The 144,179-nt window shown below is 43.1% G+C and overlaps 8 protein-coding genes across 15 annotated transcripts in view; 6 read left to right on the forward strand and 2 right to left on the reverse strand.

Annotated features, from left to right (window-relative positions):
• Positions 1–14,761, forward strand: part of LOC106604273 (uncharacterized) — a 103,332-nt gene extending 88,571 nt beyond the window's left edge. The window contains 6 exon segments of the mRNA XM_045717909.1: positions 212–341; positions 471–602; positions 7,141–7,384; positions 7,905–7,973; positions 13,831–13,860; positions 13,863–14,761. Coding sequence (XP_045573865.1) covers positions 212–341; positions 471–602; positions 7,141–7,384; positions 7,905–7,973; positions 13,831–13,860; positions 13,863–14,065 — 808 coding nt within the window. The 3' untranslated portion in view covers positions 14,066–14,761.
• A 7,571-nt stretch (positions 14,762–22,332) lies between these two features.
• On the reverse strand, positions 22,333–28,193 carry LOC106604272 (ankyrin repeat and SOCS box protein 12). Of its 2 annotated transcripts, none has more exons than XM_014198757.2 (5): positions 28,067–28,193; positions 25,198–25,391; positions 24,676–24,858; positions 23,916–24,444; positions 22,333–23,662 (listed from the first exon to the last, which is right to left on the reverse strand). In XM_014198757.2, exons 2-5 carry the CDS (start codon positions 25,357–25,359, stop codon positions 23,529–23,531), a joined length of 1,008 nt encoding a protein of 335 aa, XP_014054232.2. In that variant the 5' UTR covers positions 25,360–25,391; positions 28,067–28,193; the 3' UTR covers positions 22,333–23,528. The 2 variants fall into 2 exon arrangements, with proteins under 2 accessions (XP_014054232.2, XP_014054233.2); XM_014198758.2 differs by having other exon boundaries at positions 27,993–28,077.
• Positions 28,194–29,426: 1,233 nt separating this feature from the next.
• Positions 29,427–31,864, forward strand: LOC106604270 (uncharacterized). 3 transcript variants are annotated; one of them, XM_045717910.1, is made up of 3 exons: positions 29,429–30,285; positions 30,513–30,688; positions 30,990–31,864. In XM_045717910.1, exons 1-3 carry the CDS (start codon positions 29,929–29,931, stop codon positions 31,018–31,020), a joined length of 564 nt encoding a protein of 187 aa, XP_045573866.1. In that variant the 5' UTR covers positions 29,429–29,928; the 3' UTR covers positions 31,021–31,864. The 3 variants fall into 3 exon arrangements, with proteins under 3 accessions (XP_014054231.1, XP_045573866.1, XP_014054230.1); XM_014198755.2 differs by having other exon boundaries at positions 30,513–30,665; XM_014198756.2 differs by lacking the exon at positions 30,513–30,688 and having other exon boundaries at positions 29,427–30,285.
• Positions 31,865–33,824: 1,960 nt separating this feature from the next.
• Positions 33,825–47,803, reverse strand: hc127 (Hepatocellular carcinoma-associated antigen 127). Of its 4 annotated transcripts, none has more exons than XM_045717695.1 (5): positions 47,595–47,803; positions 46,045–46,216; positions 40,276–40,448; positions 40,034–40,196; positions 33,825–33,983 (listed from the first exon to the last, which is right to left on the reverse strand). In XM_045717695.1, exons 1-5 carry the CDS (start codon positions 47,645–47,647, stop codon positions 33,840–33,842), a joined length of 705 nt encoding a protein of 234 aa, XP_045573651.1. In that variant the 5' UTR covers positions 47,648–47,803; the 3' UTR covers positions 33,825–33,839.
• On the forward strand, positions 34,313–35,954 carry cuedc2 (CUE domain containing 2). Of its 2 annotated transcripts, none has more exons than XM_014198754.2 (2): positions 34,313–34,446; positions 34,920–35,954. In XM_014198754.2, exon 2 carries the CDS (start codon positions 34,934–34,936, stop codon positions 35,771–35,773), a length of 840 nt encoding a protein of 279 aa, XP_014054229.1. In that variant the 5' UTR covers positions 34,313–34,446; positions 34,920–34,933; the 3' UTR covers positions 35,774–35,954. The 2 variants fall into 2 exon arrangements, with proteins under 2 accessions (XP_014054229.1, XP_014054228.1); XM_014198753.2 differs by having other exon boundaries at positions 34,324–34,750.
• LOC106604264 (actin cytoskeleton-regulatory complex protein SLA1) lies at positions 36,557–38,118 on the forward strand. The gene is made up of 3 exons (XM_014198749.2): positions 36,557–36,578; positions 36,815–37,690; positions 37,851–38,118. The coding sequence occupies exons 1-3, from the start codon at positions 36,557–36,559 to the stop codon at positions 37,871–37,873; spliced, it is 921 nt and encodes a 306-aa protein (XP_014054224.2). The 3' UTR covers positions 37,874–38,118.
• A 2,027-nt stretch (positions 47,804–49,830) lies between the features above and the next one.
• LOC106604268 (moesin) lies at positions 49,831–69,254 on the forward strand. The gene is made up of 15 exons (XM_014198752.2): positions 49,831–50,239; positions 53,117–53,167; positions 54,223–54,306; positions 54,435–54,530; positions 54,896–55,018; positions 58,168–58,319; positions 58,680–58,763; positions 60,341–60,487; positions 61,310–61,406; positions 61,555–61,718; positions 61,822–61,952; positions 62,109–62,260; positions 62,943–63,026; positions 63,813–63,962; positions 69,090–69,254. The coding sequence occupies exons 1-15, from the start codon at positions 50,231–50,233 to the stop codon at positions 69,252–69,254; spliced, it is 1,689 nt and encodes a 562-aa protein (XP_014054227.1). The 5' UTR covers positions 49,831–50,230.
• Positions 69,255–72,743: 3,489 nt separating this feature from the next.
• LOC106604267 (androgen receptor) lies at positions 72,744–111,356 on the forward strand. Its single transcript, XM_014198751.2, has 9 exons — positions 72,744–73,882; positions 82,968–83,107; positions 83,482–83,598; positions 106,275–106,481; positions 106,673–106,882; positions 107,806–107,950; positions 108,262–108,392; positions 108,477–108,628; positions 109,465–111,356. Exons 1-9 carry the CDS (start codon positions 73,044–73,046, stop codon positions 109,630–109,632), a joined length of 2,109 nt encoding a protein of 702 aa, XP_014054226.1. The 5' UTR covers positions 72,744–73,043; the 3' UTR covers positions 109,633–111,356.
• The last annotated feature ends 32,823 nt before the right edge of the window (positions 111,357–144,179 follow it).

The following is a 144,179-nucleotide window of genomic DNA, read 5'->3' on the forward strand; positions in this document are numbered from 1 at the left end:
TGGCTGTAATGTGTGTTCTGTCTCCATAGTGACTATTGCTACGTGGTGGCTGTAATGTGTTCTGTCTCCATAGTGACTATTGCTACGTGGTGGCTGTAATGTGTGTTCTGTCTCCATAGTGACTATTGCTACGTGGTGGCTGTAATGCATGATCTATGTCCATAGTGACTATTGCTACGTGGTGGTTGTAATGTGTGTTCTGTCTCCATAGTGACTATCGTTACGTGGCGGCGGCGCTGGCGGTGATGCGTAACGTCACTCAGCAGATCAACGAGAGGAAAAGGAGGCTGGAGAACATTGACAAGATTGCCCAATGGCAGGCCTCCGTCCTGGACTGGGAGGTACGTACTGTACACCACTCTGAACGAACCATCCCTCAACGGAGTGTGTGTGTGTGTGTGTGTTTAAAACAAGCGTCTTTAGGTTCTTGAATAGTGCTAAATAAAGCCATGTAATATTATTGTCCCCAGGGTGATGACATCCTGGACCGGAGCTCAGAGTTGATCTATACAGGAGAAATGTCTTGGATCTACCAGCCCTATGGACGCAGTCAGCAACGAGTCTTCTTCCTCTTTGATCACCAGCTGGTCCTCTGTAAGAAGGTAGGAAACCTCCCCTCTCTGTCCTGCTCCAAACCAGTTCTGGTATATGTAGAAGGAATGAAACTCCTCTCTGTCCTGCTCCAAACCAGTTCTGGTATATGTAGAAGGAATGAAACTCCTCTCTGTCCTTCTCCAAACCAGTTCTGGTATATGTAGAAGGAATGAAACTCCTCTCTGTCCTGCTCCAAACCAGTTCTGGTATATGTTGAAGGTATGAAACCTCCCCTCTCTGTCCTGCTCCAAACCAGTTCTGGTATATGTTGAAGGTAGGAAACTCCTCTCTGTCCTGCTCCAAACCAGTTCTGGTATATGTAGAAGGAATGAAACTCCTCTCTGTCCTGCTCCAAACCAGTTCTGGTATATGTTGAAGGTATGAAACCTCCCCTCTCTGTCCTGCTCCAAACCAGTTCTGGTATATGTTGAAGGTAGGAAACTCCTCTCTGTCCTGCTCCAAACCAGTTCTGGTATATGTAGAAGGAATGAAACTCCTCTCTGTCCTGCTCCAAACCAGTTCTGGTATATGTAGAAGGTATGAAACCTCCCCTCTGTCCTGCTCCAAACCAGTTCTGGTATATGTAGAAGGTATGAAACCTCCCCTCTCTGTCCTACTCCAAACCAGTTCTGGTATATGTAGAAGGTAGGAAACCTCCCCTCTCTGTCCTGCTCCAAACCAGTTCTGGTATATGTAGAAGGTATGAAACCTCCCCTCTTTGTCCTGCTCCAAACCAGTTCTGGTATATGTAGAAGGAATGAAACTCCTCTCTGTCCTGCTCCAAACCAGTTCTGGTATATGTAGAAGGAATGAAACTCCTCTCTGTCCTGCTCCAAACCAGTTCTGGTATATGTAGAAGGTATGAAACCTCCCCTCTCTGTCCTGCTCCAAACCAGTTCTGGTATATGTAGAAGGAATGAAACTCCTCTCTGTCCTTCTCCAAACCAGTTCTGGTATATGTAGAAGGAATGAAACTCCTCTCTGTCCTGCTCCAAACCAGTTCTGGTATATGTAGAAGGAATGAAACTCCTCTCTGTCCTGCTCCAAACCAGTTCTGGTATATGTTGAAGGTATGAAACCTCCCCTCTCTGTCCTGCTCCAAACCAGTTCTGGTATATGTTGAAGGTAGGAAACTCCTCTCTGTCCTGCTCCAAACCAGTTCTGGTATATGTAGAAGGAATGAAACTCCTCTCTGTCCTGCTCCAAACCAGTTCTGGTATACGTAGAAGGAATGAAACTCCTCTCTGTCCTGCTCCAAACCAGTTCTGGTATATGTAGAGGGAATGAAACTCCTCTCTGTCCTGCTCCAAACCAGTTCTGGTATATGTAGAAGGAATGAAACTCCTCTCTGTCCTGCTCCAAACCAGTTCTGGTATATGTAGAAGGAATGAAACTCCTCTCTGTCCTGCTCCAAACCAGTTCTGGTATATGTAGAAGGAATGAAACTCCTCTCTGTCCTGCTCCAAACCAGTTCTGGTATATGTAGAAGGAATGAAACTCCTCTCTGTCCTGCTCCAAACCAGTTCTGGTATATGTAGAAGGTATGAAACCTCCTCTCTCTGTCTTGCTCCAAACCAGTTATGGTATATGTAGAAGGAATGAAACTCCTCTCTGTCCTGCTCCAAACCAGTTCTGGTATATGTAGAAGGAATGAAACTCCTCTCTGTCCTGCTCCAAACCAGTTCTGGTATATGTAGAAGGTATGAAACCTCCCCTCTGTCCTGCTCCAAACCAGTTCTGGTATATGTAGAAGGTATGAAACCTCCCCTCTCTGTCCTACTCCAAACCAGTTCTGGTATATGTAGAAGGTAGGAAACCTCCCCTCTCTGTCCTGCTCCAAACCAGTTCTGGTATATGTAGAAGGTATGAAACCTCCCCTCTCTGTCCTGCTCCAAACCAGTTCTGGTATATGTAGAAGGAATGAAACTCCTCTCTGTCCTGCTCCAAACCAGTTCTGGTATATGTAGAAGGAATGAAACTCCTCTCTGTCCTGCTCCAAACCAGTTCTGGTATATGTAGAAGGTATGAAACCTCCCCTCTCTGTCCTGCTCCAAACCAGTTCTGGTATATGTAGAAGGAATGAAACTCCTCTCTGTCCTGCTCCAAACCAGTTCTGGTATATGTAGAAGGAATGAAACTCCTCTCTGTCCTGCTCCAAACCAGTTCTGGTATATGTAGAAGGAATGAAACTCCTCTCTGTCCTGCTCCAAACCAGTTCTGGTATATGTAGAGGGAATGAAACTCCTCTCTGTCCTGCTCCAAACCAGTTCTGGTATATGTAGAAGGAATGAAACTCCTCTCTGTCCTGCTCCAAACCAGTTCTGGTATATGTAGAAGGAATGAAACTCCTCTCTGTCCTGCTCCAAACCAGTTCTGGTATATGTAGAAGGAATGAAACTCCTCTCTGTCCTGCTCCAAACCAGTTCTGGTATATGTAGAAGGAATGAAACTCCTCTCTGTCCTGCTCCAAACCAGTTCTGGTATATGTAGAAGGTATGAAACTCCTCTCTGTCCTGCTCCAAACCAGTTCTGGTATATGTAGAAGGAATGAAACTCCTCTCTGTCCTGCTCCAAACCAGTTCTGGTATATGTAGAAGGAATGAAACTCCTCTCTGTCCTGCTCCAAACCAGTTCTGGTATATGTAGAAGGAATGAAACTCCTCTCTGTCCTGCTCCAAACCAGTTCTGGTATATGTTGAAGGAATGAAACTCCTCTCTGTCCTGCTCCAAACCAGTTCTGGTATATGTAGAAGGTATGAAACCTCCCCTCTCTGTCCTGCTCCAAACCAGTTCTGGTATATGTTGAAGGTAGGAAACTCCTCTCTGTCCTGCTCCAAACCAGTTCTGGTATATGTAGAAGGAATGAAACTCCTCTCTGTCCTGCTCCAAACCAGTTCTGGTATATGTAGAAGGAATGAAACTCCTCTCTGTCCTGCTCCAAACCAGTTCTGGTATATGTAGAAGGAATGAAACTCCTCTCTGTCCTGCTCCAAACCAGTTCTGGTATATGTAGAAGGAATGAAACTCCTCTCTGTCCTGCTCCAAACCAGTTCTGGTATATGTAGAAGGAATGAAACTCCTCTCTGTCCTGCTCCAAACCAAGAGGAGAAACTCTCATTAGAATTACTGTTCTCAACACGCATCTACAGCGCAAGGAATGATGGCCTGTGTCCTAACATGGTCATCCTCCACACACACACACACACACACACACACACACACACACACACACACACACACACACACACACACACACACACACACACACACACACACACACACACACACACACACACACACACACACACACTGCTCGGGGATGTCTGCAGAACATGCTTAATTATGAATCCCTCATCTTTGTTCTTGAGTTTCTTATTCACGATGTACAACACAACATGTGTAATGGCTGCCCTCAGGGTGTTTCTGGCATGTTCTTCTCTCTCTTCCTTCCTTCCTTCCTTCCTCCTCTCATCCTCTCTATACTAAGGGCAGTATTGTTCCCATCTCCGTCTCATTGTGTTGAATGACCACTGGTATGAGAAGTCTATAATTCACAGCTATGCATATCTCTGTTGCTTAATGGTTTAGCTTGAGGTTTGTGAGCTAGCTTTAAACCAGGGTTTTGTTTTTGTTGTTGAGGACAGAGAAGAGGGAGAGAGACAAAGAGAAAGAGGGAGAGAGAGAGAAAAAGAAAGAGAGAGAGAGAGAAGAGGAGAGGATAGGGCTTTGTTGTTGAAAGTTTGAAGAGTTGTGTGTTTTTGTGGCAGATGGAGAGGGTTGCATAAGAGGATAAAATGGGGAAACGTCTGCAGGCTAAAACCATTCAGAGACACAACACACACACACACACACACACACACACACACACACACACACACACACACACACACACACACACACACACACACACACACACACACACACACACACACACACACACACACACACACACACACACAACCTGGCACCACTTCCTTCTCTCTCCTCTAGGATCTGATTCATAGGGACATCCTGTACTATAAGGGCCTAACACCACCTCTCTCTCCTCTAGGATCTGATTCGTAGGGACATCCTGTACTATAAGGGCCTAACACCACCTCTCTCTCCTCTAGGATCTGATTCATAGGGACATCCTGTACTATAAGGGCCTAACACCACCTCTCTCTCCTCTAGGATCTGATTCATAGGGACATCCTGTACTATAAGGGCCTAACACCACCTCTCTCTCCTCTAGGATCTGATTCATAGGGACATCCTGTACTATAAGGGCCTAACACCACCTCTCTCTCCTCTAGGATCTGATTCATAGGGACATCCTGTACTATAAGGGCCTAACACCACCTCTCTCTCCTCTAGGATCTGATTCATAGGGACATCCTGTACTATAAGGGCCTAACACCACCTCTCTCTCCTCTAGGATCTGATTCATAGGGACATCCTGTACTATAAGGGCCTAACACCACCTCTCTCTCCTCTAGGATCTGATTCGTAGGGACATCCTGTACTATAAGGGCCTAACACCACCTCTCTCTCCTCTAGGATCTGATTCGTAGGGACATCCTGTACTATAAGGGCCTAACACCACCTCTCTCTCCTCTAGGATCTGATTCATAGGGACATCCTGTACTATAAGGGCCTGACACCACCTCTCTCTCCTCTAGGATCTGATTCATAGGGACATCCTGTACTATAAGGGCCTGACACCACCTCTCTCTCCTCTAGGATCTGATTCATAAGGACATCCTGTACTATAAGGGCCTAACACCACCTCTCTCTCCTCTAGGATCTGATTCATAGGGACATCCTGTACTATAAGGGCCTAACACCACCTCTCTCTCCAGGATCTGATTCGTAGGGACATCCTGTACTATAAGGGCCTAACACCACCTCTCTCTCCTCTAGGATCTGATTCATAGGGACATCCTGTACTATAAGGGCCTAACACCACCTCTCTCTCCTCTAGGATCTGATTCGTAGGGACATCCTGTACTATAAGGGCCTAACACCACCTCTCTCTCCTCTAGGATCTGATTCATAGGGACATCCTGTACTATAAGGGCCTAACACCACCTCTCTCTCCTCTAGGATCTGATTCATAGGGACATCCTGTACTATAAGGGCCTAACACCACCTCTCTCTCCTCTAGGATCTGATTCATAGGGACATCCTGTACTATAAGGGCCTAACACCACCTCTCTCTCCTCTAGGATCTGATTCATAGGGACATCCTGTACTATAAGGGCCTAACACCACCTCTCTCTCCTCTAGGATCTGATTCATAGGGACATCCTGTACTATAAGGGCCTAACACCACCTCTCTCTCCTCTAGGATCTGATTCGTAGGGACATCCTGTACTATAAGGGCCTAACACCACCTCTCTCTCCTCTAGGATCTGATTCGTAGGGACATCCTGTACTATAAGGGCCTAACACCACCTCTCTCTCCTCTAGGATCTGATTCGTAGGGACATCCTGTACTATAAGGGCCTAACACCACCTCTCTCTCCTCTAGGATCTGATTCATAGGGACATCCTGTACTATAAGGGCCTGACACCACCTCTCTCTCCTCTAGGATCTGATTCATAGGGACATCCTGTACTATAAGGGCCTAACACCACCTCTCTCTCCTCTAGGATCTGATTCATAAGGACATCCTGTACTATAAGGGCCTAACACCACCTCTCTCTCCTCTAGGATCTGATTCATAGGGACATCCTGTACTATAAGGGCCTAACACCACCTCTCTCTCCAGGATCTGATTCGTAGGGACATCCTGTACTATAAGGGCCTAACACCACCTCTCTCTCCTCTAGGATCTGATTCATAGGGACATCCTGTACTATAAGGGCCTAACACCACCTCTCTCTCCTCTAGGATCTGATTCGTAGGGACATCCTGTACTATAAGGGCCTAACACCACCTCTCTCTCCTCTAGGATCTGATTCATAGGGACATCCTGTACTATAAGGGCCTAACACCACCTCTCTCTCCTCTAGGATCTGATTCATAGGGACATCCTGTACTATAAGGGCCTAACACCACCTCTCTCTCCTCTAGGATCTGATTCATAGGGACATCCTGTACTATAAGGGCCTAACACCACCTCTCTCTCCTCTAGGATCTGATTCATAGGGACATCCTGTACTATAAGGGCCTAACACCACCTCTCTCTCCTCTAGGATCTGATTCATAGGGACATCCTGTACTATAAGGGCCTAACACCACCTCTCTCTCCTCTAGGATCTGATTCGTAGGGACATCCTGTACTATAAGGGCCTAACACCACCTCTCTCTCCTCTAGGATCTGATTCGTAGGGACATCCTGTACTATAAGGGCCTAACACCACCTCTCTCTCCTCTAGGATCTGATTCGTAGGGACATCCTGTACTATAAGGGCCTAACACCACCTCTCTCTCCTCTAGGATCTGATTCATAGGGACATCCTGTACTATAAGGGCCTAACACCACCTCTCTCTCCTCTAGGATCTGATTCATAGGGACATCCTGTACTATAAGGGCCTAACACCACCTCTCTCTCCTCTAGGATCTGATTCGTAGGGACATCCTGTACTATAAGGGCCGTATCGACATGGACCGTTATGACGTGCGGGACGCCATCGATGGTCGTGACGAAGACTTCAACGTGAGCGTGAAGAACGCGTTCAAATTGCACAACAAAGACAGCGAGGAGCTCCACATCTTCCTGTCCAAGAAACAGGAGGAGAAGCTACGATGGCTCAGGGCTTTCCACGAGGAGAGGAAGATGGTGCAGGAGGATGAGAAAATCGGTTAGACACACACACACACACACACACACACACACACACACACACACACACACACACACACACACACACACACACACACACACACACACACACACACACACACACACACACACACACACACACACACACACACCACTTATACGCATACACACACACCACTTATACTATACTCACACAAACATACACACACACAGCACTTATACTCACACAAACGCACACACACACACCACTTATACTCACACAAACAACCACAGACACACACCACTTATACTCACGCACACACACACACACAAACACACACACACACATACACACACACACCACTTATACTCACACTCACCTTCTTGATGTTTCTCAGTCACACATTCTTCACCTACTTGAGATGATGTCAAATGTTCATTTTACGTTGAACAAAGAGGGTCTATTCTATTCTATTCTATTTGTGTGCAGACGGTAGGCTTGCAGTCATGGTGTACACTCTGCATTAAGTCAAGGTTACCATAGAGCCTGTGTGTTTCAGGGTTTGAGATCTCGGAGTACCAGAAGCGTCAGGCAGCCCTGACTGTGAGGAAGGTGTCTAAACAGAAAGGTGAGACATCACGAAGATACCAGGTGATTCTCTCTCTCTCTCTTCTCTCTGACACTCTGTCTTCTCATCGCTGTTTACTTAACAAGCCTCACACACACTTTTACCTACGCCTCTCGTGCACACACACACACACCCCGTACATACACATCCGCACATCACTCTTTTACCGTAAATACACACCGCACATCACTCTTTTACCGTAAATACACACCGCACATCACTCTTTTACCGTAAATACACACCGCACATCACTCTTTTACCGTAAATACACACCGCACATCACTCTTTTACCGTAAATACACGCCGCACATCACTCTTTTACCGTAAATACACACCGCACATCACTCTTTTACCGTAAATACACACCGCACATCACTCTTTTACCGTAAATACACACCGCACATCACTCTTTTACCGTAAATACACGCCGCACATCACTCTTTTACCGTAAATACACACCGCACATCACTCTTTTACCGTAAATACACACCGCACATCACTCTTTTACCGTAAATACACATCCGCACATCACTCTTTTACCGTAAATACACGCCGCACATCACTCTTTTACCGTAAATACAAGCCGCACATCACTCTTTTACCATAAATACACACCGCACATCACTCTTTTACCGTAAATACACGCCGCACATCACTCTTTTACCGTAAATACACATCCGCACATCACTCTTTTACCATAAATACACGCCGCACATCACTCTTTTACCGTAAATACACACCGCACATCACTCTTTTACCGTAAATACACATCCGCACATCACTCTTTTACCGTAAATACACGCCGCACATCACTCTTTTACCGTAAATACAAGCCACACATCACTCTTTTACCATAAATACACACCGCACATCACTCTTTTACCGTAAATACACACCGCACATCACTCTTTTACCGTAAATACACACCGCACATCACTCTTTTACCGTAAATACACACCGCACATCACTCTTTTACCTATGCCTCTCACCATGTGTGACCTGATCTTCGGCTTTCTGTTTACAAATCGATTTACAACCGTTCAAAAAGCGTCAAATCTAGTCACACATAGTTTTCCAGCAGAGACTTGTGAATCAAACAACTGCTAAACACCTATGAAAAGACAGAGGGTTTTATGCATGGTGAATATTAAAGAATATTTTTCATGAAGTGAAAATGCAGAAGGTGTAAAGAAGGCCAGTTGGATGTTGTTTGCCATTGTTGATGTGACGCGTGTTTTGTACCGTTAGACTCATCAACAGATGTGTGTGGTCTCTGTGAATGTTGTTTCTGTTTAGATGGCCCATTCCTCAGTCTAGGGGCTCTATTGGAATGAAATTGTCTATGGAAGAGAGATGTGCCATTTGTACCATATTTAGAAGCATAAAAAACAATTGGTCCCCTCCCCATTTTATTTCATTTAATAAAAAACCAAGTGTAGCCTACCCTCCCCTTAATTAAGGCTGGTTTCTAAGCATTGCATTTGTCCTGGCCATTAGCCAGGTAGCCTCTGGATACAGGGCTTTTAAATGGTCTACTGAGAGTGACGGTTTTTACCCTCATGCTTTTTCAATTGACATACCTGCATACTTCATTTAGCTTGTTCAGTAGGTTATCCATCCCCATTCTCAAAGAGCGCCCCTCGTTTGATTACCAAAGACACATTCCTCCAAACTATTCAGTCCTCCTATAATGCTTTATCAACGGCAGATTGTTTTGAGGATCTGCCTTGCACATAGGCAACGATACGATCGACAGTATCCTAGTATTTTGTATAGATGTGTCAGTGTTATGCGTAAAGACATTTAGACCTACCTGTGCACACAGTGCCATGGAACGAGAGATGCTCTTTATGACATTATGCTTCTGACCCCACCCTATTTATAAATATTGTTGCTGTTTAAAAAAATAAAGTTTTGTTTTCCGTTTCATATCAAGCCCTCTGTAGCGCTACCCTTACCAAGGCTGGTTCAACAGCGATGTGTCTTGTCTTTTTTATCCTGGCCTTGCAACGCAGCCCATCCATAAAAGGTGTTTCAATTTCCTATTCGTCAGAGTACCTTGAATTGAAAATATACTGGCACATCCAAAAACATACACCCATATGCTTACCTGCTTGCTTCCCTTCGCTTGTTCAAGTATCCATCCCCATCTCCAAAGAGCCCCTCTCCTCAGGTGACCAAAGACGCGCGCCTCCAAACTTATTTAAGTTGTTCAGTCCTATAACGCAGCATCAGCGGTAGTCCTAGGTTATATCTGGCTTATTGAGAACGTGCCTCACACATACAATACAATTTACGGTAACCTATAATGTTTTAGTTTAGGAGAATTGCGATGCGCTTGTAGGCTAGGCTTGTTGAAGCCAATTACAACAATTTTGACTGCCAACACTCCAAGTGTGGCTATTGAGCAAACACTGGATGTTTTCTAATTTACTGTTGCTATTAAGTTATTGTAGCCTATGCTATTTAATAAACTGTAGTATCAATATACTATCAACTGTAGTAGTATCAATATGCTAGCAACTGTAGTATCAATATACTATAAATTGTAGTAGTATCAATATACTATAAACTGTAGTATCAATATACTATGAACTGTAGTGTCAATATACTATAAACTGTATCAATATACTATAAACTGTAGTTGTATCAATATACTATAAACTGAAGTATCAATATACTATAAACTGTACTATCAATATACTATAAACTGTACTATCAATATACTATAAACTGCAGTAGTATCAATATGCTATAAACTGCAGTAGTATCAATATACTATAAACTGTAGTGTAAATATACTATAAACTGAAGTATCAATACACTATAAACTGTAGTAGTATCAATATACTACAAAGTGTAGTATCAATATACTATAAACTGCAGTAGTATCAATATACTATCAACTGTAGTATCAATTTACTATAAACTTTGGTATCAATATACCATAAACTGCGGTATCAATATACTATGAACTGTAGAATCAATATACTGTAAACTGTAGTAGTATCAATATACTATCAACTGTAGTATCAATATACTATCAACTTTAGTATAAAGATATTATAAACTGTGGCAGTATCAATATACTATAAACTGCAGTAGCAATATACTATAAACTGCAGTATCAATATACTATAAATTGTAGTAGTATCAATATACTATAAACTGTAGTATCAATATACTATGAACTGTAGTATCAATATACTATAAACTGTAGTATCAATATACTTTAAAGTGTAGTATCAATATACTATAAACTGTAGTAGTATCACAATACTTTCAACTGTAGTATCAATATACTATAAACTGTTGTATCAATATACTATAAACTGTAGTATCAATATACTATAAACTGTAGTATCAATATACTGTAAACTGTAGTAATATCAATATACTATAAACTTTAGTACTATCAATATACTATCAACTGTAGTATCAATATACTATCAACTGTACTAGTATCAATATACTATATACTCTAGTAGTATCAATATACTTTCAAACGTAGTATCAATATACTATCAACTGTAGTAGTATCAAAATACAATAAACTGTAGTGGTATCAATATACTATAAACGTAGTATCAATATACTATAAACTGTAGTAGTATCAATATATTATGGACCAGGAGGACAATATGCTGTGTCCCCAGCCGAATTGATGACAACGTAAAGACCGTCTATAACTTACAGAACTCGAGACAAATGCATGCAGTAGACTAAGTAATGGAACGCATGGATTGGCCAGTGAGTGGCCAGGCCCTAGTCACACCTACAGGTTGTTTATTCTTCAAAACCCCGCCCTTTCACACCACCGCCAGCGACTGCACTCATAATTCTGGCTGTGAAAATAATACAACTATTTTGGACACACCCCAAGACCTATAGCGCTACCGCCATCTCTGAGATTTACCACTGGGTTAGGCTTATTAAAATAGAGCCCTGGATGTGTCGCAGAACTGTACTGTTCTGTGTTTGGTTTGATGTCATGTTTCACAGTACTGTACTGTTCTGTGTTTGGTTTGATGTCATGTTTCACAGTACTGTACTGTTCTGTGTTTGTGTTACATCGTCGTTTGACAGTAACTGTGTGTATTACATCATGGTTTGACAGTAACTGTGTGTGTGTTACATCGTCGTTTGACAGTATCTGTGTGTGTAACATCGTAATTTGACAGTAACTGTGTGTGTATTACACGGTTGGCACAAGGTGAAGTACTGCTCTTGAATTTTCAGATTCATTGTTAGATATCATCTTGAGAAAGAGGGCCTTGTTTTTTGGACATGGTTTGAAAATGATAAAGGTATATCATTCATTAGAGTTTTGTTTACTGTAGAGATAATGCAACAAGATGCCATGGCAACTGATAAGAAATCAGAACTACTAGAATTACCAACGGCATTGGAGCATGTTGATCTTTACTCTTAAGGCTCTCCAAGATCTCCATAGAGAAACAGTGTCTATAATCAGTTAAAAATATGAAGAAGGACACTGGGTTTTTCAAGATGCCATGGCAACTTTTAAATTTTCCATCATCAAATATTGATTATTCACAGTTTTATATTGGCTGTGGAGTAGTTGTTGTAATGCTCATAGATCGTAGTCCAGCAGCTTTCTATTCTTATAAATATATTTTGAATGCTCTTACTTTGCGTAGTCTTAGGGTGCTATTCAATCAAACATGTAATCAGCAAAGACGGAATAACACTCTCCTTCGTCAATGGAAACGCCTGATTTCATATATGTGCTGGAAGAATGTTATTTCCCCGGTCCTCGTGTTTGCCTAATTCAAGGATTGTTTGAATAGCATCTCTAGTTCTCCCTTGTGTCATTACTAGAGCAGAGATGTGTATTTTCCATCCTCAAGCATCATCATATGATCATAATATTATATGCTACAATAGTAACACAGTGATGAACAACGTAGTGCATAGTTGTAGTTGCTTGTTTGTTGTGAAAGCATGACTAGATGTTGTGTACAATGTTCTGTTTCTGATCCAATACTAACCATGTTTCTCTGGCTATCTACTTCTCCACCCCTTTGCTTCTGCTCTTTGCCTCTTCCCCTACTCTGTTCCCTCCTTCCTGCCCCCTACTCTGTTCCCTCCTTCCTGCCCCCTACTCTGTTCCTCCTTCCTGCCCCCTACTCTGTTCCTCCTTCCTGCCCCCTACTCTGTTCCCTCCTTCCTGCCCCCCTACTCTGTTCCTCCTTCCTGCCCCCTACTCTGTTCCCTCCTTCCTGCCCCCTACTCTGTTCCTCCTTCCTGCCCCTACTCTGTTCCTCCTTCCTGCCCCCCTACTCTGCCTCTCCTTCCTGCCCCCTACTCTGTTCCTCCTTCCTGCCCCCTACTCTGTTCCTCCTTCCTGCCCCTACTCTGTTCCTCCTTCCTGCCCCCTACTCTGTTCCCTCCTTCCTGCCCCCTACTCTGTTCCCTCTTTCCTGCCCCCTACTCTGTTCCCTCCTTCCTGCCCCCCTACTCTGTTCCTCCTTCCTGCCCCCTACTCTGTTCCTCCTTCCTGCCCCCTACTCTCCTCCCTCCTTCCTGCCCCCTACTCTGTTCCTCCTTCCTGCCCCCTACTCTGTTCCCTCCTTCCTGCCCCCTACTCTGTTCCTCCTTCCTGCCCCCCTACTCTCCTCCCTCCTTCCTGCCCCCTACTCTGTTCCTCCTTCCTGCCCCCTACTCTCCTCCCTCCTTCCTGCCCCCTACTCTGTTCCCTCCTTCCTGCCCCCTACTCTGTTCCCTCCTTCCTGCCCCCTACTCTGTTCCTCCTTCCTGCCCCCTACTCTGTTCCTCCTTCCTGCCCCCTACTCTGCCTCTCCTTCCTGCCCCCCACTCTGCTCCTGCCTTCCAGGTGTGAACAGGTGCGTGCCCCCCTCCTATCCCTGGGACAGTATGACCTAGCAAAGGACTTGGCACATGCAGAGGTTTTTGAATTCAGTCAATCCAAACGAGGCCAGGCTCCTTTCTGGCACAACCATTTTACTAGATTAACACCTTTAAGAAATAGACAAACAGACCGTTTCCAAGGACCATCTATTGAAACACTCAAACTAAAATGTTTGGAAGATTACATGGTTGTCCTGTGAAAAATAATTGAAGACAAAAAAAAGAACTAGTGGAAGAAGGACCAATGATGTTTATTTGTGAGTTTCATTGTGAGTTGTCACCCAGGAGACTGGAGAACTATGGATTCTAACTTCTTCACTTCATTGTAACTGTTCATGGTTCTAAGTTCCAATGCTTCTCTCCTCCAGTGAACTGTACTGTACAGGAATCTACTACTACATCTCTCAACCCCACCATCGCCATCTGAATGTCCTGGATTCATGGAGATAGCTTTTATTTTGTTATTTTCAGGCTCTGGCGTTTTTCCATATTTGAAGTAAGCATATTTAATGTTCCTTTACCAGAACTAGTGAGTCCACCTACCTACAGTACAGTATGATTGTGTAGATGACAGGTGTTTTGTTGTGTTGATGTGTGTGTCTGTGAGGATTATGTTGTGAGTGTGCACTGTAATGATGAGGCTGAGGCTGAAATGGCATCCTATTCCCTATATAGTGGGGTAGGTAGGGTGCCACTTTGACTGACAGGAGAGCTGTTGGCCGGTTCTAATGTTTCTCAGAAGTTCTGTCGTCAGCATCACTGATGACTGTCCCATTAAAGACTGGTCAGACCATCTCTCTTTCTCTCTCTCTCTCTCTCTCTCTCTCTCTCTCTCTCTCTCTCGCTCTATCTTCTCTCTCTCTCTCTCTCTCTCTCTCTCTCTCTCTCTCTCTCTCTCGCTCTATCTTCTCTCTCTCTCTCTCGCTCTCTCTATCTTCTCTCTCTCTCTCTCTCTCTCTCTCTCTCTCTCTCTCTCTCTCGCTCTATCTTCTCTCTCTCTCTCTCTCTCTCTCTCTCTCTCTCCTCTCTCTTTCTTTACCCTCTGTCTCTCTCTCTTCTCTCTTTCTTTCTTTACCCTCTGTCTCTCTCTCTTCTCTCTTTCTTTACCCTCTTGTCTCTCTCTCTCTCTCTCTTCTCTCTCTCTTTCTTTACCCTCTGTCTCTCTATCTCTTCTATTTCTTTACCTTCTGTCTATCTCTCTCTCATTCTCACTCTCTCTCACTCTCTATTCACTCTGTCTATTTCTCTCTCTGTGCTGTCTGTCTTTCTCTATTCCCTCTCTTTCTCTCTCTTTACCATCTGTCTCCTCTCTATCTCCCTCTCTCTCTCCCTCCCTCCCTCTCTCTTTCTCTCTTCTCAATCCCCATTCCCCTCTATATCTATCTTATCTCTCTCTTCCCCTCTCTGTCTCTCTTTTCCCTCTTATCTCAGTTGTCTCCCTCTTTCTGTTCCCTCCTATCTGACTATGTTTTTGTTTAATGAGGTTGGACATCTAGTTAGATGTCTGACATTATCCATGATATTACGGCAGGTCAGGGAAGTAATCAATAGCCGTAACATCAATACAACATTTACATTTTCTACTACGCACCAAACACTGTTGACAGGGTATAATCATTGCGTCCATCCACAGAGGCTGGCTGTTGGGTCATGTTCCTGTCTGTCTGACGACTAAGCTGTAGACCAGTAGAATGTCTGTCTGTCTCACCTGTCTGCCTGAGTACTGAGCTGTAGACAGGTAGAATGCCTGTCTGTCTGTGTACTGAGCTGTAGACAGGTAGAATGCCTGTCTGTCTGAGTACTGAGCTGTAGACAGGTAGAATGCCTGTCTGTCTGAGTACTGAGCTGTAGACAGGTAGAATGTCTGTCTGTCTGAGCACTGAGCTGTAGACAGGTAGAATGCCTGTCTGTCTGAGCACTGAGCTGTAGACAGGTAGAATGCCTGTCTGTCTGAGTACTGAGCTGTAGACAGGTAGAATGTCTGTCTGTCTGAGTACTGAGCTGTAGACAGGTAGAATGCCTGTCTGTCTGTGTACTGAGCTGTAGACAGGTAGAATGCCTGTCTGTCTGAGTACTGAGCTGTAGACAGGTAGAATGCCTGTCTGTCTGAGTACTGAGCTGTAGACAGGCTGTCAACCAGGGGAGGCTGCTGAGGGGAGGACGGCTCATAATAATGGCTGGAATGGAGTCAATGGACTGGTATCAAACACATCAAAGACGTGGTTTCCATGGTTTCCATGTGTTTGATACCAGTCCATTGACTCTATTCCAGCCATTATTATGAGCCGTCCTCCCCTCAGCAGCCTCCACTGATATCAACTGTTGTCGGGTTTCATTTCAAGTTCTGATGTGGCTTAGTTGGTAGAGCATGGTGCATGTAATGCCAGGGTCGTGGGTTTGACTCCCTCGGGGAACCAGTATGAAAATGTAAGTCGCTCTGTATAAGAGTTTTTTAAGAGTTTTTTAAAGATTTTTTAAGGGTGAGAATGTTGTAAACTAGAGAGAAATAACCACTGGATGTCTTTGTTTTCCTGTTTCAAAGTTAGAATTTAAGTTAATCAAATCTGGAATATTAATGATCAAATCTGCCATATTAGTTATAAAATCTGTCATATTAATTATCAACTCTGTCATATTAATAGAAGCGATGTTCATACTTAGACACAAATACAGAAACAGATTTTTTATCAGATGATACCAGTTGATGGAAATCAGATACAGTATGCCAACTTGTGCAATGTGATATATCATTGTATCTACAATACTCACGACAAAACAATTATATAAAACAATTATTATATAGTTTTATGTCATTTGTTTGCCTTCTCATAGGCCCTATATAAATTAATTATTGAAGAAGAAATAATTTAGATTTTATTTGTACGGTGTGTAATTTATGTTTTTTTATTTCAGTAAAACAAAAGTGGATAAAAGGATGATTTGATTCCTGGTATCTCTAGAAAGTGTTCCTAGAATGATTGCTTTAGATCAAGGGTGGCCAACCCTCCTCCTGGAGCGATACCTTCCTCCTGGAGAGATACCCTCCTCCTGGAGAGATACCTTCCTCCTGGAGAGATACCCTCCTCCTGGAGAGATACCCTCCTCCTGGAGAGATACCCTCCTCCTGGAGAGATACCCTCCCGCAGGATTTTATTCCAACCCTGCACCTACACACCAGACTCTACTAACCAGCTGGTCCCCAAGACCTTGATTATCTTGAATCAGGTGTGTTAGAGCAGGGCTGGAACAAAAGCCTGCAAGAGGCTATCTCTGATCTAACTGTGCCCTAACAAAATTGCATCCCAAATGGCACCCTATACCGTATACAGTGCACTACTTTTGACCAGTGCCCATGGTCAAAAGTAGGGAATAGGGTGCCATTTGGGACGCACACTAACTGTGCCCTAACACAGATGCTATCTAACAGAAATTCCCTAACAGAGATGCTATCTAACAGAGATGCTATCTAACAGAGATGCTGTCTAACAGAGATGCCCTAATAGTGATGCCCTAACACAGATGCTATCTAACAGAGATGCTATCTAACAGAGATGCTATCTAACAGAGATGCTGTCTAACAGAGATGCCCTCACAGTGATGCCCTAACACAGATGCTATCTAACAGAGATGCTATCTAACAGAGATGCTATCTAACAGAAATGCCTTAACAGAGATGCTATCTAACAGAGATGCTATCTAACAGAGATGCTATCTAACAGAGATACCCTAACAGAGAGGCTATCTAACAGACAGTACAAGGCAGTTAACCCACTGTTCCTAGGCCGTCATTGAAAATAAGAATTTGTTCTTAACTGACTTGCCTAGTTAAATAAAGGTAAAATATATATATATATGTTTTAAAGATACCCTAACAGAGATGCTATCTAACAGAGATGCTATCTAACAGAGATGCTATCTAACAGAGATGCCCTCACAGTGATGCCCTAACAGAGATGCTATCTAACAGAGATGCTATCTAACAGAGATGCTATCTAACAGAGATGCTGTCTAACAGAGATGCTATCTAACATAGATGCTATCTAACAGAGATGCTATCTAACAGAGATGCTATCTAACAGAGATGCTATCTAACAGAGATGCCCTAATAGTGCCTTCCAGCGTCCCACTAGTGATTACTGGATCTATTCATGCAGCAACGATGAATCAGGCATGTATTCTCTTTCCCACTCCAGTGTAGGACTTCTCGTCTCTCTGGGCCGTCCCAAATGGCAAACCAATTCCCTATAGGTCTCTGGCCAAAAGTAGTGCACAATATAAGGAATAGGGTGCCATTTGGGATGCTCTGTGCCTGCGAGTGGGGATTCCCAGTGTAAGAGAAACCGGACGGACAGAAACATGAAGGGCAGGAGCCTGGGAGCCAAACTGAATATCACTCTAAATATCACTCTGAATATCCTTCTAAATATCACTAAATACACAGGTCAAGCACAACAACCTCCGTTACATATGCAGTGTGTATTCCAGAATAGGTCAGGCTGTTTCCATGTGAGCGGAGGTTGTTGTGCTTGACTGGTGCATTTACCCCATAACAAACCCAAGCATTATTATTGTAGTACCAGACCATCTGTTGAATATCAGGGACATTTCACTCTTTTTGTCTGATGAATCCTAAGACTATCTAAAACCTAAATTTTTGCCTAAAATGACATACCCAAATCTAACTGCCTGTAGCTCAGGACCTGAAGCAAGGATATGCATATTCTTGATACCATTTGAAAGGAAACACTTTGAAGGTTGTGGAAATGTGAAATTAATGTAGGAGAATATAACACATTAGATGTGGCAAAAGATAATACAAAGAAAAAAACATGCTTTTTTTCCCCCTTCATCATATTTGAAATGCAAGAGAAAGGCCATAATGTATTATTCCAGGTTTGGTACAATTTCGATTTTGGCAACTAGATGGCAACAGTGTATGTGCAAAGTTTTAGATTGAACCAATGAACCATTGCATTTCTGTTCAAAATGTTGTATCGAGTCTGCCCAAATGTGCCTAATTGGTTTATTGATACATTTTCAAGTTCATAACTATCCACTCTCCTCAAAGAATAGCATGGTATTATTTCACTGTAATAACTACTGTAAATTAGACAGTGAAGTAAGATTAACAAGAATTTAATCTTTCTTCCCATATCAGATATGTCTACGTCCTGGGAAATGTTCTTGTTACTTACAACCTCATGCTAATCACATTAGCCTTCGTTAGCTCAACCGATCCCGTAGGTTAAATTAAATGTAGATTAAATCAGTTTAGATTTTAATAAATGTTCCTATTGATCTCCTCAGTGTATTAATGAAAGACGTAGGGGGTTTGACAGAAGGACAGAATGGTGGGAGATGATTATATATACTGCTCAAAAAAATAAAGGGAACACTTAAACAACACATCCTAGATCTGAATGAAAGAAATAATCTTATTAAATACTTTTTTCTTGACATAGTTGAATGTGCTGACAACAAAATCACACAAAAATAATCAATGGAAATCCAATTTATCAACCCATGGAGGTCTGGATTTGGAGTCACACTCAAAATTAAAGTGGAAAACCACACTACAGGCTGATCCAACTTTGATGTAATGTCCTTAAAACAAGTCAAAATGAGGCTCAGTAGTGTGTGTGGCCTCCACGTGCCTGTATGACCTCCCTACAACGCCTGGGCATGCTCCTGATGAGGTGGCGGATGGTCTCCTGAGGGATCTCCTCCCAGACCTGGACTAAAGCATCCGCCAACTCCTGGACAGTCTGTGGTGCAACGTGGCGTTGGTGGATGGAGCGAGACATGATGTCCCAGATGTGCTCAATTGGATTCAGGTCTGGGGAACGGGCGGGCCAGTCCATAGCATCAATGCCTTCCTCTTGCAGGAACTGCTGACACACTCCAGCCACATGAGGTCTAGCATTGTTTTGCATTAGGAGGAACCCAGGGCCAACCGCACCAGCATATGGTCTCACAAGGGGTCTGAGGATCTCATCTCGGTACCTAATGGCAGTCAGGCTACCTCTGGCGAGCACATGGAGGGCTGTGCGGCCCCCCAAAGAAATGCCACCCCACACCATGACTGACCCACCGCCAAACCGGTCATGCTGGAGGATGTTGCAGGCAGCAGAACGTTCTCCACGGCGACTCCAGACTCTGTCACGTCTGTCACGTGCTCAGTGTGAACCTGCTTTCATCTGTGAAGAGCACAGGGCGCCAGTGGCGAATTTGCCAATCTTGGTGTTCTCTGGCAAATGCCAAACGTCCTGCACGGTGTTGGGCTGTAAGCACAACCCCCACCTGTGGACGTCGGGCCCTCATACCACCCTCATGGAGTCTGTTTCTGACCATTTGAGCAGACACATGCACATTTGTGGCCTGCTGGAAGTCATTTTGCAGGGCTCTGGCAGTGCTTCTCCTGCTCCTCCTTGCACAAAGGCGGAGGTAGCGGTCCTGCTGCTGGGTTGTTGCCCTCCTACGGCCTCCTCCACGTCTCCTGATGTACTGGCCTGTCTCCTGGTAGCGCCTCCATGCTCTGGACACTACGCTGACAGACACAGCAAACCTTCTTGCCACAGCTCGCATTGATGTGCCATCCTGGATGAGCTGCACTACCTGAGCCACTTGTGTGGGTTGTAGACTCCGTCTCATGCTACCACTAGAGTGAAAGCACTGCCAGCATTCAAAAGTGGCCAAAACATCAGCCAGGAAGCATAGGAACTGAGAAGTGGTCTGTGGTCCCCACCTGCACAACCACTCCTTTATTGGGGGTGTCTTGCTAATTGCCTATAATTTCCACCTGTTGTCTATTCCATTTGCACAACAGCATGTGAAATTTATTGTCAATCAGTGTTGCTTCCTAAGTGGACAGTTTGATTTCACAGAAGTGTGATTGACTTGGAGTTACATTGTGTTGTTTAAGTGTTCCCTTTATTTTATTGAGCAGTGTAGTTAGTCAGTATTTGGTTTATTTAAACTACTTTTTTATTTTCCAGTTGAACTTCCACATTTTAGAGAAGCTAACTGACATAAAATGGTGAGGAAACAGTCAGAGCAGTCATATTACCTGTGATTAGCAGCTAGCTACATGATTAGCAGCTAGCTACATGTGCATACTGTATAAACAACAGATCATATATTATATTACAATATTAGTATTGGAGATAGCCAACAGTGTTGTTTCAGTTCTAGTTTGCATCTCAAATGACACCATATTCCCTATATAGTGCACTACTTTGGACCAGAGCTCCATGGGTCCTGTTCAAAAGTAGGGCACTATAAAGGGAAGAGGGTGCCATTTGAGACCCAGTTCTAGCCTCAGTACCAGAGACCCAGTTCTATTCTCAGTACCAGAGACCTAGTTCTATTCTCAGTACCAGAGACCCAGTTCTACCCTCAGTACCAGGTAGATGCATGATGTTTATGGCATCCAGAGTTCTGCATGACACATGAGATGAACTCTTTGAAGATTTGGTTTTCTCTTTTAACAACCAACCTGCTTGTCATTATTTTACAACCTTCCACTGTTTCATTCCATGTAATGATCTGATGTTTTCACTAGGCCATAATATACTGTTTCTCTCTCAGGGGATTATATTTATTCATGGCAGACAACAGTAGAGAATATCAATCCACTGACATGCCATAATAATATTATTATAACACTTGATTGTGGTTTGCTATCAATCAATAATTAATTGATTGGTGGTTAAGACATTAACATAACACTGGACTCTAGTTTATACTTTGATAAATCATGTGTTCATTTGATCAGTTAGTTCTCTGGCATCCTACTACTCCTACAGAACTATTCCTACAGAACTACTCCTACAGAACTACTCCTACAGAACAGATTCCAGGTAAAAGGGTCATTCTCTATGGCAACGGCACACCACATAGGAGCTCTATCTACTGTTCATGGCGTTAGCATGTATTTATGCTGAACCAATAAGAAACCTGGTAGAAGGAGCTATATGTAACCATCGTCCTGAATACATTCATGTACTCTATCTATTCATGTCAGCAGCTCTACTCAACACAGTTATGGATTCTTTCAGGTGCATTTAGGACACACTATTTATTTTCCTTACAATATTATCACAAATATTTATGAAATGTAATATGGTATATTATGTTGATATTAATGTTGTTGTTTTAGTCATTGACAGTATAAGCCCTTGATTCTGTTGTTGGCCGGGTGAGTCTATATTTAGGGCTGAAAGGAAGGAGAAATCTGTATCAGCCATTATACATATGATGCACTGGTTTCATCCCAAATGGCATCCTGTTCCCTATATAGTCCCAATGGGCCCTGGTCAAATGTAGTGCGCTATACAGGGAATAGGGTGCCATTTGGGAAGTACACACAGTCATCATTACAAATCCTTGTTGCTTTTCTCTAGTTGGTTATACAGTAGTATGTGGTTTCAGAACAGTCAGGGTACTAATGTATGGACACTGAAACAGATAACAAGACAAGTAACAAGTTTAGTTGGAGCTACTAGGCTATTCACTGTACATTCACATTGCCATCTAGGGGGAGGGGGGGATGGGGGGGGGGGACTCTGGTATGACTTCTATTTTATCTGTCAGTATGAAATGTCATCACCATGTTTGTACAGTACAAATAGCAGGAACATATATTTTCTCTCTGGCCTTAGATTAGGTTTGTTTTGATTTGTTGTAGAAATGGAAAAAAACAACCCTGGAACTGTGAATGGGTTAGCGTGGAGAAGTCTATGTGTATGTTTCCACGTAATCAAAGAGCACTGGGAATTATTACGCTGTATTACTCTGTAAAAACTCAACCACATTGATATAACTGTACTTCTGTTGAAATTAAAACCTCTATATACTGAACTGGGTTCTAAGGTCAATGTGGACGTTAGACAGGATATCCTTATCCTGTAATGTGATGTAATATCCTGTCTGTGTACTAATCCTTCTGTTCAAATAAGGCAATGTCTTGTTTCCCTGTTTGTTTGCTGACTGGGTTGAACCTGGTTCGATGCACTACACAATACTGTGTCGCTGAGCTATCAGCGAGGACACTCCTAATGCGAGCAAGATTCCACAAATGACATTGTTTTTAGCTTGACTAAAGATTACTTGCCAATGGTGAGAAGTGATTTCATAGACGGAGAATACATTTACAGTGGTAGTGTGACACCTAGTGGTTACTCATAGTTTTACACTTACTAAAGGTTTCTCCTGAAGCTCTCTGCACTCATATAACTGTCCAGGAGAGGGCAGTGTCTTCACCATAGTTTCAGAATCCTTCAACCAATTTCCAATGATTACATTTTCCAAACATTTGCTGAATTCAATCACAGAGATTAAGTTAAATAAACATGTTTCTTCTAATAAAACCTCTACAGCTATTCAAAGGCAAACTTGGCATAATTATTATTCACACCTACAATACAAACAGAACAAACTGGACTTTGCAGCCCATGATGCACTCAGTAGACAGAAGAGGATGGTATGAAATTGTTGCACTTTTTTTGAAAGTTTTGCAGAAATCATCCTCCCTATTGCTTTCTCCTAACATGTGTTTTCAGAACAGTGGAGATGAATCAGAGGAATCCACTGTTGAGACAGCCATATAGCGTATCCATTTGTGACATCATCTTCATGCAGAGTTCAGAGGTCAGGAGATAGAGGTCAGGTGAGATGTTTCAGGTAGTTCCTCAGTATCTGGGGAATGTCCAAGCGGTCTACGGACGTCATTTTATTAACCATGGGGAGGTATCTCCGAATCGCAAGCCGTGTCAGTGACATCAGAGTATTGGGACAAACTGGAAATAAAACACAGCAGAGATTCTTGTTAATTCAATGAAATACGAGAAAGTCTCCAATGTTCTCATCATTAACAACCATCAATCAATTAGAGATACAGAACAGACTGAATATGTGACCGTCAAATATGTAACAAATGTATAACTTATGTGCAACAAACGTAACGAATCTGAAACAACTGTTTAACAAAAATGAAACGACTGTTTAACAAATATGATACAAAAGTGAAACAAGTGTGTGTGATGTTCTCACCTCTCTCCTTGAGCAGCAGCACCACCGCTTCGTTCTGCTTGGTGGTCTTGTCGATAATCAGCGTGGGCAGATACACGTCTGCCCCAAAGTCTATGAGCAGCTGTATGTATTCCACTCCACAGCCATACCTCAGACACATCTCCAACACCGTCTTGGGCTGCTTGATCCTGGCCAGCATCTTCTCTGACTTACAGTTATAGTTAGGATTAGCCCCGTGGAGCAGTAGCAGCTTAAAACAGTCCAGGTGTCCATATACAGCGGATATGTACAGGGGTCCCCTGCAGGCTGTGGCGTTGGAGGCCCACTCAGGGACTTTGGGCCAGACGTCGACCTCGGCTCCGAACTGAAGCAGCTCCCTGAGGACCTCCACGTCTCCCTCGCGGGCGGCGGTCAGCACCGGGGAACAGTTGTTGTACGGGCTGCCGTTGGGGTCGGCTCCAGCCTTTAATAAGACCACAACACAGTCCAGGTGTTTACCACTGACCGCTGTAAACAGAGGGGTCTGGGCCTTCACATCTAGACTGTCCACCTGCAAAACCAATCAATCACCAAACAATAATTAATCAATAGGCTAAATCACATTTATGTCTAAAGCCATTTTTACATCAGCAGCTGTCACAACATGCGTATACAGTAGCATAGAGTAAATGGCTGTTGTTTGAATCAACCTTAACTCTAAAAGTGCAGACTGTAAATTAAACCAGGAGTAGGCGTCTGGGTACGAGAAGCTAGTCCAAAGTACTCTATCACCACATCTCACCTCCGCTCCGTGCTCCAGCAGGAGTTCCAGACACCTCAGATGTCCGTGTGCTGCGGCGGTCCGTAGGGGGGTCACAGGGATGCCCCAGCCGCTTCTGCTGTTGATACACCTTCTGTAGCTCTCCTGGGACAACAGCTCAGCTAACACCACCACGTCATCACTGTTCACGGCCTGGTTCAGAGCCTGGGGAACAGAGGAGTGTTATACCACCACTTACCACAGACACAGTGTTATTGGGCTGCACTGCTTGGTGGTGTTCCCTACACTCAAAACAAACAAAAACAGAAGCAGGGAGGTACTATCTGAACTTGTTCAATAAAATAAGCTTGTTGACGTTTTCGGTTGGACATCATTTGTAAATTAGGTCCTTATGAATACGACCCTGGTTAGGTCACACCCATGTAGACTTGGAAGTCACACCCTTACAATCTTTCCAGTGGGTCTGATGCTGTGCAAGTCTACTGATGCTGTCTCAGTGATAGGTTGCTAAGTTACAAAGCACTGCAAGCTCATTGGTTGTACCTGGCCATGCTCATTGTCCTCCTCATCCTCTTCCTTGGGCTGAAGCAGAGAGAAGATCTTGGAGACATCCATTAGACTCATCTTGAGAGGGTTGGTGGGTTTGTTGATACTGTCTAGGACCATACTGTTACTATAGATGTATATGATACTGTCTAGGACCATACTGTTACTACTAACAGTTACAACTCCCCCATCTGAGGAAAGAGAGAGAGAGAGGAGAGAGAGGAGAGAGAGAGAGAGAGAGAGAGGAGAAAGAGAGAGAGGAGATAGAGAGAGAGAGGAGAAAGAGAGAGAGGAGAAAGAGAGAGAGAGAGGAGAAAGAGAGAGAGAGGAGAAAGAGAGAGAGAGAGAGGAGAAAGAGAGAGAGAGAGAGGAGAGAGAAGATCGAGAGAGAGAGAGAGAGAAGAGAGAGAGATAGGAGAAAGAGAGAGAGAGAGAGAGGAGAAAGAGAGAGAGAGGAGAGAGAAGATCGAGAGAGAGAGAGAGAGAGAGAGAGAGAGAGAGAGAGAAGAAAGAGAGGAGAGAGAGAGGGGGGGGATATAATTAAGTTAATGAATAACCTTTATAGATCCTCGGAGGGAGAATTGGAATCAGACACCGGCATCAGACCAAGACAGGGAGAATACAGACATACAGGCATAGCTAAACTGATTGGGTTTGTACCAGCCATGGCTCATCTGTGCTTCAGGACAGTAATAGATAGACATGGAATAGATAATAGACAGGAATAGATAACAGACAGGGAATAGATAGAGACAGGAATAGATATAGACAGGAAATAGATAGAAACAGCTATAGATAAAGACAGTGAATAGATAGAGACAGGGAATAGATAATAGACAGGAATAGATAACAGACAGGGAATAGATAGAGACAGGAATAGATAGAGACAGGGAATTGATAGAGACAGGATAGATAACAGAGAGGAATAGATAATAGACAGGACTAGATAGAGGCAAAGAAAAGATAATAGACAGGACTAGATAGAGATGGGAATAAATAGAGACAGGAATAGATAATAGATAGAGACATGAATAGATAATAGACAAGGAATAGATAATAGACAGCACTAGATAGAGATGGGAATAAATAGAGACAGGAATACATAATAGATAGAGACATGAATAGATAATAGACAAGGAATAGATAATAGACAGGAATAGATAGAGACAGGAATAGACAATATACAGGAATAGACAATAAACAGGAATAGATAATAGACAGCACTAGATAGAGATGGGAATAAATAGAGACAGGAATAGATAATAGATAGAGACATGAATAGATAATAAACAAGGAATAGATAATAGACAGGAATAGATCATATACAGGAATAGACAATAGACAAGGAATAGATAATAGACAGGATTAGATAATAGACAGGAATAGATAGAGACAGGAATAGATAAAGACAGGGAATAGATAATATACAGGAATAGACAATAGACAAGGAATAGATAATAGACAGGATTAGATAATAGACAGGAATAGATAGAGACAGGAATAGATAATAGACAGCACTAGATAGAGACGGGAATAAATATACAGGAATAGCTAGAGACATGAATAGATAATAGACATGAATAGATAATAGACATGAATAGATAATAGACAGGAAAATATAATAGACAGGAAAATATAATAGACAGGAAGAGATAACAGATATGAATAGATAGATATGGGAATAGATAGAGACAACGAATAGATATAGACAGGAAAAGATGATAGACAGGAATAGATAGAGACAGGAATAGATAGAGACAGGGAATAGATAGAGACAGGAATAGATAGAGACAGGAATAGATAGAGACAGGGAATAGATAGAGACGGAATCTATAATAGAAAGTAATACATAGAGACAGGGAATAGATAGAGACAGGGAATAGATAGAGACAGGGAATATATAATAGAAAGTAATATATAGAGACAGGGAATAGATAGAGACAGGGAATATATAATAGAAAGTAATACATAGAGACAGGGAATAGATAGAGACAGGGAATATATAATAGAAAGTAATACATAGAGACAGGGAATAGATAGAGACAGGGAATATATAATAGAAAGTAATACATAGAGACAGGCAATATATAATAGAAAGTAATACATAGAGACAGGGAATCTATAATAGAAAGTAATACATAGAGAAAGGGAATAGATAGAGACAGGGAATAGATAGAGACAGGGAATAGATAATAGACAGTAATACATAGAGACAGGGAATAGATAGAGACAGGGAATAGATAGAGACAGGGAATATATAATAGAAAGTAATACATAGAGACAGGGAATAGATAGAGACAGGGAATATATAATAGACAGGAATAGACAATAGATAGGAATAGATAGAGACAGAAATAGATAGGCCACTTAAGTGCTGGGAATGTTTGTGCTACATGCATCTCTCACACACTACATAGAGCCCAGTTCACAGAATAATATATAACATTCAGTTCATTTACTCTCAGACAAATGTGTTATTGGAAGCCAAGTGGGATGAGCACTTCTTGAAATAGACAATACTATGCAAGGGTTAAATTAGTGAAATCCACATCCTCACCATATGGGTTTGCACAAGTTTGCAGAGAGGGTATAATGGGGAAATGGATTAAGAAAATGAAATATTTCTAAATATGATCATGGAAAATACGATCAAAAAGCAACAGATTTGGGGATTGTAAAAAACTTCCAACCCAGACAGAATCCCATTCCCCATTTAACTCCTGCTATAGCTACCATAATCCAAAGACCCATAGCCACACAGCAAATGGTGGTTAACAATGCTTTCTACTTACCTCACCTATAGGGTCACCAAACAGGGATTTTTCTGCCAACAATGTTAATCAGGACGTTGGTAGTAAACACTTACCACTCTCTTATAACTCCATGGTCCGTTGGTCACATGGAGGAAGAGGAGACTCCAAGAGGAATGTGTTGCTGTATCCACACAGGGACTGGGGTCTGAGAGCTGAGAGCTGAGTGTGTGTGTGTGTGTGTGTGTGTGTGTGTGTGTGTGTGTGTGTGTGTGTGTGTGTGTGTGTGTGTGTGTGTGTGTGTGTGTGTGTGTGTGTGTGTGTGTGTGTGTGTGTGTGTGTGTGTGTGTGTGTGCGCGCACGGGTGTGCATATGTGTTGCTGTCTAACACAGCAGAGCAGAGAGGGGGTCTGGCTGGCTGGGTGCTGCTGGGGGGCTATTTTTAGTCCCACAGATGGACCTATCTAAACTTCCATTCTTGGAGAACTGTGGGGGGTTATAATTAGATGGGTGATAGACTAGTGACACTGACACTCAGGCTGTGAGTTTGGTTGGTGGGCAGGGGCCTTGGTATTCCCTGGTGTTTCACTGTGTCCTGAGTAAAGATTACATGATAAAGCAGCACTTCTAGAACTGATGGTCAGTAGTAGAAATACACCACTAGACTACTGTACCAGCAAACATGTCATTCGATGATGTGTGATCTGAAATCAGATGGGCTTACTTCAGTCTGTTTTCATTTTAGCTTGCCATGCTCACCAAAAGTAACTTTAACCCTTTAGGTTTCAAATCTTTTTTTAAAGAGTGTAAGTTTGTAGTGAAATCCTTTAAGATAAATGATTTGTGCTGTATTGTGTCTACGTGTAACAGGCCTGTCATCACCTCCATTTCTTTAGTTTACACTGTGACTGGCAGCGATCTTATAGTCTGTGCGCAGCTGTCTGACTGTCAGAGAGGCTGTTGTAGACTATCAGCTGTTCACACAGCCCTGCCCTGCCCGCAGAACCATGATCAAGAAGACCTCTGCATTTGTAGAAGTATGGTGGTCATCTTACATTCTTTTCCAAGATGATCTACACATTCCAGGCATTTTGGGAAGTGAAGTCTGTTTCCGCCTCTCAAAAACACATGGAAGGGAAATTATTTGATGTAACCATTGTTTGCTTATAGCTTAGATTACTTTGTCCTTATAACTGACCTGAAAATGTAGCCAATTTCTCAAAGTAGGCCTGCTTTTAATTTAATTATGCCTACCTACAATATACGTTTCTACAATAAAATGCACGCAGGTAATAAAGTATACTATGATATAATATCATAAAGCATCATGATTTACATCAAATGTTGTCATATAAAAATATATAAGCAGGCAGATAACAACTGAGCTTAGCCAAAAGTATTTCTAAATATTAACTTTTTCTTTTTGGGAGCCTCTTCATCGACCCCACTCCAGTACGCTAGGTGGCGGTAAATACTCATTGTTAGCAGCACTGCGCTCGCAAGAACAAGATTGTTGCTCTGTTGTAGTTTTGGTTGGGTAGCTTGCTAGCTAAAGCATTTTACATTTTATATAATAGCTAGCTAATTCATCACAAAGTTTGGGGATACATAATTGCGTCAACAAGGTTAGATATTTTATGTTACGTGTACGTTGTAGTTGTGTGCATTTTACTATAATCGTTGAGGCTAGACGTTATGGTCTGCTGGAAGCAGTACAGCTAGCTAGTTTAGGTAGCATCAATCCAACTTTCGTCAACTCCTCTCGTTACGTGATTCAGTTGTCCGTCAGTTGATCAGAAAATCCTGAAAAATAATATCACATAGTGGCCACAGTGTTTGATATTAGGTCGGTTTGTTCAACCTTTGAAAGTCGAAGTTACGTTAGCAACGTCATAAACAAATGCAACAAAGTTGTGTTCCCTAGACATTGAAGTGGCATTTCCGGCTGCGTGAAAATGGCTTTTTCTTGACCCTGGGTATGGAGGAGAACGAGGCACTGGAGATCTACTGCAGGAGAATGATAACACAGGTCAACAACAAACTAAACCCAGAAACTGGAGGAGAGAGCCAGGAGGAGAGGGGGGAAGAGGGGGAGAGAACAGCCCCCCGAGGGAGGGGGAGGCAGGTGTTGCAGAGTGAGACGTGGAGGAGAATGATCATACAAATACACAGAAAACAGAACACAGAAACTACAGCAGTGAGTGAGAGGAGAGAGAGGCAGAAGGAAAAGATTGTGAGGAGACAGAGGGAGTGCGAAGACCTTGCAGGAGAGCCTGTCCCTTTACAGCTAATTTCTGCCCTGAAGATGAAGACTTTCACAGAGGAGATGAGACGGGTGAGACTGACACTTTATCTGGGCATAGTAACTGTATATCAGTTCTGGTGGGTCTACCTTGGTTTAGCCTCATTGTATCTCTCAGCCATATCTCTCTATGGGGGTGAGGCTGACTGTCTGCAGCAATTACTAACACACTGTGTGTGTGTGTGTGTGTGTGTGTGTGTGTGTGTGTGTGTGTGTGTGTGTGTGTGTGTGTGTGTGTGTGTGTGTGTGTTAATTAACAGGCCATGGACACAGAGCTGCATGACCCATCAGTGTGTGGAGTGTGTGTGCAGCAGCAGGCAGCTTTGTCCCTGAACACCTTCATCAGGAGGAAGACTACTCAACTAGACACTAACACACTGGAGGATAAACTACACACACACCTCTACAACAGGGTACAACACACCTCTACAACAGGGTACAACACACCTCTACAACAGGGTACAACACACCTCTACAACAGGGTACAACACACCTCTACAACAGGGTACAACACACCTCTACAACAGGGTACAACACAGGAAGACGGACTGCACATAGAGTACAGGATCTTCAATTGTGGTGTTCCTTTCTGCTTCCGTCTTGTCAATACATTCCCTGCTTTGCTCTGTTATTATTTTAGGTTTCTGTGCCAAAATGGCCGTCTAAACTACTAACTGTCCCAGAAAGAATATAGGGTGTGTAGTGGGGGAAGTAACCTGTGTTCTCATGTGTTGTAGGACGCTGTGTGTCTGTTGGGAGAGTTGCTAAGGGGCCTCCCCAAGCCCTCTGACTCCCCCAGCAGGATCTGGGAACAACTGCAGGCCAGAGGAAGACAGCAACTTAGGGTTCCCTTGGAGACAGAACAGGAATCTGGATGTACCCAGACAAGAGAACGTCAATCTGGGGTTACCCTGACGACAATACAAGAACTGAGCTAAGTGTACCCTCATGCTGGCCATGTGACTGAGCATAGCAGAAATGGCACCCTTTTCCCTAGTGAACTACTTTTGCTTCGAGACAGCCCTACGTGGAACTGGATTGCAGCCTGTGACTTTCACTGCTTGTCATTGATCATGTGTATTATAATGAGATTCATCTTGAAGCATAAAAGGAAATACAATTCCAACTGCAGTACAAAATACATTTATTTTTGTCTTCAAGTTTCACATACAACACTGTTAAAAGCAAATAAGCATCATGGTTTTCTCAGTCCTTGACCGTCCATTATGCCTTCAGTAAACATTAGAACAACTTCCTGGGTTATACACTCCAACAATGAACCCACTTTCATATCATCGCAAACCGTTACAGCACAGTCATTATAGTTCAGCCATGGAAAGTGTTCATGCAATGCAAACATGTTAAATACAGAGTAACAAGTAAATGCAGTATGTTTTACATTTCTAATGTTAGAACCAATAGCAACATTAGCTGAAGAACGCTCAACTCCGTTGGCTTGTGTCGAGGCGGAGTTGTGTTTTGATAACTGGTTGGGTGATATGCGAGCAACAACATTGAGTCACCATCAGTTGATACTTATGTTTGTCCTGTACAACCGCGGTCCTTCCATAGGATGCCGAAATTCATTCTTTGAATAAAAACTTTTAGCGAATACAGATCTCGACTTGTTGCTTGTAAACTCGCTGTTTATTATCTATGCATAGTCACTTTACCCCTGTCTACATGTACAAATTACCTCAACTAACCTGTACCCCCGCACATTGACTCGGTACATTGAAAATTCTAGCCCTTTGGCTGCTGCCATAGAAGTGCCCATCCATGAAGGCTCAAGGTCATTGGCCACAGATAAAATGACTTCAAATCACGTTATATGTACAGTAGCTTTGATTGGACTGATCATGTCAACATCATACTTTCCCAATCTTAGCTAGCAGTCATCATCATGAATCAAGACGACAGTCTACTGGCAAATCCAATTTAATCCTTGTCATAGGAAGAGAAATAATGAAGAGAAATTATAGATAAAACATATCGGTGCTCATTGGCCATTGGACATAAACATTAAGTTGGAAATCGCAAATTCAACGAGTGGTTTGGAAGGAATCAGTGACAGTGGCTGTGTGGACAAGGCACTCCTGGCCTCTGATAGTCTGCACTTGGGTAAGATGTTAGTATCCCATGTGCCTCACCCTAATAATTTACCCCTCTTAATTTCGCCTACTGTTCTGACTGTTCTACTGTAGCTTATAACCTGTTTTAGAGAAATGTAAAAAATCTAATATTTTAAGAGCTTTCATTGTCTGCTTATATGCCTACCTTTATTCATCCTATGGTTCTGACTTGGTGTACAGGGAGAACACTTTAAGAACGGCCCATGTTCTGAATTCTGTCGCGTACATTTCAGAAGTGCTAAACAAATAGTTATATTGACTAACGTTACGTCCGTCCTAGCTCGCTCATTGTCTTAATGAAAATTGCGGATTGCCTCTTATCTGCTTGTCGTCGCCTTCTGCCATAGTTTGTACATCTCAATTGTCTGTAGAAACCACATTTGTTTAAGCAAGTCAACCATATCAGATATGTTTTTTTAAAAGGCAGTAAATGAGGCAGAATGAACTGTTTCGCTGCCAGACAAGGCTCCGCTGATAGCCAAGGGTAGCAGTGGTAAGATGTTGGGACTGCTGTTATGTTTGCGGGCACCGTTTGTCACCGTTATAGTGCAATTCATGTATTGTTTAGTGTTGCGTTATGTTGTCCATATGCTTTTCTGGCATGCGTTCCACTTTTTTTCCCCCACCAAGATTTACACGCTAAAATCACCATTGGAAACCTGGCACCATACCTACAGTGAAGCGTGGTGGTGGCAGCATCCTGCTGTGGGGATGTTTTTCAGCAGCAGGGACTGGGAGACTAGTCAGGATCAAGGGAAAGATGAATGGAGCAAAGTACAGAGAGATCTTTGATGAAAACCTGCTCCAGAGCGCTCAGGACCTCAGACTGGGGCGAAGGTTCACCTTCCAACAGAACAACGACCCTAAGCACACAGCCAAGACAATGAGGGATTGGCTTCGGTACAAGTTGCCCTGCCAAAACCCGGACTGAAAATAGCTGTGCAGCGACGTTCCGCATCCAACCTGACAGAGCTTGAGAGGATCTGCAGAGAAGATTGGGAGAAATTCCTCAAATACAGGTGTACCAAGCTTGTAGCGTCATACCCAAGAAGAACCGAGGCCGTAATCGCTGCCAAAGGTGCTTCAACAAACTACTGAGTAAAGAGTGAATACTAATGTAAATGTGATATTTCAGTTTTTGTCTTTTCTTTAAAATTAGCTAACATTTTTCAAAAACCTTTTTGCTTTGTCATTATGGGATATTTTGTATAGATTGATGAGGGGGAAAAACAATTTAAGCAATTTTAGAATGAGGCTGTAATTTAACAAAATCTGGAAAAAGTGAAGGGGACTGAATACTTTATGAATGCACTGTAAGGTTAGCAATTACATTTTAACACTCAGCACTGATTTAAAAAGAAGACACAGGATAATGAAGATGACACTAAATGTAGGTTCCATGGCATGGAGAAGGTTATAAAGACATGTATTACTGAATTCCAGCGATGAAATGTATCAATATGAGGTGGTAGTTGGAGAGTGTGAGTGTGCACTCTCGTCAGGCTTCATCTTGGGATTCTTGCGGGAGAGACTCTTGACCTTACACAGTGGACAGATGGGAGCGTTATGATGGATCTGTTGGTGGCATGACAGACAGGCCTTGGCTACATTTACATTTCTGTCATTTAGCAGACGCTCTGCAATAAGTGCATTCATTTTAAAATGGCTTGGTGAGACAACCACTTCAGTCTTAATTACACTTTTCCTGAATAAAGTAGTGATCAGCAAAGTCAGTGTCGTAGGAAAATACACGTGTAGGTTATATTTTTACATATAATGGAGTAATGTGACATATAAGCGAACAAATGAAGGTTTAGTTTAAAGTAATGTTATTTTTTCTTTTATGATCCTTTTCATGATCTAATCCCACTCCAGTTCTATAGGTGGCGGTAAGGAATGATTGTTGACAGCGCTGAACTCGCTGGGAAATGGTTCTATTGTAGTTATTCGTGTGTAAACATTTGAGTTGCTAGCAGTCTTTCTAATCTCTTAGCTGGCTAATTATTCACACAGTTTGTAGATACACAATTGGAACAACATTTTATTTCTTGCACGTTTTAAGGTTAGATTTGTATTTGCACGTCGTAGTTTTTGTTGCACTTTACTACAACGATATTCGTTTAGGCTTGCTAGCTTTTTGTTCTGCTATTGTAGCTAGCCAGTTTAGCGACTAAAGATAGTTAACGTCAATCCGATTCTCGTCATCTCTTCTGATTACGTGATTGTTGTCCTTCAATAGATCATAAAATCCTGAAAATAATATATCATAGTGTCCACTTTCTTTGATATTATTTCGGTTTGGTCAACCTTTGAAAACCTGAAGTTACGTTAGCCATTCTTGCCTGCTTCACAGTCAGCGGTCGCCGGTACGATTCATTTTGTTTTCGTTTTGTTTACTTCTAGCTAGCTATCATCAACTCGTAATGATTCGTGATAACGTATAGTTCGGTTAAAGGCGGCATAATTCGCAATCCCGTTTATTTCTGTCGTCACATTTGAATCAATCTGAATTTGGTATTGTTTTTTTGTTAACAGGTTTTGAGCCCATTATGGACCTTCACAAGATAATCCACGATACCCTGCAGGAGTTCATCCAGACATGCATTCCCGAAGCAGACCTGAGTTCCCTGGATGATGTGTTGCTTCCCTACATCACTGGAGTCCTGGAGGATCTGGGATCTCAGGAGAGCGTGGAGGAGAACTTTGACGTGGAGGTCTTTGTAGAAATGCTGGAGGCCTACATTCCTGGCTTTGCTGAAATTGACAGTGTTAACGTTTGTGATATGATGTTCAGCCTGGCTTCAAAACTAGCCACAGCCCGGAGTTCAGAAAATAGTGTGCCAAAGGCTAGAATGGAGGTCCCACTGACAGTAGGCGCTACCTCCACTGGCTCTCCTGTGAGAGAGATGCACTGCCTTACTACACAGACTGAGGGGGCCACCGCCAAGGTGCCATTCTCTGAGTGGGAGGCCCAGGAGCCGCTCCTTCTGGAGATGTTCCCCAAGTGCAGACTATCAGAGGCCAGGAGTGCCTTGTCCATTGCTAAAGGTGACATGGAGGAGGCTGTCCGCCTCATCATCGAAGGAGACATCCAGCTCAGCCACACACCTCTAAACGTAAACCATGGGAAGATGGCTTCCCCTCAGGCAGAGCAGAAGATGAAAGAGAGCATCCTGGAGAAGTACATGCTAGTGGACAGGGAGGAAGATAAGAAAACACACAGGCCTGTTGCACCTAAAGATGCCCCTAAAAAACTGGTGCGTTACCACAGCAACCAGGTGGTGACCACAAAAGGGGAGCGGTACCAACTGGTGAAGAAAGAGGAGACGGAGGAGGTGAAGAAGACTTACGTCAGCATCAAACCCGCACGCAAATACAGGTTCCATTGATGACTGACTGGCACTCTGCGGAACACCCGCCATTGACTGTGTTGTTTACATCCTTTCTCAATGCCTTGTTTTTTTGTTTGCTTGGTTATGGAACATGCTTGTTTTTGGTATGTGTAAGTGTCTGATTTGAAAAATGTGTGGCCATCGTCTTGCTTGGAATATAATTTCTCCTTTGCAGTGATTCTCTGGCATCGTTGTTTTGTTCTCTAGGTGGGTCGGGATGTGCTCTGGTAGTGGGCTGGCCGTGTGTATAAGACTTGTGGAACCGCTACATTTGATTCTCTTATGTCCAAACTGTGTACTGTTTTCTTCCATTTCAGCAGGTCTGACATGGTACAGATATCATTTTTATGGATATTTTTCCTGGCAGGGGGAAATGATTTGGGGTCTGTTTCAAAACACTATTTTCAGTGCTCTATCACAATACCTTATTCCTCATATAAGGGTAAGTTTAGTCCATTGAGCCTGTGCACCCATTTCTTTTATAAAATAAAAATATCCGTTTTTTTTACTAAAATAAGTTATTAGCGACCTTGTAAACACGCGGCGCCATGTTGGCGGGAGTTGTTCCTTAGACTGGAAGTGGTATTTCCTGCAGCATGAAAAGGGCCTTTTTTTTTACTAGCGAGGCACTGGAGAGCTACTTCTGGAGAATGATAACACAGGTCAACAATCAGCTGAACCCAGAAACTGCAGGATAGGGAAATGAGAGAGAGCCAGGAGGAGAGAGGGGGAAAGACCAGCCCTCCAAGGGAGGGGGAGGCAGAAGTTGCAGAGTGAGACATGGAGGAGGATGGTCATATAAGTACACAGAACACAGAAACTACAGCAGCGAGTGAGAGGAGAGGCAGGAGGAGAGGGGGAAAGAGCAGCCCTCCGAGGGAGGGGGAGGTAGGGGTTGCAGAGTGAGACGTGGAGGAGGATGGTCATACAAGTACACAGAGAACATCCAAGAGAGGAGAGGGGAAGCCCCCAATCCTAAAGGACAGAGGGAGAGACAGGAGAAAGGGCTGCAGAGGGGTAGGCAGCAGAGGCAGTGAGTGTCTGGACCCTGCAAGGAAAGGATCAACCCTGCTGCCCAGACTGGGACCCAGCTGGTCCCCCTACAGCTCATCTCAGCCCTGAAGCCCCAGACTGGGACCCAGCTGGTCCCCCTACAGCTCATCTCAGCCCTGAAGCCCCAGACTGGGACCCAGCTGGTCCCCCAACAGCTCATCTCAGCCCTGAAGCCCCAGACTGGGACCCAGCTGGTCCCCATACAGCTCATCTCAGCCCTGAAGCCCCAGACTGGGACCCAGCTGGTCCCCCTACAGCTCATCTCAGCCCTGAAGCCCCAGACTGGGACCCAGCTGGTCCCCCTACAGCTCATCTCAGCCCTGAAGCCCCAGACTGGGACCCAGCTGGTCCCCCTACAGCTCATCTCAGCCCTGAAGCCCCAGACTGGGACCCAGCTGGTCCCCCTACAGCTCATCTCAGCCCTGAAGCTCCAGACTGGGACCCAGCTGGTCCCCCAACAGCTCATCTCTGCCCTGAAGCCCCAGACTGGGACCCAGCTGGTCCCCCTACAGCTCATCTCAGCCCTGAAGCCCCAGACTGGGACCCAGCTGGTCCCCCTACAGCTCATCTCTGCCCTGAAGCCCCAGACTGGGACCCAGCTGGTCCCCCAACAGCTCATCTCTGCCCTGAAGCCCCAGACTGGGACCCAGCTGGTCCCCCAACAGCTCATCTCTGCCCTGAAGCCCCAGACTGGGACCCAGCTGGTCCCCCTACAGCTCATCTCTGCCCTGAAGCCCCAGACTGGGACCCAGCTGGTCCCCCTACAGCTCATCTCTGCCCTGAAGCCCCAGACTGGGACCCAGCTGGTCCCCCTACAGCTCATCTCTGCCCTGAAGCCCCAGACATTCACAGATGAGATGGGTAAAATAATATTTCTCTTCACATAACGTCTATATCTTTTGAGCTGCATGTCCCTACTGGCTGTGTCATTTACTGACACACTGTGTGTGTGTGTGTGTGTGTGTGTGTGTGTGTGTGTGTGTGTGTGTGTGTGTGTGTGTGTGTGTGTGTTAATTAACAGGCAATGGACACGGAGCTGCATGACCCATCAGTGTGTGGAGTGTGTGTGCAGCAGCAGGCAGCTTTGTCCCTGAACACCTTCATCAGGAGGAAGACTACTCAACTAGACACTAACACACTGGAGGATAAACTACACACACACCTCTACAACAGGGTACAACACACACACCTGTAACAGGGCACAACACACACACCTCTGCAACAGGTACAACACAACACACACCTCTGCAACAGAACACAACACACACACCTCTGCAACAGAACACAACACACACCACTGCAACAGAACACAACACACACCACTGCAACAGAACACAACACACACACCTCTGCAACAGGTACAACACAACACACACACCACTGCAACAGAACACAACACAACACACACCTCTGCAACAGAACACAACACAACACACACCTCTGCAACAGAACACAACACACACCTCTGCAACAGAACACAACACACACCTCTGCAACAGAACACAACACACACCTCTGCAACAGAACACAACACAACACACACCTCTGCAACATGTACAACACAACACACACCTCTGCAATAGGTACAACACAACACACACCTCTGCAACTGGGTGAAACAGGGTACAACACACACCTCTGCAACAGGGTGAAACACACACCACTGCAACAGAACACAACACACACCACTGCAACAGAACACAACACACACCACTGCAACAAAACACAACACACACCACTGCAACAGGGTGAAACAGGGTACAACACACACAGTACTTTAGACTGCTCACTGTATCTGTTCTCTGTTTAGGTCCTGTAGCTGCTGCCATGTTATTATAGTTCTGTCCTTATGTTCCTGGTCACTTAAAAGGCCCTTTGAATGGCAAACAGTCCCAAGAACACCACATCTTATGAGAACAGAATATTAATCAGTGTTGTAGGACGCTCCTCTCACCGCCGCCTCTAAGCCCATTGGAGGAGGTACCTGTATCTTTCTCATCCAATGGGTTTTCATGAGACAGGGAAAGAGGACGCCAGGAGAATGCAAATGAGATTTTCCCAGTATGTTTGTTGGGTGAGCTGCTGAGGAGCCTCCCCCAGCAGGATCTGGGAACAACTGCAGCCCAGAGGAAGACAGCAACTTGGGGTTACCTTGGAGACAGAACAGGAATCTGGATGTACCCTGCCAACGCAATGTCATCCTGAAGGCCCAGAATGTTAACCTGACAGCAGTACAAGAACTGTACCTTCATACTGGCACTATCACCATGTGGACATATCTGAAATATTCCCTATGTACTGCACTACTTCTCATCAGAGCCCTGTGTGACTCAGCCTGTGACTTTCACTGCTTGTCATTGATCATGTGTATAATGAGATTCATCTTAAAGTATAAAAGAAAATACACTGCAGTACAAAATACACTTTATTTTTGTCTTCAAGTTTCACATACAACACTGTTAAAAGCAAATAAGCGTCATGGTTTTCTCAGTCCTTGACCGTCCATTATGCCTTCAGTAAACATTAGAACAACTTCCTGGGTTATACACTCCAACAATGAACCCACTTTCATATCATCGCAAACCGTTACAGCACAGTCATTATAGTTCAGCCATGGAAAGTGTTCATGCAATGCAAACATGTTAAATACAGAGTAACAAGTAAATGCAGTATGTTTTACATGTAATGCCAGAACCAATCACAACATGGGTACAGTTACAGTATAATATTGTGAATTATTGCATATAACATGGTTAGGTTCTATTAAACCTTAAAGTTAACAATTACATTTCAACACTCAAGCACTGTTAAAAAGAAAACACTTAGGATAATGACGATTACACTAAATGTAGGTTCCATGGCATGGGGAAAGGTTATGACATGTATTACTGAATTCCAGATGTGAAATTTAGCAATATGAGGTGGTAGTAGGAGTGTGTGTCTACTCGTCAGGCTTCCTCTTAGGTTTCTTGGGGTTGCGGGAGCGACTTTTGGCCTTACACAGTGGACAGATAGGAGCGTTACGATGGATCTGTTGGTGGCATGACAGACAGGCCTGGAGAGAGGACAGAGAGAACAGAGATGTTAGTGTGTTATTACTATGTAGACACACAGACGTCAGTACAGTGTCATTATTGTGTTGGTACACAGACGGGAGAGGAGTGTGTATGTGTGTACCTTCATAGGAGGGTGTGTACTGTGTACCTTCATGGGAGGAGGCTGTTGTCTGAAGGTGGCAGTCTGGCGAGCATCTTGTTTCCGGGAGACCTGGAGCTGTTGGGCCGCGGCAGCCGCTGCTGCAAGGGATTCTGGGATGGTGGGCTCATGAGGCTCCTTCTGCCACTCAGCCTTCTGCTTCTCAAAGTAACTATGGCGACAGAGATAGAAGATAGCACAGAGAACAGTTGATGTGTGTGTGAGTGTGTGTGTATATAATGTGTACTGACTCCAGAGAGAGTTTCTCCTCCTCTTCGTTGAGGTTGGGCAGTCTGTGAAGGCCCAGGGTCATCCTCAGGGCGTCTACATGTTCCTTCAGGGGTTTGTACTCGTCATGGAGCCTCCGCGTCGTCTCCAACAGCTTGTTCAGGTCGTTCTCTGACTGCTTTATAGTGCTCTCCATCTGGGGAGGAGAAGGAGAGAAATACATTAACTATTAAAGGGTAACTCAACCCCTTCACCTTTAAAAAATGCATTCAGGTGAGAAGTTGTGGGTGGCAGAGTTCCTGACATCTAGTACCACTTGAGGTGTACATTTGAATTCCCCATTGGGCGCAAAATATATTGTTGAAATAAGGTGTTGTTGGGGAGAGAAGCGCAATTATCACCTTGAAAATGAAGATTAGTGGCTCAATTCAATCCAACCCGCATTGCAGTATTTACACTGTAGCTCTTTTTCCCCAATGTCAAATTAACTCACAGACTGGTCTTGGATACTGTATAACAACATACAACTACTACCAGGGCGACCCCTCTCACAGGTATGCTTTCACTTTTTAGAAGAATTAGGAGTGTGTGGGCACGGGATGAATATTGTAAAAACAAAAAAAAATGTTGCTCTGACCACCATTGTCCTCTAGTTCTTGTTAAAATGGATGTAGCTACGAATTAAATGTATACTCCTGGACTACATTTAGCTTTCTTCCAAAAACAACAGAGAGAAGGGGAGAGAGACTAACCGGTGCCGCCGCTTTGACTCTGTACCGGTACCCCCTGTATATAGTCTCCACATTGACTCTGTACCGGTACCCCCTGTATATAGTCTCCACATTGACTCTGTACCGGTACCCGCTGTATATATTCTCCACATTGACTCTGTACCGGTACCCCCTGTATATAGCCTCCACATTGACTCTGTACCGGTACCCCCTGTATATAGTCTCCACATTGACTCTGTACCGGTACCCCCTGTATATAGTCTCCACATTGACTCTGTACCGGTACCCCCTGTATATAGTCTCCACATTGACTCTGTACCGGTACCCCCTGTATATAGTCTCCACATTGACTCTGTACCGGTACCCCCTGTATATAGTCTCCACATTGACTCTGTACCGGTACCCCCTGTATATAGTCTCCACATTGACTCTGTACCGGTACCCCCTGTATATAGTCTCCACATTGACTCTGTACCCCCTGTATATAGTCTCCACATTGACTCTGTACCCCCTGTAACATAGTCTCCACTGACTGTACCAGTACCCCCTGTATATAGTCTCCACATTGACTCTGTACCGGTACCCCCTGTATATAGTCTCCACATTGACTCTGTACCGGTACCCCCTGTATATAGTCTCCACATTGACTCTGTACCGGTACCCCCTGTATATAGTCTCCACATTGACTCTGTACCGGTACCCCCTGTATATAGTCTCCACATTGACTCTGTACCGGTACCCCCTGTATATAGTCTCCACATTGACTCTGTACCGGTACCCCCTGTATATAGTCTCCACATTGACTCTGTACCGGTACCCCCTGTATATAGTCTCCACATTGACTCTGTACCCCCTGTAACATAGTCTCCACTGACTGTACCAGTACCCCCTGTATATAGTCTCCACATTGACTCTGTACCGTTACCCCCTGTATATAGTCTCCACATTGACTCTGTACCGGTACCCCCTGTATATAGTCTCCACATTGACTCTGTACCGGTACCCCCTGTATATAGTCTCCACATTGACTCTGTACCGGTACCCCCTGTATATAGTCTCCACATTGACTCTGTACCGGTACCCCCTGTATATAGTCTCCACATTGACTCTGTACCGGTACCCCCTGTATATAGTCTCCACATTGACTCTGTACCGGTACCCCCTGTATATAGTCTCCACATTGACTCTGTACCGGTACCCCCTGTATATAGTCTCCACATTGACTCTGTACCCCCTGTAACATAGTCTCCACTGACTGTACCAGTACCCCCTGTATATAGTCTCCACATTGACTCTGTACCGGTACCCCCTGTATATAGTCTCCACATTGACTCTGTACCGGTACCCCCTGTATATAGTCTCCACATTGACTCTGTACCGGTACCCCCCTGTATATAGTCTCCACATTGACTCTGTACCGTTACCCCCTGTATATAGTCTCCACATTGACTCTGTACCGGTACCCCCTGTATATAGTCTCCACATTGACTCTGTACCGGTACCCCCTGTATATAGCCTCCACATTGACTCTGTACCGATACCCCCTGTATATAGCCCACTCACATTGACTCTGTACCGGTACCCCCTGTATATAGCCTCCACATTGACTCTGTACCGTTACCCCCTGTATATTGACTCTGTACCGGTACCCCCTGTATATAGCCTCCACATTGACTCTGTACCGTTACCCCCTGTATATAGCCTCCACATTGACTCTGTACCGGTACCCCCTGTATATAGCCTCCACATTGACTCTGTACCGATACCCCCTGTATATAGCCCCCTCACATTGACTCTGTACCGGTACCCCCTGTATATAGCCTCCACATTGACTCTGTACCGTTACCCCCTGTATATAGCCTCCACATTGACTCTGTACCGTTACCCCCTGTTTATAGCCTCCACATTGACTCTGTACCGTTACCCCCTGTTTATAGCCTCCACATTGACTCTGTACCGGTACCCCCTGTATATAGTCTCCACATTGACTCTGTACCCCCTGTAACATAGTCTCCACTGACTGTACCAGTACCCCCTGTATATAGTCTCCACATTGACTCTGTACCGTTACCCCCTGTATATAGTCTCCACATTGACTCTGTACCGGTACCCCCTGTATATAGTCTCCACATTGACTCTGTACCGGTACCCCCTGTATATAGTCTCCACATTGACTCTGTACCGTTACCCCCTGTATATAGTCTCCACATTGACTCTGTACCAGTACCCCCTGTATATAGTCTCCACATAGACTGCACCGGTACCCCCTGTACAGTGGGGCAAAAAAGTATTTAGTCAGCCACCAATTGTGCAAGTTCTCCCACTTAAAAAGATGAGAGAGGCCTGTAATTTTCATCATAAGTACACTTCAACTATGACAGACAAAATGAGAAAAAAAATCCAGAAAATCACATTGTAGGATTTTTTATGAATTTATTTGCAAATTATGGTGGAAAATAAGTATTTGGTAAATAACAAAAGTTTCTCAATACTTTGTTATATACCCTTTGTTGGCAATGACACAGGTCAAACGTTTTCTGTAAGTCTTCACAAGGTTTTCACACACTGTTGCTGGTATTTTGGCCCATTCCTCCATGCAGATCTCCTCTAGAGCAGTGATGTTTTGGGGCTGTCGCTGGGCAACACGGACTTTCAACTCCCTCCAAAGATTTTCTATGGGGTTGAGATCTGGAGACTGGCTAGGTCACTCCAGGACCTTGAAATGCTTCTTACGAAGCCACTCCTTCGTTGCCCGGGCGGTGTTTTTGTCATGCTGAAAGACCCAGCCACGTTTCATCTTCAATGCCCTTGCTGATGGAAGGAGGTTTTCACTCAAAATTTCACGATACATGGCCCCATTCATTCTTTCCTTTACACGGATCAGTCGTCCTGGTCCCTTTGCAGAAAAACAGCCCCAAAGCATGATGTTTCCAGCCCCATGCTTCACAGTAGGTATGGTGTTCTTTGGATGCAACTCAGCATTCTTTGTCCTCCAAACACGACGAGTTGAGTTTATACCAAAAAGTTATATTTTGGTTTCATCTGACCATATGACATTCTCCCAATCCTCTTCTGGATTATCCAAATGCTCTCTAGCAAACTTCAGACGGGCCTGGACATGTACTGGCTTAAGCAGGGGGACACGTCTGGCACTGCAGGATTTGAGTCCCTGGCGGCGTAGTGTGTTACTGATGGTAGGCTTTGTTACTTTGGTCCCAGCTCTCTGCAGGTCATTCACTAGGTCCCCCTGTGTGGTTCTGGGATTTTTGCTCACCGTTCTTGTGATCATTTTGACCCCACGGGGTGAGATCTTGCGTGGAGCCCCAGATCGAGGGAGATTATCAGTGGTCTTGTATGTCTTCCATTTCCTAATAATTGCTCCTACAGTTGATTTCTTCAAACCAAGCTGCTTACCTATTGCAGATTCAGTCTTCCCAGCCTGGTGCAGGTCTACAATTTTGTTTCTGGCGTCCTTTGACAGCTCTTTGGTCTTGGCCATAGTGGAGTTTGGAGTGTGACTGTTTGAGGTTGTGGACAGGTGTCTTTTATACTGATAACAAGTTCAAACAGGTGCCATTAATACAGGTAACGAGTGGAGGACAGAGGAGCCTCTTAAAGAAGAAGTTACAGGTCTGTGAGAGCCAGGAATCTTGCTTGTTTGTAGGTGACCAAATACTTATTTTCCACCATAATTTGCAAATAAATTCATTAAAAATCCTACAATGTGATTTTCTCGATTTTTTTTTTTTCCCCCTCATTTTGTCTGTCATAGTTGACGTGTACCTATGATGAAAATTACAGGCCTCTCTCATCTTTTTAAGTGGGAGAACTTGCACAATTGGTGGCTGACTAAATACTTTTTTGCCCCACTGTATATAGTCTCGCTATTGTTATTTTACTGCTGCTCTTTAATTACTTGTTCCTTTTATTCCTATTCCTATTTTTTAAACTGTATTGTTGGTTAGGAGCTTGTCAGTAAGCATTTCACTGTATGGTCTACACCTGTTGTATTTGGCGCATGTGACTAATAACATTTGATTTGACATAGATGTGCATGAAACGGTAAACCAAAATGTAGAATTTGTGTGCCTTACTGCCTTTTGAATTTTGTGTAATGCCAGTAGTCTAGTCAAGGAAGCGTCAAGCAAAATATGTCACACTCCACTTACCAACATTATTGCCAAATAAGGTGCTTGTTTCTATACGAAACCAGAAGGTGGTACCACCCAGCACATCTAGAAGGGAGTGGATTTCATACCGAACCCCTCCCTTGAGGTGACGTATAGGAACCTTCTCCAGGTGCCTCTACATCACAATTTCAATGGTAGAGTTGAACCACTGGGGCAAAAAGAGCTAGATATACTACTAAAAGACCAAATTACAAAACATTATGGACACCCGCTCTTTCCACGATGTAGACTGACCAGGTAAAACCAGTTGAAAGCTATTATTGATGTCACTTGTCAAATCCACTTCAAGGGGAGGAAACAGGTTAAAGAAGGATGTTTTAACCTTGAGACAATTGAGACATGGATTGTATATGTGTGCCATTCAGAGGGTGAAGGGGCAAGACAAAAGATTTGTGTCTTTGAACGGGGTATGGTAGTAGGTGCCAGGCGCACCGGTTTGTGTCAAGAACTGCAACGCTGTTGGGTTTTTCACACTCTACAGTTTCCCGTGTGTATAAAGAATGGTCCGCCACCCAAAGGACATCCAGCCAACTTGACACAACTGTGGGAAGCATTGGCGTCAACATGGCCAGCATCCCTGTGTAATGCTTTCGACACCTTATGTCCATGCCGTGACAAATTTAGGCTGTTCTTAGGGCAAGGGGGTGCAACTCAATATTAGAAAGGTGTTTTTAATGTTTTGTAACTAACTGTCAAAATGAACACACCAGAATTGAGGTTTCACTATAACTAAGCCTAAAACGTCTGTTTTTCAAACAAAATAACAAAACAAATTTCATGAGTTACTTTTTAAAATCATTTTGTGCATTCAGAAGTCAAATAGTGGCTTCTGTCTCTCACACACACTCTTTCTCGCTCTCGCTCTACCCACCACGTTGATATCAGCATGTATGAGTCGTAGCTCCTCTACATGGGCCATCTTCTCCTGCAGGAGGAGGTCCATCTCCTGTTTGTATTCCTTCAGATGTTTCTCCTCAGACTCTAGGGACTCAAACTCTGACTTCAGACGAGACTTGATCTTCTGCATCTGTACCGTCTTATTCCTGAAATGATAGAAAACACAGTTTAACCAATACATTCCTACTTAGTTATCACTGTACACCCCTTGTTACCAATGTAACAAAGTACATACTTTACAAATGCACTAGTAGTTAGTTACCAATTATACAACATTCGGTCATTTTTTTACCTTTATTTAACTAGGCAAGTCAATTAAGAACAAATTCTTATTTACAATGACTGCCTACCCCGGCCAAACCCTAACCCGGACGACGCTGGGCCAATTGTGTGCTGCCCTATGGGACTCCCAATCACGTCCAGTTGTGATACAACCTGGAATCGAACCAGGGTCTGTAGTATCACCTCTAGCACTAAGATGCAGTGCCTTAGACTGCTGATCCAGGGTCTGTAGTGACGCCTCTAGGACTGAGATGCAGAGCCTTAGACTGCTGCACCACTCAGTAGTTACATACCACTGGGCTACTTACCGATGATCCAGTTACCAATTCTACAGCATTAGGTAGTTACCTACCACTGGGCTACTTACCGATGATCCAGTTACCAATTCTACAGCATTAGGTGGTTACCTACCACTGCACTATTTACAATTGCAAGTATTAATGTGATTACAGGGTAGAGGGCACAAAGACAACATTCTGTCAGTTCAACTTCACATCCCTCAATCATGCTTCAGAAACCAATTGCCCTAAGGCATCTTCTACTGTTTCTCCTTTATTTAACCAGGTTAGCCTCTTCAGATAAAAATACTTTTTTTCAAGAAAGACCAGAACCCGAGACATCATAGTGTATTATTGTGTTGCTGTTTCAATAGATTCGTTTATGAAATAAGGAGCGAGAATATTTGTCACGCAAATAAGTAATCTAATGCATGCATAACCGACATATTCGTGCACGACATGCCATTCTTATAACTGGAGTAATTATTGTCTAGACATCTTTTTTTCTACTGATGCCAAGCTAATCAGCGTCACATCTATTCAACAATGTGCTAATTTGCATTGGGGGACCCGGACCACCAACCATGGTTAGCAAATTATTAGCTAACGTTACCTGGCTAATGACAAAAAGCTAGCTAAGTAGCCAGCTAGCCGCTAATCTGACAAAGCACTTCGCATCTGGATTTTTGTTGATGCAAACAGCTGGATTGGTTATGCATAATACATAACTAGCAAGCAATTGTGCAAAACAAAAGCGAGAGTTTATCTGCAGTTCTTTCAAGAACAATAGAACGGTCACCACTGCTGGCTAACCTTGATCAAGGCTGTCTCCACATATAGCTAGCTTCCTAGCTCAATAACAAAGCCAAGACGCTAATATTAGCTTCTCGCTGCACTTTTCCTGAGCCATCCTGCTACCTGATTTACCAGATGTGGTTTCTTTGAAGAAGAAAACAATCCTTACCGTATTTCCATAATGTTTTCTAGTTTGCACATGATCTCTTGTTCGTCCCCCATGGTTTTGACTTTAGGCCCAGATAAGTTAGATGTTAATGGAAGGACAGGGTGGTCTACCCAGCTAGCTAATAAAAACACAATACCTTCAGCCGTGACATGCGCTATGAAGCAGCACGCATGCGCTGGGTAAAGCAGTGCCCCCCGCTGGAAACTGTTACACAGCACGCATGCGCTGGGTAAAGCAGTGCCCCCCGCTGGAAACTGTTACACAGTGACCGTCTGGCACTGAAACATCTGATAAAACCCGTTACATCAGGGGTTCTTCAACCTTTTCAGCCTGGGACCCAAATGAGAGATTCTGTGTTTTCCTGGGACCCAAGCTTAGAAACATATGCAACTATACGTAAATATCGGTACATTTCATTGCCCTTATGTCAAAAAAACAAAATGCAATATAGCCAAAAACAAATAATGAAATACCCATAGATATCTTTTGTTTATTTTTCCCCATGAAAAACACTCTTACATACCTGTCTCGATTGGAACTGTTGCTGTTAAAATACAATAAATAATTTAATTCTGAACTGTTATAAACGGATTGATCACGTTACACAGATGTATAACAGAACACACACAGGCTTTTTGATCGTGCAACCCAAAGTAACAGTATAGACAAAACATAATCAGGCCTACTGTACATTTTACTGTATAAATTATTGTGGATAGAAAGTCTAGGTTGGAACTGTTGCTGTTAAAATACATATTTGTTTTATTCTGAACTGGAATAAACTGATTGATCACATCACACAGATGTAGACCAGAAAACACACACATTCCTAATGAGAGGTGTGTGTGTAGCCGGTTGAAGTTTTCAACAAGCATGTCTATACTGGGCTCAGTTTTGACAGTACAACACTGAGGTCATGCTGAGCATTGACACTGTTTCTGTACTTGAGAACCCTGACTTGCATAGGTATGTGGTGCCAAACTGGATCTGAACATCTACTGCTTTCTCAGTCAGGCTGGAGACCGCTTCCTGCTGCAGATCAGCAGCCCAGAATAGACATGCTTGTTGAAAACTTCAACCAGCTACACACCTCTCATTAGGACTGTTTGTGTTTTCTGGTCTACATCTGTGTGATGTGATCAATCAGTTTATTCCACTTCAGAATAAAAATGATTACCTGTAACAGCAACAGTTTCAACCTAGACTTGTTTTCAACAATCATTTCTACAGTAAAATGTACAGTAGGCCTGATCATTTTTAATCTTCATCTGTACTGTTTCTTAGGGTTGCTCTTTCAGGAGCTAGTTAGCTTGCGTTAGCTATTAGCTGTGTAACGTTAAAAGGCCAGGGGATTGTTGAAAGAGAAACTCACATCTACTACTATGAGAGATAGTACTCCCTTATTTATGCTTATCATCACTTGTTATAAAATGACAATGCCTTGCTAGTTGACTTACTGTTCCACTTTTGAAGCACTGTTTCTTGAAGCATTCTGCCAGTGTTCTGAAAGAACTCCCTGGGTTTACCGTTATGTACAGCAGTGCTTGGATGTTTGGTCAGGACGTGTCGTTTTATTACATTTGTTTGTTTTGAGAGACTCATTACTAAGCACTTCCCCACACAGAAAAAAAGAACATTGTGGGCGCTCCTCGTTATCTCAAAGTCTGTATGAAAGAGGCAAAAAGTAATCACTGTATTTGCGTTTCATGACGATTGTGCTCAGTCAGAACATTTCCTGTCCGTGGTGAGGAACAGCAAGTCGGTGGTTTGAACCGCAGCGCTGCAGTGGGTCGCGGAGGGATCTTCAAGAAAACTGCAGAAAACAAGATCCGGTAAACCGCGAAGCACACGGCTGTCTCGCGCTCTCTCTTCCACTGGCGCAGCTGATCCGCACTGAACCGACTGCGCAGTTGCACTTGGCCAAATCAATTCCAGTAATTAATGAAATAATTATACATTTACGTCGCGACCAATACTTTAAGAGACGCTGCGTTACATTGTTGTTGTAACATTGTAATGGAAACGGTTGCGTTGTTTCAATGTAATCCTAAAGATAATGATGCCAACTGTCTACACTATATTACTCATAGGGTAACGTTGATAGTAGATTTCTTATTGTGTTTCAATTCTTAAAATGTTATTTTAACAAAATAACAATTACATGTATTAAAAAAGAACAATGAAAAAGACATACATGGTCTTTTACAAAACAACAACAATATAGAAGCAAGAATTAATTCCTTGAGTGTTGTATTTACTAATCACTTTTTCCCTGGCTAGTGGCATTGTGGTCTAGGGTTAAGGCTAGGTCTAGATTATATTATCAACATTGCCTAATCATATATTTTCATATGAAATTATCGAATTCTAAAGGTGCATGTAAATTCAACGTCTTGTGCGCCATTTTGCGGCGGTCCTGTGAGGGTCAAGTGTTAGTACACCGCTGTAATCCACTTTGAGTTAGATTCCTGGGCTGCCATTGGATTAGTCCTGAGAACACAACAATGGCTCGTTTTAATTCACCATAATCCCAGTGAATATTGAAAGCACTTTCATATGACTCTGTGGAGAAGAGGCTAAGGCCGAAAGAAGAACCTCTCAGGAACGTAATAATATAGGAGATAAAATATCTACAAATGTCTTCTGTGAGTATCCATTTATACTCTTTATCCTATAAAATCTAGATTGAAGTTAAAATGTGGCTGTTTGTGTAAAATTAGGGTGAGATTGTGTAAATGTAGCATTTGACAGTAAAACAAGGCCAACTTTTTCCCATAGTAATGTCTCTGTTTCTCTGTGAGACAGAATAATGGGTTAGAAAACTATTTATTGTATATAGTATGCTTACTTCCTTTATTGTGTATTTCACATTTCCTATTCTTATTTGTGTTTTTTTCCCTAGTATTACATTGTTATTTATTACTGCATTGTTGGGGTTTTGAGTTTGCAAGAAACGCATTTCACGGTACTTGTGCATGTGACATTACAATTTGAAACCAGCCATTTTAAAGGTTTACGGTATTACTACCCTGAGTTATACAGTGTTTGTTAAAAGTTACGTTTTTGTTTGTTAACCACTCACATCAGACAGAATTTGTTTTTAAAGTTTGCGTTTCAACACAACAGTACATTGTTCTGTGGGATACTTGTAGTACAGTGAGTTAACTCAACTTTGAAACTCAATCTTTTATATCTTAGCACTTTTGACTAATATAAACATTGTACTTGTAGAAACATTCATACATTTTGTGGTTGAAGTATCATGGTCAGAATAGGCTGATGTGATCAACATTAAACATATGATAATTGGCCTAAATATGGGGCTCCCTGGTTGGCCTGGCCATCTCTGATCTCAGCTGTTTCGTAACTTTATCCCAATTTGCTCCATAATCAGTGTTGTTAACCACCTCAGAAACCCTAGCGGGGGCTACCTGGGATAGGTTTGAACTTATTCTATATTTTTTTATTGTCCACATAATGTGGAAACTTTCACTAACATGAGTGACATCAAAACAGCAACAATATAAACCTACACTACAGTTCTGTGTGGATCATGGAATCCTAATATAAACCTACACTACAGTTCTGTGTGGATCATGGAATCCTAATATAAACCTACACTACAGTTCTGTGTGGATCATGGAATCCTAATATAAACCTACACTACAGTTCTGTGTGGATCATGGAATCCTAATATAAACCTACACTACAGTTCTGTGTGGATCATGGAATCCTAATATAAACCTACACTACAGTTCTGTGTGGATCATGGAATCCTAATATAAACCTACACTACAGTTCTGTGTGGATCATGGAATCCTAATATAAACCTACACTACAGTTCTGTGTGGATCATGGAATCCTAATATAAACCTACACTACAGTTCTGTGTGGATCATGGAATCCTAGAGTAAACCTACACTACAGTTCTGTGTGGATCATGGAATCCTAGAGTAAACCTACACTACAGTTCTGTGTGGATCATGGAATCCTAGAGTAAACCTACACTACAGTTCTGTGTGGATCATGGAATCCTAGAGTAAACCTACACTACAGTTCTGTGTGGATCATGGAATCCTAGAATAAACCTACACTACAGTTCTGTGTGGATCATGGAATCCTAGAGTAAACCTACACTACAGTTCTGTGTGGATCATGGAATCCTAGAGTAAACCTACACTACAGTTCTGTGTGGATCATGGAATCCTAGAATAAACCTACACTACAGTTCTGTGTGGATCATGGAATCCTAGAATAAACCTACACTACAGTTCTGTGTGGATCATGGAATCCTAATATAAACCTACACTACAGTTCTGTGTGGATCATGGAATCCTAGAATAAACCTACACTACAGTTCTGTGTGGATCATGGAATCCTAGAATAAACCTACACTACAGTTCTGTGTGGATCATGGAATCCTAGAGTAAACCTACACTACAGTTCTGTGTGGATCATGGAATCCTAGAATAAACCTACACTACAGTTCTGTGTGGATCATGGAATCCTAGAGTAAACCTACACTACAGTTCTGTGTGGATCATGGAATCCTAATATAAACCTACACTACAGTTCTGTGTGGATCATGGAATCCTAGAATAAACCTACACTACAGTTCTGTGTGGATCATGGAATCCTAGAATAAACCTACACTACAGTTCTGTGTGGATCATGGAATCCTAGAATAAACCTACACTACAGTTCTGTGTGGATCATGGAATCCTAGAATAAACCTACACTACAGTTCTGTGTGGATCATGGAATCCTAGAGTAAACCTACACTACAGTTCTGTGTGGATCATGGAATCCTAGAGTAAACCTACACTACAGTTCTGTGTGGATCATGGAATCCTAGAATAAACCTACACTACAGTTCTGTGTGGATCATGGAATCCTAGAATAAACCTACACTACAGTTCTGTGTGGATCATGGAATCCTAGAATAAACCTACACTACAGTTCTGTGTGGATCATGGAATCCTAGAGTAAACCTACACTACAGTTCTGTGTGGATCATGGAATCCTAGAGTAAACCTACACTACAGTTCTGTGTGGATCATGGAATCCTAATATAAACCTACACTACAGTTCTGTGTGGATCATGGAATCCTAGAATAAACCTACACTACAGTTCTGTGTGGATCATGGAATCCTAGAATAAACCTACACTACAGTTCTGTGTGGATCATGGAATCCTAGAATAAACCTACACTACAGTTCTGTGTGGATCATGGAATCCTAGAATAAACCTACACTACAGTTCTGTGTGGATCATGGAATCCTAGAATAAACCTTCCCCTGTTCTGTGTGGATCATGGAATCCTAGAATAAACCTTCCCCTGTTCTGTGTGGATCATGGAATCCTAGAATAAACCTTCCCCTGTTCTGTGTGGATCATGGAATCCTAGAATAAACCTTCCCCTGTTCTGAGAATACTCTCAACTCTATTTTGTTCTGAGAATTCTCCCTAAATAATATTTAACGTTTAAAAATACCTTGTGGACTTCATGTTTTGATTGTAGTCCCCTACAACCAGTTGCGATTGGATGATCCTGCAGGTTGAACAGAAAAATGTAAGAAACATAATTATATTATATTATATTTTGGGGGTCTTTTACGTCACTAAGAACTTAGCACACAATTTTACAATCATAGTAAGAGACATATAATTTGCTTAGCCCCTTAGTACACTGAACAAAAATATAAACGCAACATGTAAAGTGTTGGTCCAATGTTTTATGAGCTGAAATAAAAGATCCCAGACATTTTCCATACGCACAAAAAGCTTATTTCTCAAAAATGTTGTGCACAAATTTGTTTACATCCCTATTGATGAGCATTTCTCCTTTGCCAAGATAATCCATCCACCTGACAGGTGTGGCATATCAAGAAGCTGATTAAACAGCATGATCATTACACAGGTGCACCTTGTGCTGGGGACAATAAAAGGCCACTCTAAAATGTGAAGTTTTGTCACACAACACAATGCCACAGTCTCAAGTTTTGAGGGAGCGTGCAATTTGCATGCTGACTGCAGGAATGTCCACCAGAGCTGAATGTTAATTTCAGGCGCCTCCAACGTTGTTTAAGAGAATTTGGCAGTACGTCCAACCGGCCTCACAACCACAGACCACGTGTATGGCGTTGTGTGGGCGAGCGGTTTGCTGATGTCAACGTTGTGAACAGAGTGCCCCATGGTGGTGGTGAGGTTTTGGTATGGGCAGGCATAAACTACGGACAACAAACACAATTGCATTTACCTAAGGCAATTTGAATGCACAAAAATACAGTGACGAGATCCTGAGGCCCATTTTTTTTAAAAGGTATCTGTGACTAACAGATACATATCTGTATTCCCAGTCATGTGAAACCCATAGATTAGAACCAACTTCATTTATTTCAATTGACTGATTTCCTCATTTGAACTTTTAACTCAGTAAAATCTTTGAAATTGTTGAATGTTGCGTTTATATTTCTGTTCAGTGTATTCTGCATGTATATCCCCTATTGTAAACCATACTACCTATTATACTAACCGTAACTCTATCAATGTGTTTTAATAGGCTATTAAGTTCTCTCTCCTCCCATTCATACTCCAGTTTGTGTCTATGTGAACGCCCTCTGGTAGATCAATGTTCGCGTCACCACCATGGACGCTGAGCTGGAGTTTGCCATCCTGCCCAGCACCACTGGCAAACAACTGTTCGACCAGGTACGTGGACAGGCGGACAGACAGACAGACAGACAGACAGACAGGTGGACGGACAGACAGACAGGTGGACGGACAGACAAGTTCCCTCGACTATGGACAAACAAGTGTTCTTCTTCATTGTTGTGTAGATAGTGAAGACCATCGGGCTGAGAGAGACCTGGTTCTTTGGCCTACAGTACCAGGACAGCAAAGGCTTCTCTACCTGGCTCAAACTCAACAAGAGGGTGAGTACATCCTCACTACTCTTACAGTAACAACATACAGGACTGCCTCTTCCGCTGCCCTGCGCTCCTTCTCCAGACGCTCTGCCTCCTCCTGGGCAAACGTCCTCTCCTTCTCCAGCTCCAGGGCCCTGCGAGTCTTCTCATCCAGCTCTATATATATATATACACACACACACACAGTAAACATACACAGTAAACACACACACACACAGTAAACACACACACACAGAGTAAACACACACACAGAGTAAACACACACACACAGAGTAAACACACACACACATGCACGCAAACATACACATACCCATGCTCATTCATTCACTTATTAACTCAATCATGTTGTTGCAATGCTGTAATGTCCCCAGGTGACAGCTCAGGACGTACGCAGGGAGAACCCTCTGTTGATAAAGTTCAGGGCCAAGTTCTACCCTGAAGACGTAGCTGAGGAACTGATCCAAGAGGCCACGCAACGACTTTTCTTCCTGCAGGTCACACACACACACACACGACTACATGCGCAAACACAGACACACACACACACACACACACGAGCTGGCCAGACACACGTGCACACACGCGCACACACACACACATCAAATCAAAGTTTATTTGTCACGTTCACAGGAAACAATGGGTGTAAACAGTACAGAGAAATGTTTACTTACAAGCTCTTCCTCAACAATGCAATGTTCAATATCAAAGGTAAAGGAATAGAAAATCCAAAAATAGGCTCTTATAAAGAGCACTGAGTCAATACCAGGTCAGACCAAAGATCAATAGCAACATGCTAGCATAGGGGAGAGTAGACTATGTTGAGCCATTTTTTACATTCAGCATCACTACGTCAAGCAAAATATATTATTCTTTCTAACAAAGATCTCTACGTATATTTCAGAATGTTGTGAGTTTTAGGAACTCAGTTGGGGTCTCAACTTACACCAGGTGCAATTTAGAAATGTGGTTCTGCATCAGCAGTTTCTCTTGTTATGTCAGTCACTGACAGTCACTCAATTAGCCTGTGTCAACAAAAATGTTTTAGATTGCTAAGTTAGTCTAGCCAGCTATCTAAACTTGTAGTAATCATGGTCGAATAACCGACCGTGGGGCCCACATTAATTTTGTTAGTCACTCTCACTCAGATATTAAAAACTGAAAACATTTCTCTCCACCCTGTAGCAAAATGTGAAGAATTACAGCAAACTTGCTTTAAAACCACAACATTTTCTCTACGCCCCATAGCAAAATGTGTAGAATTGCAGGAATTTACTCTAAAATGTCAAATTTTCTCTCCACTGTCAAGAGAAACATTTCTAAAAACAAAATGCTACGTAGGGCCCTCAAAAGGCTAGGGTTGGATGTGACTGCAGGTGAGGGTACGCAGACATCAAAGTTGCCCATCCCTGCTGTAAATAATTCGAATTAATTTAAACATTACAGTGTTGAAATCATAGCTTGTCCAAAAAAAGTGGTCTCTTGGCACAACTTACCCTGGTTCTTGGGTAACTTGAACAAAGGGACAGGGTAAGTTGAGCCGCATTGGGGTAAGTTGGTGCTGGTGTCCTGTTACAGTGGGTGCTGGTAGGCCAAGTTTAATTCATGGAATGTGGGTGTGGTATATTGTATACCTTAAATGTATGCCTACATTCAGATTTACATTGAGGACACTTTCCTAATATTGAGTTGCAACCCCACTTTTGCCCACAAATATTTGGTCATGTGGCCTCCCGAGTAGCGCAGTGGTCTAAGGCAGTGCTAGCTGTGTCACTAGAGATTCTGGGTTCGAGTCCAGGCTCTGTCGCAGCCGGCTCCCATCGCACACTAGCGACTCCTGTGGCGGGCTGGGTGCAGTGCACGCTGACACAGTCGCAAGGTGTTTCCTCTGACACATTGGTGCGGCTGGCTTCCGGGTTAAGTGGGCATTGTGTCAAGAAGCAGTGCGGCTTGGAAGGGTTTCGGAGGACGCACGGCTCTCGACCTTCGCCTCTCCCGAGTCCGTACGGGAGTTGCAGCGATGAGACAAGACTGTAACTATCAATTGGATACAACGAAATTGGGGAGAAAAAGGGGTAACAAAAATGAATAATTAACAAATAAAAAATATTTGGTCACATGATTCATTTTGTGTATAGTTTCCTAGAAACAAGGGTGGCTCAACTTACCCACTCTCCCCTACACATACAGTGCATTCGGAAAGTATTCACTTTTTCCACATTTTGTTACGTTACAGCCTTATTTTAAAATTGATTAAATCTGTTTTTTTTTTCTCATCAATCTACATACAAAACCCCATAATGACAAAGCAAAGACTTTTTTAAAATAATTTATTTTTTATTTCTGCTAATTTATTAAAAATAAAAATCAGAAATATCACATTTACATAAGTATTCAGACCCTTTACTTAGTACTTTGTTGAAGCACCTTGGCAGTGGTTACAGCCTCGCATCATCTTGGGTATGGTGCTACAAGCTTGGCACACCTGCATTTGGAAAGTTTCTCCCATTCTTTTCTGCAGATCCTCTCAAGCTCTGTCAGGTTGGGTGGGGAGTATCGCTGCACAGCTATTTTCAGGGCTCTACAGAGATCGGGTTCAAGTCCGGGCTCTGGCTGGGCCACTCAAGGACATTCAGAGACTTGTTCCGAGGCCACTCCTGCTTTGTCTTGGCTGTGTGCTTAGGGTCGTTGTCCTGATGGAAGGTGAACCTTTGCCCCAGTCTGATGTCCTGAGTGCTCTGGAGCAGGTTTTCATCAAGGATCTCTCTGTACTTTGCTCCATTCATCTTTCCCTCGATCCTGACTAGTCTCCCAGTCCCTGCTGCTAAAGAACATCCCCACAGCATGGTGCTGCCACCACCATGCATCACCGTAGGGATGTTGCCAGGTTTCTTCCAGACGTGACATTTGGCATTCAGGCCAAAGAGTTCAATTTGGTTTCATCAGACCAGAGAGTCTTGTTTCTCATGGTCTGAGTCCTTCAAGTGCCTTTTGGCAAACTCCATGTGGGCTGTCATGTGCCTTTTACTGAGGAGTGGCTTCCGTCTGGCCACTATACCATAAAGTCCTGATTTGTGGATTACTGCAGAGACGGTTGTCCTTCTGGAAGGTTCTCCCATCTCCACAGAGGAACTCTGGAGCTCTGTAAGAGTGACCATCAGTTTCTTGGTCATCTTCCCCAGATCTGTTCCTCGACACAATTCTGTCTCGTAGCTCTACGGACAATTCCTTCGTCCTCATGGCTTGGTTTTTGTGGGACCTTATATAGACAGGTGTGTGCCTTTCCAAAACATGTCCAATAAATTGAATTTACCACAGGTGGACTCCAATCAAGTTGTAGAAACATCTTAAGGATGATAAATGGAAACAGGATGCACCTGAGCTCAATTTCGAGTCTCACATTAAAGGGTTTGAATACTTATGTAAATCATGTATTTCATATTTGAATTGTTTTTAATTTGCCCCCCCAAAATTATGAGGAACATTTTTATTTTATCTATTTTAGAAAAAGGCTGTAATGTAGCATAATGTGGAAAAAGTCAAGGGATCTGAGTACTTTCTGAATGCACTGTATGTGTATTAAGATGTACACAGGTTAGACACACACACACACCCCTCACACTGTTTATAATGTATGTCACTGTAGGTGAAGGAGGGCATCCTGAATGATGATATCTACTGTCCTCCTGAGACAGCTGTGCTGTTGGCCTCCTACTCTGTTCAGACCAAACATGGAGACTACAAGAAGGACTACCACTTCCCTGGTTACCTCAGCAGGGACAAGCTGCTTCCCCAGAGGTGTGTCGTCTCTCCCCGTCCCCCTGTGTGACATACCTCAGCCCACAAACAGAAGCTAAACTGGTGAAACAGTCCACTGAATTTGTTGATCTTCTATGATCATTTTGAAGAGAGATCTATTCCAAGTCTCCCTGATTGTTGTCTTCCATACTCAGATCAGTGTTGGGGTCAATTCCATTTCATTTAGCAGACACTCTTATCTAGAAAGATTTAAGTGCCTTGCTCAAAGGCACATCAACGGATCACCTAGTCTGCTCTGGGATTTGAACCAGCAACCTTTTGGGTATCGGCCCAACGCTCTTAACCACTAGGCTTCTCTCTACCCTCCTAATTGACCCTTCTCGTGTCCTCTACCCTTAGGGTTCTGGAGCAGCACAAGCTGAACAAGGAGCAGTGGGAGAATAGGATAAAGGTGTGGCATGAGGAGCACAAGGGAGTGCTGAGGTAAGACCACATGTCCTCTCTACTCACAGTCCAATCCAAGTTAACACTGGCTTACTTGTATTGCACTGATTTTACACTGATGTACAAAACATTAAGAACACCTTCCTAATATTGAGTTTCACCCCCCTCTTTTGCCCTCAGAACAGCCTCAATTCGCCCGGGGCATGGACTTTATAAGGTGTCGAAAACGTTGCACAGGGATGCTGGCCCATGTTGACTCCAATGCTTCCCACAGTTGTGTCAAGTTGGCTGGATGTCCTTTGGGTGGTGGACCATTCTTGATACACATGGGAAACTGTTGAGTGTGAAAAACCCAGCAGCTTTGCAGTTCTTGACCCAAACCGGTGTGCCTGGCACCTACTACCAGACCCCGTTCAAAGGCACTTAAATATTTTGTCTTGCCCATTCACCCTCTGAATGGCACACATACACAATCCATGTCTCAATTGTCTCAAGTCTTAAACATCCTTCTTTAACCTGTCTCCACTCCTTCATCTCCCATAATTGAAGTGGATTTAAAAAAAACTAAAGTCGATGTCCGCACTCCTGTGGAAATCTAATTAGCATAATAAACAGATCCCCATGAAAAATATGTCAGTTTAAGCTAAAGATATATTTTGTTTGCATTGGATATGTCTCAATCCATCACATTCGGACTTCTGCATATGTTTGTAAGACCATGAGACATCTCAGAAATCTCACAAAATCATCTGTAGCATCCTAACGGTTTGGCCTACAAACCCCTCTATGGGAAGATGAGACTCTCACGAACACGATGGTTTTCTCCTTTTTGCCCTACGACCCCCACAAAGCGTCTTGGTACTCGTCTGAAGTTGGTATAGCCGATCTGCCAACTTCTGTCTGTAGCGTCCCAACAGTTTGGGCTACACACTAATATGACCCCTCTGTGGAAAGGTCTCACGAACACATACACGTGTTTTGTTGGGTGTTTTGCTCCACAGGCCTCACAAGACTCGTCTGAAGGACCCCCGGTACCAGTTGAAAAAATGTATGGAATTATATATGGAGAATGTTTAGTGCCAAAATAAGGGGTTAAATACATGTAAAAAACTACAACAAATGTTTCCTGATCTTTCTTATATCTCTCAGATATAGGACAGACACTTCAGAACAAACTTCCTTTAGATTTTTTGGGGGACTATCTGTTATTCAATGCATTTGCTAATAGCAGTAAGACCAAATTAAAATATTAATCAAATAATAATACTTTTTTGGATACATCAAGTGGTCTTAAAATTCAAAATAAAATATCTAAATGATCCCTGGTACGACCTTCTTAAAACAATTCCCTCCCCCGGCATATAGACAGGGTTTAGTCTGTAGACTGTTGAGGGTTTAGGTGACATTAATAAGAGATCATAGCTTTCACCTGGATTCACCTGGTCAGTCTATGTAATGGAAAGAGCAGGTGTCCTTCATGTTTTGTACACTCAGTGTATGTAGAATGTGCTAAGCATCATGATAGCTGCATACAGAGCATGTTTCTCACTGATTGTCTGTGTCTATGTGTGTCTGTGTCTGTCTCTGTGTCTGTCTCTGTGTCAATCTGTCCCCAGAGAGGATGCCATGGTGGAGTATCTGAAGATAGCTCAGGATCTAGAGATGTATGGAGTCAACTACTTCAGCATCAAGAACAAGAAGGGTTCAGAGCTGTGGCTGGGGGTAGACGCTCTGGGCCTCAACATATACCAGAACACTGACAAGTAGGAACCTTTAACTACGCTGAACAAAAATATAAACTCAATATGTAAATTTAGCAGTGCCCCATGGTGGGGTTATGGTATGAGCAGGCAGAAGCTACGGACAACGAACACAATTGCATTTTATCGATGGCAATTTGAATTCACAAAGATACCGTGATGAGATCCTGAAGCCCATTGTCGTGTCATTCATCTGCTGCCATCACCTCATGTTTCAGCATGATAATGCACAGACCCATGTCGCAAGGATCTGTATTCCAGGATTCCTGGAAGCTGAAAATGTCCCAGTTCTTCCATGGCCTGCATACTCACCAGACATGTCACCCATTGAGCATGTTTGGAATGCTCTGGATCGACATGTACAACAGCTTGTTCCATTTCACACCAATATTGAGCAACTTCACACAGCCATTGAAGAGAAGTGGGACAACATTCCACAAGCCACAATCAACAGCCTGATCAACTCTATGTGAAGGAAATATGTTGTGCTGCATGAGGCAAATGGTGATCACGCCAGATACTGACTGGTTTTGTGATCCAAGGCCCTCCCTTTTTTTTAAGGTATCTGTGACCAACAGATGCATATCTGTATTCCCAGTCATGTGAAATCCATAGATTAGGGCCTAATGAATTTATTTCAATTGACTGATTTCCTTATCTGAACTGTAACTCAGTAAAATCTTTCAAATTGTTGCGTTTATTTTTGTTCAGTATAGATTGGAATTCTCCGTAGATTCATCATGACATTAGACTACTTTTGAAGTCTGAAAACATTGGATAAACTTTGATTTTGGAGTGAACTATTCTACAGTGTTTTCTTTATAGGATGACCCCTAAGATTGGCTTCCCATGGAGTGAGATCAGAAACATTTCCTTCAACGACAAGAAGTTTGTTATAAAGCCCATGGACAAGAAAGCCCCGGTACGTCACCTCTGTTTCTTTATCTGCTGTGTATTTGGTTATAATTCAAACCTCTGATAGTACCTGTTTGTTAAGTATTAAAAAAAGGTCACTTCATTTTTGCAAGAGGCACTGATAACTACATTTGTGGTAAATGAGTCTGTTCCAGGATTTTGTGTTCTACGCCCCTCGTCTACGGATCAACAAGCGTATCCTGGCGCTGTGCATGGGGAACCATGACCTGTACATGAGGAGGAGGAAGCCAGACACCATCGAGGTCCAACAGATGAAAGCCCAGGCCCGCGAGGAGAAGACTAAGAGACAGATGGAGAAGTGAGGACAGAGACATGGAGAAAAGAGAGAGAGAGATAGAGAGAGTAATAGAGATGAGTTTGTTAGCAGGTGTTTACTCGTTCCCTCGTATCCCTCCTTCCAGAGCTCTGCTTGAGAGCGAGAAGAAGAAGAGAGAGAATGCGGAGAAGGAGACAGAGAAGATCGCCAGAGAAACCATGGAGCTGATGGGCAGACTGAAACAGATTGAGGAAGAGACCAAGAAAGCTCAGAAAGGTCAGACTCATTCTGTCGTCTGACAGTGTGTGTGCTGTATGTGCATGCATGCTTGTGTGTGTTCATATTATTCTGTCTGTGTGTGCGTGCGTGTGTGTGCGTGTGTGTGTGCGTGTGTGTGTGCGTGTGTGTGTGTGTGTGTGTGTGTGTGTGTAGAGCTGGATGAGAAGACTCGCAGGGCCCTGGAGCTGGAGAAGGAGAGGACGTTTGCCCAGGAGGAGGCAGAGCGTCTGGAGAAGGAGCGCAGGGCAGCGGAAGAGACCAAGGCAGCCCTCCTACAGCAGTCAGAGAGCCAGATGGAGAACCTGGTACACACAAACATAGACACACACATAGACAGACATCACACAAAGACAGACAGACAGCCACACACACAGCCACACACACATAGACAGACAGACAGACACACAGCCACACACGCACACGCACACACACACACACACACACACATAGTCAGACAGAGACAGAGAGACAGACAGACACAAAGCCACACAGACAGACAGACAGACAGCACACAAAGACAGATGCACAAACAGACAGCCACACACACACATAGAGTCACACATAGAGTCACACATAGAGTCACACAGACAGACAGACAGACAGACAGACAGACAGACAGACAGACAGACAGACAGACAGACAGACAGACAGACAGACAGACAGACAGACAGACAGACAGACAGACAGACAGACAGACAGACAGACAGACAGACAGACAGACAGACAGACGCATACATACACACAATAACATACGCACTATACATACACATGGATTTAGTACTGTAGATATGTGGTGGTGGTGGTGGAGTAGGGGCCTGAGGGCAGACAGTGTGTTGTGAATGTATTGTAATGTTTTTAAAATTGTATAAACTGCCTTAATTTTGCTGCTTTGGTAGCAGCTAATGGGGATCCATAATAAATCCAAATAGACAGACAGACAGACGGACACTAGGAGAATCATTTATTATTCTAAGGTTCCTTTTCCAGGTTACTGATCTGACCTCTAAGATCTCCCTTCTGGAGGACGTAAAGCAGAAGAAGGACGACGATACAAAGAGATGGCAGAAAAGGGTGAAAGAATAAATTAATAAATGAAGGAATGAATGTGTGAGTGATAGAGGATAACGCTATCTAACCACAGTGATTCAATGTGAGTGAGAGTGTGTGAGTGAGAGTGTGTGAGTGAGAGTGTGTGAGTGAGAGTGTGTGAGTGATAGCGTTATCCTCTATCTAACCACAGTGATTCAATGTGAGGGAGAGTGTGTGAGTGAGAGTGTGTGAGTGAGAGTGTGTGAGTGATAGCGTTATCCTCTATCTAACCACAGTGATTCAATGTGAGTGAGAGTGTGTGAGTGAGAGTGTGAGTGAGAGTGTGTGTGTGAGTGAGTGAGAGTGTGTGAGTGAGAGTGTGTGAGTGATAGCGTTATCCTCTATCTAACCACAGTGATTCAATGTGAGTGAGAGTGTGTGAGTGAGAGTGTGTGAGTGAGAGTGTGTGAGTGAGAGTGTGTGAGTGATAGCGTTATCCTCTATCTAACCACAGTGATTCAATGTGAGTGAGAGTGTGTGAGTGAGAGTGTGTGAGTGAGAGTGTGTGATTGTGATAGCGTTATCCTCTATCTAACCACAGTGCTTCAATGTGAGCGAGCTTGTGTGTGAGTGAGCGTGTGTGTGAGTGAGCGTGTGTGTGAGTGAGCGTGTGTGTGAGTGAGCGTGTGTGTGAGTGAGCGTGTGTGTGAGCGAGCGTGTGTGATAGCGTTATCCACTTCGAGCGGTCATGTGTGTGTTCATCGTCTGGCGGTCATGGTGGAGGTTGATTTGGAGCTGAAGACTAAAGTCATCAGTGTCCACATCCAGGACTCTGTGCAGGGGGACCACGATGAGACTGACGAGAGCAGCGCCGAGGCCAGTGCCGAGCTGACATCACCAGGCATGGTCAGAGACCGCAGCGAGGAGGAACGCATGACGGAGGCTCAGAAGAATGAACGGCTACAGAAACACCTCAAGGTCAGAAACACCTAACTTAAAGGGAAACTCTACTTTTTTCCCCCATTAGTCCACTGTTGATACGGTCCCAAAATGTTTTTCATGTCAGCAGTCAAGTTGTCAAGATATTGGATTTTCATGAAGCAAAGTGTCACCAACCACATCATGATGACGATGTAAAAGGCATCAAAGGTGACACTTTGCTTCCTGAAAGTCCAATATCTTGAAAACTTGGCTGCTGACATGCAAAACATTTTGGGACCCTATCAACAGTGGACTAATGAAACAAATACTAAAATTATGTTTTTGAGTGAAGTTCCCCTTTAACCTATGACCTTTAATTAACCCTAACCCATAACCTATGCCCTTTAATTAACCCTAACCCATAACCTATGCCCTTTAATTAACCCTAACCCATAACCTATGCCCTTTAATTAACCCTAACCCATAACCTATGCCCTTTAATTAACCCTAACCCATAACCTATGCCCTTTAATTAACCCTAACCCATAACCTATGCCCTTTAATTAACCCTAACCCATAACCTATGCCCTTTAATTAACCCTAACCCATAACCTATGCCCTTTAATTAACCCTAACCCATAACCTATGCCCTTTAATTAACCCTAACCCATAACCTATGCCCTTTAATTAACCCTAACCCATAACCTATGCCCTTTAATTAACCCTAACCCATAACCTATGCCCTTTAATTAACCCTAACCCATAACCTATGCCCTTTAATTAACCCTAACCCATAACCTATGCCCTTTAATTAACCCTAACCCATAACCTATGCCCTTTAATTAACCCTAACCCATGACCTATGCCCTTTAATTAACCCTAACCCATAACCTATGCCCTTTAATTAACCGTAACCCATAACCTATGCCCTTTAATTAACCCTAACCCATAACCTATGCCCTTTAATTAACCCTAACCCATAACCTATGCCCTTTATTTAACCCTAACCCATAACCTATGCCCTTTAATTAACCCTAACCCATAACCTATGCCCTTTAATTAACCCTAACCCATAACCTATACCCTTTAATTAACCCTAACCCATAACCTATGCCCTTTAATTAACCGTAACCCATAACCTATGCCCTTTAATTAACCCTAACCCATAACCTATGCCCTTTAATTAACCCTAACTCATAACCTATGCCCTTTAATTAACCGTAACCCATAACCTATGCCCTTTAATTAACCCTAACCCATAACCTATGCCCTTTAATTAACCCTAACCCATAACCTATGCCCTTTAATTAACCCTAACCCATAACCTATGCCCTTTAATTAACCCTAACCCATAACCTATGCCCTTTAATTAACCCTAACCCATAACCTATACCCTTTAATTAACCGTAACCCATAACCTATGCCCTTTAATTAACCCGTAACCCATAACCTATGCCCTTTAATTAACCCTAACCCATAACCTATGCCCTTTAATTAACCCTAACCCATAACCTATGCCCTTTAATTAACCCTAACCCATAACCTATGCCCTTTAATTAACCCTAACCCATAACCTATGCCCTTTAATTAACCCTAACCCATAACCTATGCCCTTTAATTAACCCTAACCCATAACCTATGCCCTTTAATTAACCCTAACCCATAACCTATGCCCTTTAATTAACCGTAACCCATAACCTATGCCCTTTAATTAACCCTAACCCATAACCTATGCCCTTTAATTAACCCTAACTCATAACCTATGCCCTTTAATTAACCCTAACCCATAACCTATGCCCTTTAATTAACCGTAACCCATAACCTATGCCCTTTAATTAACCCTAACCCATAACCTATGCCCTTTAATTAACCCTAACCCATAACCTATGCCCTTTAATTAACCCTAACCCATAACCTATGCCCTTTAATTAACCCTAACCCATAACCTATGCCCTTTAATTAACCCTAACCCATAACCTATGCCCTTTAATTAACCCTAACCCATAACCTATGCCCTTTAATTAACCCTAACCCATAACCTATGCCCTTTAATTAACCCTAACTCATGACCATGACGGAGGCCTAGAAGAACAAACGGCTGAAGAAACACCTCACCACCTCAAGGTCAGACACAGTCAGACCCTAACTTAACCCATTTATTAAGGATCCCCTACTCTTCCTGGGGTCCAGCAACATTAAGGCAGTTATATACAATTTAAAATATTACATGACATTACATTTACATTTATGTCATTTAGCAGACGCTCTTATCCAGAGCGACTTACAAATTGGTGCATTCACCTTATGAGATCCAGTGGAACAACCACTTTACAATAGTACATCTATATCTTTTTTTTGGAGGGGGGGTTAGAAGGATTACTATATCCTATCCCAGGTATTTTTGGAGGGGGGGGGGGGGGGTTAGTAGGGTTACTATATCCTATCCCAGGTTACATTTCATAACACTTTTCACAACACATTGTGTTCCCTCAGGCCACTACTCTATTATCACATATCTACAATACAAAATCCATGTGTACGTGTGTGTAGATGTGTGTGTCTCTTCACAGTCCAAGCTGTTCCATTAGGTGTATTTGTATCTATTTTTTGAATCTAATTTTACTGCTTGCATCAGTTACTTGATGTAGAAGAGAGTTCCATGTAGTCATGGCTCTATGTAGTACTGTGCACCTCCCATAGTCTGTTCTGGACTTGGGGACTGTGAAGAGACCTCTTATGGCATGTCTTGTGGGGTATGCATGGGTGTCTGAGCTGTGTGCCAGTAGTTTAAACAGACACCTCTGTGCATTCAGCATGTCAACACTCCTTACAAAAACAAGTAGTGGTGAAGTCAATCTCTCTTCCACTTTGAGCCATGAGAGATTAGCTCTCCGTGTATATTTAAGGGCCAGCCGTGCTGCCCTGTTCTGAGCCAATTCTAATTTTCTGACGTCCCTTTATGTGGCACCTGACCACACGACTGAACAGTAGTCCAGGTGCGACAAAACTAGGGCCTGTAGGACCTGCCTTGTTGATAGTACCGTTAAGAAAGTAGAGCATCGCTTTATTATAGACAGACTTCTCCCCATCTTAGCTACTTTTGTATCATTGTTTTGACCATGACAGTTTAAAATCCAGGGTTACTCCAAGTAGTTTAGTCACCTCAACTTGTTCAATTTCCACATTATTTATTACAAGATTTAGTTGAGGTTTAGGCTTTAGTAAATGATTTGTCACAAATATAATGCTTTTAGTTTTTGAAATATTTAGGACTAACTTATTCCTTGCCACCCATTCAGAAACTATCTGCAGCTCTTTGTTAAGTGTTGCGGTCATTTCAGTTGATGTGGTAGTGAGTCACTACACACGTCACTCAAAGCTGGTGGCATGTCGTTAGTAAAGAATGAAAAAAGTAACGGTCTAGACAGCTGCCCTGGGGAATTCCTGATTCTACCTGGATTTTGTTGGAGAGGCTTCCATTAAAGAACACCCTCTGTCTTCTGTTAGACAGGTAACTCTTTATCCACAATATAACAGGGGGTGTAAAGCCATAACGCATACGTTTTTCCAGCAGCAGACTATGATCGATAATGTCAAAAGCCGCACTGCAGTCTAACAAAACAGCTCATAAAATCTTTTTATTATCAATTTGTCTCAGCCAATCATCAGTAATTTGTGTAAGTGCCGTACTTGTTGAATGTCCTTCCCTATAAGCGTGCTGAAAGTCTGTTGTCAATTTGTTTAGAGTAAAATAGCATTGTATCTGGTCAAACACCAATTTTTTCCAGAAGTTTAATAAGGGTTGGTAACAGGCTGATTGGTCGGCTATTTGAGTAGATAAAGGGGGATTTACTACTCATTTTCTTATTTTTTTACCACATTTTCTTCCCAATTTCGTGTTATCCAATTGGTAGTGACAGTCTTGTCCCATCGCTGCAACTCCCGTACGGACTCGGGAGAGGCGAAGGTCAAGAGCCTTGCGTCCTCCAAAACACCACCCAGCCAAGCCGCACTGCTTCTTGACACACTGCTTGCTTAACCCGGAAGCCAGCCGAGGAAACACAGTACACCTGGCGACCGTGTCAGCGTGCATTGCGCCTGGCCCGCCACCAGGAGTCGCTAGTGTGTGATGGTACAAGAACATCCCTGCCAGCCAAACCCTCCTCTAACCCGGACGACGCTGGGCCAATTATGCGCTGCTCCATGGGTCTCCCGGTCACGGCCGGCTGCGACAGAGCCTGGACTCAAACCAGGATCTCTAGTGGCACAGCTAGCACTGCCTTAGACCACTGCGCCACTCCGGAGGCGGGCTTTACTATTCTTGGGTCAAGGAATGACTTTGGCTTCCCTCCAGGCCTGATGACACACTTTCTAGTAGGCTTAGATTGACGATAGAGCAAATAGGAGTGGCAATATCGTCTGCTATTATCCTCATTCATTTCCCATCCAGGTTGTCAGACCCCGGTGGCTTGTCATTGTTGATAGACAACCATCATTTTTTCACTTCTTCCACACTCCATGACCTTTAACCTTAACCCATGACCCTAATTCATGACCATGACAGAGGCCCAGAAGAATGAACGGCTGACGATACAAAAGCCAGACCCTACCTTATTTAACATATAACCTGTGGCCCTAACCTAACCATAATTTTGCATGGTTGGGTTCAGTCCTGACTAAATGTAAAAATGTCCTCAAGCCCTGAGCTCTGAAATGAGAGCTATGGTTCTTAGACCACATGCGTTACATATGTACCACACATTCATTCCATGTATAGTACATTATTGTCACGACTTCCGCCGAAGTCGGGTCCTCTCCTTGTGCGCCGGTCTTCTAGCCATCATCGATCCACTTTTCATTTTCCATGTGTTTTGTCTTGTTTTTCCTCACACCTGGTTTCAATTCCCTCAATTACTTGTTGTGTATTTAACCCTCTGTTCCCCCCATGTCTTTGTGTGGGATTGTTTATTGTAAGTGCTTGTGCACGTGTTGATTGGTGCGCGATGGGTTTTTGTACCCATATCTTGTTATTTTTATGCCGTTGGTTTTGCTATTAAACTGCTCCGGCAATTACCAAGTTCTGCTCTCCTACGTCTGACTTCCCTGCCACTGGTTACGCACCCCTTACAATTATGTTGACGCTCCACAAGTTTATTTGTGTCCTTGTTTTCCGTTTGTCCTCAGGCCCTTAGTAGTGAGTTGGCCGGCGCTCGAGACGACAGTAAGAATACTCCCAACGACCTGATCCACGCGGAGAACGTTAAGGCCGGCCGGGACAAGTACAGGACCCTCCGTCAGATACGACAGGGCAACACCAAGCAGCGCATCGACGAGTTTGAGTCCATGTGAGGGATAGAGAGAATGCGAATGAGAGAGGTTTGTGTGGGAGTGTGAGAGAGAGAGAGAACAAGAGTCTGTACTGAATCTATGTATTTAAATGGGAGTCATATAGGCAGGTACAGTGTAATTACTAAGTCATTAATGCCTCTCCCCAATAGTGTGTTGTCTCCCGTGATTAAAGAGTGCCAACTTCATAGGATTTGTAGTTTGGTCAAGTAACATTCTGTGGACTATAGACTGTAGGCTACTAGTACCACAATCAAAGTGAGTGATGATAGTATTAATCATAATATATCATCATTTATGCTGCTTTTGCTCATGGTTTTTGCAATCTTGAAATGAATCTATGCAAAATAATTATTAGCTGATATAGCATGAAAACCATATTTTTCTGTATGGATAGATTAGTGACAGGAAGGGTATGGATAGATTAGTGAGAGGAAGGGTATGGATAGATTAGTGACAGGAAGGGTATGGATAGATTAGTGACAGGAAGGGTATGGATAGATTAGTAAGAGGAAGGGTATGGATAGATTAGTGACAGGAAGGGTATGGATAGATTAGTGAGAGGAAGGGTATGGATAGATTAGTGACAGGAAGGGTTTGAGCTTAATTGCAATATTTTCTTAGGCTGTTATTTCACAGGTACAGTTGAAGTCGGAAGTTTACATACACTAAGTTGACTGTGCCCTTTAAACAGCTTGGAAAATTCCAGAAAATGATGGCATGGCTTTAGAAGCTTCTGATAGGCTAATTGACATAATTTGAGTCAATTGGAGGTGTACCTGTGGATGTATTTCAATGCCTACCTTCAAACTCGGTGCCTCTTGACATCATGGCAAAATCAAAAGAAATCAGCCAAGACCTCAGAAAAAAAATTGTAGACCTCCACAAGTCTGGTTCATCCTTGGGACCAATTTCCAAATGCCTGACGGTACCACGTTCATCTGTACAAACAATAGTACGCAAGTATAAACACCATGGGACCATCCAGCCGTCATACCGCTCAGGAAAGAGACTCGTTCTGTCTCCTAGAGTTGAACGTAATTTGGTGCGAAAAGTGCAAATCAATACCAGAACAACAGCAAAGTACCTTGTGAAGATGCTGGAGGAAACGGGTACAAAAGTATCTATATCCACAGTAAAACGAGTCCTATATCGACATAACCTGAAATGATGCTCAGCAAGGAAGAAGCCACTGCTCCAAAACCGCCATAAAAAAGCCAGACTACGGTTTGCAACTGCACATGGGGACAAAGACCGCACTTTTTGGAGAAATGTCCTCTGGTCTGATGAAACAAAAATAGAACTGTTTGGACATAATGACCATCGTTATGTTTGGAGGAAAAAGGGGGAGGCTTGCAAGCCGAAGAACACCATCCCAACTGTGAAGCACGGGGGTGGCAGCATCATGTTGTGAGGGTGCTTTGCTGCAGGAGGGACAAGTGCACTTCACAAAATAGATGGCGTCATGAGGAAGGAATATTATGTGGATATATTGAAGCAACATCTCAAGACATCAGTCAGGAAGTTAAAGCTTGGTCGCAAATGGGTCTTCCAAATGGACAATGACCCGAAGCATACTTCAAAGTTGTGGCATAATGGCTTAAGGACAACAAAGTCAAGGTATTGGGGTGGCCATCGCAAAGACCTGACCTCAATCTAATAGAACATTTGTGGGCAGAACTGAAAAAGCGTGTGCGAGCAAGGAGGCCTACAAACCTGACTCAGTTACACCAGCTCTGTCAGGGGGAATGGGCCAAAATTCACCCTACTTATTGTTGGAAGCTTGTGGAAGGCTACCCGAAACATTTGACCCAAGTTAAACAATTTAAAGGCAATGCTACCAAATACTAATTGAGTGTATGTAAACTTCTGACCCACTGGGAATGTGATGAAAGAAAGAAATAAAAGCTGAAATAAATCATTATCTCTATTATTATTCTGACATTTCACATTCTTAAAATAAAGTGGTGATCCTAACTGACCTAAGACAGGGAATTCTTACTACGATTAAATGTCAGGAATTGTGGAAAAACTGAGTTTAAATGTATTTGGCTAAGGTGTAGGTAAACTTCTGACTTCAACTGTATCAATGAGTACAACATCCTTTGCAAAGTGCTTTGCTATGACTCCAATAAATACTATTAACCAACACTGAATATGTGTTGAGTGCTGTGTATATAGCTACTGTATCACTCTAGGCATATATTATTATACTTGATGTGAGTGTGTTGTTTTGTGTGTGTGCGTACGTGCAAGTCTGACATTTGTTTGTATGGAGTGTGTGTGTTTTTCAGTAGGCCTGTTATGACTGAAAACATACAGTAAGGACTGTTTTTTTTAAAAAAATGTTGATTCCACATACAATTGTAAGATAACCAGCTGGAACAAAAATGTTGTTGAGCCAACTCACAATCCTATTGCGGCTGGTTGCTTTAAGTTGAATCAACAGCTTTAAAAAAAAAAAAATATTTACAGTGTTATGAAAGGTTTACTATTCTGGAAGACAAAATCCCTCCCTAGGGAAAATATAGTTATCTTCTTTGGGAAGTAGGCCATTGAGCAGCTCAGTTACATTACATTTGAGTCATTTAGCAGAAGCTCTTATCCAGATAGACTTACAGTTAGTGCATTCATCTTAGGATACTGTAACATGGTGGTCATAGTAAGTACATTTTGACGCATTAAGGAAAATAAGTTATGTTGAAAGATAACAATCTCGTTGCAACAGGAACTCACGCTGCAGGTGCCATGCAGTATGTATGTACTCTAGACCTGCAAAGTGCCTATTGCCTATTAAAAAAATGTTTATAAAATACTTGACCCATTTACACTCAATGTTTGATAACACTTTCCTACAAACCTCTATCACAAGGCATGATATAGGCTACATAAATGAATAATCCTGTCATAACATGTGACATACAATCTTTGAAGTAATCTTATGATTTATGGTCCCGTATAGCTCAGTTGGTAGAGCATGGAGGACCAGTACGAAAAAAGTATAACAATGTATGCACTCAGCACTGTAATTCACTCTGGATAAGATCATCTGTTAAATGACTCAAATGTAAAAAATAAAATAAAAAAAATAAAAAAGTATGTCAACTGACATGCTGCCATTACACAAACGGAACAACTGTTGCGACAGCTTTCAATGACTTTTTTAAAACCCATTACCGGAGAGTCTGTGGTCAGAAAAGCACTGTAACAACTCACTGTTGTGTTATTACACTGAAGGACGAGGAGAGCACACACTGTTTTGACTGGGAGATAAGACGAACCAGCAACAGAAGCACTCTTGTCTCTACAACTTTATTAAAAATATATTTTAAATATACTTTACAGTGAGAATAGCAACAGTCAAATAAGTAACAGACAGATTTAGATCAACATAGATTTAGAACCATATACATTTAGAACAATGTGTTATAAACAGACAATAATAACACGGTAGAGAATGCACTTTACCCCACACAAGTCTCAGTTTGGACACGCGCCAGCCATTCCCTTCACTGAGCTGCGGAGAGGTCACACCCGAATGAGCAAAGCGCGGAGACGTCGAAGTGACTTGTTGTTAATGTAGGATCCCGTAGTTCCATGTGGTTATGGGTGGTGGCCAGACATAACGACATAGCAGGATTCTCCGGTGACACGGTAGTTGCTTCTACTCTCACATTACGGATTTTTTTTTTTGTAGCTCCTCGAGTTTTAGGTTCAACTGTGCAAAACTGAGACCTAGAGATTACGTTTTTGTTTGGAACCGTGCGCGTCTGTGACGGAATCAAAACAACAATGCAGGGTGGCACAAATAAATCACATACTGAATTAAGTGACGCGGTGTCAGTGTCTTTAGGTTTGAGTTCGCAGTTTAACGAGATAGTGGATAATGGACGGGGCGACACTCCGCTCTCTACAGACAGCGGCCCAAATCTCGGAAACCGTTTCTCCGTCTCAGAGAATTTTGGAGCTGGCGCCAGTTTGACCTCAGAGTTAACCACCCAGATGCCGAGGAAAACCATAATTATATCAAATGGGCCATCATTCGAAGTAAATCAAGACATTTGTGGACCAAATGGCTTGGGTTTTTTACAGACCCTGGAGCGCGAAAGGGACAGCGAATGGAAAGTGACAAGGCCTACGCACGATTTGGAGATGGCCCAAGGTCTCCGTAAAAACTCAGACATGTTCGTGAATCTGGATAACGGTAACGCAGTGCCCTCTCAGTTTGACGAACTGTTTCCTTTAAGTTCTCCATTACGTAAAGACCCCCCAGGCCTGGTGTTTGGTAGGGACTTTCCGGACACATCGACGTTCAATTACCAAATCCAAAGCAGCCGTAACATCAAACTCGAACCAGGGCACGAGGGACCCTATCCGGTGGCGGATGGATCTTGGTTCTGTAAATATTGTGACAACGGAAATTGCATGTCTCGTGGAGCACGTAAACCCTTTCCCTGTACCTCGTTCCCTGGGGCTAACTATACGGACTATGACTCTGGGATGCCACAGGATTTTCATGTTCAGGCGCAAAATTACCAACGTGTGATGATGGATGAAAGGGGTCTCCAAGTGTATCACTCCGCTATCAAGAAGGATAGTTCTGGATTGATGGGTGCTGACCCCAGCTTGAGGTAGAAATACTCTTTATAAGACATTTTATTTAAATTGTTTGTTTGTTTCACATAATACCAAGCGGGCCAGAGGAACATCAATGTAGCTTCTCTAACTATGTTTGTGTCATCATTACAAAACAACAGTAACATCAGTTGTTATAATCAGTCAAATTCAATAATAGTTGTAATGCCATCTGTTATATTGTTATGACTGTATTATGTAGAGTTAAGTGTTATGATGCTTCCGGATGTCACCATATTCCCTATGCGTCTTGCCATTTGAGATGCAGATTTACAGCTTACTTGGTAAAATAAGGGTAAAAAAACAAAAACATTCTGACCAGACCAAAAGCATACGTGCGTCCGCATGCCCTATCACGCATGTTGATTTTGTCCACCAGACAAGATCAGGACACACAAGTTGAAATATCAAAACAAACTCTGAACCAACTATATTAATTTGGGGACAGGTCGAAAATAATTAAATATTTATGGCAATAGCTAGCTAGCTTGCTGTTGCTAGCTAATTTGTCCTGGGATATAAACATTGGGTTGTTATTTTATCTGAAATGCACAAGGTCCTCTACTCCGACAATTAATCCAACGATAAAAGGGTAAACCGAGAGTTTCTAGTAATCTATCCTACTTCAGGCTTTTTCTTCTTCTTTGGACTTGATATGGCAGTTGGCAACCAACTTTAAGGTGCATTACCACTACCAACTGGACTGGAGTGTGGACCTCAGTTCATCTTTCAATCACTCACGTGGGTATATGTTCCTAAAAACCAATGAGGAGATGACGCATGGGTATACAGTGAGGGGGAAAAAGTATTTGATCTCCTGCTGATTTTGTACGTTTGCCCACTGACAAAGAAATGATGTCACTGGCGTCGTTTGAATTGGACCAAAATGCAGCGGGTCCGTGAATGCTCATTTTCTCTTTATTAAATTAAAATGAACACTGAACAAAAAGAATAACGAAAACAGTCTTGTCAGGTGCAACAAACACTAAACAGGAAACAACCACCCACAAACACAAGCTGAAAAACCTCTACTAAATAGGACCTCCAATCAGAGGCAACAAGAAACAGCTGCCTCCAATTGAAGGTCAAACAAAAACCCTGAACATAGAAATAGAAAAACAAGACACGGACATAGAAATATACTAACATAGAACATATACCAAATCCCCGAAACACATAAAACAAACACCCCCTGCCACGCCCTGACCAAACTACAATAACAAACAACCTCTTTTACTGGTCAGGACGTGACAAATGATCAGTCTATAATTTTAATGGTAGGTTTATTTGAACAGTGAGAGACAGAATAACAACAAAAAAATCCAGAAAAACGCATGTCAAAAATGTTATAAATTGATTTGCATTTTAATGAGGGAAATAAGTATTTGACCCCCTCTCAATCAGAAAGATTTCTGGCTTTTATACAGGTAACGAGCTGAGATTAGGAGTACACTCTTAAAGGGAGTGCTCCTAATCTCAGTTTGTTACCTGTATAAAAGACACCTGTCCACAGAAGCAATCAATCAATCAGATTCCAAACTCTCCACCATGGCCAAGACCAAAGAGCTCTCCAAGGATGTCAGAGACAAGATTGTAGACCTACACAAGGCTGGAATGGGCTACAAGACCATCGCCAAGCACCTACCATTAAAATTATAGACTGATAATTTCTTTGTCAGTGGGAAAATGTACAAAATCAGCAGGGGATCAAATACTTTTTTCCCTCACTGTATGCTCCTAAAAGCCAATGAGGAGATGGGAGAGGCTGGACTTAAAGTGCGACAAGCGTCACAAATAGAACCAAGTTCTATTTTAGCGCCTGGCTATGCAGAGGCTCGTTGACGTGCGCGAGCTGTGTGGGTGCAATGATTGAATAACGTGTGTGTAAATATATTTTGCAACGCTTGTGCAGGCGACAGGATCGGTGTGGTAAGCATGTTAGTGAATATCCATTTTAACAGGTGACCTAATTCCCTGCACCAGCTGCCACAGAGACTCACTACAATATCCCCTTGCTGGAGAGGACAGACTGCAGCTGTCTTTTCCAGCATGGCCGTCTAGTGACTACTACCCACCAGTGGGTCTGCCCCTGACACAACTGTTTACTTCCCGAACCAGTGTTTATATAAGGGGTATTAGAGTAATAGGCTTCCAGTCAACTATCCGCTGGCCTTCAACTAACCAGGTGTAATGTATTTAGTCTCAATCCGCCGGCCCAGTAGGACATTAGGCAACACTCACACACACACTTAAAGATGCACTTATGCAGAAATTGCTCAGCCATTTCCTGGTTGCCAAAATTCTAATAGTCTGCCTAATTTCAGTTAATGTGACCAAAACAAGCAAGTATAGTGTAGAAAATCATTGTTCCATCTAAAGATCTGTGAAATATATTTTCCATAAGCAAACATATTGTATTTTCTGCTGTTTGAAGCTGGTGTACAAAGCCGAAAGTAAAAGATGCAAAAAACAAACTTAAGCATGGGAAGTATAGAAACAGCGCACATAGAACATATATACCGCGTCTTAGACATGCTTTCAATGAGAATGACAGATCTATAACTCACATTTCTATGTGAATTTGGTCAGGCAGCCCAAAAAGTGACATATTGCAGCTTTAATAATCAGGGGCACAGCTTTGGGACATAATATACAGTACCAGTCAAAAGGTTGGAATCAAATCAAATTGTATTGGTCACACACACACACACATTTTTAGCAGATGTTATTGTGAGTGTAGCGAACTGCTTGTGCTTCTAGTTCTGACTGTGCAGCAATATCTAACAAGTAATATAACAATTCCACACAAAAAATCTCAACTCTGAAATATCACACAAAGAATCATGTAGTAACTAAAAAAGTGTTATACAAAACAAAATATATTTGAGATTCTTCAAAGTAGCCACCCTTTGCCTTGATGACAGCTTTGCACACTCTTGGCATTCGCTCAACCAGCTTCATGAGGTAGTCACGTGAAATGCATTTCAATTAACAGGTGTGCCTTGTTAAAGTTAATTTGTGGAATTTCTTTCCCCCTAAATGCGTTTGAGGCAATCAGTTGTGTTGTGACAAGGTAGGGGTGGTATTAAGGTTGCACATTTTGAGGAATATTCAGAGGTGGAAACTTTCTGTGGGAATTAACTGGAATATAGGGGATTTAACGGAAATGCAAATTAATATTAATACCATATAAATGTAGATGTTTTTTGCATTGGATATATTTACCATATCATATGGTGAAAGAAACATAAACCTTTTACCTTATCATAAGTAGACATAATTGAAAATGATTAAATCCTTCCAATAGAAAGAAAAAACAACAATTTAGTTACGAATTGAACTTTAATTAAATGAGTTGACTCTTCACATGGATGATTTTCAACAAACTAATGGGAATATTCAATGATCCCCAATGATCCATCGCATCTCACAAAAACGTTTTCAACATACATTTGTAAAATTATAGTCTAGAAACTAAAGCTTTGGTTGTCTTCCTCTCAGGCTTCCATGTCTTCTCTCTGGACCTCCTCAATGTCCACCTCTTGAACATAAGACTCTGAGGCCTCATCTTCACTGTCACTTTCCAACTTAGTTGAGGATGGCTCGTGGTCAGGCTCAAAAAGCCTCAAATTTGCTCAGATAGCCACCAATTTTTCAACCCTTGTATTGGTCAGCCTGTTGCGTGCTTTGGTGTGTGTGTTCCCAAACAAGGACCAGTTGCGCTCCGAGGCAGCTGATCTTGGTGGGATTTGGAGGATGATGGAGGCAACAGGGGAAAGAGCCTCAGATCCACAAAGTCCCTTCCACCAGGTGGCTGAAGAGATATGTTGGCACGACTGCCATATTGCATCTCCATCCCAAAGCCCTTGCTTGGAAGTGTACCTCGCCAGACTGCCAAGAACCTTGCCCTCATCCAGGCCAAGGTAGCGAGACACGGTAGTGATGACACCATAGGCCTTGTTGATCTCTGCACAAGACAGGGTGCTCCTGCTAGCATACTTGGGGTCCAACATGTACGCTGTGGCGTGTATGGGCTACAGGCATAAGTCTTCACGCTTTTTGATGTATTTCAGAACTGCAGTTTCCTCTCCTTGGAGCAATAGTGAAGTGGACAGGCAGTATGGATTTCTTCTCTTACATCTGCAAGCAGAGTCTGAACATCAGACAGGATGGCATTGTCTCCCTCAATCCGTACAATGACTACTGCTATAGGTTTCAGGAGTTTCAGGCTGCTTACCACTCTCTCCCAAAATACAACATCCAGGAGGATCCTCTTGATGGGGCTGTCCATATCGGCAGACTGTGATATGGCCATTTCTTGGAGAGACTCCTTCCCCTCCAGGAGACTGTCAAACATGATGACAACACCACCCCAACGGGTGTTGCTGGGCAGCTTCAATGTGGTGCTCTTATTCTTCTCACTTTGCTTGGTGAGGTAGATTGCTGCTATAACTTGATGACCCTTCACATACCTAACCATTTCCTTGGCTCTCTTGTAGAGTGTATCCATTGTTTTCAGTGCCATGATGTCCTTGAGGAGCAGATTCAATGCATGAGCAGCATAGCCAATGGGTGTGATATGAGGGTAGGACTCCTCCACTTTAGACCAAACAGCCTTCATGTTCGCAGCATTGTCTGTCACCAGTACAAATACCATCTGTGGTCCAAGGTCATGATAACTGCCTTCAGCTCATCTGCAATGTAGAGACTGGTGTGTCTGTTGTCGCTTGTGTCTGTGCTCTTGTAGAATACTGGTTGAGGGGTGGAGATTATGTAGGTAATTATTCCTTGCCCACAAACATTCGACCACCCATCAGAGATGATTGCAAAACAGTCTGCTTTATGATTTTCTTGACCTTCACTTGAACTCTGTTTGAACTCTGCATCCAGCAAATTAGTAGATAAAGCATGTCTGGATGGAGTGGTGTATGCTGGCCGAAGTACATTCAGAAATCTCTTCCAACACACTTTGCCTGTGAGCATCAGAGGTGAACCAGTTGCATACACAGCTCGAGCAAGACATTCATCAGAATTTCTCTGACTACGTTCCTCCATTGAGTCAAAAAAACTTCTGATTCCAGGAAGACCAAGAGCTGTTGCTATAGATAAGGTGTCTGATTCATCATTTTTCATCACTTTTGTCAGAGGTTGCTTGCTGTGAGCGCTGAGGGAACTTTATGCACTAAGCCAGATGATTCTGGATCTTTGTTGCGTTCTTCACAGTTGATTTGGCACAGTATTTGCAAATGTACACAGCTTTTCCTTCTACTTTAGCTGCAGTGAAATGTCTCCACACGTCAGATAGTGCCAGTGGCAGTTTCCTGTAAAGATTAGAAATTGTTAACAAGTTCGAAATTATTTAAACTCACTTTGCTGTAAGCTACTATTTATTAGTTAACAAAAAATCATGTATGTCATAGAAAATATATTCACCCCACCCAATATTGTAATCAAAATTTACCAGAAAGCATGTAGTCCATGGCTCAGACAGTGTAGCAGTGTGGGCTCGAAAAGCATCACATTAGTGTCCATCACAGCTTTACATGTGATGGAAGAGTGCACTGTACATGTGATGGAAGAATGCACTGTGCATGCAGAGGGTTGCAATTCCATTGAATTGGGAGAATTGGGGATAGTTTAACCAAAATATGCCAGAAGACCTGGAATTGCCTTATGTGAACAAAAATGTTCACTGTTATAAGCTAACTTTTTTTGATGAAATTAAGCAAAATTCTCCAAATTCCAGGGCTTAAAAATTTCCAGAAATTTACCGGAAAGTTTCCGACCCTTTGCAACACTAGGTGGTATACAGAAGATAGCCCTATTTGGTAAAAGACCAAGTCCATATTATGGCAAGAACAGCTCAAACAAGCAAAGAGAAACGACAGTCCATCATTGCTTTAAGACATAAAGGTCGGTCAATACGGAACATTTCAAGAACTTTGAACGTTTCTTCAAGTGCAGTCGCGAAAACCATCAAGCGCTATGATGAAACTGGATCTCATGAGGACCGCCACAGGAAAGGATTACCCAGAGTTAGCTCTGCTGCAGAGGATACGTTTATTACATTAGAGTGTCTAGTATGAGAAACAGACGCCTCACAATCCTCAACTGGTAGCTTCATTAAATAGTACCCGCAAAACACCAGTCTGAACGTCAACAGTGAAGAGGCGACTCCGGGATGCTGGCCTTCTAGGCAGAGTTCCTCTGTCCAGTGTCTGTGTTCTTTTGCCCATCTTAATATTTAATTTTTATTGGCCAGTCTGAGATATGGCTTTTTCTTTGCAACTCTGCCTAGAAGACCAGCAACTCTCTAATGTACTTGTCCTCTTGCTCAGTTGTGCACCGGGGCCTCCCACTCCTCTTTCTATTCTGGTTAGAGCTAGTTTGCGCTGTTCTGTGAAGGGAGTAGTACACAGCGTTGAATGAGATATGCAGTTTCTTGGCAATTTCTTGCATGGAATAGCCATCATTTCTCAGAACAAGAATAGACTGACGAGTTTCAGAAGAAATGTCTTTGTTTCTGACAATTTTCAGCCCACAAATGCTGATGCTCCAGATACTCAACTAGTCTAAAGAAGGCCAGTTTTATTGCTTCTTTAATCCGAAAAACAGTTTTCAGCTGTGCTAACATAATTGCAAAAGGGTTTTCTAATGATCAATTAGCCGTTTAAAATGTTAAACTTGGATTCGCTAACACAGCATGCCATTGGAACACAGGAGTGATGGTTGCTGATAATGGGCCTCTGTACCCCTATGTAAATATTCCATTAAAAATCAGCAATTTCCAGCTACAATAGTCATTTACAACATTAACAATGTCTACACTGTATTTCTGAACACTTTTATGTTATTTTAATGGACAAAAAATGTGCTTTTCTTTCAAAAACATTTCTAAGTGACCCCAAACTTTTGAACGGTAGTGTATTTGTATTTTCTTCAGTCAGATAAACACTCCGAACAGCCTACCCGACCGCTCGGTGGCGTCCGACTGGTCCTAAAGCACACTGTTGCCCCGTTTAGTATCACATTTCCATTATAAAACACAAAAATGCAATTTCGGAATGTGGGGTGGAGTGTAAGTTGCGCCCCTGTTAATACTAATATCACACTTAATGCCAAGGCTGTGGGGTAATGGGTCAGTCAAAGGTCTAGTAGTAGATATTAATCAAGTTTCATTAATTAACATTCAAGGGCCATTTCATTTATACAGTGCATTCGGAAATTATTCAGACTACATCACTTTTTCCACATTTTATGTTACAGCCTTATTCTAAAATGTTTTGAATAACATTTTTTTCCTCATCAATGTACACACCATACCCCATAATGAAAAAGCAAAAAACGTTTTTTTTTATCAATTTTAACAAATTTATAAAAAATAAAAACAAATACCTTATTACATAAGTATTCAGACCCTTTGCTATGAGACTTGAAATTGAGCTCAGGTTCAATTGATTGGACATGATTTGGAAAGGCACGCATCTGTCTAAATAAGCTCCCACAGTTGACAGTGCATGTCAGAGCAAAAACCAAGCCATGAGGCTGAAGGAATTGTCCGTAGAGCTCCGAGACATGATTGTGTCCAGGCACAGATCTGGGGAAGGGTAACAAAAAATGTCTGCAGCATTAAAGGTCCCCAAGATCACAGTGGGCTCAATCATTCTTAAATGAAAGAATATTGGAACCACCAAGACTCTTCCTAGAGCTGGCCACCCGGCCAAACTGAGCAATTAGGGAGGAAGGGACTTGGTCAGGTAGGTGACCCAGAACCCGATGGTCACTCTAACAGAGCTCCAGATTCCTTCTGTGGAGATTCCTTCCAGAAGGACAACCATCTCTGCAGCACTCCACCAATCAGGCGTTTATGGTGGAGTGGCCAGACGGAAGCCACCCGCTGATTCTCTGATCTGATGAAAGCCAAGATTGAACTCTTTGGCCTGAATGCCAAACGTCACGTCTGGAGGAAGCCAGGCACCACTCATCACCTGGCCAATACCATCCCAACGGTGAAGCAAGGTTGTGGCAGCATCATTCTATGGGGATGTTTTTAAGCGGCAAGAACTGCGAGACTAGTCAGGATTGAGGAAAGATGAACGTAGCAAAGTACAGAGAGATCTTTGATGAAAACCTGCTCCAGAATGCTCAGGACCTCATACAGGGGCGAAGGTTCACCTTCCAACAGGACAACGACTCTAAGCACACAGCCAAGACAACGCAGGCGCGGCTTCGGGACAGGTCTTTGAATGTCCTAAATACAAGTGTGCCAAGCTTGTAGCGTCATACCCAAGAAGACTCAAGGCTGTAATCGCTGCCAAAAGTGCTTCAACAAAGTACTGGCTACAGGGTCTGAATACTTATGTAAATGTGATATTTCAGTTTTCCAATTTTTTATACATTTGCAAAAATAACTAAAAACCTGTTTTTGCTTTGTTATTATGGGGTATTGTGTGTAGGTTGATGAGAGAAAAAAACTAATCAATCAATTTTAGAATAAGGCTGTAACGTAATAAAATGTGGAAAAAGTGAAGGGGTCTGAAAACTTTCAAAATGCACTGTGGATATGCTATCTAATGTCAAACCAACTTTGCCACGGTCGCACACCAGCTGGCTGAAGCAAATTTGCGAAATTATTTGGCTAACTTTTCCACCTGTGAACACTCAAGACACCCACATCAAACCACACCCCGAAACCAACTCGTTTTAATTCAGTCAGGCCGCTAGCATTTTTTTATTAACCAAATCTAAAACACGGCCAAACCAGAAAGTCCAGTCGCCCTTTAAACGGATGATAGCTGGCTAACTTAAAATGTAACATTTGTCAGACTTGTCATACCTCAAAAGTGGTGTACAGTCGACCTGAGCCCGTATTCCACACCATATCTGGTAAACAGATTCTGCTGCTAAATGAAGGAAAAAGAATCCTAATGACTCAATCCCAATCATCAATAGGCAGGTATGTGCAGATAGGCAGGTATAGGCAGCTAGTCAGGTAGGTGCTTTTCAGAAGTGAGGGTGTATCTGTAAGATCTAAAAGAGTTTTAGGTGTGTTGTGTGTTTACAGATGTGTGTGTTTTTCAGATGTGAGGATATGTTGCCAGTGAGGGTGTATTTCTCAGACCGGAGGGTGTGTAAGGTATGTGGAGACGAGGCGTCAGGCTGTCACTATGGAGCTGTTACCTGTGGGAGTTGCAAGGTGTTCTTCAAGAGGGCCGCAGAGAGTGAGCCACACACACTCATGCACGCACATACACACACACATATCAAACACGACACACACGCACACACGCCATACACATACACTCGCACACATACGTTTGTCTTACTATCCTCGTGGGGACCAAACAATTGATTCCCATTCAAAATCCAATTTTCTCTAACCCTAACTCATAAACCTAACCCCTAAGCCTAAAATAGCCTTTTCCCCTGTGGGGACTGGAGAAATGTCCCCACTTGTCCTTGTTTTACTATCCTTGTGAGCACTTCTGGTTCCCACAAGGATAGTAAAACCAAAAACACCCTTGCACGCGCACACATACAGGAAATGGGATACCCAATTCCCCTGAAGCAGCCTTGTTTGTTATTGTGTCCCCAGGTAAGCAGAATCACCTGTGCGCTAGCCGTAATGACTGCACCATCGATAAGCTGAGGAGGAAGAACTGTCCTTCCTGTCGTCTCAGCAGATGCTTCCAGTCTGGAATGAGCCTCAAAGGTAACAACTTTTACCATAACATACATGACTGTTAAATGGAGAGAGGGAGTGGAGTGAAAGAGATAATGAAAAAGAAGGGGGAGAAGAAGGGAGCAGAGATAAAGAGGGGAGGGGAGGAAGGCTAGACACACCTGTATTTTGGTTACAGGGTCTATGAAAAAGCAGGAATCATGACTAGGTCTTTAGGTTTTAATTGACCATGTTTTTTTCCCCCCTACCCCTTTCAGCTACCAACAGCTGGTATACAGAAGCAGGCGTGGTAAAATAGTGGGATTTTCTGTCTGTCTCTCTCTCTTTGACAGTTTTCACAATGACGATAGCAAAGGGACATTTTATAGAACTTCTTGTGAGGTTCTATAGAGACAATACTGTCGTGTCAAATTGTGCAATTATTATTTTGAAAATTCTGCCAAATTGGTTGTTGATCATAGCTAGACAGCTATTTTCAGTTCTTGCCATAGATTTTCAAGCAGATTAAAGTCTGTCAAACTGCAGCTCCGCCACTCAGGAACATTCACTGTCTCCTTGGTAAGCAACTCCAGTGTAGATTTCAAAATCAAATCAAATGTTATTTGTCACATGCGCCGAATACAACAGGTGCGCCGAATACACCTTACTGTGAAATGCTTACTTACAAGCCCTTAACCAACAATGCAGTTCAAGAAATAGAGTTTAAAAAATATTTACTAAATAAATCAAATCAAAATGTATTTATATAGCCCTTCTTACATCAGCTGATATGTCAAAGTGCTGCACAGAAACCCAGCCTAAAACCCCAAGCAGCAAGCAATGCAGGTGTAGAAGCACGGTGGCTAGGAAAAACTCCCTAGAAAGGCCAAAACCTAGGAAGAAACCTAGAGAGGAACCATGCTATGAGGGGTGGCCAGTCCTCTTCTGGCTGTGCCGGGTGGAGATTATAACACAACATGGCCAAGATGTTCAAATGTTCATAAATGACCAGCATGGTCAAATAATAGTAATCACAGTGAACAGGTCAGAGGTCCATAGCTGCAGGCAGAACAGTTGAAACTGGAGCAGCAGCACGGCCAGGTGGACTGGGGACAACAAGGAGTCATCATGCCAGGTAGTCCTGAGGCATGGTCCTAGGGCTCAGGTCCTTCGAGAGAGAGAAAGAAAGAAAGAAAGAAAGAAAGAAAGAAAGAAAGAAAGAGAGAATTAGAGAGAGCATACTTAAATTCACACAGGACACCGGATAAGACAGGCGAAATACTCCAGATATAACAGACTGACCCTAGCCCCCCGACACAAACTACTGCAGCATAAATACTGGAGGCTGAGACAGGAGGGGTCAGGAGACATTGTGTCCCCATCCGATGATACCCCCGGACAGGGCCAAACTAAAGAAGTAACACAATAAAATAACAATACATAAGACAAGATTTGTATGAAAAATACTTATAATTCACAGCAGACAAAAAAAAAATGTAAAAACTGTTCTCGTTGTGTAGAAAACAGGGTCTGGCCCCGAGCCATCTCTCCCTGGTACCTTATAGAAGAGGAACATTAACTCCTACTCTGGAATGCGGTATCACCCAAAGACATCGTAAATCTCCTGTCAGTGTTAAATCTCCTAGAGGCCCACTTTCAGTTCACACAGACACGATAGAGTTATAAGAACCCTCTATTCTGTTGCATAAAACAACCATTTGATGCAATTACAGTATTATAACATAATCTTACAATTTTGCTCTCACACTGTTAAGGAGCTTTTTGGTCCTAGACTTGGCGCTCCGGTAACGCTCGCAATGCGGTAGCAGAGAGAACAGTCTATGACTTAGGTGACTGGGGTTTAAAATATTTTTGGGGGCCTTCCTCGGAAACCGCCTAATATATTGGTCCTGGATGGCAGGAAGCTTGGCCCCAGTGATGTACTGTGCTGTACGCACTACCCTCTGTAGCGCTTTATGGTCAGATGCCGAGCAGTTGCCATACCAGGTGGTGATGCAACCGGTCAGGATACTCTCGATGGTGCAGCTAGTAGAACCTTTTGAGGATCTGGGGACCCATGCCAAATCTTTTCAGTCTCCTGAGGGGGAAAAGGTGTTGTCGGGCCCTCTTCACGACTGTCTTGGTGTGTTTCCCCTACAACTCATCCAGAACGCCGCAGCCCGTCTGGTGTTCAACCTTCCCAAGTTCTCTCACGTCACCCCACTCCTCCGCACACTCCACTGGCTTCCAGTTGAAGCTCGCATCTGCTACAAGACCATGGTGCTTGCCTACGGAGCTGTGAGGGGAACGGCACCTCTGTACCTTCAGGCTCTGATCAGTCCCTACACCCAAAGAAGGGCACTGCGTTCATCCACCTCTGGCCTGCTCGCCTCCCTACCTCTGCGGAAGCACAGTTCCCGCTCAGCCCAGTCAAAACTGTTCGCTGCTCTGGCACCCCAATGGTGGAACAAGCTCCCTCACGATGCCAGGACAGCGGAGTCAATCACCACCTTCCGGAGACACCTGAAACCCCACCTCTTTAAGGAATACCTGGGATAGGATTAAGTAATCCTTCTAACCCCCCCCCCCCCCTCAAAAAAAAAGATATAGATGTACTATTGTAAAGTGGTTGTTCCACTGGATATCATAAGGTGAATGCACCAATTTGTAAGTCGCTCTGGATAAGAGCGTCTGCTAAATGACGTAAATGTAAATGTAATGGTGGTAGGGACACCAAAGAGCTTGAGACTCTCGACTAGAGGTCGACCGATTATGATTTTTCAACGCCGATAGTGATTATTGGAGGCCCAAAACAGGCGATACCGACTCAATCGGACGATTTTTATTTATTTATTTGTAATAATGACAATTACAACAATACTTAATGAACACATCGACAACAGCCACCCTCGAAGCAGCGTTACCCATGCAGAGCAAGGGGAACAACTACTCCAAGTCTCAGAGCGAGTGACGTTTGAAACACTATTAGCACACACCCCGCTAACTAGCTAGCCATTTCACATCGGTTACACCAGCCTAATCTCGGGAGTTGATAGGCTTGAAGTCATAAACAGCGCAATGCTTGAAGCATTGCGATGGGCTGCTGGCAAAACGCACGAAAGTGCTGTTTGAATGAATGCTTACGAGCCTGCTGGTGCCTCCATCGCTCAGTCAGAGTGCTCTATCAAAGCATAGACTTAATTATAACATAATAACACACAGAAATACGAGCCTTAGGTCATTAATATGGTCGAATCTGGAAACTATCATCTCGAAAACAAAACGTTTATTCTTTCAGTGAAATACATAACCGTTCCGTATTTTATCTAACGGGTGGCATCCATAAATCTAAATATTCCTGTTACATTGCACAACCTTCAATGTTATGTCATATTTACGTAAAATTCTGGCAAATTAGTTCGCAACGACCCAGGCGACCCAAACTGTTGCATATACCCTGACTCTGCGCAAGAGAAGTGACACAATTTCACCTGGTTAATATTGCCTGCTAACCTGGATTTCTTTTAGCTAAATATGCAGGTTTAAAAATATATTCTTGTGTATTGATTTTAAGAAAGGCATTGATGTTTATGGTTAGGTACAGTCGTGCAACGATTGTGCTTTTTTCGCAAATGGGCTTTTGTTAAATCTTCCCCCGTTTGGCAAAGTTGGCTGTCTTTGTTAGGAAGAAATAGTCTTCACAGTTCGCAACGAGCCAGGCGGCCCAAACTGCTGCATATACCCTTACTCTGTTGCAAGAGAAGTGACACAATTTCCCTAATTAAAAGAAATTCATGTTAGCAGGCAATATTAACAAAATATGCAGGTTTAAAAATATATACTTGTGTATTGATTTTAAGAAAGGCATTGATGTTTATGGTTAGGTACACATTGGAGCAACGACAGTCTTTTTTCGCGAACGCGCACCGCATCGATTATATGCAACGCAGGACACGCTAGATAAACTAGTGATATCATCAACCATGTGTGGTTAACTAGTGATTATAATTGATTGATTGTTTTTTATAAGATAAGTTTAATGCTAGCTAGCAACTTACCTTGGCTTCTTACTGCATTCGCGTAACAGGCAGGCTCGTCGTGGAGTGCAATGTAAGGCAGGTGGTTAGAGCGTTGGACTAGTTAACCGTAAGGTTGCAAGATTGAATCCCCGAGCTGACAAGGTAAAAATCTGTCATTCTGCCCCTGAACAAGGCAGTTAATCCACCGTTCCTAGGCCGTCATTGAAAATAAGAATGTGTTCTTAACTGACTTGCCTAGTTAAATAAAGGTGTAAAAAAATAAATAATAAATCGGCCAAATCGGTGTCCAAAAAGGCAGATTACCGATTGGTATGAAAACTTGAAATCGGCCATGCCGATCAGGAAGTCCAGGATCCAGTTGCAGAGGAAGGTGTTTAGTTCCAGGGTCCTTAGCTTAGTGAGGAGCTTTGTGGGCACTATGGTGTTGAATGCTGAGCTGTAGTCGGTGAACAGCATTCTCACACAGGTGTTCCTTTTGTCCAGGTGGGAAAGGGCAGTGTGGAGTGCGATTGAGATTGCGTCATCTGTGGATCTGTTGGGGCAGTATGCAAATTAAAGTGGGTCTAGAGTTTCCGGGATGATGGTGTTGATGTGAGCCATGACCAGCCTTTCAAAGCACTTCATTGCTACCGATGTGAGTGCTACGGGGCGGTAGTCATTTAGGCAGGTTGCCTTCGCTTTCTTGGGCACAGGGACTATGGTGGTCTGCTTGAAACATGTAGGTGTTACAGACTCGGTCAGGGAGAGGTTGAAAATGTCAGTGAAGTCACTTGTCAGTTGGTCCGCTTATGCTCTGAGTACACGTGCTTGTAATCCGACTGGCCACGCGGCCTTGTGAATGTTGACCTGTTTAAAGGTCTTGCTCACATCGGCTACGGAGGGTGTGACCACACAGTCGTCTGGGAACAGCTGGTTCTCTCATGCATGCTTCAATGTTGCTTGCCTCGAAGCGAGCATAAAAGGCATTTAGCTTTTTCTGGTAGACTCGCGTCACTGGGCACCTCACGGCTGGGTTTCCCTTTGTAGTACGTAATAGTTTGCAAGCCCTGCTACATTCGACCAGTGTCAGAGCCTGTGTAGTAGGATTCAATCTTAGTCCTGTATTGACGCTTTGCCTGTTTGATGGTTCGTCTGAGGTGATAGCGGGATTTCTTATAAGTGTGCGTTTTAGGTTATTGTCCTGCTGAAAGGTGAATTAATCTCCCAGTGTCTGGAAAGCAGACTGAAGCAGGTTTTTCTCCAGGATTTTGCCTGTGCTTAGCTCCATTCCAAATATTATTATACATTTTTTTTTACCCCTTTTTCTCTCCAATTTCGTGATATTCAATTGGTAGTTACAGTCTTGTCCCATCGCTGCAACTCCCGTTCGGACTCGGGAGAGGCGAAGGTCGAGAGTCCTGCATCCTCTAAAACACAACCCTGCCAACCCACACTGCTTCTTGACACACTGCTTGCTTAACCTGGAAGCCAGCCGCACCAATGTGTTGGCGGAAACACCGTACAACTGGCGACAGTGCCAGCGTGCAGGCGCCCAGGTCACCACAGGAGTCGATTGAGCGCGATGGGACAAGGACATCCCGGCCGGCCAAATCCACCCCTAACCCGGACGACGCAGTGCCAAATGTGTGTTGCCTCATGGGTCTCCAGGTCGCGGCCGGCTGCAACACAGCCCGGGATCGAACTCGGATTGGTAGTGACACCTCAAGCACCGCAGTGCCTTAGACGGCTGTGCCGGTCGGGAGGCCCTCCATTTATTTTTTATACTGAAAAATTCCACAATCCTTAATGACTACAAGCATACCCATAACATGATGCAGCCACCACTATGCTTGAAAATATGGAGAGCAGTACTAAGTAATGTGTTGTATTGGATTTACCCCAAACACTTTAAATTCAGGACAAAAAGTGAATTGCTTTGTCATATTTTTTGCAGCATTACTTTAGTGCCTTAATGAAAATAAGATGCATGTTTTGGAATGTTTTTTATTCTGTACAGGCTTCCTTCTTTTCACTCTGTCATTTAGGTTAAGATTGTGGAGTAACTAAACTCAGCAAAAAAAGAAACGTTTCTTTTTCAGGACCCTGTCTTTCAAAGATAATTCGTAGAAATCCAAGTAACTTCACAGATCTTCATTGTAAAGAGTTTAAACACTGTTTCCCATGCTTGTTAAATGAAGCATAAACAAGTAATTTAACATGCACCTGTGGAACAGTTGTTAAGACACTAACAGCTTACAGACGGTAGGTAATTAAGGTCACAGTTATGAAAACTTAGGACACTAAAGAGGCCTTTATACTGACTCTGAAAAACACCAAAAGAAAGATGCCCAGGGTCTCTGCTCATCTGCGTTAACGTGCCTTAGGCATGCTGCAAGAAGGCATGAGGACTGCAGATGTGGACAGGACAATAAATTGCAATGTCTGTACTGTGAGACGCCTAAAACAGCACTACAGGGAGACGGGGTGGACAGCTGATCGTCCTCGCAGTGGCAGACCACGTGTAACAACACCTGCACAGGATCGGTACATCTGAACATCACACCTGCGGGACAGGTACAGGATGGCAACAACAATTGCCCGAGTTACACCAGGAACGTACTATCCCTCCATCAGTGCTCAGACTGTCCGCAATAGGCTGAGAGAGGCTGGACTGAGGGCTTGTAGGCCTGTTGTAAGGCAGGTCCTCACCAGACATCACCGACAACAACGTTGCTTATGGGCACAAACCCACCGCCGCTGGACTAGACAGGACTGGCAAAAAGTGCTCTTCATTGATGAGTCGCGGTTTTGTCTCACCGGGGGTGATGGTCGGATTTGCGTTTATCGTCAAAGGAATAAGCATTTCACCTGTACTCTGGAGCGGGATCGATTTGGAGGTGGAGGGGCCGTCATGGTCTGTGGCGGTGTGTCACAGCATCATCGGACTGAGCTTGTTGTCATTCCAGGCAATCTCAACGCTGTGCGTTACATGGAAGACATCCTCCTCCCTCATGTGGTACCCTTCCTGCAGGCTCATCCTGACATGACAATGCCACCAGCCATACTACTCGTTCTGTGCGTGATTTCCTGCAAGACAGGAATGTCAGTGTTCTGCCACGGCCATCGAAGAGCCTGGATCTCAATCCCATTGAGCAGGTCTGGGAGCTTTTGGATCGGAGGGTGAGGGCTAGGGCCATTCCCCCCAGAAATGTCCAGGAACTTGCAGGTGCCTTGGTGGAAGAGTGGGGTAACATCTCACAGCAAGAACTGGCAAATCTGATGCAGTCCATGAGGAGGAGATGCACTGCAGTACTTAATGCAGCTGGTGGCCACACCAGATACTGACTGTTACTTTTGATTTTGACCCCCCCTTTGTTCAGGGACACATTGTTCCATTTCTTTTGGTCACATATCTGTGGAACTTGTTCAGTTTATGTCTCAGTTGTTGAATCTTGTTATGTTAATACAAATATTTACACATGTTAAGTTTGCTGAAAATAAACGCAGCTGACAGTGAGAGGACGTTTCTTTTTTTTTTACATTTACATTTTTTTTACATTTTTACATTTAAGTCATTTAGCAGATGCTCTTATCCAGAGCGACTTACAAAAGTTTAATGGCACAGGCAGGGAGCCCAGCCAACAGCGAGTTGCAGTAATCCAGACGGGAGATGACAAGTGCCTAGATTAGGACCTGCGCCGCTTCCTGTGTGAGGCAGGGTCGTACTCTGCGAATGTTGTAGAGCATGAACCTACAGGATCGGGTCACCGCCTTGATGTTAGTGGAGAACGACAGGGTGTTGTCCAGGGTCACGCCAAGGTTCTTAGCACTCTGGGAGGAGGACACAATGGAGTTGTCAACCGTGATGGCGAGATCATGGAACGGGCAGTCCTTCCCCGGGAGGAAGAGCAGCTCCTTCTTGCCGAGGTTCAGCTTGAGGTGGTGATCCGTCATCCACACTGATATGTCTGCCAGACATGCAGAGATGCGATTCGCCACCTGGTTATCAGAAGGGGGAAAGGAGAAGATTAATTGTGTGTCGTCTGCATAGCAATGATAGGAGAGACCATGTGAGGATATGACAGAGCCAAGTGACTTGGTGTATAGCGAGAATAGGAGAGGGCCTAGAACAGAGCCCTGGGGCACACCAGTGGTGAGAGCACGTGGTGCGGAGACAGATTCTCGCCACGCCACCTGGTAGGAGCAACCTGTCAGGTAGGACGCAATCCAAGCGTGGGCCGCGCCGGAGATGCCAAACTCGGAGAGGGTGGAGAGGAGGATCTGATGGTTCACAGTATCAAAGGCAGCAGATAGGTCTAGAAGGATGAGAGCAGAGGAGAGAGAGTTAGCTTTAGCAGTGCGGAGAGCCTCCGTGACACAGAGAAGAGCAGTCTCAGTTGAATGACCAGTCTTGACACCTGACTGATTTGGATCAAGAAGGTCATTCTGAGAGAGATAGCAGGAGAGCTAGCCAAGGACGGCACGTTCAAGAGTTTTGGAGAGAAAAGAAAGAAGGGATACTGGTCTGTAGTTGTTGACATCGGAGGGATCGAGTGTAGGTTTTTTCAGAAGGGGTGCAACTCTCGCTCTCTTGAAGACGGAAGGGACGTAGCCAGCGGTCAAGGATGAGTTGATGAGCGAGGTGAGGTAAGGGAGAAGGTCTCCGGAAGTGGTCTGGAGAAGAGAGGAGGGTATAGGGTCAAGCGGGCAGGTTGTTGGGCGGCCGGCAGTCACAAGACACGAGATTTCATCTGGAGAGAGAGGGGAGAAAGAGGTCAAAGCATAGGGTAGGGCAGTGTGAGCAGGACCAGCGGTGTCGTTTGACTTAGCAAACGAGGATCGGATGTCGTCGACCTTCTTTTCAAAATGGTTGACGAAGTCATCCGCAGAGAGGGAGGGGGGGGAAGATTCAGGAGGGAGGAGAAGGTGGCAAAGAGCTTCCTAGAGTTAGAGGCAGATGCTTGGAATTTAGAGTGGTAGAAAGTGGCTTTAGCAGCAGTGACAGAAGAGGAAAATGTAGAGAGGAGGGAGTGAAAGGATGCCAGGTCCGCAGGGAGGCGAGTTTTCCTCCATTTCCGCTCGGCTGCCCGGAGCCCTGTTCTGTGAGCTCGCAATGAGTCGTCGAGCCACGGAGCAGGAGGGGAGGACCGAGCCGGCCTGGAGGATAGGGGACATAGAGAGTCAAAGGATGCAGAAAGGGAGGAGAGGAGGGTTGAGGGGGCAGAATCAGGAGATAGGTTGGAGAAGGTTTGAGCAGAGGGAAGAGATGATAGGATGGAAGAGGAGAGAGTAGCGGGAGAGAGAGAGCGAAGGTTGGGACGGCGCAATACCATCCGAGTAGGGGCAGAGTGAGAAGTGTTGGATGAGAGCGAGAGGGAAAAGGGACAAGGTAGTGGTCGGAGACTTGGAGGGGAGTTGCAATGAGATTAGTGGAAGAACAGCATCTAGTTTTTGCTGAGTTTACAATGTTGTTGATACATCCTCAGTTTTTCTCCTATCACAGCCATTAAACTCTGTAACTGTTTTAAAGTCACCATTGGCTTCATGGTAAAATCCCTGAGCAGTTTTCTTCCTCTACGGCAACTGAGTTAGGAAGGACGCCTGTATATTTGTAGTCACTGGGTGTATTGTGTATTTGACATTTCTACACATCTTCCAATAGGGGCCCTTTGCGAGACATTTTAAAACCTTCCTGGTCTTTGTGGTTGAATCTGTGGTTGAAATTCACTGCTTGACTGAGGGACCTTACAGATAATTGTATGTACACAGATGAACACTATTAATGCAGACAGAGTCCATGCATCTAATGTGACTTGTTAAGCAAATGTTTACTCCTGAACTTGTTTAGGCTTGCCATAATGGGGTTGAATATTTTTTGACTCAAGACATTTCAGTTTTTATATTTTTTATAATTTGTAACATTTTTGCGAAAAACAGAATTCCACTTTGACATTATGAGGTATTGTGTGTAGGCCAGTGATATAACATCTCACTGTAATACATTTTTAATTCAGGCTGTAACACAACAAAATGTGAAAAAGTCAAGGGGTGTGAATATTTTCTGAATTCCCTGTATATGTATGATCTACACTGAGTGTACAAAACATTTAGAACACCTGCTCTTTCAATTACATACACTGACCAGGTGAATCCAGGTGAAAGCTATGATCCATTATCTCTTTTTAAGTCTTGAGACAATTGAGACATGGATTGTGTATGTGTGCCATTCAGAGGGTGAATGGGCAAGAAACAAATTGTATGTACTTTTGAACGGGGTATGGTAATTAGGTGCCAGGCGCACCGGTTTGTGTCAAGAACTGCAATGCTGCTGGGGTTTTCATGCTCAACAGTTTCCCGTTGGGTATCAAGAATGGTCTACCACCCAAAGGACATCCAGCCAACTTGACACGAATGTGGATAGGGCTGTGGCGGTCATGACATTTTGTCAGCTGGTGACTGTCAAGCAAATAACTGCCGGTCTCACGGTAATTGACCGTTAATTAACATAAACACATTTTGCATCTCCAGGCATACTGTAGCCTACAAGCCACTGATGCATACCTTTGGCGCATCTACATTTTTAAAAGTCTAATAAATCCTTTTAATATAGCCTACACTATCACATTAAATCCGTTATTTATTTTAGAAAGGTCTAAAGAAACTTGATATGAAGGAAATGTAGTCCATTTCAGAAGAACAGAATAGCATACTCTGAGTTGTCCTTATGTTAGGTCCTGATCTGGCTATGCAAATGGCTGTGGACCACACTAGTTCATTTAGCAAACAAGATTTGATTAGAATTCCGTGGCATTATTTTATATGATTTTATAGTATGAAGAATACAATTGAACATAGCTGAATAAAATATAAAGGATGTTTTCTCCAAACAATTTGAAGGAGTGCGCACATGCAGCTGTTCTGTGTTGAGCGGTTAACAAAGATACAGGTCCTCCTATATGCTTCATTTAGAGTTATTTATGCAACTTTAGTTGTGATACAAACGTTGGGCTGTATGTTTTGATTTTTACTACATTCTAAAGCTACATGATGCGACTCTAATGATCATTTGAAAAATGTCACATGAAAGGCATGAGCTTTGATTTGTGTCTTGTGAAGGCTGCATACACTTCATCAGTCTGTCATTCACAATGTGACAAGAACCTGATGTAAAGTAAAATAAAATCCTAAAAGGCCTAAATCCTAAAATTCTAAAGGCCCTGCCGCGTCCCTGCCGCTGATAATATTTTCACCAGGCCTCGATTTTTCCCGGTGGCATCCCCTTGTTTGGCTGTAATGCCCCATAAAACATACATGTATTTTGCGGCCAAAGCAGCCGTTGTGCACGTGGGTTGAATATAATAATTATAATTCCCTTCTCCCGGCAGCAGTATTCCAAAGCACCTCTCACTCACATGACTCTCACAGATATCTCAATTCTTATTAGCCAATGCCTGTCACACGATCGGGTTCTTCTCTTAGGCATCTGAGCTCCGAAGTAGGCTACAAGTGAAGACAGGCACATCGGGGACGCAACTGCGCGCATCCCTCTTATCGAATTCCGATGTGCATATTGGAGATTTTAGAACTGTCCACATTTACTTTTCGTCAGCCAACAAGATGAGTAGGCCTAACGAACAGCAAAAGCACTAGTCTATGTCAGTCTACTATCCCCATAGTACAAAAGTTGACCTGTATCGGTTAACTGAAATTTTTAAAAGCAATGAGGCTGATGCAACAGATCAGAACATTTGGCTTAAAATGTTGATAAACTATTAGGCTATTTCTTCACATTATAAGCGCAGCAATGCACACACTGTAGGCTGTAAGCGCGAATGTTCCAAAATGCAATCAATTAGTGGGAAAACACTATTCTCAAAAGTGACCGCAAATGCGATTATGCATGTAATGCTTTTATTATAAAGGTGCATTTTTAAGGTGAAAATGATCTTCCCCAAACTTGAAACTGACGCGCCGCCTATGTATGCCAGTTAGACTCTACACTGGTTGTAAAGCGGATTAATGCGCTTAATTTTAAGAAGTTATTTGGCCACTTTTAAAAACATATAGGCCTATGGGCTAGGCTACATGAGCTGAGCGACTATGATTTCAAAAAGTCGGGGAAAAAAAGGCATGCTCTGTTTATTACCTTACTGCACATGCTGGGCATCATTCAAGTGATAATACATCACTCACAAATGATAGGCTAGTATTGTCACCCATCAGACTATTCTTAATTTCATATTTTCTTTACATAGCCTATACTAAATAATATACAAGTGCTGACGGAAAGTATTCAGAACCCTTGACTTTTTCCTAATTTTGTTAGGTTACAGTCTTATTCTAAAATGGATTCTTGTTTTTTTAAATTCTTATTCTTGTTTTTTTCCCCCTCACCAAACTACACACATAATGACAAAGCAAAAACAGGTCTTTAGACAATTTTGCTCATCTATATATAAAATAAAAAATGTAATATCACATTTACATAAGTATTCAGACTCTTTACTCAGTACTTTGTTGAAGCACCTTTGACAGCGATTGCAGCCTCGAGTCTTCTTGGATATGACACTACAAGTTTGGCACACCTGTATTTGGGAAGTTTCTCCCATTCTTCTCTGCAGATCCTCTCAACTTCTGTCAGGTTGGATGGGGAGTGTTGCTGCACAGCTATTTTCATGTCTCTCCAGAGATGTTCGATCGGGTTCAAGTCCGGGCTCTGGCTGGGCCACTCAAGGACATTCAGTAACTTGTCCCGAAGCCACTCCTGCGTTGTCTTGGCTGTGTGCTTAGGGTCATTGTCCTGTTGGAAGGTGAACCTTCGCCCCAGTCTGAGGTCCTGAGCACTCTGGAGTAGGTTTTCATCAAGGATCTCTATGTACTTTACATTGTTCATATTTCACTCGATCCTGACTCGTCTCCCAGTCCCTGCCGCTGAAAAACATCCCCACAGCATGATGCAGCCACCACCATGCTTCACTGTAGGGATCGTGCCAGGTTTCCTCCAGATGTGACGCTTGGCATTCAGGCCAAAGAGTTCAGTCTTGGTTTCATCAGACCAGAGGATCTTGTTTCTCATGGTCTGAGAGTCTATAGGTGCTTTTTGGCAAATTATTGAGGAGTGGCTTCTGTCTGGCCACTGTACCATAAAGGCCTGATTGGGGTAGGGCTGCAGAGATGGTTGTCCTTCTGGAAGGTTCTCCCATTGCTACAGAGGAACTCTAGATTGCTCAGTTTGGCAGGGCAGCCAGCTCTAGGAAGAATCTTGGTTGTTCCAAACTTCTTCCATTTAAGAATGATGGAGACCACTGTGTTCTTGGGGACCTTCAATGCTGCAGACATTTTTTGGTCTCGGAGCTCTACGGACAATTCCTTTGACCTCATGGCTTGGTTTTTGCTCTGACATGCACTGTAAACTGTGGGACCCCATATAGACAGGTGTGTGCCTTTCCAAATCATGTCCAAATCAGTTGAATTTACCACAGGTGGACTCCAATCAAGTTGTAGAAACATCTCAAGGATGATCAATGGAAACTGGATGCACCTCAATTTAGAGTCTCATAGCAAAGGGTCTGAATACTTATGGAAATAATGTATTTCTGGTTTTTATATATATACATTTGCACACTTTTCAAAAAAATTTTTTTCTCTTTGTCATTATGGGGTGTGTAGGTTGCTGAGTTAAAAAAATATATATATATTTTAGAATAAGGCTGTAACGTAACAGAATGTGGAAAAAGTCAAGTGGTCTGAATACTTTCCGAAGGCACTGTATGTGTGAAATTAGTTTTCATTTAGAATTGACACTTATATTACACCTGTATCGGAACAGGGGCAGGAAAAAAATATACATGTCATCTATGCACTAAATAGCGAATGGAGGACTCTTTTCCCATGTTTCATTTTCATGCCAGCCAGCTAGCTATACTCCTGTTGGAAAGCGAAGGAATGTGCTTAATATTAGGAAAGTTGAGAAATAAATATAGTAGGCCTAGCATGTAGAAAGCTGATGGGATCCACCTCTTTTTAAAAGAGGCCATCAAAACTCTGATTTCTCACGCAATTGCATAGTCTGTAGAAATGTTGAGCAACATGAGCCCATGGGCTCTCATGAAGTGTTTGATTTAATTTTCAATTACATTGTGTCTGGATATCCTTTGGGTGTGTTGTGTCAATTCTAACTGAAAGGAGAGACAGTATTCTTCAAAACAACTTTATTATAAGATTAGCAAAAATGAAGCAATCAATAACAACCACTCAACACTCAACAACTTTTTGTGAGGAAAGCCGGGGTAGGCCGTCATTGTAAATAAGAATTTGTTCTTAACTGACTTGCCTAGTTAAATAAGGGTTCAATTTAAAAAGCTGATTTAGTTTGTCTATGCACATTTAAGATAGCTGACGTTACCATCATTGTCTGTTCCTTCCTGCATGTTTCCACACATCAAAGTTCTTGCAGATTGAGAAAACAGGATGTCACACACTGCAGTCGCACCCACACAAGACAAGCGTGTATCGAAATATTAACAAATGACAATGGACAATTCTCTAAGTAAAACAGCATAGTATTTCTAATTAAACAACATAATAGGTAATTAAATAATTTCCTCTACAGGTGAAAGACCATTCTTGATACACACGTGAATCTGTTGAGCATGAAAAACCAAGCAGCGTTGCTGTTCTTGACACACTCAAACCGGTGCGCCAGGTACCTACTACCATAACCCGTTCAAGGGCACTTAAATCTTTTGACTTCTGAATGGCACACATACACAATCCATGTCTCAATTGTCTCAAGGCTTAAAAAGTATTCTTTAACTTCTATGGTTTAGGTGGGACGCTAACACAGCAAGTGAAATATCAGGGCATCAAATTCAAAAACAACAAAATGTCATAATTCAACTTTCTCAAACATACAACTATTTTACACCATTTTAAAGATAAACTTCTCGTTAATCTAACCACATTGTCTGATTTCAAAAAGGCTTTACAGCGAAAGCAAAACATTAGATTATGTTAGGAGAGTACATAGACAAAAATAATCACACAGCCATTTTCCAAGCAAGGACATGTGTCAATAAAACCCAAAACACAGCTAAATGAAGCACCAACCTTTGACGATCTTCATCAGATGACACTCCTAGGACATTATGTTACACAATACATGTATGTTTTGTTCAATAAAGTTACTATTTATATCCAAATACAGCATTTTACATTGGCGTGTGATGTTCAGAAAATGTATTCCCACCAAAACGCCCGGTGAATGTGCACATCAATTTACAAAAATACTCATCATAAACGTTGACAAAATATATAACAATTATTTAAAAAAAATATAGATAGACTACCCCTGGATGCAACTGATGTGTCAGATTTTAAAATAGCTTTACGGAGAAAGCACATTTTTCAATATTCTGAGTACATAGCTCAGCCATCACGGTGAGCTATTCAGACACCCGCCAAGTTCGGGGCAACCTAAACTCAGAATTAGTATTAGAAATATTCTCTTACCTTTGCTGATCTTCGTCAGAATGCACTCCCAGGACTGCTACTTCCACAAGAAATGTTGTTTTTGTTCGAAATAATCCATATTTATGTACAAATACCTCCGTTTTGTTTGTGCATACAGATCACTTATCCAAAGGCATAACGCGCGAGCGTGGAACAAGAGACGAAAAGTCAAAATGTTCCATTACCGTACTTAGAAGCATGTCAAATGCTGTTTAAAATCAATCTTTATGGTATTTTTAACGTAAAATTGCGATAATATTCCAACCGGACAATAGCATATCCATTCAAGAAGAAAAAGAAGGAACGGCGTGCTCGCATGACCGCGCATATCCAATCCCTTTGTTGCCAGGCAGACCACTCAGTAACTGAGCTCCTATTATCTGCCCAGTGACAGGAAAATGCTCAAACCACTTTCTGAAGGCTTTAGACAGCCAATGGAAGCCTTAGGAAGTGCAACGTCACCCCACAGACACTGTAGCTTCGATAGAGAATCAAAAGAAGAACTACAATTTTCAGACTTTTCACTTCCTGCTTGGATTTTTCTCAGGTTTTTGCCTGCCATATGAGTTCTGTTATACTCACAGACACCATTCAAACAGTTTTAGAAACGTCAGTGTTTTCCATCCAAATCTATTAATAATATGCATATTCTAGTTTCTGGGCCAGAGTAGTAACCTGTTTAAATTGGGTACGTTTTTCATCCGGCCGTGAAAATACTGCCCCCTAGCCCAGACAGGTTAAACTGTCTCCTCCCCTTCATCTACACAGATTTGAAGTGGATTTTAAAAACCCTTGAGTTGATGTCCGTGCCCCCATGAACATCTAATTAGCATAATCGCAGGTGTAAAAATTCTTCTCCTTCCGGATTGAAGTGGATTTAACAGGTGACATCAATAAGTGATCATAGCTTTCACATGAGCTGTGAACAAATACCCATACTAAAATACTGTATACTTAATGATATAGTGGCAAGAAAAAGTATGGGAACCCTTTGGAAATACCTGGATTTCTGCATAAATTGGTCATAAAATTTGATCTGATCTTCATCTAGGTCACAACAATAGACAAACACAGTCTACTTAAACTAATAACACACAAGAAATTATACGTTTTCATGTCTTCATTGAACACACCGTGTAAACATTCACAGTGCAGGGTGGAAAAAGTATGTGAACCCTTGGATTTAATATCTGGTCGACCCTCCTTTGGCAGCAATAACTTCAACCAAATGTTTTCTGTAGTTGCGGATCAGACCTGCACAACGGTCAGGAGGAATTTTGGACCATTCCTCTTTACAAAACTGCTTCAGTTCAGCAATATTCTGGGGTGTCTGGTGTGAACTGCTCTCTTGAGGTCATGCCACAGCATCTCAATCGGGTTGAGGTCAGGACTCTGACTGAGCCACTCCAGAAGGCATATTTTCTTCTGTTGAAGCCATTCTGTTGTTGATTTACTTCTGTGCTCATTGTCCTGTTGCATCACCCAACATCTGTTGCGCTTCAATTGGCGGACAGCCTAACATTCTCCTGCAAAATGTCTTGATAAATTTGGGAATTTTGTTTTTCCGTCAATGATAGCAAGCTGTCCAGGCCCTGAGGCAGCAAAGCAGCCCCAAACCATGATGCTCCCTCCACAATACTTTACAGTTGGGATGAGGTTTTGATGTTCGTGTGCTGTGCCTTTTTTTCTCCACACATAGTGTTGTGTGTTCCTTCCAAACAACTCAACTGTAGTTTCATCTGTCCACAGAATATTTTTACAGTAGGGCTGTGGAACATCCAGGTGCACTTTTGCGAACTTCAGACATGCAGCAATGTTTTTTTGGACAGCAGTGGCTTCTTCCATGGTGTCCTCCCATGAACACCATTCTTGTTTAGTGTTTTAAGTATCATAGACTTGTCAACAGAGATGTTAGCATGTTCCAGAGATTTCTGTAAGTCTTTAGCTGACACTCTAGGATTCTTCTTAACTTCATTGAGCATTCTGCGCTGTGCTCTTGCACTCATCTTTGCAGGACTGCCACTCCTATGGAGAGTAGCAACATTGCTGAACTTTCTCCATTTATAGACAATTTGCCTTACCGTGGACTGATAAAAAAAAAAAATCTAATTTATTTATAAAGCCCTTCTTAGATCAGCAGATATCTCAAAGTGCTGTACAGAAACCCAGCCTAAAACCCCAAACAGCAAGCAATGCAGGTTGTAGAATGAACATCAAGGCTGAACATCAAGGCTTTTAGAGATACTTTTGTAACCCTTTCCAGCTTTATGCAAGTCAACAATTCTTAATCTTAGGTCTTCTGAGATCTCTTTTGTTCGAGGCATGGTTCACATCAGGCACTGCTTCTTGTGAATAGCAAACTCAAATTTTGTGATTGTTTTTTATAGGGCACGGCAGCTCTAACCAACATCTTCAATCTCGTCTCATTGATTGGACTCCAGGTTAGCTGACTCCTGACTCCAATTAGCTTTTGGAGAAGTCATTAGCCTAGGGGTTCACATGCTTTTCCCAACCTACACTGTGAATGTTTAAATGATGTATTCAATATAGACAAGAAAAATACAGTAATTTGTGTCTTATTATTTTAAGCACACTATGTGTGTCTCTTGTCTTATGCAGCAATCCAGGTAATTCCAAAAGGTTCACATACTTTTTCTTGCCATTGTATACTACATACTATTAGTTCATTTTAGTACACCGTAAACTAACGGTATCCTTTCAGTTGAGCGAGCAAGCCCTTCGCTTGTCTACCGGAAGTTGATGCTGTTGCTATGCAACTTCTTGCAAGCTTGTTAGCATAACAAATTACTAACTTGACATCTTATAACCAGTGGTGGAAAAAATACTAAATTCTCCTACTTGAGTAAAAGTAAAGATACCTTAATAGAAAATGACTCAAGTAAAAGTGAAAGTCACCCAGTAAAATACTACTTGAGAAAGTCTAATTGTATTTGGTTTTAAATATACTTAAGTATCAAAAGTAAATGTAGTTGCTAAATTATACTTAAGTATCAAAAGAATAATAAAACATTCCTTATATTAAGCAAACATCACAATTTATTTTTTATTTTTATTAAGGATTGCCAGAGTCACACTCCAACACTCAGACATAATTTAAACACAACGCATTTGTGTTTAGTGAGTCCGCCAGATCAGAGGCAGTAGGGATGACCAGGGATGTTCTCTTGTGCGAATTGGACCATTTTCCAAGCATTCAAAATGTAACGAGTACTTTTGGGTGTCAGGGAAAATGTATGGAGTAAAAAATACATTACTTTCTTTAGGAATGTAGTAAAGTAAAAGTTGTCAAAAATACAAATAGTTAAGTAAAGTACAGATACTCCAAAAATCGATTTAAGTAGTATTTTTACTTAAGTACTTTAGTAATTTTTTGTAATTTTTTAGCAGACGCTCTTATCCAGAGCGACTTACAGTAGTGAATGCATACATTTCATTTCATGCATTTTTTTGTACTGGTCCCCCGTGGGAATCGAACCCACAACCCTGGCATTGCACACACCATGCTGGCGTTGCAAACACCATGCTCTACCAACTGAGCCACAGGGAAGGCTGAGCCACTGCTTATGACTTCATTAACAATGCCCATTAAGAACACACAACCACTATACCACTTAGCTAAGCTAAGAATGACCTGAATAATCAAGTCAATAGATTGTGTTCATAAAGCCACTGTGGTTATCTACTCCGATTTCAGAGCACTCTCGTCTGAGTGTGCCAGAGCACGGAATAACTGACAAATTTACGAACACAACACCCGTTTAATATGGCCGGTGTCAGTAAACAATTGGCCCAGCGTCGTCCGGGTTTGGCCAGAGTAAGCCGTCATTGTAAATAAGAATTTGTTCTTAACTGACTTGCGTAGTTAAATAAAAAATATTTTAAAAAACGTCAGCAAAAAAGCGTAATTAAATTGTTGCCAGCAGCACAGTTAGTCACCAACGCTGTGGATAACATAAAAACAGCCTAACCAGCTCTGCTAGGGAGAGTAAAATGGTCAGAGTGCGCTGTTCTCTCATTTGTGTCTGGAAGTAGCTAGCAAGCTAGCCAACGTTATCCAGTTAGCTTGGGTGCTTAATCTGAGGTCAGAACGCTTGGATCAACCCTACTCCTACGCCACGCCCATTTCCTGATGAATTGCATTATGGGCTATAAAAGCACGTAAATAGTGTCCACTGGTTGTATACTTCTTATTTTGGCGAATGTAGTACGACATCTGGGAACTTTTGGCATACTAACTATACCCATACTATGACCAGTAAGCATACTACATACTCAATTTGTCACAAATAGTACCATTAGTGTGGTTAGTATGAGTATTCGAACACAGCTCTGGATACACCTGGTCAGTCTATGTCATGGAAAGAACAGGTGTCCCCAATGTTTTGTACACTCACACAGAACCCAAACCGGCTACGCGCTTGCGCTATCGTGCATACATTTATTTTGTCCCCCTACACCAATCGCGATCACGACACGCAGGTTAAAATATGGGAGAGGCAAGACTTGCAGCACGACCTGCGTCAGAAATAGGAATGACTTCTATTTTAGCCCTTGGCATCGCAGACGCTCGTTGGTGCGCACGAGCAGTGTAGGTGCAATAATTGAATAACATGGATTTCTAAATGTATTTTGCGAAGCTCGCGAACGTGACGTGTCTGGTCTGGTCAGCATGTAACTCCTGTGCCACACGAGACCTGCTGCTTCATCTCTTCCGTAGCGGTGGGGGCAGTGTTGTGTAGGCAATGAAGGATGCTTGGTTCCTTCATCTGATCAACAGTATAGGCTATGCATCAAAGAAGCCTATTTTGCATTGACAAGCAAATATAATCTCAACTACTGTTCAAACAGTAAACGAAACAACATTTAACCTTAATAGAATCCACACAAAATTGCATTTTGTTTAGAAGTAATAACTAGTGATTACAGGCTATTATGAAATGGTAGAAACTGCTGTAGCCAACTAACGTTAGCTAGTCATCTAGCTGTCTTCTCTGTGACCAAAACATGACGTTCTATTTTTAGCTGATAGGGAATGAATACACAAGCAGCATATCAAACTGGGATACTGTTTTAGGTTACACCGGCAAGTATAAGAATATTTGCCAGGTATATATTTTGTATTATTAATCAGATATTCTTTAAATCCCACTCCACCCACGTGCACGCATGTAGATCAACAGAATGGAGCTTGTAGTAACCTTGACCAACTCCGGGCCCTAGTTCCGGCGTAGTTCTATCATATGACATAGTAATAAATTAGCAGTAAACGTTTTTTTTTAAATATCAGGTCATAAGGTTTTTTCTAAAATCCTGGAAAAACTCCTTGCCCTAGGGAGGGTGGAAACATTAAAACACTTTATACAGGCTACGAATGGACAAAAACTGAGCTGGCTGTATGCAGGATTACAGGTTTAGGGCTTTGGATCTGTAATTAAAAAGATACTCATACTGTATGTCATCACTATTGTGTTGATCGATTCATTCCAGCCAATCATTTTCGATTAAAAAGGCCTAGGTAGCCTAGCCACCTGAAGTGTGAATATAAACCAAATCTGATCAGTCACATTTTGTCAGAACACAAATAATTAGGTCAATTTTAGGCTATAATTAGTTTAGTTTAGGCCAGTTTCCCCAGATGGGATCAGAGACAATAGGCTTCTCTAGGCTATCTGGATCTGTACTTATCTATTTCATAAATATATATATTTTTTTTATCAGATATGTATTTTACCACAATTTCCACAAAATTCTCATTACAGCAACATTCCAAAAAAGTAATAAACAAATCAATTGCTAATATTTACATAACTCCTATTGAAAATGCCTGAGTTAAAAACAACACTGAAAATAAAACATTTAATTATAAAATGATGATAACATTTAATCAGTCTTTCTCCCAATTTGAGCTTTTTAAACATTTTAGTAATGAGAAGGCCAAGTGGGGGTAAAGGGGGTGTTTGAGAATAAGAACCTCATTCTGAAGGCATATACACAAATACATTAGCTTCTTCTCCTCTAGATGAGGCATCATTGGTGAATAAAACTTTATTTAAAAACTGATTGGGTTTTTTACAGGAACTTTAACAAGTGTTATGGTAATGAGACGCATGTCCACAGACACTATTTGTACGTGATAAATATTATAGTTTCATGTAAAATTCAACTAGTATACCATTTTTATGGTCAAACTGCAGCAACATATTTTGTGTTTTATTCAAATCAGTTAGGTTTTTCTAAAGTAACATTTTATAAAATGACCCGAGAAATTTAATCCGGACTCATTTCGGCAATGAAAATCTGGTGTGAAAATGTGCAAAATTCAGGCATAAATGTAAAATGTATTTATAATAAGACACTTCCTGAAAAACTAGACATCTTAGTCCCAAAAATGATAGTTGATTTTACAGATGCATCATGTTTTTTTTTAACTCAATTTGCTATAGACATGTTTAAAAATGGTCTCATGACAATCCCCCATCTGCAGCTGTGGGTGTTATCAGTAGGCTACAGTTGATCAGATTGAAGCACAGACTAATTGTGCACGTTGACAAATCACGAGGGATGTTTATTTTATTTATTGGTGGCAGGTATGGACTTCCATATAAAACTTGTTGCAGTGAATTCACTTGAAAACCATGTTTTCAGTCACAATTAGCTTTTACCACATGTACTGATTTGCATGATATTGATAAAAATTAAGCCAGGTTTGTTGTAAGGTAGTCCTTTTGTACTTTTATATTAGAATGAGAGCATTAATCGTTCATTGTTGTTAGGCTAACGTTACTTGATGAAGACATGCTGTTACAAAAGCAACTCAACTCTCTGCCTTTTTATAGTGTAGCCTACAGATGAGAAAATCAACCTTTTAATTGTCTGCATGTACATGCTTGTGAATTTTTGCCTTATTCAAGAGTGTAAAATGTTTTAAAAGAAAAGTTTGTCATTGTTAAATAGTTTGTGTTTACTGGCTAGTGGCTACTGTGATATTTACAGTCAATTTGAGTTGCAGACCAAGAATGTCACATGGCCAGCCACAATGAAAGGTTAAGGGAAGGATGTAATATGAATGGAAAAGTAGCATTCTCTTTCTCTACCCCACTCCTCAGACTCCTTCATATCTCCTAGTGGTAATGGGGCCTTTCTCTCTGTCCTACTTCTGTGTGTGGTGCATTTCAGGCCGGAAGCTGAGGGGAGCTGGCCCACTGAAAGGAGTAGTGGAGGGGGGAACACAGGCACCTGGCAGAGAGAGGGAAGGAGAGAGGACTGGAGAGAGGACTGGAGAGAGGACTGGAGAGAGGACTGGAGAGAGGACTGGAGAGAGGACTGGGGGACTACAGTTAGCCACCATTTCCCCACAGGCTCAATGTGAGGATCAATATTATTGTATGTGAAATATTTTTCTTAACCAGAATGTAATTTTTTCAAATGAGCCCTAACAAAGAAAGCAGTTACAACTCAATTCAGAATTTACGACCAACCCTGGATGAAAGGCAGCACATATTCAGTCTCAACTTGTCTAATTTTGTCACATATCTCTTGTCTCAACTCATCTCATCTCATATCCCTCTCTGCAGGCTGTGCTGCTCCGCAGGCTCCCACTCTTGGCCCCTCCCCCAGCCTATGCCCCTCCCTCCTCAATGTCCTGAGTTCCATCGAGCCAGGAATGGTCAACGCAGGCCATGACACCTCCCAGCCAGACTGTTTCACCTCCCTACTGTCCAGCCTCAACGAGCTGGGAGAAAGACAACTGGTGTCTGTGGTGAACTGGGCTAAAGCCATGCCAGGTAAACCACTCTTCCTGTATTCTACTGTTACCTAAGCACTACATGGTACCAACCCACTACCCCAGGTGTGATAGAGAGAGCTGGTCTGTGTATGACTGATACCAGTGCTGTAGCTTCGGTTCTAGTTTTCTATGTCCTTCCCACCAGAGGGCCATAACGTATTTTATTCTCCCTGTACTGTGTAGCTTTCAGAGAGCTGCATGTAGAAGACCAGATGTCAGTGATCCAGTCTTCATGGCTGGGGTTGATGGTGTTCTCTCTGTGTAGCTTTCAGAGAGCTGCATGTAGAAGACCAGATGTCAGTGATCCAGTCTTCATGGCTGGGGTTGATGGTGTTCTCTCTGTGTAGGTTTCAGAGAGCTGCATGTAGAAGACCAGATGTCAGTGATCCAGTCTTCATGGCTGGGGTTGATGGTGTTCTCTCTGTGTAGCTTTCAGAGAGCTGCATGTAGAAGACCAGATGTCAGTGATCCAGTCTTCATGGCTGGGGTTGATGGTGTTCTCTCTGTGTAGGTTTCAGAGAGCTGCATGTAGAAGACCAGATGTCAGTGATCCAGTCTTCATGGCTGGGGTTGATGGTGTTCTCTCTGTGTAGGTTTCAGAGAGCTGCATGTAGAAGACCAGATGTCAGTGATCCAGTCTTCATGGCTGGGGTTGATGGTGTTCTCTCTGTGTAGCTTTCAGAGAGCTGCATGTAGAAGACCAGATGTCAGTGATCCAGTCTTCATGGCTGGGGTTGATGGTGTTCTCTCTGTGTAGCTTTCAGAGAGCTGCATGTAGAAGACCAGATGTCAGTGATCCAGTCTTCATGGCTGGGGTTGATGGTGTTCTCTCTGTGTAGGTTTCAGAGAGCTGCATGTAGAAGACCAGATGTCAGTGATCCAGTCCTCATGGCTGGGGTTTATGGTGTTCTCTCTGTGTAGGTTTCAGAGAGCTGCATGTAGAAGACCAGATGTCAGTGATCCAGTCTTCATGGCTGGGGTTGATGGTGTTCGCTCTGGGCTGGAGGTCTTACACTAACACAGATGCTAGAGAGCTCTACTTCGCTCCTGACCTCATCTTCAACGAGTGAGTACAACTATTGTCTTGCTGAATACAATATTGATAAATCTCTCTCTCTCTCTTTCTCTAGACAATAAATAAAAAGGAAATAAACAAGGGAAAGAAACAAGGGAATAAACAATCCTAAATTAAGAATAAACATTATACTGACCCTCCCTCTCGCTCTCTCCCTCTCTCTCACCCTCTCTCTCTCTCTCTCTCTCTCTCACCCTCTCTCACACCTTCTCACCTTCTCTCTCTCTTTCCCTCTCACCTGTCTGCCTCGCTTTCTCTCTGTCTGTCTCTCTCTCCACCTGACCCCCCCCCCCCCACCCCAGTCAGAGGATGCGTGTGTCCAGTATGTATGAACACTGTGTCCAGTTCCGTCTGCTGTCCCAGAGGTTCTGTATGCTCAGAGTCACCCAGGATGAGTTCCTCTGTATGAAGGCTCTGCTCCTCTTCAGCATCAGTGAGTCACATCACTGACACACTGACACCAAGTGACTGTATCATTATCTGGTTCAATATCTGCTTATTTCTTTGTGTCTGTTAGTCCCTGTGGAGGGTCTGAGGAATCAGAAGTGTTTTGACGAACTGAGGATCTCTTACATCAAGGAGCTGGATCGTCTGGCCAGCTACCATGGAGAAAAACACCACACACAACGCCTGTTCCAGCTAACACAGCTACTGGACTACCTACACCCAGTAATATACACTAACCCTGACCCCTAACCCCTAACCAACACCTGTTCCAGCTAACACAGCTACTGAACTACCTACACCCAGTAATATACACCAACCCTGACCCCTAACCAACACCTGTTCCAGCTAACACAGCTACTGAACTACCTACACCCAGTAATATACACTAACCCTGACCCCTAACCCCAAACCAACACCTGTTCCAGCTAACACAGCTACTGGACTACCTACACCCAGTAATATACACTAACCCTAACCCCTAACCAACACCTGTTCCAGCTAACACAGCTACTGAACTACCTACACCCAGTAATATACACTAACCCTGACCCCTAACCCCTAACCAACACCTGTTCCAGCTAACACAGCTACTGGACTACCTACACCCAGTAATATACACTAACCCTGACCCCTAACCAACACCTGTTCCAGCTAACACAGCTACTGAACTACCTACACCCAGTAATATACACTAACCCTGACCCCTAACCCCTAACCAACACCTGTTCCAGCTAACACAGCTACTGGACTACCTACACCCAGTAATATACACTAACCCTGACCCCTAACCCCTAACCAACACATGTTCCAGCTAACACAGCTACTGGACTACCTACACCCAGCAATATACACTAACCCTGACCCCTAACCCCTAACCAACACCTGTTCCAGCTAACACAGCTACTGAACTACTTATACTCTGTAATATAGATCTACTATCCCTAACTTCTGACCCCTGACCTGATCAACCCCCCTTGCTTTGGTGGTACTGAAAGTTGACCCCCCCCCCGTTCTCCACCCACCCACCCTCTTTCTCTTCCTCTCTTTCTTTCTCTCAGATTGTGAGGAAGCTGCACCAGTTCACCTATGATCTGTTTATCCAGGCCCAGTCTCTGCCCACCAGAGTCAGCTATCCAGAGATGATCTCTGAGATCGTCAGCGTTCACGTGCCCAAGATGCTCACAGGCATGGTTCAGCCAATCCTCTTTCACAATGCACCTTGCTAGAGGGTCTTCCTATCACAATGCACCTTGCTAGAGGGTCATCCCATTACAATTCATCATAAAAGAGGGACAGACAATAACAAAACAATCTGCTAGACATTCAACCCAGGGTCCCCCATTGATTTTGTCAGTCTCTCTCACTCAGATATCATATGAACATGGCATAAGTCCTGGCAAAATGTGTAGAATTGTAGAAAATTGGCTTTAAAACAGCAAGATTTTCTCTCCACCCCATTGCAAAATGAGTAGAATTACAGAAAATGTGCTGTAAAACCAGAACATTTTCTGTCCACCCAATGGCAAAATGTTTAGAATTGCAGAACATGTGCTTTAAAACCACAACATTTTCTCTCCTCCATGGTAAAATGTGTAGAATTTCAGGAAATGTGCTTTAAAACCACAACATTTTCTCTCCACCTCATGGCAAAATGTGTAGAATTGCAGAACATGTGCTTTAAAACCACAACATTTTCTCTCCTCCATGGCAAAATGTGTAGAATTTCAGGAATATATGCTTTAAAACCACAGCATTTTCTCTCTGCCCCATGTCAAAATGTGTAGAATTTCAGGAATATATGCTTTAAAACCACAGCATTTTTTCTCCGCCCCATGTCAAAATGTGTAGAATTGCAGAAAATGTTTTTGTTTTTGTTTTTTTGCCGTCAAGAGGGGGACCACTGAAATGTTTTACCCACGAGGTGGGGGTAAACCTAGCCCTGGTTCAATATATCACAAAACACCTTGGAGGTTAAAACTATAACTATAACCTTGTTAGACACCCAACCATTTACTGTACATAATTAGACACAAAGCCATCGATGACATCACATCAAGTCGGTTTTAGCATGCTAAGATGGCATCTCACGAGGGAGATTTATGTAGACATAACATGCACAGTTTGAGCTACTCCAGGAAGTGATTTTGCTGGCTAGCTCAGTACTGCCCCTCTCATTGAGTATCTCAAGTGGAAATGATAGCCGACCGGGGTACTGCAGGCTGCCATAGCAACTAAATTATCCATATAACTTCATTGTGTGATTTAAAAAAAAATAATCGGTTCAAGGACATACATCTGTTGTAATAGAAGCAATTATCTGTAACATGATTGTCTTCTGTTTTTTTTTTTTCTTTGAATATTGACCTGAAGTTTGCCATTTACTATAACGGGGGATCCTGCTTTCTTGAAAAAAACAGCCTGGCTTCAATGAGAGGTGGCAGTTGGTCTCCCCTGGGTCCCGCACATACTCTTCCTTTGCGCTGCTAGTCACTAGCTTGGAATCCAAACTGAATATCATTCTGTATTGTTCACTATCCTTCACTTCCCTGACAGTCACCAGGATGTATGCCATTGATTACGTTGGATCCCCTGATCTCAAGCTGGGGTTTGATCCTGAATGTACATCTCAGATTGTTGTTTTTCTCTTTTACTTTTCAGTTTACCATTATTTGCTCTTTCATAGTTTCAGCAAAATGTAGTAGTACATTACACAATGTCAAAATAAGACATCATTCTCAATTACACATTATTCATACTCTATAGACACAGACAAAGAGGTGCCTATAGCTGATCATTTGACCTTTGTAAATAACACCATATCAAGCACAAAGTGTACATGACTTCTGTAAATATGGAATGGATTATATGTTGCATATTCTATAAAAACAAATCAGACTTCTTTCAAATTTGATCTAAAACGAACAAATAAAACAATCTATATTCCACTTCACTGGGGTCCCTTTCTTTGTTTAGTGTTTTCCATTGTGTGTCCAGAGGGAATCAGGCATACAGGGTGTGTCCAGAGGGAATCAGGCATACAGGGTGTGTCCAGAAGGAATCAGGCATACAGGGTGTGTCCAGAGGGAATCAGGCATACAGGGTGTGTCCAGATGGAATCAGGCATACAGGGTGTGTCCAGAGGGAATCAGGCATACAGGGTGTGTCCAGAGGGAATCAGGCATACAGGGTGTGTCCAGAGGGAATCAGGCATACAGGGTGTGTCCAGAGGGAATCAGGCATCCAGCGTGTGTCCAAAATAGAACCGTATAACTTATAGAGTACTACAGGAAACGGCAGAGACAGCACGCCCCTATCCACATCGACTGCAGTGGAGAAGGTGAAAAGCTTCAAGTTCCTCAGCGTACCCATCACCGCCATTCTGAAATAGTCCACCCACACAGACCGTGTGGTGAAGAAGGCCGCAACAGCACTTCTTCAACCTCAGGAGGCTGAAGAAATTCAGCTTGGCCCCTAAGACCCTCACAAACTTCTACAGATGCACAATTGAGAGCATCCTGTTGGGCTGTATCACCACCTGGTACGGCAACTGCACCGCCCTCAACCACAAGGCTCTCCAGAGGGTGGTGCGGTCTGCACAATGCATCACCGGGGGCAAACTACCTGCCCTCCAGGACACCGACAGCACCCGATGTCCTTGATAATCTTTTTGCCTTCCTGTGACAACAACCACCCGAGCCACTGCCTGTTCACCCCGCTACCATCCAGAAGGCGAGGTCAGTACAGGTGCATCAAAGCTGGGACTGAGAGACAGAAAAACAGCTTCTATCTCAAGGCCATCAGACTGTTAAATAGCCATTACTAGCTGGCTACCACCTGGTTACTCAACCCTGCACTTTAGAGGCTGCTGCCCTGTATGGACATGGAATCACTAGTCACTTTAATAATGGAACACTAGTCACTTTAATAATGTTTACATAATGCTTTACTCATCTCATATGTATATACTGTATTCTATTCTACTGTATTTAGTCAACGCCACTCCAACATTGATCGTCCTAATATTTATATATTTCTTAATTCCATTCTTTTACTTTAAATTTGTGTGTATTGTGAAGTTAGATATTATTGCACTGTTGGAGCTAAAAACTCAGCATTTCGCTACACCCACAATAACATCTGCTAAATATGTGTACGTGACCAACACAATTTGATTCGATTTTTGAGTAGGGCACATAGGCCTCTGGCCAAATGTCCTGCACTATATAGGGTGCCAATTTCTGACTCAATCCCAGTCATTTTCCATGAAAAGCCTATATTTCTCATTCAGGTAAGGTGTTACTATCTGTTGAAGTATTGAGCTTCATCCATACTTTATCCTATCCGAGTTCACATTTCTACTTACCAAATAAATACCTTACCTCACTAATAAGTCACTGGCCTGATTCCAAAAGGTGCGTTCTATTCAGTGAGGTTTTATGGTTAAATAAAATAAAATAAAAAATATGTTCACAACGTTACAGATAGAAAGGAAGCAACACAATTCCCTATTTTACCTGAGAAACCATCATCTGTTCACCACAATACATTTCTATCTCATTCTGTCAACAACAAAAAAACAGCAGGTAGCCTAGTGGTTAGAGCGTTGGGCCAGTAACCGAAAGGTTGCTAGATAAATCTGTCGTCCTGCCCCTGAACAAGGCAGTTAACCCACTGTTCCTAGTCCGTCATTGTAAATAAGAATTTGTTCTTAACTGACTTGCGTAGTTAAATAAACAAAAATGTTGCATCCTGAACAGGCCCCAGTGATCATCTGTTTATGGGTCTTGTAGTTTTTACTTCTCAGCCCGATAAAAGCCCACAGCAACATAATTAACAACATCTTGTCTGAGCAGAGCACTTCAGTGATCAACTACAGCCATCTAGTGGACTGTAGTGTTACTGCAACAACCAGCAAATGAAGACCAGCTGGCAATGCGACTGACAGTCTGCCACATTGATACCAACCGCATTAGATCTACATGCTGGAATCATCATGAAAATACATAAATCATCATGGGCGTATAATGAAACTGTATTTTCTGATCTCATAACTTTCTTCATGTACGAACATGCCTCAACAACCTCTTGCCCTCAATGTTTTCTGTTGAAATCCTGGATAAGAATATGGTTTAGGGCAGGCTCAAGCCCTAGGCTCTATATTCCAATGTCCACACTGGTACCACACTTAGTATGAAGCATTTCAATGGGCATGTACTCTAAACTAGGTGGTATAGTAGTACGGAGATTGGAACGGGACCTAAATAGTCTCGTTCAAAACAGCCACTGTCTACAAGTCTGTGGCTTTGTCCCAAATGGCACCCTTTATAGTGCACTACTTACCCTAACCCCTACATAGTGCACTACTTTTGACCAGGCCTCTGGTTAAAGTAGTACACAATAACGTGAATAGGGTGTAATTTGGGACGGACCCTCCGACCAGTCTAAACCAGAACCAATGTCACATCGAATCGCTCTGATTCCTGTGGGTTTTTAACAGTCCATCTAGTCTCTCTGGTTGTATGAAAAATGAAAAACATTCTTCTTTCTGTTAGTGAAATGTTTTAGTACATCTCTCCACAGCGAGGAGTGACATTACTCTGACTGAAAGCCACTAGTCTATTTTAGTTCGTTGGATTGGATGTCCAAAAGACCCCCACTGTAAAAAGCCCAGCTCTGTCAGAGTAATATCCTGCACTGCGGCCATGTTAAGCACACACACACACACACACACACACACACACACGCACGCACGCACGCACGCACGCACGCACGCACGCACGCACGCACGCACGCACGCACGCACGCACGCACGCACACACACACACACACACACAGTTCGTGCTCTAACCAACTCTCAACAACTATTTGTCTCCTCATAAATGACGCAGAACTGAGAGTGATTGAGCGCTGAAATATCACTTATCTCTAAATATATTCTTTGCAACATTGCCCTTGTGGTTTGACTTTAAAAGGACTGGCATCTCGTACAGTTGAAATGATCAAAAATAGATGTGTTGACGTCGACAGTTGAACTTTTAGTTGTGATTCCATTTGATTTGTGTGTGTGTGTGTGTGTGTGTGTGTGTGTGTGTGTGTGTGTGTGTGTGTGTGTGTGTGTGTGTGTGTGTGTGTGTGTGTGTGTGTGTGTGTGTGTGTGTGTGTGGTCTCCCAGCCATTTGTACATCAATATTACATTTCCACTGTAGTGGATGTACTGGAGAGTAGAGACAAACATCATAGTCACAAATAACTCTAGTCTTTTACATTCCTATTGGATATATATTTATATACATATGAACACTTAAACCCAATGCTCACCAGAGGAGAACATGCAGTAGAAACAGAATCAATGTCCAAGGAGTCGTTCTGACTGGTTATACACTACATGACCAAAAGTATGTGGATACCTGCTCGTCGAACATCTCATTCCAAGATCATGGGCATTAATATGGAGTTGGTCCCCCCTTTGCTGCTATAACTTCCTCCACTCTTCTGGGAAGACTTTCCTCTAGATGTTGGAACATTGCTGTGGGGACTTGCTTCCATTCAGCCACAAGAGCATTTGTGAGGTCGGGCACTGATGCTGGGCGATTAGGCCTGGCTCTAAGTTGGCGTTCCAATTCATCCCAAAGGTGTTCGATGGGGTTGAGGTCACGGCTCTGTGCAGGCCAGTCAAGTTCTTCCACACCATTCTTGACAAAGCATTTCTGTATGGACCTCACTTTGTGAAAGGGGGCATTGTCTTTCTCAAACAGGAAAGGGCCTTCCCCAAACTGTTGCCACAAAGTAGGAGGCACAGAATTGTATAGAATGGCATTGTATTCCATAGCGCTAAGATTTCCCTTCACTGGAACTAAGGAGCCTAGCCCGAACCATGAAAAAGGTTCAGGTTTTTGCGGTCGGAGTCCGCACTTTCGGAGGGGGTACTGTCACGCCCTAACCATAGAGAGCCCTCTGGGTTCTCTATGGTGTATAGGTCAGAGCGTGACTAGGGGGGTTTCTAGCATTTGTATTTCTATGTTGGTGGATTGTATGGTTCCCAATTAGAGGCAGCTGTTAATCGTTGCCTCTAATTGGGGATCATATTTAGGTAGCCCTTTTTCCCACCTGTGTTTGTGGGATATTGTTTTGTGTGTGTGCATGTTGCACCACGGCATTCACATTTCGTTGTTTGTTTATTGTTTTTTTAAGTTTCACTTTAAATAAAGAGTTCCATAAAGTGGAACTCAACTCACGCTGCACCTTTATGACGATCGTGACAGTGTAAAGCTCGGCGCCATTGGACTCTGGAGCAGTGGAAACGCATTCTCTGGAGTGATGAATCACGCTTCACCATCTACGTAGCAGTCTGGCAAACTAATCTGGGTTTGGCGGATGCCAGGAGAACACTACCTACCCCAACTGTAAAGTTTGGTGAAGGAGGAATAATGGTCTGGGGATGTTTTTCATGGTTCGGGCTAGACCCCTTAGTTCCAGTGAAGGGAAATCTTAACCCTACAGCATACAAGTACCCTCAAAGCTCATCACAAAGCTAAGGACCCTGGGACTAAACACCCCTCTGCAACTGGATCCTGGACTTCCTGACGGGCCGTCCCCAGGTGGTAAGGGTAGGTAACAACACATCTGCCACGCTGATCCTCAACACGGGGGCCCCTTATGGGTGCGTGCTCAGTCCCCTCCTGTACTCCCTGTTCACTCATGACTGCATGGCCAGGCAGGACTCCAACACCATCATTAAGTTTGCTGACGACACAACAGTGATAGGCCTGATCACCGACAATATGAGACAGCCTGTAGGGAGGAGGTCATAGACCTGGCTGTGTGGTGCCAGGATAACAGCCTCTCCCTCAACGTGATCAAGACAAAGGAGATGATTGTGGACTACAGGAAAAGGAGGACAGAGCATGCCTCCATTCTCATCGATGGGGCTGTAGTGGAGAAGGTTGAGAGCTTTAAGTTCTTTGATGTCCACATCACCAACAAAGATTTGGCATGTGTCCTCAGATCCTCAAAAAGTTCTACAGCTGCACTACTGAGAGCATCCTGACTGGTTGCATCACTAGCTGGTATGGCAACTGCTGGGCCTCTGACCGCCAGGCACTACAGAGGAGAGTGCGTATGGCCCAGTACATCACTGGGCCAAGCTTCCTGCCATCCAGGACCTCTATACCAGGCGGTGTCAGAGCGGTACCGGAGCGGTACCGAAGCGCTAAGTCTAGGTCCAAAAGGCTTCTTAACAGCTTCTACCCCCAAGCCATAAGACTCATAAGACTCTGAACAGCTAATCAAATGGCTACCCAGACTATTTGCACCCCTCCCTCTGTTACGCTGCTGCTACTCTCTGTTAATTATCTATGCATAGTCACTTTAACTCTACCTACATGTACATATTACCTCAATTACCTCGACTAACCGGTGCCCCCGCACATTGACTCTGTACCGTTACCCCCTGTATATAGCCTTGCTACTGTTATTTTACTGCTGTTCTTTAATTATTTGTCATAAAACATTTTTACTTATCTATTTTTTTTTTAACACTTACTTTTCTTAAAACTGCATTGTTGGTTAAGGGCTTGTAAGTAAGCATTTCACTGTAAGGTTGTATTTGGGTCATGTGACAAATAAGATTTGATTTGATTTGACATTCTAGACAATGCTGTGGCCCTTTCCTGTTTCAGTATGACAATGAACAAAGAAATGGTTTGTTGAGATGGGTGTGGAAGAACTTGACTGGCCTGCACAGAGCCCTGACCTCAACCCCATCGAACACCTTTAGGATGAATTGGAACACCGACTGCAAGCCAGGCCTAATCGCCCAACATCAGTGCCCGACCTCACTAATGCTCTTGCGGCTGAATGGAAGCAAGTCCCCACAGCAATGTTCCAACATCTAATGGAAAGCCTTCCCAGAAGAGTGGAGGCTGTTATAGCAGCAAAGGGGGGACCAACTTCATATTAATGCCCATGATTTTGTAATGAGATGTTCGACGAGCAGTGTTGTCAAACCTCAAATAACGCAAAGAAAAGAAGTTCATATTCATTTTTAAACAACACAATGCTAATGTTTTAACTTAGGAAGAGTTCAGAAATCAATATTTGGTGGAATAACCCTGATTTTCAATCACAGTTTTCATGCGTCTTGGCATGCTCTCCACCGTCTTTCACATTGATGTTGGGTTACTTTATTAGGGGTTAGGGGAATAATCTCACTAGACAATGTGGTCGACACTTAGAGCACTTGATTTGTGGCTAGAAAATGACAATTATAAACCAAAGCAGCAGCACATAAAACAATAATGAGATTAACATCTACCCTCCGAATAACACAATATATTGGGTGTGTCCAAAACAGCACCCTATTCCCTATATAGTGCACTTTATAGTGAATAGGGTGCCATTTGGGACGCTAATCCTGGTTTATTGTGAGCGGAAAGCAATCAGCCAGTTGTAGAGGTGTAACCTTACACTATGGCCAGGGCTCACAGGTCTGTGTAATGGTAATAAACAGGGGACTATTGGGACTATTACCACAACCCAGTCCATTAACAACCAATTAACAGACTATTACTATTTCACCAGACAGCCCCTCTCATCTCACTGTGGGTTTAAAGGAGGATATCCCAGGAGAGAGAAAGAGAGAGAGAGAGAGTGTGTATGTGGTTTAAAGGAGTGTTTGAACATGAGCTGCTTTTAGCTGCAGCATAAAGAGGCCTGTGAAATGGTCTGGATGGAGGGAAGAGGAGGAGGAGAGAGGAGATTGAGAGGGAAAGACAGAGGTGGAGAGGGAAGGAAGAGAAGGAAAGGACTGGAAGATGGGCAGGTGTAGAGAGTTGGGAAAAATGGGAGGAAGAGGAGAGGAGGAGGTGAGAGGGGAGAGAGGACTGGGGAGATGGTCTGGAGAAGTGGAGAGGAAAGGGAATAGGAAGGAGGAGAAGGTGGAGAGGAAAGGGAATAGGAAGGAGGAGAAGGTGGAGAGGAAAGGGAATAGGGAGGAGGAGAAGGTGGAGAGGAAAGGGAATAGGGAGTAGGAGAAGGTGGAGAGGAAAGGAAATAGGGGGGAGAAGGTGGAGAGGAAAGGGAATAGGGAGGATTACATGGAGAGCAGGGTTGGGAAGTAACTGATTACATGTAATCTGATTTAAAAAAAAACTGTAATCAGTTATATTACAATAAAAGATATTGTAATCAGATTACAGATACTTTTCAAAAACTATATGATTACTTCTTGGATTACTTTTCATTTCAAAAAGGACTTTTGCAGAAAAAATGACCACCAATCAGAGACCGCTATCGTGACACACCAAATGATGACCACCAATCAGAGACCGCTATCGTGACACACCAAATGATGACCACCAATCAGAGACCACTATCGTGACACACCAAATGATGACCACCAATCAGAGACCACTATCGTGACACACCAAATGATGACCACCAATCAGAGACCACTATCGTGACACACCAAATGTGTTTAATGGATCCTTTTCATCTTCTAATGCCTCTTAAGGGGAAACTAATCCAAAGAGTAATCAGATTACGTTACTGAGTTTGTGTAATCCAAAAGTTACGTTACTGATTACAATTTTGGACAGGTAAAACTATTACTTAACTGTAACGGATTACATTTGAAAAGTGACCTACCCAACCCTGGAGAGGCAACCTGATTGCATGAGGCGAAAGACAGCTTTCTGCAGCTGGTTTCAGTCTGGGGCGAGTTGAGAGAGACTTAGGATGCAGGCCAAAGGCACGAGGCGCAGCCCTACGAACTCATTCACACTGGAATGTCCGTTTACTGGTTTTTGTTCTATGGGCTTGGATCAGGGTGGACAGTAGGACTATATAGCTCATGGAAACTAACAGTCTCAGAGAGGGAGGGAGGGAGGGAGGGAGGGAGGGAGGGAGGGAGGGAGGGAGGGAGGGAGGGAGGGAGGGAGGGAGGGAGGGAGAAGGTCCATTATGACTGCAGCCCTCCGTAAGTCCCAGTGGAACATGTATTTGTCTTTACTTGAAAGTGTGATTTATTTTCCTAGCAGTAAGAGTAGGTTATGTTTGTCACCGCTCTGAAATGGGAGTTTGAGGTTTTCAAAAGCGTATTTAATGTTTGCCTGGAGACTGAATAAGGAGGTATCATTCTCTCTTGATGAGTTTGACTACTTACCTTTTACATAACTGCATTCTATCTTAATCATAACCACATCGTTATCCTGGAGGAAGAGAGATGGAGAGAGAGTCAGAGAGAGAAGGAGAAAGGAGAGAGGGATTTACAAAGATAAGAGAGGGAGCGAAGGAGAGGGAAAGGGAGAGAGAAAGAGATATGGAATGGAGGGAGAGAAAGAGAAAGAGAGAGAGAGAGAGAGAGAGAGAGAGAGAGAGAGAGGGATTGAGGAAGAGAAGGAGGGAGAAGAGAGAGAGAGGGATTGAGGAAGAGAAGGAGGGAGAGAAAGAGAGAGAGAGAGAGAGAGAGAGAGGGATTGAGGAAGAGAAGGAGGGAGAGAAAGAGAGAGAGAGGGATTGAGGAAGAGACGGAGTGAGAAAAAGAGAGAGAGAGGGATGAGGAAGAGAAGGAGGGAGAGAAAGAGAGAGAGAGGGATTGCGGAAGAGAAGGAGGGAGAGAGAGGGAGAGAGAGAGGGATTGAGGAAGAGAAGGAGGGAGAGAAAGAGAGAGAGAGGGATTGAGGAAGAGAAGGAGGGAGAGAAAAAGAGAGAGAGAGATTGAGGAAGAGAAGGAGGGAGAGAGAGAGATTGAGGAAGAGAAGGAGGGAGAAGAGGTTGTATCAGATACCCTCCACTAGGTGTAGATGTGGTCTTAGATTTCTCTCTGGGCTGCTGATTAACGTGTGTGTGTGTGTGTGTGTGTGTGTGTGTGTGTGTGTGTGTGTGTGTGTGTGTGTGTGTGTGTGTGTGTGTGTGTGTGCCTGAGCAGAGGCAAGGAACCAAGGAACTTCAACTTTAATTTCCCACAGCACCAGATATTACACCCCCGCACCCCTTCTCCCTCCCTCTCAATCAATCAATCAATCAATCAATCAATCAATCAATCTATCTATCTATCTATCTATATCTATCTATCTATCTATCTATCTATCTATCTATCTATCTATCTATCTATCTATCTATCTATCTATCTATCTATCTATCTATCTATCTATCTATCTATCTATCTATCTATCTATCTATCTATCTATCTATCTATCTATCTATCTATCTATCTATCTATCTATCTATCTATCTATCTATCTATCTATCTATCTATCTATCTATCTATCTATCTATCTATCTATCTATCTGTCTGTCTGTCTGTCTGTCTGTCTGTCTGTCTGTCTGTCTGTCTGTCTGTCTGTCTGTCTGTCTGTCTGTCTGTCTGTCTGTCTGTCTGTCTGTCTGTCTGTCTGTCTGTCTGTCTGTCTGTCTGTCTGTCTGTCTGTCTGTCTGTCTGTCTGTCTGTTTCAGAGCTTGGATTAATCCTTTTAGGAGAGCCCTGATGATGATGGTAACACACTGTGAAATCATGTTTATCATCATGTTGGAGAGAGAATGTCCTCTGGGGCTACAGTTACTTGGAAGGATGGAAAGGGAAGGATGGAAAGGGAAGGATGGAAAGGGAGGGAAGGGAGGGAAGGGAGGGAAGGGAAGGATGGAAAGGGAAGGGTGGGGTGGGAAGGGAGGGATGGGAAGGGAGGGATGGGAAGGAATGGAAGGGAAGGAAGGGAAGGGAAGGATGGAAAGGGAAGGATGGAAAGGGAAGGGTGGGAAGGGAGGGAGGGATGGGAAGGGAGGGATGGGAAGGAATGGAAGGGAAGGATGGAAAGGGAAGGGTGGGAAGGGAGGGAGGGATGGGAAGGGAGGGATGGGAAGGGAGGGATGGGAAGGGAGGGATGGGAAGGAAGGGAAGGGAGGGATGGGAAGGGTGGGAAGGGAAGGGTGGGAAGGGAGGGATGGGAAGGAAGGGAAGGGAGGGCGATGAGGAAGAGAGGGGGAGGAAGAGATGGATGTGGAGAGCCAAAGAAAGGTAAGTGGGAGAGGGTTTACTGTAGGTTGTGGGCTCAATAAAACATTAAATTACATTTGCTGAATACATTTTTCATATTAGTATATCTTAACTTTACAACAGTAAGTCATTTTAGATAAAAGTGTTAGATTAAGGACAATGTTATTATTGTTATTTTATTACATTATCACACCTCCTAAATCCATATATTCAACAATACATATCTTCCTCCTATAGCTTCAGTGTTATCAGAGAGCTGTTACAGTAATGATCCACATGGTGAAGAAGACAACCACCTCCACACCTCCATTTACCCTGAGTAAACTACAAGGGAGGGGGGAGGGAGTGGGTTCAATTACCACACAGATACATTTTACACAATACGTTTTCTCATACCTAAATTTAAGTCACTTTGGAGAAAAGATTTAAGCTCACCGAAAGACAACATTCTCTATTACCCTGAGTAATGTAACTACCAGCAGCCATACACACGCAGCCGCATGCACACAGAGTAAACTAACTACCAGCAGCCTCTCTGCTGTAACAACACCTGCACACCAATACAATGATAGATATTATCTCTCCTCTCCTCTCCTCTCCTCTCCTCTCCTCTCCTCTCCTCTCCTCTCCTCTCCTCTCCTCTCCTCTCCTCTCCTCTCCTCTCCTCTCTCTTTAGCTCTGTCTTTCTCTCCACAAGTCTATAATTCCACTTTGAAGACAAGTTGAGTTTTACAGACCAGTGCTTTAGTGCAGAGTTCACTACACACAGTTATAGTGGAGTATATTGAGTTAACAGCAGAAGAGAGTTATAGTGGAGTATATTGAGTTAACAGGAAGAGGGAGTTATAGGGGAGTATATTGAGTTAACAGCAGAAGAAAGTTATAGTGGAATATATTGAGTTAGCAGCAGGAGGGAGTTATAGTGGAGTATATTGAGTTAGCAGCAGGAGGGAGTTATAGTGGAGTATATTGAGTTAACAGCAGAAGAGAGTTATAGTGGAGTATATTGAGTTAGCAGCAGGAGGGAGTTATAGTGGAGTATATTGAGTTAGCAGCAGGAGGGAGTTATAGTGGAGTATATTGAGTTAACAGGAAGAGGGAGTTATAGTGGAGTATATTGAGTTAGCAGCAGGAGGGAGTTATAGTGGAGTATATTGAGTTAACAGGAAGAGGGAGTTATAGTGGAGTATATTGAGTTAGCAGGAGAAGAGAGTTATAGTGGAGTATATTGAGTTAACAGCAGAAGAGAGTTATAGTGGAGTATATTGAGTTAACAGGAAGAGGGAGTTATAGTGGAGTATATTGAGTTAACAGGAAGAGGGAGTTATAGTGGAGTATATTGAGTTAACAGCAGGAGGGAGTTATAGTGGAGTATATTGAGTTAACAGCAGGACAATATAGAGAGTTATAGGGGAGTATATTGAGTTAACAGCAGGAGGGAGTTATAGTGGAGTATATTGAGTTAACAGCAGGACAATATAGAGCGTTATAGTGGAGTATATTGAGTTAACAGCAGGACAATATAGAGAGTTATAGTGGAGTATATTGAGTTAACAGCAGAAGAGAGTTATAGTGGAGTATATTGAGTTAACAGCAGAAGAGAGTTATAGTGGAGTATATTGAGTTAGCAGCAGGAGGGAGTTATAGAGGAATATATTGAGTTAACAGCAGAAGAGAGTTATAGGGGAGTATATTGGAAGAGGGAGTTATAGGGGAGTATATTGAGTTAGCGGTATCGGTACCGTCAATGTGCCAACTTCTATCTGTAGTGTCTGAACCGTTTGGGCAACAAATGAATGTGACTCCACTATGGAAAGGGGAGATTCTCACTGCTGTTCTCCATTTTTGCTCTACAGCCCCCACAATTGTCACGGGACTCGTCTGAAGGTAACCCGGTACAGGACTCGTCTGAAGGTAACCCGGTACAGGACTCGTCTGAAGGTAACCCGGTACAGGACTCGTCTGAAGGTAACCCGGTACAGGACTCGTCTGAAGGTAACCCGGTACAGGACTCGTCTGAAGGTAACCCGGTACAGGACTCGTCTGAAAGTAACCCGGTACAGGACTCGTCTGAAGGTAACCCGGTACAGGACTCGTCTGAAAGTAACCCGGTACAGGACTCGTCTGAAGGTAACCCGGTACAGGACTCGTCTGAAGGTAACCCGGTACAGGACTCGTCTGAAGGTAACCGGGTACAGGACTCGTCTGAAGGTAACCCGGTACCGGACTCGTCTGAAGGTAACCCGGTACAGGACTCGTCTGAAGGTAACCCGGTACAGGACTCGTCTGAAAGTAACCCGGTACCGGACTCGTCTGAAGGTAACCCGGTACAGGACTCGTCTGAAGGTAACCCGGTACAGGACTCGTCTGAAAGTAACCCGGTACAGGACTCGTCTGAAAGTAACCCGGTACAGGACTCGTCTGAAAGTAACCCGGTACCGGACTCGTCTGAAAGTAACCCGGTACAGGATTCGTCTGAAAGTAACCCGGTACCGGACTCGTCTGAAAGTAACCCGGTACAGGACTCGTCTGAAGGTAACCCGGTACCGGACTCGTCTGAAAGTAACCCGGTACAGGATTCGTCTGAAAGTAACCCGGTACCGGACTCGTCTGAAAGTAACCCGGTACAGGACTCGTCTGAAGGTAACCCGGTACCGGACTCGTCTGAAAGTAACCCGGTACCGGACTCGTCTGAAAGTAACCCGGTACAGGATTCGTCTGAAAGTAACCCGGTACAGGATTCGTCTGAAAGTAACCCGGTACCGGACTCGTCTGAAAGTAACCCGGTACAGGATTCGTCTGAAAGTAACCCGGTACCGGACTCGTCTGAAAGTAACCCGGTACAGGACTCGTCTGAAGGTAACCCGGTACCGGACTCGTCTGAAAGTAACCCGGTACAGGATTCGTCTGAAAGTAACCCGGTACCGGACTCGTCTGAAAGTAACCCGGTACAGGACTCGTCTGAAGGTAACCCGGTACCGGACTCGTCTGAAAGTAACCCGGTACCGGACTCGTCTGAAAGTAACCCGGTACAGGATTCGTCTGAAAGTAACCCGGTACAGGACTCGTCTGAAGGTAACCCGGTACAGGACTCGTCTGAAGGTAACCCGGTACAGGACTCGTCTGAAAGTAACCCGGTACAGGACTCGTCTGAAGGTTTAAACATTTTATGGACGTATGGAGGTTGTTTTGTGCCAACAAAAAAAGGGGGTTAAATATGTGTCCAAGAAACAAAACATTTTCCTGAGCTTTCTCATATCTCCTTGATATAGGACAGAAGTGTTCGTGAGAATGTTCCCTTTCCAAACGGTACCGACCTCAGACGAGTCCTGTGGGATTGTAGACCAAAATGGAGAACACCATGGTTTAGGTGAGAGTCTCATTTTAGAGTGGTCCTATTAGTTTGTAGGCCAATCTGTTTGGATGCTACCGATGTATTCATGAGAAGACTGATTTTCGGGATTCCTCATGGTCTGACAAACACCGCTGTAGCTCGGCCACCTTCCACCACAGATATGGTAGGCTGACATAGGTGGATGAGATGCAGCCTATGCAAAAATATATCTCCAGATATCTCTAATTTAACCTGACATATTTTGATGGGGATTGTTTTATTATGCGATTTAGACTGATGGGTGTGTCAATAGAAGCTTAAGGATTTTAACGTCTATTTGACTGCAGACTCACAGAGTCCTGACCAGGACCAAGAGAAAGGTAGAGATGTAATGTTCACGAGTTATGGTCCCAATGAAGTCATTATAATCCAACTCATATGACCAGTTGGGTTGAGTCTGTTGGGTCTGTAATGCACCAGAACCAGAACCAGTTCTCCTGTGTTTCCCGTAGAGTTTTTTCTGTAATGCACCAGAACCAGAACCAGTTATCCTGTGTTTCCCATAGAGTTGGGTCTGTAATGCACCAGAACCAGAACCAGTTCTCCTGTGTTTCCCATAGAGTTGGGTCTGTAATGCACCAGAACCAGAACCAGTTCTCCTGTGTTTCCCATAGAGTTGGGTCTGTAATGCACCAGAACCAGAGGCAGTTCTCCTGTGTTTCCCATAGAGTTGGGTCTGTAATGCACCAGAACCAGAACCAGTTCTCCTGTGTTTCCCATAGAGTTGGGTCTGTAATGCACCAGAACCAGAACCAGTTCTCCTGTGTTTCCCATAGAGTTGGGTCTGTAATGCACCAGAACCAGAACCAGTTATCCTGTGTTTCCCATAGAGTTGGGTCTGTAATGCACCAGAACCAGAACCAGTTCTCCTGTGTTTCCCGTAGAGTTGGGTCTGTAATGCACCAGAACCAGAACCAGTTCTCCTGTGTTTCCCGTAGAGTTGGGTCTGTAATGCACCAGAACCAGAGGCAGTTCTCCTGTGTTTCCCATAGAGTTGGGTCTGTAATGCACCAGAACCAGAACCAGTTCTCCTGTGTTTCCCATAGAGTTGGGTCTGTAATGCACCAGAACCAGAACCAGTTCTCCTGTGTTTCCCATAGAGTTGGGTCTGTAATGCACCAGAACCAGAACCAGTTCTCCTGTGTTTCCCGTAGAGTTGGGTCTGTAATGCACCAGAACCAGAGGCAGTTCTCCTGTGTTTCCCGTAGAGTTGGGTCTGTAATGCACCAGAACCAGAGGCAGTTCTCCTGTGTTTCCCGTAGAGTTGGGTCTGTAATGTGTATTACTGTAAGAGACTGCTGAAAGATTCTTGACTTTTGCTCAGGATTAATTCTCTGTCTCTGTTTTGAGAATGGAAACATGGGCTCAATGCTTTAGCAGTTATTACCAGCTAGAGACAGAATACACACACACACACACACACACACACACACACACACACACACACACACACACACACACACACACACACACACACACACACACACACACATATTGGTGTGCACACACGCACATACATACGTACTAACATACATACGCACACACACACATGCACGTGTATGCACGCACACATATACACACACACACATGGAAATACACACACCTACGCTCACAGATGCAAACACACGCCCACATGTATACACACACACACACACACACACACACACACACACACACACACACACACACGGTTGGTGTGCTCTGGAGAGAAACCACGATAGAGAAGTTACGATAGAGAAATCACGATAGAGAAACCACGATAGAGAAGTCACGATAGAGAAACCACGATAGAGAAATCACGATAGAGAAACCACGATAGAGAAGTCACGATAGAGAAACCACGATAGAGAAACCACGATAGAGAAACCATGAAAGAGAAACCACGATAGAGAAACCACGATAGAGAAGTCACGATAGAGAAACCACGATAGAGAAAACATGATAGTGAAATCATGATAGAGAAACCATGATAGAGAAATCATGAAAGGCCAGGATACATGGTACAACAACAGGGGGATAACAGTTAGTGTCCCTGATGGACCAGTTTTCAGCAGCTGCAGTAACAATCCTATTTGCATCCCACAAGGCTCTGGGTAAAATAGTGAACCTTGTGTCAACCATGTGTCTGTGAGGTATGTTACTGATGTAAAATGATGTGTGTGTCTTTCACCATTTCTACATTCCTTGTCATGGTCTTTCCCCAGAGCACACCAACGGTACTTTAAAGGAAAAATAAACATGCCCATTGTGAGAACTAATGTAGACATGTTCAACAGAGAATTTACAGAAAAGGATATGACGCAAGAATAAATATTGGTAAAGGACAATTTTTGAATGGTTTTCTTATTGAGTTCCTGAATAAATATACTTCAATCAAACATGTTTATGTCATCATGTTCATTGTGGATTACCAAGGTTTTCCATCTTGAGCAAGAATTCCCTATATGCAATATATTATTACCCTCTTTCTCATCATCATCCTCTTCCTCCTCCCTTCATTGTTTTCTCCTTTTGTCTTCATACTCCCACCCTTTCTCCCTCCTCCTCATCTCCTCTTTTCTCTCCTCCTCTCCTCTCTTCTTCCCCCTCTCAATCTACTTCTCCTTCCCTTTATATCTCATATTCTCCCCTCCATTTTCTCCTCTTCTCCCTCCTGTACTCTCCTCTTCTCCTCCCTACTGTCATCTCCTCCTCATCCTCTTCTCCCTCCTGTCCCTTCCTCCTCTCCTCTCCTCCCTCCTGTCCTCTCCTCCTCCTCTCATCCTCTCCTCCCTCCTGTCCTCTCCTCCTAGACTCCTCCTCTCCTCCTCTCCTCCCTCCTATCCTCTCCTCCTCTCCTCTCCTCCTGCCCTCTCCTCCTCCTCCTCTCCTACCTCCTGTCCCCTCCTCCTCCTCCTCCTCCTCCTCTCCTCCCTCTTGTCCTCTCCTCCTGTCCTCTCATCCTCATCTCCAGCCTCCTCTCCTCCCTCCTGTCCTCTCCTCTTCCTCTCCTCTCCTCCCTCCTGTCCTTCCCTCCTGTCCTCCTCTCCTCCCTCCTGTCCTCTCCTCCTATCCTCCTCTCCTCCCTCCTGTCCTCCCCTCCTCTCCTCCCTCCTGTCCTCTCCTCCTCTCCTCCTCTCCTCCCTCCTGTCCTCCCCTCCTCTCCTCCTCTCCTCCCCCCTGTCCTCTCCTCCCCCCTGTCCTCCCCTCCTCTCCTCCTCCCCTCCTCTCCTCCTTCCTGTCCTCCCCTCCTCTCCTCCTCTCCACCCTCCTGTCCTCTCCTCCCTCCTGTCCTCTCCTCTTCTTCTCCTCCTCCCTCCTGCCCTCTCATCCTCCTCTCCTCCCTCCTGTCCTCTCCTCTCCTCCCTCCTGCCCTCTCATCCTCCTCTCCTCCCTCCTGTCCTCTCCTCTCCTCCCTCCTGTCCTCCTCTCCTCCCTCCCTCCTGTCCTGTCCTCCCCTCCTCTCCTCCTCTTCCTCCTCTCCTTCTCTACTCCCTCCTGTCCTCTCCTTCTCGTCTCCTCCTCCTCTCCTCCCTCCCTCCTGTCCTCTCCTCCTCTTCCTCTTCTTCTCTCCTCCCTCCTGTCATCTCCTCCTCCTTACTTTCATTAATGCTTGTGAATAAATGAGGATGGAAACAAAGAGTTTCATGCTGTTTTTTAGTTTTCCTCTAATTTATATTTCTCCTCATTATGTTCTAGGCTTTATGGGAAATCCCCCCAAAACTAAAACTGACAAATGGAATTACTGTCTGTCTGGATCCCAAATGGCACCCTACTACCCACAAAGTGCACTAGTTTTTATCCCATAGGGCTCTGCCATTTTGGAGTGAACAAATCTTTTGGACAACCAGGCAATACTTTCAGCGTCAAGATAATTGTACTTTTCACTGCATTATGCAATATACCTTAGAGCCACACACACACACACACACACACACACACACACACACACACACACACACACACACACACACACACACACACACACACACACACACACACACACACACATTGCATAATTTAGAATCATTCTGAGTTTATTGCACAAAGACTACTGTATCTGAGACAGTGAAGTGGACTGTTATTGCTTTTCTTCATACATAAAGACTACTGTATCTGAGACAGTGAAGTGGACTGTTATTGCTTTTCTTCATACATAAAGACTACTGTATCTGAGACAGTGAAGTGGACTGTTATTGCTTTTCTTCATACATAAAGACTACTGTATCTGAGACAGTGAAGTGGACTGTTATTGCTTTTCTTCATACATAAAGACTACTGTATCTGAGACAGTGAAGTGGACTGTTATTGCTTTTCTTCATACATAAAGACTACTGTATCTGAGACAGTGAAGTGGACTGTTATTGCTTTTCTTCATACATAAAGACTACTGTATCTGAGACAGTGAAGTGGACTGTTATTGCTTTTCTTCATACATAAAGACTACTGTATCTGAGACAGTGAAGTGGACTGTTATTGCTTTTCTTCATACATAAAGACTACTGTATCTGAGACAGTGAAGTGGACTGTTATTGCACTTCTTCATGACTTCATGACTAATGGCAGTTTGGTAAGAATTAATTTCTGTCGTCACGTTGGTAATTATGCAAAAGCAACATTTAAAGTTCAACTTGTGTATGTAGAGTTGTTGTGTTGAAGAACCTGGAGAAGTACTGAGGTTAGGTGTAGGCGTTTCTATAGGTCATGTCCTATAGTCATACCCTTACAGCCTTACTCTGGTTATAAAACAGACACCAGTACAGTGCCTTGCAAAGTATTCATCCCCCTTGGTGTTTTTCCTATTTTGTTGCATTACAACCTGTAATTAAAATTGATTTTTAATTTGGATTTCATGTAATGAACATACATAAAATAGTCCAAATTGGTGGTGAAATGTAAAAAATAACTTGTTTCAAAATTTCCAAAAAATAAATAACGGAAAAGTTTGCTATGAAGCCCCTAAATAATAATAAGTCACATCATTAGTTAAATAAAGTCCACCTGTGTATAATCAATGTGTCACATGATCTGTCACATGATCTTAGGAAATATACACCTGTTCTGGAACGCCCCAGAGTCTGTAACACCACTAAGCAAGCGGCACCACCAAGCAAGCGGCACTATGAAGACCAAGGAGCTCTCCAAACAGGTCAGGGACAAAGTTGTGGAGAAGTACAGATCAGGGTTGGGTTATAAAAAAAATATCTGAAACTTTGAACATCCCACGGAGTACCATTAAATCCATTATTTAAAAAAATGGAAAGAATATGGCACCACAACAAACCTGCCAAGAGAGGCCCGCCCACCAAAACTCACAGACCAGGCAAGGAGGGCATTAATCAAAGAGGCAACATAGAAACCAAAGATAACCCTGAAGGAGCTGCAAAGCTCCACAGTGGAGAGTGGATTATCTGTCCATAAGACCACTTTAAGCCATACATTCCACAGAGCTGGGCTTGGGTGGACAGAGTGGACAGAAAAAAAGCCATTGCTTAAAGAAAAAATAAGCAAACGCGTTTGGTGTTCAACAAAAGGCAGGTGGGAGACTCCCCAAACATATGGAAGAAGCCACTCTGGTCAGATGAGACTAAAATGTAGCTTTTCAGCCATCAAGGGAAACGTTATGTCTGGTGCAAACCCAACTCAATCACCCCGAGAACAGCATCCCCACAGTGAAGCATGGTGGTGGCAGCATCATGCTGTGGGGATGTTTTTCATCGGCAGGGACTGAGAAACTGGTCAGAATTGAAGGAATGATGGATGGCGCTAAATACAGGGAAATTCTTGAGGGAAACCTGTTTCAGTCTTCCAGAGATTTGAGACTTGGACGGAGGTTCGCCTTCCAGCAGGACAATGACCCTAAGCATACTGCTAAAGCAATACTTGAGTGGTTTAAGGGAAAACATTTAAATGTCTTGGAATGGCCTAGTCAAAGCCCAGACCTCAATCTAATTGAGAATCTGTGGTATGACTTAAAGATTGCCGTACACCAGGGGAACCCATCCTACTTGGAGCTGGAGCAGTTTTGTCTTGAAGAATGGGCAAAAATCCCAGTGACTAGATGTGCCAAGCTATATTTCACCCAAGAGACTTGCAGCTGTAATAGGCTGTGTCTCAGCCTTCTAATACAGTACATGTGTGAATAGTGTTTCTGTCTCAGCCTTCTAATTTGTTTTATTTTTCCTTTATTTAACTAGGCAAATCAGTTAAGAACACATTCTTATTTTCAATGACAGCCTAGGAACAGTGGATTAACTGCCTTGTTCAGGGGCAGAACGACAGATTTGTACATTGTCAGCTCGGGGATTTGATCTTGCAACCTTTCGGTTACTAGTCCAACACTCTAACCACTAGGCTACGCTGCCACCCCTAATACAGTACATGTGTGAATGGTGTCTCAGCCTTCTAATACAGTACATGTGTGAATGGTGTCTCAGCCTTCTAATACAGTACATGTGTGAATGGTGTGTCTCAGCCTTCTAATACAGTACATGTGTGAATGGTGTCTCAGCCTTCTAATACAGTACATGTGTGAATGGTGTCTCAGCCTTCTAATACAGTACATGTGTGAATAGTGTTTCTGTCTCAGTCTTCTAATACAGTACATGTGTGAATGGTGTCTCGGTCTTCTAATGCAGTACATGTGTGAATGGTGTGTCTCAGCCTTCTAATACAGTACATGTGTGAATGGTGTGTCTCAGCCTTCTAATACAGTACATGTGTGAATGGTGTCTCAACCTTCTAATACAGTACATGTGTGAATGGTGTGTCTCAACCTTCTAATACAGTACATGTGTGAATGGTGTCTCAGCCTTCTAATACAGTACATGTGTGAATGGTGTCTCAGCCTTCTAATACATCTTACTTCACCTACTTCTCTTTTGAACTCGGCCACCGTTGGAGTGTGTGTTCAACTGCTCTTACAGCAGCTCTTACAGCAGTGCAAGAAGGAGTAGTCGAGAGGGAGAGAGAAAGAGAGAGAGAGGGAGAGAGAAAGAGAGAGACAGAGAGAGAGAGAGAGCGAGACCATCATGCTGAGACAAGAGAGAGAGAGAGAGAGAGAGAGAGAGAGAGAGAAAGAGGGAGAGAGAGAGAGAGAGAGAGAAAGAGAGAGAGACAGAAAGAGAGAGAGAGACAGAGAGAGAGAGTCATGTCTATTGACTACTGCAGTTAGAGAGAGAGAGAGATAGAGAGAGAGGGGGGAGAGAGGGGGGAGAGAGAGAGACAGAGAGAGCGAGGGAGAGGGAAAGAGAGAGAGGGAGAGAAAAAGAGAGAGAGTGAGAGAGAGAGAGAGTATAGTAGTGGCAGAGGAGGAGAACACCTTTGAAATGTACTCATGGGGGAGCTCACATTTTCACATGTGCAACAGAACTGAAAGCAATGTTTTTGCGAATCCCCGGACACTGCCTACATCCCAAACGGAACCCTATTGCCTATATAGTGCACTACTTTTGTCCGGAGCCCACACTGCTCTGTGAAGGGAATAGGGTGTTATTTTGGACAAATACACTGCTGTTTTCCACTAGTGGTCCGGCTACAGAAAAGCTGTTAGGTATTAACTACTATAACACTCTGTCAATACGTAATACTGAACAAACAGAGATATTAAGATTGAACAACCCAGCTCCCCTGAGCTCTATAGCACACACACACACACACACACACACACACACACACACACACACACACACACACACACACACACACACACACACACACACACACACACACACACACACACACACACACACACACGTCCCCAGAGCTCGTATAACACCACAGTAACTCTCACACCCATCATAGTAGAGCAAACCCACAAATCAAAACATGAATAGAGTTCTAACGTACATTACATTCCTCCTACATTCCTAACACTGAGGTAATGATAATCCATGTCATTCCTAACACTGAGGTAATGATAAACCATGTCATTCCTAACACTGCAGTAATGATAAACCATGTCATTCCTAACACTGTAGTAATGATAAACCATGTCATTCCTAACACTAGTAATGATAAACCATGTCATTCCTAACACTGAGGTAATGATAAACCATGTCATTCCTAACACTGTAGTAATGATAAACCATGTCATTCCTAACACTGTAGTAATGATAAACCATGTCATTCCTAACACTGAGGTAATGATAAACCATGTCATTCCTAACACTGTAGTAATGATAAACCATGTCATTCCTAACACTGAGGTAATGATGAACCATGTCATTCCTAACACTGTAGTAATGATAAACCATGTCATTCCTAACACTGAGGTAATGATAAACCATGTCATTCCTAACACTGTAGTAATGATAAACCATGTCATTCCTAACACTGAGGTAATGATAAACCATGTCATTCCTAACACTAGTAATGATAAACCATGTCATTCCTAACACTGAGGTAATGATAAACCATGTCATTCCTAACACTAGTAATGATAAACCATGTCATTCCTAACACTGAGGTAATGATAAACCATGTCATTCCTAACACTGAGGTAATGATAAACCATGTCATTCCTAACACTGTAGTAATGATAAACCATGTCATTCCTAACACTGTAGTAATGAGAACACATGCCATTCCTAACACTGTAGTAATGATAAACCATGTCATTCCTAACACTGAGGTAATGATAAACCATGTCATTCCTAACACGTAGTAATGATAAACCATGTCATTCCTAACACTGAGGTAATGATAAACCATGTCATTCCTAACACTAGTAATGATAAACCATGTCATTCCTAACACTGTAGTAATGATAAACCATGTCATTCCTAACACTGAGGTAATGATAAACCATGTCATTCCTAACACTGAGGTAATGATAAACCATGTCATTCCTAACACTGCAGTAATGATAAACCATGTCATTCCTAACACTGCAGTAATGATAAACCATGTCATTCCTAACACTGTAGTAATGATAAACCATGTCATTACTAACACTGTAGTAATGATAAACCATGTCATTCCTAACACTGAGGTAATGATAAACCATGTCATTCCTAACACTAGTAATGATAAACCATGTCATTCCTAACACTGTAGTAATGATAAACCATGTCATTCCTAACACTGAGGTAATGATAAACCATGTCATTCCTAACACTGCAGTAATGATAAACCATGGCATTCCTAACACTGTAGTAATGATAAACCATGTCATTCCTAACACTGAGGTAATGATAAACCATGTCATTCCTAACACTGCAGTAATGATAAACCATGTCATTCCTAACACTGCAGTAATGATAAACCATGTAATTCCTAACACTGTAGTAATGATAAACCATGTCATTCCTAACACTGTAGTAATGATAAACCATGTCATTCCTAACACTGAGGTAATGATAAACCATGTCATTCCTAACACTAGTAATGATAAACCATGTCATTCCTAACACTGTAGTAATGATAAACCATGTCATTCCTAACACTGAGGTAATGATAAACCATGTCATTCCTAACACTGCAGTAATGATAAACCATGTCATTCCTAACACTGTAGTAGTGATAAACCATGTCATTCCTAACACTGTAGTAATGATAAACCATGTCATTCCTAACACTGAGGTAATGATAAACCATGTCATTCCTAACACTGCAGTAATGATAAACCATGTCATTCCTAACACTGCAGTAATGATAAACCATGTCATTCCTAACACTGTAGTAATGATAAACCATGTCATTCCTAACACTGAGGTAATGATAAACCATGTCATTCCTAACACTGTAGTAATGATAAACCATGTCATTCCTAACACTGAGGTAATGATAAACCGTGTCATTCCTAACACCGCAGTAATGATAAACCATGTCATTCCTAACACTGCAGTAATGATAAACCATGTCATTCCTAACACTGTAGTAATGATAAACCATGTCATTCCTAACACTGAGGTAATGATAAACCATGTCATTCCTAACACCGCAGTAATGATAAACCATGTCATTCCTAACACTGTAGTAATGATAAACCATGTCATTCCTAACACTGAGGTAATGATAAACCATGTCATTCCTAACACTGAGGTAATGATAAACCATGTCATTCCTAACACCGCAGTAATGATAAACCATGGCATTCCTAACACCGCAGTAATGATAAACCATGTCATTTCTAACACTGCAGTAATGATAAACCATGTCATTCCGAACACTGCAGTAATGATAAACCATGTCATTCCTAACACTGCAGTAATGATAAACCATGTCATTCCTAACACTGAGGTAATGATAAACCATGTCATTCCTAACACAGCAGTAATGACAAACCATGTCATTCCTAACACTGCAGTAATGATAAACCATGTCATTCCTAACACTGCAGTAATGATAAACCATGTCATTCCTAACACCGCAGTAATGATAAACCATGTCATTCCTAACACTGAGGTAATGATAAACCATGTCATTCCTAACACTGCAGTAATGATAAACCATGTCATTCCTAACACTGTAGTAATGATAAACCATGTCATTCCTAACACTGAGGTAATGATAAACCGTGTCATTCCTAACACCGCAGTAATGATAAACCATGTCATTCCTAACACTGCAGTAATGATAAACCATGTCATTCCTAAAACTGTAGTAATGATAAACCATGTCATTCCTAACACTGTTGTAATGATAAACCATGTCATTCCTAACACTGTGGTAATGATAAACCATGTCATTCCTAACACTGAGGTAATGATAAACCATGTCATTCCTAACACTGTGGTAATGATAAACCATGTCATTCCTAACACTGTAGTAATGATAAACCATGTCATTCCTAACACTGCATTATGCAGCCTCTGGGGTGAGAGAAGCCATGTCCAGGGACTCAATAGGTTTAATCACAGCCAAATGTGAACTAGCTACAGTGAACTAGGTTTAAGCAGCCAGATGTGAACTAACAACAGTGAACTAGGTTTAAACAGCCAGATGTGAACTAACAACAGTGAACTAGGTTTAAACAGCCAGATGTGAACTAACTACAGTGAACTAGGTTTAAACAGCCAGATGTGAACTAGCTACAGTGAACTAGGTTTAAACAGCCAGATGTGAACTAGCTACAGTGAACTAGGTTTAAACAGCCAGATGTGAACTAACAACAGTGAACTAGGTTTAAACAGCCAGATGTGAACTAACAACAGTGACCTAGGTTTAAGCAGCCAGATGTGAACTAACTACAGTGAACTAGGTTTAAACAGCCAGATGTGAACTAGCTACAGTGAACTAGGTTTAAACAGCCAGATGTGAACTAGTTATACAGTGAACTAGGTTTAAACAGCCAGATGTGAACTAACAACAGTGAACTAGGTTTAAACAGCCAGATGTGAACTAACAACAGTGAACTAGGTTTAAACAGCCAGATGTGAACTAACAACAGTGAACTAGGTTTAAACAGCCAGATGTGAACTAACTACAGTGAACTAGGTTTAAACAGCCTGATGTGAACTAGCTACAGTGAACTAGGTTTAAACAGCCAGATGTGAACTAACAACAGTGAACTAAGTTTAAACAGCCAGATGTGAACTAGTTATACAGTGAACTAGGTTTAAACAGCCAGATGTGAACTAACAACAGTGAACTAGGTTTAAACAGCCAGATGTGAACTAACAACAGTGAACTAGGTTTAAACAGCCAGATGTGAACTAACAACAGTGAACTAGGTTTAAACAGCCAGATGTGAACTAACAACAGTGAACTAGGTTTAAACAGCCAGATGTGAACTAACTACAGTGAACTAGGTTTAAACAGCCTGATGTGAACTAGCTACAGTGAACTAGGTTTAAACAGCCAGATGTGAACTAACAACAGTGAACTAAGTTTAAACAGCCAGATGTGAACTAGTTATACAGTGAACTAGGTTTAAACAGCCAGATGTGAACTAGCGACAGTGAACTAGGTTTAAGCAGCCAGATGTGAACTAACAACATTGAACTAGGTTTAAGCAGCCAGATGTGAACTAGCTACAGTGAACTAGGTTTAAGCAGCCAGATGTGAACTAACAACAGTGAACTAGGTTTAAGCAGCCAGATGTGAACTAACAACAGTGAACTAGGTTTAAGCAGCCAGATGTGAACTAGCTACAGTGAACTAGGTTTAAGCAGCCAGATGTGAACTAGCTACAGTGAACTAGGTTTAAACAGCCAGATGTGAACTAGCTAAAGTGAACTAGGTTTAAGCAGCCAGATGTGAACTAGCTACAGTTAACTAGATTTAAGCAGCCAGATGTGAACTAGCTATGGTGAACTAGGTCTGTATCAAAGCTGAATTTCAACAGAGAGGAGCATTATATGCACAGCTAGGTGTTGGTCCTATAGCCCTTATAGGTTCCCGTACAGTATGTTATTATAGGACAAGTGAATATTGCATACATGTGAATCCACTTCTTAGATCATAATTCAAACAGCCTGCTTCTGTCAGTGGACTGGACTAGGTTCTCCTGAGGATAGGAGACGGATAGTCTGCTGGGTAGTCTCAAACCAGACCCTAAGCCAGAGCATTTGAAAATTGTGGGAGGTTGTCTACAGAGACTAGCTGTTAACAAACACGTGCAGGCTCGGCCCTAATTGATGTCCTCCTTGATACCTCTGGATGCATGGGAAATGGCCCAGCAGAGGACAATTCCCAAGGACTAGTTAGACCTTCCCCTGTTAAGGGCCCAACATGTATCTCGCTCTCACAGAGTATCCAGATAACTGATTACTGGAATTTGTGATGAAATAATACTATTTTAGCTAGATATCATGTCTGATATCTAGCTAAAATTTGTCCTCTGAGGATAACTTTGATGCTATTTATGTGGATGTAAGATCTCTGTGGTAACTTGCATCTGTACAGGGTGAACAGGTTGCATGATCCATTCTCATTTCCTAGACTTCTAGGCCTCAGGCCTGGTAAAGCATCTCTTTGTTCATGCTTGGTTTTGTAAGTTAACCTTAGGATCAATGTGACTAGAGCAATGCTTTGATAATGTCAGTATGGCCTTGTAACTTAATCTTTATGCCTTGTATGTGAATCCATTCATTTTACAACGTTAATGAAATATTTGTATTCAGAATTCCATTCTCAGACACTTCTTGATTGCCTATTACTGTAACTCAACTGTAGTCATTTGCATAATTTGATCATCTTATGGAGTCAGATGAACATTTTAATTGTCTGATTGCTTAGTCTTAATACGGCCCACGTGATGTATAGAATATAGGCAGTACTAGTCAAAAGTTTGGATACACCTACTCATTCAAGGCTTTTCTTTATTTTTACTATTTTCTACATTGTAGAATAATAGTGAAGACATCAAAACTATGAAATAACACATACGGAATCATGTAGTTACCCAAAAAAATGTTAAACAAATCAAAATATATCTATTATTATATTTCCTCCAGCATCTTCACAAGGTCCTTTGCTGTTGTTCTGGGATTGATTTGCACTTTTCACACCAAAGTACGTTCATCTCTAGGAGACAGAACGCGTCTCCTTCCTGAGCGGTATGACAGCTGCATGGTCCCATGATGTTTATACTTGCATACTATTGTTTGTACAGATGAACGTGGTACCTTCAGGTGTTTGGAAATTGCTCCCAAGGATGAACCAGACTTGTGGAGGTCTTGGCTGATTTCTTTTGATTTTCCCATGATGTCAAGCAAAGAGGCACTGAGTTTGAAGGTAGGCCTTGAAATACATCCACAGGTACACCTCCAATTGACTCAAATTATGTCAATTAGCCTATCAGAAGCTTCTAAAGCCATGACATCATTTTCTGGAATTTTCCAAACTGTTTAAAGGCACAGTCAACTTAGTGTATGTAAACTCCTGACCCACTGAAATTGTAATACAGTGAATTATAAGTGAAATAATCTGTCTGTAAACAATTGTTGAAAAAATGACTTGTGTCATGCACAAAGTAGATGTCCTAATTGCCTTGCCAAACTATAGTTTGTTAACAACACATTTGTGGAGTGATTGAAAAACGAGTTTTAATGACTCCAACTTAAGTGTATGTAAACTTCCGACTTCAAATGTATTTACTCCTCTTAATTTCACCTACTTTTCTGACTTGATGGTGCATATGTAGCCTGTAACTTGACTTGTAAGAGCTTTCATTGTCTGCTCATATGTCCCCTTTACTTATGCTACGGTTCTGACTTGGTGTGCAGGGAGAACACAGTAAGAATGGCCCATGTTCTGAATTCTGTCGCTGTACATTTCAAAAGTGCTAAACAAATAGTTATATTGACTTCGTCCGTCCTAGCCTGCTCATTAACGTCTTAATGAAAATTGCGGATTGCCTCTTATCTGCTTGTCGTCGCCTTCTGCCATAGTCTGTACATCTCAATTGTCTGTAGAAACCACATTTCTTTAAGCAAGTCAACCATATCAGCTATGTTTTTTTAAAAGGCAGTAAATGAGGCTGAATGAACTGTTTTGCTGTCAGACAAGGCTCCACTGATAGCCAGGTGTAGCAGTGGTAAGGATTCACTCCATGGTGCTGAAAAGAAAGCTCTGCTGTTGGGACAGCTTTATGTAGGCCCTAACAGTTTGTGGGCACCATTTGTCCCCGTTATAGTGCAGTTAATGTATTGTTTAGTGTTGTGTTATGTTGTGTAGTGGCTTTCCTGGCATGCATCCCACTTATTTTTTAGTTTGTTGCCCCACCAAGATTTACATGCCAAAGTCGCCACTGGTTCTTTCATAGTTTTGATCTCTTCACTATTATTCAACAATGTAGAAAATAGTAAAAAATAAGAAAAACCCTGGAATGAGTAGGTGTGTCCAAACTTTTGACTGGTACTGTATGTCAAATATTACCCCACTACACACACATGCACATAAGCACGTGTACACACACACACACACACACACACACACACACACACACACACACACACACACACACACACACACACACACACACACACACACACACACACACGCACATAGTGAGGATACAGCTAATGTCGGCTCAACTATCACCACTCCGGGGGGGTTGCTGGGATGCCCTCTAATTACAGGGATACCTACAGTACACCTGCTCAAGAATACACACGCACACACACATATATTGACTTTGGACTAGCCCTCCTTACTGTAGCTCATCCCTGTTGTTGGTCTCCTCCTCCTCCTCCTCCTCCTCCTCCCCCCTTCCTTCCCCTCCTCCCCCTCCTCCCCTTACTCCTCCTCCTCCTCCCCCTCCTCCCCTTACTCCTCCCCCTCCTCCTCCCAATCCTCCCCCTCCCCCTCCCCCCCTCATCCCCTTCCTCCTCCCCCTCCTCCTCCCAACCCTCCTCCTCCCCCTCATCCTCCTCCTCCTCCTCCTCCCCCTCATCCTCCTCCTCCTCCCCCTCCCCTCCTCCCCCTCCTCCTCCTCCTCCTCGCCCTCCTCCCCTTACTCCTCCTCCCCCTCATCCTCCTCCTCCTCCCAATCCTCCTCCTCCCCCTCCCCTTTCTCCTCTTCCTCCTTCTCCTTCTACTCCCCTTCCTCCTCCTCCTCCTACGCCTTCTTCCTCCTCTTCCCCCTTCTCCTCTTCCTCTTCCTCCTACTCCTCCTCCTCCCCTTCCTTCTCCTCCTCCTCCTCCTCCTCCTCCTCCTCCTCCCCTCATCCCCCATCACCAGCCAGCCACAACATAAATCGTCTGCAGTCACATTTAACAGACCAGTAAAGTGTAACTTAATAAAGCTTGTGGAAGATAGAAACATATCGACTGGCTGTGGAACAACACAATCAAATCACAGAGATAGACCTTCCATTAAAGACCATCATCAATGGAGCAACCCAACGCCTTTTGTAATCTAACTAATTCAAACAAACAGAGAGATGTGAAAACAGTGGTGATGATGGTTGAGTTGAAGCCTGACACACCCACACACACATATTGCCTTCGGGCAAGCCCTCCTTACTGTAGCTCATTCTTGTTATTGGTCTCCTCTCCCCCTTCCCTCCTCCTTCTCTCCTCCTCCTCTTCTTCTTCCTCTTCCTCCTCCATCTCCTCCCCCTCCTCCTCTTTCTCTTCCTCCTCCCCCTCCTCCTCTTCCTCCTCCTCCACCTCCTCCTCCCCTTCCTCCTCCTCCCCTTCCTCTTCCTCCTCCCCCTCATCCTCCTCCTCCTCTCCTCCTCCTCCTCCCCTTCCTCCTCCACCTCCTCCTCCCCTTCCTCCTCCTCCCCTTCCTCTTCCTCCTCCTCCTCCTCCTCTTCCTCCTCCCCTTCCTCTTCCTCCTCCTCCCCCTCCTCCCCTTCCACCTCCTCCTCCCCTTCCTCCTCTTTCTCCTCCCCCTCTTCCTCCTCCTTCTCCTCCTCCTCCTCCTGAGATGCAGCAGGATATTTATGTCTTTTGTCATCCAAACAGCTAACGCTGCTATCTCCCTGCTCTCTCTCTCGCTCCCTGCTATCTCCCTGCTCTCTCTCTCGCTCCCTGCGTTCCCCCTGCTCTTTCTCCCTGCTCAGTATACCATGTACCTCTACCCAGCTGTATGGATGAAAACATAGCCAGTGTGTGTGTGTGTGTGCGTGCGTCAGATCCCTTTCCGCACCCTGAGCTGACCATCCATCTCCCCTAGCCATCACCAGCCAGCCAGCCACAACATTAAACGTCTGCAGTCACATTTAACAGACCAGTAAAGTGTAACTTAATAAAGCTTGTGAAAAATAGAAACATATTGACTGGCTGTGGAACAACACAATCAAATCACAATGATAGAGCTTCCATCATCAATGGAGCAATCCAACGCCTTTTGTAATCTAACTGTTTCCATGGAGAACAACTTAACTTATTCAAACAAACAGAGAGATGTGAAAACAGTGCGTCTCTCGCCACATCTCATCTTATGTCATTAATTGTGGTGCATTTTTGCTGAGAAGAGGTCATTGGTCCATGCAGGGTTTGGTGATTGTGATGTGTGTGTGTGTGTGTGTGTGTGTGTGTGTGTGTGTGTGTGTGTGTGTGTGTGTGTGTGTGTGTGTGTGTGTGTGTGTGTGTGTGTGTGTGTGTGTGTGTGTGTGTGTGTGTGTGTGCGTGTGTGCGTGTGTGTGTGCGAGTGTGGTGTGTGTGAGTTTGATGGTTCTAGGAAAAGTGGTATTTTATCATCATACCACCAATTACAAGGTTTTAAATTTAGGACAGGTCCACTTATCCAAACTAAAGCTGTTTGAGTTGGCACGGCCGTGGCGTTTTTATAAGGCTTTTGGGTGACCCGGGGAGGAATTTTCTTTCTGTGGCAACATCCAAAGTAAAGCTTTTCATTTCCAATGATACAGAACTAACGCAGCAGAGACTGAGAGACTGAACAGAGCAGTGCTGAAGCAATCAGCCTGCAGAGTCAACACAAGAGAAAAGCATTCTTGAAATCAAAGTTGACTCCAGTGAGATTTCAGGCCGTATGTACGTATGTACGTATGTATCTAGAATAACTAGTTCTGCCTTTTAGATCATAATTAATATGATTATATGGACAGAGAGCACCTGTATCTAGATCGTCACTCTGAGATGCTTCATGCATATGGCCCTTGGTTCTGATGTGGTTAAAATATTATATTCTGACCGACGGTTTGAACAAATGTTGTCTATGTGTCACAAGACTCTTTTAGCCCACTGAGCTAAAGCCTAGCTGTTGCACACTACTATGGAGTCTGACTCTATCTACTGGGTCAGGATGGAACACCTATATACTGTCTAGACTAGAATGGAACACCTACACACCGTCTAGACTAGAATAGAACACCTACACACTGTCTAGACTAGAATGGAACACCTACACACCATCTAGACTCTAGAATGGAACACCTAAACACCATCTTGACTAGAATGGAACACCTACACACCATCTAGACTAGAATGGAACACCTACACACCATCTAGACTCCAGAATGGAACAACTACACACTGTCTAGACTCTAGTATGGAACACTTACACACAGTCTAGACTAGAATGGAACACCTACACACCGTCTAGACTAGAATGGAACACCTACACACTGTCTAGACTCTAGAATGGAAAACCTACACACCGTCTAGACTAGAATGGAACACCTACACACCATCTAGACTCTAGAATGGAACACCTACACACCATCTAGACTAGAATGGAACACCTACACACCGTCTAGACTAGAATGGAACACCTACACACCGTCTAGACTAGAATGGAAAACCTACACACCGTCTAGACTAGAATGGAACACCTACACACTGTCTAGACTCTAGAATGGAACACCTACACACCGTCTAGACTCTAGAATGGAACACCTACACACCGTCTAGACTAGAATGGAACACCTACACACCGTCGAGACTAGAATGGAACACCTACACACCATCTAGAATCTAGAATGGAACACCTACACACCGTCTAGACTCTAGAATGGAACAACTACACACCGTCTAGACTAGAATGGAACACCTACACACCATCTAGAATCTAGAATGGAACACCTACACACTGACTAGACTCTAGAATGGAACACCTACACACTGTCTAGACTGTGGAACCTAACACCGTCTAGACTAGAATGGAACATCTACACACTGTCTAGACTTGAATGGAACACCTACACACCATCTAGACTAGAATGGAAAATCTACACACCATCTAGACTAGAATGGAAAACCTACACACCATCTAGAATCTAGAATGGAACACCTACACACTGACTAGACTCTAGAATGGAACACCTACACACTGTCTAGACTAGAATGGAACACCTACACACAGTCTAGACTTCAATGGAACACCTACACACAGTCCAGACTTGAATCGAACAACTACACACAGTCTAGACTAGAATGGAACACCTACACACCATCTAGACTCTAGAATGGAACACCTACACACTGTCTAGACTCTAGAATGGAACACCTACACACTGTCTAGACTCTAGAATGGAACAACTACACACCGACTAGACTAGAATGGAACACCTACACACCGTCTAGACTCTAGAATGGAACACCTACACACCGTGTAGACTAGAATGGAACACCTACATTCCATCTAGACTCTAGAATGGAACACCTACACACCTTCTAGACTCTAGAATGCAACACCTACACACCGTTTAGACTAGAATGGAACACCTACACACCGTTTAGACTAGAATGGAACACCTACACACCATCTAGACACTAGACTGGAACACCTACACACGGTCCAGACTAGAATGGAACACCTACACACCGTCTAGACTAGAATGGAACATCTACACACTGTCTAGACTTGAATGGAAAACCTACACACCGTCTAGACTAGAATGGAAAACCTACACACCATCTAGACTCTAGAATGGAACACCTACACACCATCTAGAATCTAGAATGGAACACCTACACACAGACTAGACTCTAGAATGGAACACCTACACACCATCTAGACTAGAATGGAACACCTACACACCATCTAGACT

Source organism: Salmo salar, chromosome ssa05, assembly GCF_905237065.1.
Source record: "Salmo salar chromosome ssa05, Ssal_v3.1, whole genome shotgun sequence".
NCBI lineage: Eukaryota > Metazoa > Chordata > Actinopteri > Salmoniformes > Salmonidae > Salmo > Salmo salar.

Excerpts from the sequence above, each read along its gene's own strand:
- LOC106604272 (XM_014198757.2), bottom strand. The coding sequence starts at position 25,359 with ATGGTCCTAGACAGTATCATATACATCTATAGTAACAGTATGGTCCTA. Across the intron at positions 24,859-25,197 it reads AGGACAATGAGCATGGCCAG|GCTCTGAACCAGGCCGTGAA; the intron begins GTACAACCAATG and ends TCTGTTCCCCAG. Across the intron at positions 23,663-23,915 it reads GCTGCTGCTCAAGGAGAGAG|TTTGTCCCAATACTCTGATG; the intron begins GTGAGAACATCA and ends TTTTATTTCCAG.
- LOC106604270 (XM_014198755.2), top strand. The coding sequence starts at position 29,929 with ATGGAGGAGAACGAGGCACTGGAGATCTACTGCAGGAGAATGATAACA. Across the intron at positions 30,286-30,512 it reads TCACAGAGGAGATGAGACGG|GCCATGGACACAGAGCTGCA; the intron begins GTGAGACTGACA and ends GTTAATTAACAG. Across the intron at positions 30,666-30,989 it reads ACACACACCTCTACAACAGG|GACGCTGTGTGTCTGTTGGG; the intron begins GTACAACACACC and ends CATGTGTTGTAG.
- cuedc2 (XM_014198754.2), top strand. The coding sequence starts at position 34,934 with ATGGACCTTCACAAGATAATCCACGATACCCTGCAGGAGTTCATCCAG.
- LOC106604264 (XM_014198749.2), top strand. The coding sequence starts at position 36,557 with ATGGAGGAGGATGGTCATATAA. Across the intron at positions 36,579-36,814 it reads GGAGGAGGATGGTCATATAA|TGTCTGGACCCTGCAAGGAA; the intron begins GTACACAGAACA and ends AGAGGCAGTGAG. Across the intron at positions 37,691-37,850 it reads GACATTCACAGATGAGATGG|GCAATGGACACGGAGCTGCA; the intron begins GTAAAATAATAT and ends GTTAATTAACAG.
- hc127 (XM_014198747.2), bottom strand. The coding sequence starts at position 47,647 with ATGGGGGACGAACAAGAGATCATGTGCAAACTAGAAAACATTATGGAA. Across the intron at positions 46,217-47,594 it reads GAAAACATTATGGAAATACG|GAATAAGACGGTACAGATGC; the intron begins GTAAGGATTGTT and ends CTATCATTTCAG. Across the intron at positions 40,449-46,044 it reads TACATGCTGATATCAACGTG|ATGGAGAGCACTATAAAGCA; the intron begins GTGGGTAGAGCG and ends TCTCCTCCCCAG.
- LOC106604268 (XM_014198752.2), top strand. Across the intron at positions 58,320-58,679 it reads GACAAGCTGCTTCCCCAGAG|GGTTCTGGAGCAGCACAAGC; the intron begins GTGTGTCGTCTC and ends CTCTACCCTTAG. Across the intron at positions 62,261-62,942 it reads AGAGCCAGATGGAGAACCTG|GTTACTGATCTGACCTCTAA; the intron begins GTACACACAAAC and ends TTCCTTTTCCAG.
- LOC106604267 (XM_014198751.2), top strand. The coding sequence starts at position 73,044 with ATGCAGGGTGGCACAAATAAATCACATACTGAATTAAGTGACGCGGTG. Across the intron at positions 108,393-108,476 it reads TCTGCTCCTCTTCAGCATCA|TCCCTGTGGAGGGTCTGAGG; the intron begins GTGAGTCACATC and ends TGTGTCTGTTAG. Across the intron at positions 108,629-109,464 it reads TACTGGACTACCTACACCCA|ATTGTGAGGAAGCTGCACCA; the intron begins GTAATATACACT and ends TCTTTCTCTCAG.